Raw genomic sequence first — 126926 nt, forward strand, 5'->3', positions numbered from 1 at the left:
CAGTATTTATTTTCCCTATTGTGGCCAACAGAATTTATTCCCACTCTCACTATGAGAGATCTGTGCAGCATGAAGTGTGCATCAGCTGACTTTCTCTTTTGCTTCACATCAGTTTCAAATTCTAAATGACCTCTGAACCCTTCTTTTCAGTCGGGCTGTTCCACAGTTTCAGCAGCATGTTTTTGCTGTCAGAGATACAAATTTGAACCTCTGTTAATGAAATGATGCTCCATAAGCATCTTGGCATAGTTCATCATTATAGGCAGTTTGACTACAAAACTTGAAGATAGAAGGTCGGATTTTAGGCATTCAAGTCTCTTTATTACACAAGAAAAATGGAGGTTATATGTAGAAGATAGTGGATCCCATAAGGAATGGTGTGCTGCTCACTCACACTAACAACCAGGGAAGTCTTGCTGGAGACGTGAAGGTTGGGGGCAGCCTTGGCTGCAGTGACCATGAGATTGTGGAGTTCAGTTCCAGGTGAAGAAAAAGCAGGGCAGCAAATAAGATTGTAAGCATGGGCTTCAGGAGAGCTAACCTGCTGCTCAGGGTGGGCTCCTTCAGGCAGTGGATCATGAGTGAGGCTAAAGACCTCATAGCAAACCAAAAAAGCGGCTAGAACTCAATTAATTCCTTAAGGAACCTATCCTGAATAGCCATCTCAGATCCATTTGGACATGAACCTCCCAGTGACTGACCCAATGCTTCTCACAGCTGTGATGGCCTAGATATGGGACAAATATGAAAATGTAAAAACTGGAAAACTGTGAGAAGATGTTTTAGGATACAAAAGTGTTTGTGATGCCCAATGGGATGCTGAAGAGCAACCACCAGCTGGTACACATCACTGAGAAAGTGGAAGCAGGAATAAGTCCAGAGGGAATTGGATGATGTGGTTGCTAAGTCACTCTTCATGATATTTGAAAATTCATGGCAGTCAGGTGAAGTCCTGGGTTACTGGAGGAAGGGAAACATTGTCTCCATCGTTAAAAATACAAAGGAGGTCCCTGGCAACTACTGACCTGTGAGCCTCACCTCTCTGCCTGAACAGATCCTCATGGAAGCCATGCTAATGTATATGGAAAACAAGGAGGTGGTTTGGGACAGCCAGCACATTGTCACCAAGGCTAAGTCCTGCCTGACCAACCCAGTAGCCTTCTACGATGGAGTGGCTACATCAGTGGACATGGGAAGACAGATGTCATTTATCTGGATTTCTGTAAAGGCTTTGACACAACAGACCCCCATAACATCCCTCTCTCTAAATTGGAGAGAGATACATTTGATGAGTGGACAGATTGAGCAGCCCTGCCAAGAAGGACTTGGGGGTGCTGGTGGATGAGAGACTGGACATGACCCAGACATGCACGTGGGAGCTCATCAATCCAAATGTGTCCTGGGCTGCATCCAGAGCACCATGGGCAGCAGGTGAGGGACGGGGTTCAGCCCTTCTGCTCTGCTGTGCTCTGGTGAGACCCCACCTGCAAGCCAGCACAGGGAGGATGTCAGCCTGTTGGAGTGAGTCCAGAGATCATCAGAGGGCTGGAGCATCTCTCCTATGAGGAAAGGCTGAGAGAATTGGGATTTTTCAGTCTGGAAAAGAGAAGGCCTAGGGGTGATCTAATTGTGGCCTTCCAGTACACAAAGGGAGCCTACAAGAAAGATGTAGAGAGACTGTCTACAAGAGCGTGTAGAGAAAGGACAAGGGAGAATGGGTTCAAACTGAAAGGAAGTAGGTTTAGATTGGATATTAGGAAGAAATTCTTTACTGTAAGGATGGTGAGACAGCAGAACAGGTTGCCCAGAGAAGTTGTGGCTGTTTCATCCCTGGAAGAATTCATGACCAGGCTGGACAGTGGATTGAACAACCTTGTCTAGTGCAAGGTGTCCCTTGCCCACAGCAGTGGAGCTGGAAGCAGACAATCTTCAAGGTTCCCTTCCAACCCAATCCATTCTGTGATTCTATAATTTTAATGATGTGGCAAAGCCCTGACTACAGGATTTTAGAAATAAAGATCCACTTAAGAAGCTGTTTCCAATTGCCGTGAATAAAAGCTTGAAATAAGACATAGTTGTAAAAATAAGTCTCAGATATCTGAGGGAAATAAGAAGAATCTAATTCTTGCTATTAGTGCTTAAATCTGATGATAGTTAAGCCAGCCTCATGGTTTAGCAGAAGCAGGAAAATTAGCACAGAAGATGAACACATTTTCAGTGCTTGTATCACTGACACTATGTGTACCATAACAGCCAAGATAGCAGGTAGGAGGATGGCCAGTTTGCAATATTATCAGAATATCTTGCTGTGGTACAAGTTCTTTGTATAGTGGAAGAGAATATTCCTTATGCATGATGTTTCAATTACTGGTCCTGCCCCAAATATAGGGAACCCAAGAACTGATGCCCCTAAGAACACAGAAAGGAAGGGGCAGAGTCCTGAGTCCCTGCTCATGGAGAACATGTTTATTTATAACACGAGTACTTTATATAAACTATATTTTTCAGGCAGCCAACAAGTTTAAGAGAAGGGTAAATTTAGAGGAAAATGTTCTGATATAAAGTTTATTTCCTGCAAATACACTTATTAATCTAAACTACAGAATGTATAAAAATGTTTCTGCAATCTGAGTGTGTAAAATACATCATAGAGTAATGCAGGAACTAGGCATCAGTGTCTCAGCATGTCCCTAGAGATCCTGAAATTAATAGCTATATTTATAACTAAATTATATTCTGAATCCGAGCAATGGCAAGGGACGTTGTGTACGAACTGAGGCATGTTGCTATTCTAGAGAGATACTGACTCACTAAAGGAGGAACAGAACTGGGTCAGCCCTAGCAAAGGCTGAATCTATGCCTGGAAGAGGGGTACTATTATCCCTGAAATATTTCTGAAATTTCAGTTCTTCCTTGTGGGCAAAACACTGGGAATTTATTCTGTAAAATGCAAATATTCAAAACCTGGCGACTCTTTCCTGCTTTTGATCTGCCAGTTCTGAATGTACCTCACAGCTGGTGGGCACAGTGTCCTGTTGCCTGGCTGTCCCCTGCCCTTACTCCCATCAAACAGCAGTCCCTGAAGGGTGCCAGAAGTACTGTGGAGAATGGTCTTAAGCCTCCCTGGTGCCTGAGACCTGCTGATGGGGCCAAAACCAGGCTTTTGCAGGATCCGTAGAAGTGGGTGATTAAAGAATGGCACTGACGTTTCCTTCATCCTTTAGGTTTCTCTCACCCCAGCTTCATCTTTCTTGGATTCTCTCCAGAGACAGAAGTTATCAGAATAATCTCCAATTCTCTAACACTCAGAGTAACACTGAAGGGTGAGTCAGTGTTTTACAAATCAGGAATTGTCTACCTTTTATCATCTATATGCTCCATTCACTTCTGCAGGTGTAACAATGCATCCATAGCTATTTATTTTATAAACACAGAAGTCTGTAATACAGGATTTGTTAGTACATCCCATAGTATGCTGAATTAGCCTGAAATTTAAGAAGACTTCACACAGCCTGGAAAAGCTGTAATGGGTGGCCTTTTTGAGCTCCTTTCATTTTGAATTCAAAGTCACAGTAGAGCAGCCTGGTGACATCAGTTACTGTCCTCAATTATTTTCCTCACCATACTCATCACCACAGGAAATCTACCACCCCCTCACCTAAACAGCATGAGTGCTCAGCTAAGATTTTCCTTTCTTGTAGCAGTTTCCTGATCTGTTGGGTGTTATTCCTCAGCAAGGCATGGGATGGGAATGCAAGTAGGTCACCTTTCCAGACAGCCATCACAGCTGGAGACAGCTGGGAGGAAATACTGGGCCTGAGATAACATTCAGGGAGCAGCACAGAGAAATTATTCCTATTCCTTAAGTTCTCCAACCAAACTTTAGCTCACCTTCTGTCGCCTACCTTATCCCTGCCATAGCTTCACCCAGATACAGTTTAGTTAATGATATCATGGTAATCTATCCTCAGAATTAAAGAAAGGACCTGCTGATCAAGCTCTGCTGATCAGAATTGTTATCTGTCAAGAATTTCAAATACATAGAGACTTGTGGGAAAATACATTTCAGGTTGGACAGGTAATCACATAAATATGTTTTTAATGAATGCTGTGAAAACCAGTTTAAGATTGCAAAATAAAGTTTTAATTCCTCAGAAACAACAACATAAAAGCAACCTCAAATGACAACCACAACCATTCCCATCTGCTTTGAACAGCCATTACAGACCTCCCTAACACAAGCCTAAGAGACTGAAGGTGAAAGGTTGCTGGAGTCCTTCTTGGTCTTTTTTGAGAAGAAAAGGGATGGATGACATCAAGGATAAATGCCAAACCACTTTTGGGTTTTTTTCAATTTCAGTTGGCTTCAAATTCAGGATACTGCCTCAAATGGCAGGGTCTAAGAACAAGATGATCTTTAAGGTCCAATCCAACCCCAACCATTCTGTGGTTCTATGATTCTTTTGACTTGTAAGTAAAGTTGCTTCTTGTCACTACAGAGTTACTGAAAAAAAAATAAAACAACTGTTCCTTCATTTATTTTTATTCCTCCTTTCACTTTATGAAGTTTTGCTCCATGAGAGAGAGCAAAGTGATAGTGTGCTGTCACTGTGGAAAGGTGTAATTTTATGGACCACTTCTCTGGGGAATGGGACTGATGAGGTAGGAAATACTAAGTGTCTCACAGCACATAGCTTCTATAGCTGGGAGGGAAGAGGGGTTTATGCAAAACTGTTCCTTTAAAAATGTCAAATAGGGAGATGAAGCCTTCCCATGAAAAAGGCTTTGATTATGTGACAGCAATGCTTTCCATCTATGCTTTGAAAGAGAACAAGAGTACAGGGAATACTGAAGCACCTTCTGAGCCAATAATAAGTAGAGGCAAGATTAAAGTGACTGAGTAATTGCATCAGAAGTTTGCAATTAATATCTGTCTAAAAATAGTAGGATAAGATGTTAATCTTTTGCATTTTATACAATACCGGGGGAAAAAAGTACAGTTCTCTTTTAATATTGACATTAAAAATTTTAATGTTAATACAAAAAAATGTTTTACTCAGCTTTCACTTAAGAATCAAGTGCACAAGCACTAGTTGTAAACTAAGGCCTGTTCTCTGTAGCTTTTTAAAATACAAAGAGAGTGACACTGCAGCTGTAGGATGATGCCTGAGAGCACAGCCCATTTGTGTGGGACCAGAACATGTTTAGAATCCCTGACAGAAGTCAGATCAAACATTCAAATGAATTCTTTGGACACCCTCCAAAATGAGCTCCTGCATTTGGAGATAATAGAATTGCCAGTATAAATCATACTGAAGATGCATTTGACTGCAAATGCTGTTAATGCATCTGATGGGTGACACACATCAGCTATGAGCAGTGACAAGCAAACACTTTATCCTATGCCTGTAGAGGCTAAACCTGGTTAGATTTATTTGCAAGTGTATTTGTAGTTGCAAGACATTTGAAGGTGGTCAGGAAATGACTGCAGTGGCTCAGAATCACACCAGGGCACAGTATTTTTTGGTTGTATCTGTGGGTTACTCTTCAATATACATGTTGATAGTTGTGGTTTATTTCAAATAACTGACTTCTAATAATTATTTCCATGTTACAAGCAAAGCAGATTTTAAGTTAGCTCTAAGTGAGAAACACTTCCTATAAACAATGTTCTTTTACACTGGAATATAGATAGCAAGATCCATTTAACATAACATGAAAGACCAGATAAGCATAAGACAGAACTTCCATTTTGTCAAGCTTTACTCCTTGTGACATCAGCTTTTCTGTTTTCAAAAACCATAAGGATATAGTACTGTCACCTAAGATTAGTCATACTACTGCAACACATGATGGAATTACTTTCCATTCACTGCAGAGTGAATGGCATCACAGAAAAGGGGAGGAGGAAAGAAATGACGAAGGGGAAGAGGCAAATCTGACAGATCTATTCAGAAATTCAGAACTATTTTTAGTCCTGAAGATTTGATTAATGTCAGTAAAAGGCTAACAAGTGAAAATCAGATGCATCTCACTTGTAGTATATTGTGCACAATCACCAAGCAAGTGGTTGTGTGGTAAATTAGAATCCCATTCCTGTGTCTTGGACACAGAAGCATTTTAAACAGGTCTTTCTGTAACATTACAAAAAATTTTAACAAGGTCCTGAAAAGGAACATTTTAGCTTCAGATGACCTACACTTGTCTTCATAAATGTTTGCCACATAATAGTCCTGGTGTTAAAGCATATTTTGCCTTTGAACCACATATTTTAGTGATGCATACAAACCACTGCATGCCAGAGTAAAAATACAACACACAGTAAAAGTTACACACCATTTTTGTCAGCTGATTCCATGCACTCATCTGAACAACAAAACATGTTAGTGGGAGGAAAGAGATGACTGCTATTAGAGTAACCAGTTATACTTCCATAAATTGAAAGCAAGTCTACAGGATATTGCTATAGTTACAACAGGATATGCTGCTTCTAGGAGTCCTTCAAGATAAAAGTAGATATTTAATTTACTTAATTTTGTTCTTCTGAAGATTCAAAACATTACATAGGGATTAAAGTCTATACTTTAAAAAAAAATAAATTCATGCGACCAACAAGGAATGGTGCTTCCAATGGTCACACCTATTTTCTTTCCTCTTCATATATCAACAGGTTGTGAACAATACCCTGTAAAGGAAGCAAAGAGCTATTCACCTTTTTCTGGTGTCCATACAGAAACACAAGTAGAACTCCTAAACAAAAAATTCAGATACTTAAAGAGCATGATGCAACAGCCTTTTAGTCCCTGACCCATTTACAGTTTAAATGATTATTATCATGTGCAAGGAACTTGACAAATATTTAGAATACAAAGTAGTAGGAAAGAGATTCTTGCAGAGTCTATATTCATAAAATCTGTCCAGCTTCTTTGGATAAAAGGCATTATCATAGAATTATAGAATGGCTTGGGTTGGAAGGGACCTTGAAGATCATCCTGTTCCAACCCTTGCCATGGGCAGGGACACCTTCCACCAGACCAGGTTGCTTGAAGCACTCTCCATCCTGGCCTTGGACACTTCCAGGGATGGGCCATTTCCCTGGACTACCTGTTTCAGTGCCTCATCACCCTGACAGTGAAGACCTTTTTCCTCATATCTAGTCTAAACCTATTCTCTTTCAATTTGAACCCATTTCCCCTTATCCTGTCACTACATGCTCTTGTAAATAGTCTTCCTTCATCCTTTGTTTAAGTTCCATCCAGGCACAGGTGTATTAAATTGATACATTCAGGTATATTAAATATTCTACTCAAAATTTAGGCACAAGTACTACAAATACTGTGCAGCATTTTTCATGGTTTTTTGTGGTTCATGAATGAAACAAAGAAAGAAAATTTTCACAAAGCTCAGGAAAAAAATGAACAGTTTCTTCTTGGCAAATTCAGCAATTGGAATTCAGTAAAATTCAGAAACAGAAATAAGAAGACCTAAGGTTTGTGCTTAGTCCTGTTCACATCTGGGCTGCAGACTTGTGAATGTAATCACTGTTCTGCTAAAGTCAGAGGAATATCTGCCAGCAGGATCATGGTTTATCCATATTTACAGTCTTAGGGTAAGGACAGAACATCTCCAACAGTACAATCTAAAGGACTAAAAAAATTAACTGCTATTGTTGCTTCAAGTGTTGAGAACAAGGATTGAGGATCAGGCACAGCAATTTCTTTCATTAATGACACTTTTGTTGGAGAAAGGAGTCACATTATTATTTTAACTGGACTAGAATTTTTTTTTGCTGCTTTTATTTTCTTCAGTACTATGAGGTATTCAACTTAGAAGGTTAAAAATACATACAAGCTCTCTTGCTTCAGAAACTTATAAGTGAAAACCAGTTTAAGATTGCAAAATAAAGTTTTTATTCCTCAGAAACAACAAATTGTTGCTATTCCTGAAATGAAAGTCATATCTCTGCAAGCTATTTCAAAAGCAAAAGAAGTATCTTTTTCATGCTTTCTTTAGAAGGCAAATCATAAAGCCAGCAGAAAATAGAAGCAATTGGAATAGATAAGCAATTTAGAGACACTTGTTTAATCTCGGTAATTACCTATTCACAGAGGCAGAATTGGTTAGAAAGGGCTATAGATATTTTTCTATTTAAAACTTTACAGAATTTCCTGAGACATGTTAAATACAGAATAAATGTCATCTCTCTTCTGTCAAAATCATCCCAAGATAAAGAACAGAATATGTTCAGATAATATTTTCTACTGCAGTCACAGCAGATGAACAACTCAGAGCTAAATTTTGTCTGTTCACATGTACACAAATCTTGCTTATTTCACTGAATTTCCTTCTGTCAGGCAAAGCAATGTCAGAAAGCAACTCTGCCAGTGATTTTGTGAACAGCATTTCTTGAAATGGTTTTAGAGTTCAGGAACATCAAGAAACTGCATTTTAAAACTATGTCCTCTTTATACTTTTTGTGTGGTTTGGGTTTTTCAATCAGATTGAATAGTATTTAAATACAGACTCAGTCCTTCATTCTTCCATTGGGCATCTCAGCTTGGGAAAATCAAATTACTTTGTTCCCAGAGAGCAGGAATAAGCTCAGAGGATTAAGATATGGCACTTGGCTGGGCAAGTTCTAGATCACTCTGGGCAAAATTAATAAATTTCAGTGCTTAAAGAAAAAGAATGTGAATGATAGCATCAGGTCACTTCACAGACAGCAGTAACCCAGCTGTGGCAATGCTGCCTTCCTGGCTGCCAACTTTTTGATCAGTTTTGGCCCTAATGAATTTTGTCTTTAGGGTGGCCCCTAATGTGAACCCTTAATGAAGGACATATGGCTCACAGAATCAGTTTTGAGCATGCAGGACCAGCTGGCACACCTGAGAGCAAAGCTGAAACCAGTCCCACATTTGGCAGGCACAGATGTCACATCAGGGCATGACCTCCTCCCAGGCTGATGCATTCAACAAAAACTAGATTTAAAAAAAAACACCTTTACCACAGCTTTCTATTTCTGAACTTGGCATATTCATGTAACTAAATACATGAAAAAGGGGAGAGGAGAGGAGAGGAGAGGAGAGGAGAGGAGAGGAGAGGAGAGGAGAGGAGAGGAGAGGAGAGGAGAGGAGAGGAGAGGAGAGGAGAGGAGAGGAGAGGAGAGGAGAGGAGAGGAGAGGAGAGGAGAGGAGAGGAGAGGAGAGGAGAGGAGAGGAGAGGAGAGGAGAGGAGAGGAGAGGAGAGGAGAGGAGAGGAGAGGAGAGGATTGGGAAATACTTTATGTCTTTGGTGGGAGCAGCTTTTAGTCAGTATTTCAGTTCTGTAGGCAAAATTCAGCTTGATGACAGTGGCAATGTGGGCAGGAAGGGGGGAAAAGGAAAGGAGGAGATGCCTGAAGAAAACCATGAGAAATTAATGAAGGGGCTGAGAAGACCAAGGGGCTGTGAGGCATGAAGGGGAATTCCCATGCTTTTCGGGGCTTTTTTTTTTTTTTTTTTTTTTTTTTTTTTGTAGGCTTTGGTGAGGAATGCTGAGATGCCAGTAGGACTCTGGAAGCCTTTGAGATACAGCAAGCTACAGGGGCTCTGCCTCCACCCAGTCTCCTCTTCCTTAGTCCCCCTGAACTATAGGGTCTGCCCACCTCTCCCATAACACAAAAACCCTATCTTGTCCTTGGCAAGCAGTTACAGTTTTGCAAATTTTTCAAGGAAAGAAGCAACAACACCTACTCCTCTCCACTCATGGGGGTGCAGAGGGATTAAGAAACAAGATGAACCTTAGATCTAGGAGACAAGACTAGAGGGGAAGCTTCTGGAGGCATGGGAAATCAGTAGATAGGTATTGAAAATGATTGCTTTTCTACAAGGCGCCATTTGGTAGAGCAGCCACAACAGCCCTCCTCAACAAAATGCCAGAAAGAAAAACCTAAGTTTTCTGCATTGCAAACTCTAGGTCCCAAAATTTAATCTGCCTGTGCCTCAATTCAAATGAAGTAAAAGTGTCTTGTCCACTCATCTCAAAATGGGGCTATAAAAAGCAAATTAGAATGTACATTTAGTGAGGAAATAAATATTGATGAGCACTAAGGCAAAAGTCCACCAGGAAATTAAGTTACAAAAGGAAAATCTGAAGAGGTAACAAATACTCCACTGGGGCAGCAATGCAGTGAACAGCAATGAGCAAACAAATTAGAGAACAGTTTCTCATTTGGTAAACACTAATTGCTGTGTACCTAGAATGTGGCAGAAGTCCAAGTGGAAGCAAATGTATATATATATATATATATATATATGATCAGGTACGTGCAGTGCAAAACTCCGTGCTTGAGTCTGAGGAAGGAAATTAGGTAGGCACACGCCACCTCCTGGCATTTCTTAAACAGAGCTTGTGACTTATTTATCTACTGCCCACATTGTAACTTTGCAGGAAAATGCAAATCTGACCTATGAGCCAAATAATAATGGCCGCAAAAAAAAAATTACATCTACTCTGTTATTTTCAAAATAAAATCTCCTGCACATTTTGCTCCATGTAGCATTATTTCAAAATTTATCTAAAAAGACTGAGTGGGTTAAACATTATAACACAGCTGAAAAATCTTTTGGACTTATCAGCAATTGGAACAGGGAGGAGTTTATTTTTTAAAACAAATTATGTGAGTTGACCCAGGACATTCATTACCTACTCTTAACCCTGGTATTTCAAGTCAGGCAGCATTTCCTATGAAGATGAGGTATCAGCAGAGAGGCAGTGGGATTCCTGTGCCTTGGTGTCTGCTGCAAGCGCAGGAGGGAGAATGCTGTAGTGAGCACAGACTGTGCATTTCAGCCTGTGCATTTAAACCAAGAGGGGTTCCAGGTCCTGCTGTCCCAGTGCCACTCTGTGTGTCTTGGTATCACCGACCCCCCTGCACAGTCCCAGTCTCCTCCTTGTGTCCACACTTCTGGCATTTGCCCCAGCCCAGGTCTCCTCTCCAAACAGACCCTGTTTCCTGACACAGGGTAAAGAAACCTGAGAAATGTTTTGGGATAGAAAGGGTTGAATATCCTACTTAATCTTGATACTCTTAAAATAGTCGATATTTTACTTCCCTAGCATAATTTTATATCCATTTTCCCAAGACTTATTCCTGCCCTTCTTTTTTTTTTTTTTTTTATATATATTTCCTAGGAAGTATTTTTAACATCCTAAACCAAAGGGCAAATTGGCATTAGGTCAGCACAATTCAATTAATTTCATTTTAATCCTGCCAGTTCACACAGGCTGAAAATCTGGCCCACTGTGATAGGAAATTAGGTCTATTTTTAGTCAGTGGAGGCTGTCACCCACAGGTCGTTTAGAAATGTATTTGGTTATTTTTATGGATGTGACATGTCTTTATCCAAAAAGTATCAACAGGAAAAACAGTTTTTTTCTGTGACCAATGGAACCAATAAATCTTGATTTTGCATGGGTTTGCATACCTGTACCTGTACCTGCACCTGCACTGTGATAATTCAAATTCTTCTCTTATGTTCATAATGATCTCATTCCATGACATTTTAGTAGCCCCCACATTCCCTCACTGCCATCTGGGAAGAAAGAAGCACAGTCAGGTCTGGCTTGGTGTTGTATCTGTTCTGTCTGCTGTTGGTTATGTCTGTAGCTCTCAGGCACAGCACGGCCAAGCCAAGAACCACAAAAAAAATACTGAGTTCATGTGAGGCTTTTCTTTTTTTTCAGTGAGGTCATTAATTCAGTTCACTTTTCCCACATTTTAGAGATTTTCACAAAACCTCCAGAACCATTTTACCTGTGAGACTTCTGTCATTGTCCAGTGTGGCTAAAATTGACCTGTTGGTTCCCAACTTATTAGAGACTGGTCAGTGTGATTGCAAAAGCCTGAGAAACCAAGGGAAAAAAAAGTTATAGGACATAATGTGCATTATTTGTTGCCAGTACTTTAAATGACACAGAATAAACAGTTTTTGCAGCAAAAGCAAAGATTCTTGGAGCACATTCATTCTTTTCTAGTAGGTTTTAATTGGTTACCAAAAAAAAAATATAATCTAGCCAACACTGAAAATGAAAGAGAAAAATTAGATTCTATTTTTGAATTGTATGGTAATCAAAAATTTTGACACTATTTTCCTTTTTTACAGCAAAGGGAAGAGAATACTTCAAGTGAAGATCCACAGAATATGCCAAGGTACATCAGCAGCTCAGTAGAATGGAGTGGGAACTTGACTAAAACATAAAGTCACTGATTTTGGACCATAAAATACTTTAGTGTGACCACCTGTCCATGTGCCTAGCTCTCCTTACAGATAGCATTTCAGGAAATCAGAGTTTCACATGGAATGTTTGAGGCATGACATTGTCATCCACTCCTTTGGTGAAAGCTCTGTACTTCCTCCTCCTTCTGCCCTCAGTTGGACAAGTTAAATTTTAATCACACAGACCTCACTTGGATATGGTACTGAAACCCCATTAAATTTATAGAAACACTGCCTATGCTAAAAATAAAATCTATCAAGATTCTGCCAGAAAAAAATCATAATTATGAACATTCCTGATGTCAGAAAGGATGGAAAATATGTAATCCAATGAAATAAGAATGTTTCCTCTGAATAATTTTGTTGTAAAGCATTTTTAAGGCAATTAATGACTTAATCATTCAGAGGATTTATTCTTATTTGTTACCAAATACATATCTGTGTAGATATATGTCATATGAGAACCCTTCTTACTCCCTTGAGTATTCTGTAATACTGACATGATGTGGAATTAACTCTCCAAGTATATATGGCCATGGTTTTGAAAGGTATGTGGGGATTTGGGCTGCAAGTTTAAGATTTTTGCTCTAAGACATCTGTGAGACTTTTCTGTCAGTGGCTGCTCACCTCTTCCTGGGAATTTATAAAAAAAATGTAGTCATTCCAATCTATTTTTGCTGTCCCTCTGACAGATGTCATCCCAGTGAGCAGAGCTGTCACTGAGAACTCTCACTTGAGATGAAACTGGGTAAAAAACCTGATATCAAACAAGAACTGTTGGATGGTCTGGAATTGGCAGGAACTCTCTGCTTTGCTTTTCACGGCTGGTTAATATCGTCACTTTGCATCCACCATGGCTCCTGACAAAATTAACAATGGCAGAGTGAAAGTGCTAACACGCCCTGGGGATTTTATCTCTGCACTTTAACAATGCTGTAATGGGTTGACCTTGGCTGGATGCCAGGTGCTCACCCAGCTGCTCTATCACTCCCCAGTAGGGCAGGGGAGAGAAAAATAAGGAAAACAACTACTAGGTTGAGATAAGGCAGTTGAGGGTCTGTGAGTGCATAAGCAAAGGAAAACAAAAATTGATCTCTACTTCCCGTTGGTGATCAATGTTCAGCCACTTCCCAGAATCAGGGCTTCAACAAATGGGGCAGCTACTCTGGAAGGCAGACATTGTTAAATAACAAATGCCACCCATTCCTCCTCCCTGCCTTAGCTTTTATATCTGAGGTGATGCCATAGAATATCCATTTGGATAATTTGGGTCAGCTGGCCTGCTTGTGCCCCCTCCCAGGATCTTGCCCACTCCCAGGCCCTTGACAGGGGAGCATGAAGAATGTTACAGAGACAGCACAGCTGCTGTGCCAGCAGTGCTCGGCAGCTGTGACCGTGGTCACAAAGGGTTTTCAGGATGAGAGAGAGATGAGAATGTTGATTCCATGATCAGAAGGCTTGATTTATTATTTTATTATATATATATAAAACATTATGACTATATTAAAATGAATAGAAAGAAAGGTTCTCAGAAGCTAAGAACAGAATAGAAAATAACTATAACAAAGAAAGGTTCTCAGAAGCTAAGAATAGAATAGAAAATAATTATAACAAAGGAGCTCTCTCCAACTCTGTCCCAGAGAGAGCTTGGTCCTTGATTGGCCATTAATTGTACACATCCAACATGGGCCAATGACAAGTTCGCCTGTTGCATTCCACAGCAGCAGATAACCATTGTTTACATGCTTTTTCTGGGGCCTCAGCTTCCCAGAAGGGAAAATCCTAAAGAAAGGATTGTTATGAAAAAATGTCTGCGACAAGCAGTAGCAAAACACTCGTGTGTTATCAACACCCCTCCAGCTACCAATGCAGAGCATAGCATTGAGAGGGCTGCTAAGGAAAAGTGACCTTTGCCTCAGTCAGGCCCAATGCAGTCTCCATCCCTTATTCCGTACTATTTGAGTCATACTCAAATCCCACATAATTTATATATCTTCCAAGTGTTCCATTCTATTTATTTGTCATTACTGGGATCCATTCTTACCCACACACATAACTTAAAGTATGTCCCTAAACCATCTCCATACCTGACCCACATTTTCATTAACCTTTGTCCCTCATCCTTTCACAGATAAATATTATTTTGCCATTTCATGAGCTTCCTTCACCCCTCCGGATCCATGACTTGGAGTACAGTAGGCTTCTGATCCTTGATCACTCTGGCTTCTTGGAGTGACTTTGGGTTTCCCCTGAGGTCCTCTGTGCATTAGGTTACAATGTAAGATCTAAGCAAGTATATATTCTATCTGTTAAAACCAGGTGGGCCAGTGTTCTTTATCTCTTCCATGACCCATCCCTCACAACTCTCTCTGGGGGGGATATCTTCTGTTAATGGGCCATCAAGTCTCTGTATGACTGATAAAATTATATCCTCCCATTGTGAGATGCTCTGCCCAGAGGGAGGAGCCAAGCATTCCTACCTGGATATAACCTGGGGTTTGGAGCACCACAAGCAGCCTTATCCACTGGATTCCCAGAGGAAGACTCCGCCCGTCTACATCAGCACTGAACCATCAGAGGAAGACCACATCCTTCTACAGGATCACTGCTGCAACAGAACCATATCTATTACTCCAAGAGGAATACAGCCACCATTAGATTGGTCTGCTACCAACACCCTTAACAACAGGGTTATCAGGTTGTATTCTGACTCTGTCAGTGTTTTGTACAATTGCATTTATTTTAATTTTCCTATCAAATTGTAGTTCTGACGGGCTCTCCCACTGGTTTGCTTTCAAACCAGTACACTTTACCAGAGGCTCCAGGTGACACCCTGCTCCCCTGCTGCAGTGTAGAGCGTGTTCTGCATGGCTGGTCCTGTCAATACAGGACCAAGAGCTGTTTCACAGAATCACAGAATCACAGAAATTCAAGGCTGGAAGAGACCTATAAGATCATCAAGTCCAACCCATGTTCTAACTATTCAACTAGATCATGGCAGCAAGTGCCACATCCAGTCTTTTTTTGAACTCTTCAAGGGATGATGACTCCACCACCTCACTGGGTAGATGATTCCAGTACCTGACCACTCTTTCTGTAAAATACTTCCTTCTTAATTCTAACTTGCATCTCCCTTGACACAGCTTGAGACTGTGTCCTCTTGTTCTATCTGTTGTCGCCCGGAGAAAGAGACCGACCCCCAGCTCACCACAGCCACCCTTCAGGAAGTTGTAGAGAGTGATGAGGTCGCCCCTTAGTCTCCTTTTCTCCAGGCTAAACAACCCCAGCTTCCTCAGTCGTTCTTCATATGGCTTGTGCTCCAAGCCCCTTACTAGCCTCGTTGCCCTCCTCTGGACACGCTCAAGCAACTCAACGTCCCTCCTAAAGAGAGGGGCCCAGAACTGGATACAATACTCCAAGTGAGGCCTCACCAGTGCCGAGTACAGGGGAAGAATGACCTCCCTGCTCCTGCTGGCCACACCATTCCTGATACTGGCCAGGATGCCATTGGCCCTCTTGGCCACCTGGGCACACTGCCAAAGGCCTCCTGTTGTTCAAGGCCACAATCAAAATATTTCTTCTTCTGGATCACTTGCTAAAGGGGCCAACAAGCTGACTATAACCTGGAACGTGCATCCCAAAAAACTCAATTCCTCTCAAAGCACCACACTCCCGAACCCCACTAGGCCTAGGAAAGCTTGTGTTTCCTTCCTGTTAGCCACTGAGGACAGCTATTTTGTTAACCACTTCCATGGATTGCATCTATCCTACCATTTTATTTCCCAAGAACTTGATCTCTTGTTGTTATGGAGGGAGGGAGGGAAAGGTTAGACAAGTCCTGCCTTTGACTCAGATTTCTGGCAATAGCTCTGTTCGATGCAGCCTGCACACCAAATTGCTCTCGCTTGCAAGTTCTTAAGAATGGCTGATTAAGTCTATTATAAAATGGATTATTTATTGAATAGATACAAGATTAACAGATACAAGATTTTAAACAGAATACTTACTAAGCAGGACAAAACAAAAAGAATTATGAGTAGATAAAAAATACAGTGCACGATAAAAATGCTACCACTAAATTGATGATGGAGTACATATAGAATCCTTTCACTCAATTTCCAGAAAAATAACCACAAAGTTTGCATCCAAACTTTGGGGGAAAGCCCTACATGTTTTCAGGGTGTGTGTAGGAGATTTCTGATTTGGTGAAAGTTTTGTGGAGCTTTTATAGTTTGTAAAGTGAAGTGTCTGTCAGTCAGAAGTTCCAGCTTATCTCCCTACATCTTGTTCTCAAGGCCAAATGTTTATTGTCAGCTGGGAATTCCACCTCTGGCACCAGAGATAACTCCCTACCAGACAAATGTCCAGCCTGGGTGATCTCACCAATTCATGTGAGGGGGAGAATGCCCAGAATCACACCAGCTGACAGAACAGATAAGCTCTTCTGTGGTAGGGGGAGAGTCCTGCCACACCTGTGCAGGTTTGTTTAGCTTACTTTGTTTTATGGCAAGAGCAGCTTTCAGAAGAATTCGGATTTTTTTTTTTCTTTCTCAAAAACTTCTTCTGCTGTATTGCCCACACAAGGACATCATTGATATGTTGCAGGTGTTCTGAGGCTCCACCTTTTCCTGTGCAGTCTGGGTCAGTCCATGGCAGATGGTTGGGCTGTGTTTCCACCCATGGGGCAGTCAATTCCAGTTATACTGGACACTCCTACAAGCAAAAGCAAACTTTGGTCTGCACTCTGCTGCCAGAGGGACTGAGAAAAATGCATCAGTGATATCAATTTGGCTGCCTTTGACTCCTGCTAATATTGGAATTTCAAGTCATCCAGCACAGTGGCACTTGGAGGCAGTGTGACTACATTCAGGCCACGACAATCCACCATCAGCCTCTACTCCCCATTAGACTTTCCCACTGGCTACATGGGGCTGGTGGAAACATATCACCAACCATATTCGGATGGTAATAAAATGCTGTAGTTGCCACCCATTTATAGAATCAACCATAAAAATGCAAGGTTGGAAAAATACAACAAAAAACATATAAACAAAATTATTATTTGGTGTCTCATTATACAATTACAACATTTCATTTTCATTTCATTAAATGCCTTTGAGTGGCTTTCTTTAATGGTGGCTGAGCAAGCAATGGAGTCATTGCTATGAAAACTCCTGTTTTTCATTACTGAAAGCTGAAATTAATGTTATAATGGATTATAACTGCTCAGCAACTGGATTATTAATGTTCACTAATGCACCCATTACTCATTTCTGTGAATGAGTAATGAATATTCCCTTATCTCTTTTTCTTTATCTGCAACATTTTACAATTAACATTATCCTTCTTACACAGGTATAAAACCATTATCAGGTTTCTATTATTCCTGCATTATATTGTTATTGGGATACGTTAATTTTTTGAGATTTTTTTACTTTATTTTTTTTCTTTAAAAGTTCTTGAAGAGCTCATTCTCTTAGACCATTTAAGGCTAACTAATTCTTGATACCTTTTGAACCTCCATGAGCACTTCAAACTGAAGTACTTATTGCTGCTTGCTGTAAATACTGAACATATCATTGCAGTCTTAGGTGACTTGCTAATCCAATCAGAAAATGAAGAACCTTTTGCTACCAAATTACTCATGCAATTCACATTTTATTATTGGCTGCTGAACAAGATGTTTCAGTCTCACATTTTCGATACTACTCAAGTGAAAGCTCTAAAAGTTCTGCTAATATAATAATCACGGAATCACAGACTGGGTAAGGCTGGAAGGGACCACAGTGGGTCATCTGCTCCAACTTCTCTGCTCAGGCAGGGTCATCCCATAGCACATGGCACAGGACTGTATTCAGACAGTTCTTGAATATCACCAGTAAGGGAGACTCCAGCAACTCTCTGGACATTCTGTGCCAGTGCTCCGTCACCCACACAGTAAAGAAATTCTTCCTCATATTCAGGTAGAACTTTCTGGGCATCAGTTTCTGCCCATTGCATCTTGTGCTATTGCTGGGCATCACTGAGCAGAGCCTGGTTCATCCTCTTACACCTCCCTACAGACAGACAGACATTGATGAGGTCCCCTCTCTGTTGTCTCTTCCCTCAGGCCCAGCTCCCTCCAATTACCTCTCTTGCTATCCACGGGACCTGCTCCAAAATGATGAGCATCATTTTTTAAAGAAGGTAACTTGGGCCATGGAGTTTTGTGCATATGTGGACCAGCATGTGTACAAACTGTTGCTCCAGAAGATTTAGGAGATATTCAAGCAAAACTGGCCAGTCCACTTTGATGGGCTTGGGATGAGGGGGTGTAAAACCAGATAGTTTGGCTGCAAATTACCCATGCAGCAATGTTTTATATATTCAATTCAACTTTTTCTTAATCTTACTGGGTAGGTTGATTGTCAGCCAAATGTGGTCAAAGTATCAGGTCCATCTTTCATTGACAGTAAATGAAAAATTGGCATTGGACAAAAAGGTGTTCAGATACTCTTCTGATGTCCTCATTAAAATGAAAAATTCTTGTAATTCACAACTAAATTTGCTACCCATTACATAACACATAAGGAAGCTCAAAGAGATCAACACGTATATTCATAGACTACAGCTGTTTCCTCTGTTTTGAAACTGAATTAGAAAAACAGTTGTTTTAAACAACAGCACTACAATAATGCTAAGGGCTTTATTGACTTTTATTAAGTATTACATACCACATGGTTTATGTAATAATGTAATAAGAGAAGCCTGCTTTGAAACATATCAGCTGTCTTCAAACAAACCTCAACCCCAACACTGTATTTATTCTGCTATCTGAACTCTGTAAGGCTACTCCACATACACAGATGTGTTTAAAACAATAAAAATGGGGCAAAACATTTTGAAAACCCTCAGAGAATAAAGGTTCTTCATCACAGAAACAGGAACTATAATGTCAGGCAACTTAAATTGGTTTTAAACTGTTTTAGAGAAATCAGGATGCTACTCACAGTGTTACATTTAATATCTGTGAGCAGTGGCTCCAACCTGGCTTGCTGCTTGTTTTGTTTAGAGAACTAGTAAGATCTAGCAATTGCACTGGTTGCCAGCATTCTGCTGAAACCATATGGCATGACGAGAATGTCCTGCATGCCCTTATGCACAGAGAAAAGAAAAATGAGACAAATAGCTGGAATGAAACACTTCAGTTAAGAGAGCAGACTGTAGCTGATGGTTAGAAAGATGATCTTTGAACTAAAGCTGCATCTGAAATGAGTTAAAACCATGATAATGCGTTTGAATTTTTGGCTGATTAAAAAAAAAATAAAACTTTCCTCTAGGTTTCAGAAAATGAGGAGGATTATTATCACCAGCTGTACTTAAAGGACAAAGGGCAAATGTAGATCTATGTAGTTCTGACTATTGTTGGCAGAAACCTTAAGAAATTGGCTGCTAATGCCAACATGTTCTGCTTTGCAGGCAGTAACTCAATACACATATTTATGGAAGGCTGAATGTTCACTGTGTCTTACCACTTTCATTATGTTTGGCCCCAAGAGTTCAAAGCCATAAGCTGCATTTCAGAAATGATATAAATGAATAAGAAAGACTACAGTTTATTCTTTTAACTTGCTCAGTTGCACCCACATGTGAGAGCCTGTCCAATTTTCCCAAATTAACATGTTTTGGATACTGCTGAAAACTGTGAGACGCGTAGACATCTCAGTTCCTCAGTTTCACAGTTTTAGGGATTGTTTTCAAGGAACACAAGTGAAACACTGATACTGTTTCTACTATTGGTGAAAGGAAAGTTTCAAGCAGTTTCAAAAGCGTAAGAAAATGAAAGGCTAGTTTTTAACAGATGAAACAATAGCAGAACTGAATAAACTGAAAGATATAAACTCAAATGGATTAACATGTTCTCCTTTAGAAGGAACTACAACAGGAAATGGGTTTTTAGGGCTATAGGCTGGATCAATGGACCAAGACCAATGCATGAGGTTCAACAAGGCAAAGTGCCAGGTGCTGCACTTGGGTCACAACAGCTGCAGGCAGCACTGCAGGCTCAGGGAAGAGTGGCTGCAAAGATGCTGGTGGGAAAGGCCCTGGAGGTGCTGGTCAACAGTGGCTGAACAGGAGCCAGTGTTGCTCAGGTGGCCAAGAAGGTCAACGGCACCTGACCTGTATCAGCAACAGTGTGAGAGCATTGAGTCTCACTCTGTACTCAGCACTGGTGAGGCCACACCTCAACTTCTGTGTTCAGTTTTCAGGTCCTCATGATAAAAATGACATTGAGGGGCTGCAGCATGTCCAGAAAAGGACAACAGTGCTGGAGAAGGGGCTGGAGCACAAGTCTGATAAGGAGCAGTTGAGGGAGCTCAGAGTTTTTAGCCTGGGGAAAGGAAGGTTCAGGGGGACCTTCTGGTTCCCAACAGCTGCCTGGAAGTAGGTTGGGTCCAGGTGGGGGTCAGTCACTTTTTCCAGGCAAAAAGCAACAGGACAAGAGGAAACGGTCTCAAGCTGCAGCAGGGGAGGTTCAAGCTGGACATCAGGAGAATGTTCTACACTGAAAGGGTGGTTCAGCATTGGAAAAGGGTGCCCAGGGAGGTGCTGGTGTTCAGCCACTGGACTTGGCACTCGGTGCCCTGGTCTGCTTGACAAGGTTATAGGTGGGGTTCAATGATCTTGGAGGTCTTTTCCAACTTCAACGATTCTGTGAAAGACCCGTTTTCCCTTTGCTTGTCTGGAAAATCTAGCATCAAAGGCATCAGATCTGGAAGCTGGCAGTATTATTTCAAGGAAAACAGACTAAGAGATTGTGCTGCCTTGGGCTTCAATGGGGTTTGGTATCACGGTCTGTGTAGGTGAGTTTTCACACCTGTGAGGTGTGAGGTCTGTGTAGGCCGGACCCACCGGACTCGGCACCAACTGCCGCCCGAGGCACCGAGCCGCCCTCACGGCGCGGGGCCGAGCACGGGACACGGGCAGCGCCGCCCCCAGCAGCTGGCGAGCCCACGCCGCAAGTCTTCTGGGAGTTGTAGTCCGCTTCGGCGGCCTCCGCCCTCCCGGTCCGCGCCTGGCGGGGCTCAGCCAGCCCCATAACCCGGGGCTGTCCCTCCTTGCCATGATGGGAAGCTTTTTCGTCCGCCAAGACCCCTCGGTGTCCTCGCTGTGTGGGAGGGATGGACGGGAAAGGAGACGGAACTACTCCGGATGGAACTACAACTCCCGGCGTGCACTGCGCTACAGAGCACTTAACCGGGCGGGGGGAGCCGGTGAAGATGGCGGCTGCTAAACGGAGCCGGATGGGAGGCTGAGGTGAGTTTGGGGCAGCTGGGCAGTGCTCCACTCGTATTCACCCTCGCGGTCTCCTCCTCGTTGCGATCTCTCTTTTCTTTCCCCTTCTCCACGCTTGGGAACGAGGAGGACGCGCCGGAGGGGTGGGCGCTGAGGGAGTGGCGGGAGGCTCGGGCCGCCGGGTTGGCGGTGAGGAGAAGCCTCTGGGCATGGCCTCAGCCTGGACCCGCCGCGGTGGCGGCTCGGGCGGTCCCTGTGGGCGCTGCTCCCGGCGGAAGGGCTGGCAGGGTGGCAGGGTGGCTCCCGGCGGAAGGGCTGGCAGGGTGGCAGGGTGGCAGGCTGGCTCTCCGCCTCGGACGGGTCTGCTCGCCACGGGAGCTCCGGGGACAGCGAGCGCATCCCCGGGCGGGGCTGTGGCTTTGGGAGTTCCCTCAGCAGGTTTTTCTCAAACGGACCTTTAGACAGCGAGATAATAACTGAACACAGTGCAAATTGACAGGAGGGCGACACTGTGAGCTTTCTTGGCTTCTTTAAAGTTAATGGTGCATCACGGAGCCATGCTTTAGGTAATTGAGGTGTGGGTTCACAAATCCTGTTGCTGAAGACCATAGTACGACGTTTATTTTTGGATACATCCAGAAAGTTATCTCGTGGTCCTTTGAGCTGAGATACAAATATTGTGGTTTAGATTGTGTCTATGCTGCTGTAGCACTTGTGGGAAAGCCTATAACTAACTTTAAACCAGAGTTTGAGTTGCTGTATCAAAACCCAGTTTGGCAGCCCAGGTGTTTCACTTTGCAAAGCTACGTGAATGTTTGCTGTGCAAACTGGGTAGGTAAACTAAACCCAGAGTTAACAAATTTTGGGATTTTATAGGTAGTTACTTCCTAAAGCACTTGTAATTAATTCTAAATAATATGAAATATTTTTCTAGTAAGTTTGGGACATCTTGGTGTTAATGCTCTTAAACGTATGATACAATTTCTTTGAGAAATTGGTGGTTTGGAGTTGAGATCTTGATTGTAGTGCCCTGATAGGCCTAAAGGCTTATCCATAGGTTTTATTTAAGCCTTTTGACAACAATTTTAATATTTGGCTAAAAAAGGCCGCTAGAAGGAGATTCACTTCTGATTGAGGGAAAAACCTTACAAAAATGTAATAAAAATACAGTTTGTGTTTCAGCATCTGTTTTAGATGTTACCAATGTTTGCCGTTTGTGATCGACGGTAACTTCTCTCTACTTTTGGTCCAAACTCGTGCAGTAGAAAAGAATGAACAAATTTTATGTTGCATGAAAGTTGAAGGGGATGTGAAATTACTCACCAGAGTTGGCAATTCAAGTATCATGATAAAATCTAAATTATAAAAAGTACAGGTTAGAAACAGCTTTGGTTGGTGTCAATGACTTTTAACTGCCAAGCCTAGCTCCATAAGGGATCAATCCTTGACAAGTTACCACACAATTTTTAAACAATTTGAAGATAAGTAATTTTTTGAAATTAAAGCAAATCATGTTTTCTGTAGTTGCATTCTGTCTTGGATAAGAGAGCAGGGTTGAGCCAGCTTCATACATGGCATTTCCTCTCCAGATGAGAATCAGATAATTCAGATTAAAGTCAGGTATTTCCCAGAATTACTGTGGTATGTAAATCCATTTTATATTACATTTTTTGGGTTCTGGGAATCACAGTTGGAGCTTAACAGTCTATACTTAGGAATGAACATGTGATTTATTAATCTTGCATTGCACTGGCCATTTGCCTACTTTCAAAGCTAAAGGCATTGATTAATTTTTCAAAGAGGAAATATGAGTGGGGAGCTAAGTGATTTATAAAGTAAATATGCAGTGGATTTTAATTTTTCAGTTCATGCCTGTGTGGCTGTGAGAGGTGCTTAAGCCTCTGCCTTTATTTGGCTTAAGTTGGAGCAAGGGAAAGGAGCCCAGATGGCAATTTCATTTTGGAGACTCAAAATAAATCAAGTTAAATATTTATGGTGTTACATAATAACATAACAGAGGGCTTATTGGAAGAAAATAGAAAATCTCAAGTGTGCTGACTTCTCTTTCTTTACCTGTAGCACAAGGTTATATAAATTTTTCCACTTTAGGTCTCTTGAAGAGGTCCATTGTATTAGGGCATACAGGAAAACAATCTCTGCTTTTCTGGTTGGCTTTCAATGCCATTTCTGGAATCTTGTGATAATAAGAAATATTTGTGCTTATAAACTATCCTTTAATTTCAGATCCTGGGTTAGTTACTGAAAAAAAAAATGGAACAAACTGTATTTTTATACTTGTTGTGATGAACAATAAATTGGCCTTGGGTTTCCTTGCCAAATGGTGTAAAATCATCTCAAAGGAAAACTGAAAGTTTTTCTGTAGAAAACAATTTTATGTGTCATGAAAGTGTTCCTCTATCTTTTAAGGCACATTCACTAGCTTTGCACTTTGATTATAATTACATTTAGAACTATTGTTATATCCTTAGAAAAAACACAATGACTCTTAGTCCTCCACAGAAAAGCAGGTGTGATTTTGTTTACCCTCTTCATATGCAGGAGTCCAGTGCTTTGGTGAAGAAAGCAGTGTGTAGTAGTTGATATCCATAAATTGCATCTGGTGATCTGTCACAGGTCACAAATTGACATGGAATGTGTTAAACAGCAAGTGTTAGGCCAGAAAACTAAATGGCATCACGTGATTTTCCATAGTTCTCTTTTAGAGAATTAGCTAAGTTCTGCTTCATCAAATTCTGTGAGGGGGTTTTCCCTCTTTTGTTAGGTAAAATTGTAGCTCAGTGACAAATAGCTGAGCAAACTCAGAGTGGGGAGTTTCTTGGTTTGGTTATTTCTGTTCTGCTGTAACAGGTGACAGCAGCTGTGGATGAAACTTTGTCCTAGACCAAGTGAGACAGAGATTGAAGACTTTATGGAGAGGAAATTGTGTGCTCTGTTCTGCATGTAGAGGCCAGGCCACCTCCATGTGGAATTTTTGGTCCTGTTACAGATCATAAAATGACTAAAACCCCAGTGAATTATTTTAAAACAGATATTTGCTATATGTCTTAGTTGATACAACTTTTCTAGTAATTTCTGCAGAAAACTCTTCTTAAAATCTTGTACAAGTGAGTTGACTTTGCTGGCAGCAGTGGCTGTGTTTAAGGAAAATGTATTGAATTCCTGATTGCTGGAGATGGTCAGTAAAACACTTCTGAGTCTCTGGCACTTGACTCCCTGAAACTCTCACCAGGTTCTTTTCTTCTTTATTTTCTTTTATATCAGTAAATCTGATTTCTGTAATGTTTCAGCTAGGTCCATAACTGCATTCTGAACCAGAGATTTTGTTTCTCCATGTGTCTGTTGGACATGACAATCTGCAGCATCTTTCCTTTAATAAAATTACACTGTTTCTCATGCTGCCCTTGGAGAGGGACATACAGCTTTCTAATGGATGGCATATTTTAAATAACTTACTTTGAAGTACTATTTTTAATCCCAGTTGCTGTCAGCAAATTGTAACCCTTGATTGAAATGCATATATGAGAATAAAGTTTATTTTTAGCAACTATGAACATTGCTTTAATATGTGGTCATTAAAACATATGTTGACCAAATGAAATGCTTATTCTCACATTATCCATCTGTGGAATTACAATTTTTCGGTGTATGTATACATACAATTATTAGCTGAGTATCTTTTATTTAAAATTTATTGTATTTTTGAAGAAAGCAACACTCAGTATCATTAACTGACATTTTGTTCTTATTTGTGGAAAAGTACATTTGTGTTGAGTTTCCATTTTACAATTAGTAAATACAGAAAAATCTTCAAATAATTTGCATTTTAGTGCTAATTGGAGGGACAGTATATTTGGCTACTTTTATATCCAAAATAGATTGTTGTAACTTCAGATGAGTTCATTTTATGAATATGTTTAATTGCATCAAAAATCCTTTGAGCTGCTATTGTGTACAGGAGATTGCACTCTGATCTGAAATCTGCCTTTTTTGATACTGGGAGAAAAATGCCCTAGAAAGGGCCACACAGGTTTTTCAGTTGTTTTTTGCAGTGTTGAGCAGAAGCCTCTCTCAGGCATTTGAGCAGGGCAGAGCTGTGGTTCAGAGCTGAAGTGGAAATATCCTGTGAGATGAGCAGGATTTATCATCCTGAACAGTGGCACCTGGGAAGGTCACAGTACACAGCAGGAAAATGTTTACTCCAGCATCAAAGGCAAGAGCAGAATGACTGCATTTCAGGAACAGGCAAAATTACATCTAGTCTGGTCAGCTAAGAGGATGTCTGCATTTCTGTGGTAACAGCACCTCTGGTACTGGATATGAAGAATGCTGATTCTGCATGGGTTACTGAGCATATTTGGATGTAAATTGTCTGAAGCTATGGTCCTGACTTTGTTTTTTTGTTTGTTCTCTTCATAGCTTCTTATGTTTTTACAAAATTGAAGACAGATCCCCGATTAACAATGCCTGGCAGTAAGTACTCTTATCTTAAGTACATTAATACAATATATAGGAGTGTTTGCTGTTATTTTCTTTGGGGTTTAAAAATTAAAAAAAAAAAGGAGAAAGAATTCTTATAAATGACAGCAAGTATAATGTTTCTAAGATGTTAATATTATCTAGTCTCTGCCTTTGTAAATCTCCATATATTTTACAAATAATAATAAGAGCTTTGCATTTGCCTTCTTGATTGCAGCTTCACAGTATAACATTGAATTTTATGATTTAGACTGTGTTCTGAAATAGTTGGATTCAAATCTAAAAAAGATTTTTGATATTAAAAATCTATATTTTGATATAGCTATAATGCTATCTTTGGAAAATGACAACTAGTGTTTATAGAAGATAGAATTGCTATTTAGGATAAAAAGTGATAAGACTTAAAATTTTGACATTCAAAGTTAAGTGAGATTTTTGAGGCAAATGTTTCTATGAATCAAATTATTTACCTTCAAGAGTAGCAAATTTCTCTAACTCAAAGGATCAAATTATAAAATGTGTTAGAAAAATATAAAATTAACTATTAATAATTTTTTCTGTTTAGAAAAAGTTCTATGTGATCTGTAGTAAGATTGCTAACACCAGTCTTTGGATAAAGCAATCTGCTTTATCAAAAAAGTTACAGTACCAGTCACACTGAGTGCATTCTGATACAGGTTTGTAGTGAATTTCATGGATGCTTAATTTCATGAGGAAGTCTTTGAGCATTTGTTCATTGCTGTGATTTGTAATAAGCTGTGACTCTGGGGCACTAGAAATGCCTTGCAGTTGTTCTGTGTTGTGTCATTTGAAATACCTTATTTCATGTCAAATACCTTAGTGTAAGTAAGATGTGTCACACCTGTCATGTGAACGAGTGAGTGGAATTTTTTTAACCAATTAAACTGAAAAAGTAAGGCACTTTTTTTTATTTGCTTGGGATTTTTTTGTTTGGTTGGGGTATTTTGTTTGGGGCTTTTTTGTTGTTCTTGTTTTTGTTTGTTTTGTTTTGTTTTGTTTTTGTTTAAACCAGAAGTGCTTATGTTTAGGGTCATTGATATCAATGCAAGTAGAGTTTGCATCACTGCAGTCAGATGGGAGCTAAAGGAGACCCAAATAACTGATTGCAATGTTTATCTGTGCAGGACATCAGAACTACAGAGCCATTTATTTATCTTTGCCTGTGTTAATGAGTGTAACTGCATGGGTGAAGAAAAGGAAAGCTAACAGATGTGTGCATTGCAATTCTTGTGAAACAACAAGTATTTTCATAATATTTTACTTCCAAAAGTTATGGCAGTGAAGAAGTACAATGGGATTTTAAGGCAAGCAAGCATCCTTTTGTGGCTGGTTGTCCTTCTAATCAATAGAGGTAGAGCCTTCAGGAATTCAACTCTGTTGCATGTGGAAAGGAAATCTGCCTGCTAATTCAGGCTTCCCCAAAGGTTCCATAGGATTCTTTTCAGAACATATTGATGAAACAAGCTGCTGCTGCAGTGTTACTTTGAAATTTTAAAGTATTTGTCCTTGAAATCTGAAATACTCAGTTGTTTCTGAAGGCTGGGGGGTTTTGTGTGTTGTTTTTATTTTATTTTATTTTCACAATAAGTTCTCTCATCCCACACATAGGAAGTGCATATAAAACTTATTCCTAAACAAAAGGTTGTTATGGTGAGATATTTTCCAAAAATATCTCTGTTTTCTGTCATGTTACAATGAGTTCTTTACAAATGAAGTAGAAAAACAGTATCTAGTTACCAGGAAATTTTGATAGACTTCTTGGGTCATACTGACCAACTCCCATATCCACTACTGTCCTGCTTTGTTTCCTGGGTCTGTGTAGCAGTTCCTGGTGGTCATTTTATCCCTCCCTCCCTTCTTACAGTAGTTGAATGAATGTATAGGTCTGAAGGCAGTGTTCTGGAATACCATGAGAGATCCAGATGACTGGAATTACATAGAGACTGAGTAAAAGCTTCATTAGTCTTTCTGGGGAATTCATCTGTACCTGGTGATACTTCAGAGGTCAGTATTGAAGTTACTGTGTGTGAAGCACTGGCAGGACAATGTGCTTTTTAACTCCTTCAATATTAGCTGTGGAAAAACAGGCATGAGTCAGGACTGGGCTGTGCTACTGAGGGGGGAGATGAGCAAAGGTCATTTAGCCACAGCTGATGGATGATGGATGCTCTTCTCCTTCAGCCTCAGCTCAGCCATGGCTGCTGGGCTCTGCATGAGTTGTTCATTGCATATTTGGATTATCACATTTTCTATTGATGTTTCTGCTTAGCAGTCCCACTTAGGAATGTGGGGATTTAGTGCTGCATTAAGTCCTAAAAAATGTTAAGATTTTAGTCTCAATGCAGTTGTAATAGCCCAAATAGAAAATGTTCAGTCTGCTCTCCTTACCTTGAGAAGTGAAAGTGCTTGGCTTTGCCCAGCCATGACATGGCATTTGTGTTGACATCTGCAGTGGAGGTGAGGTGCTCTGGCATTGCTGCAGCACTTGGATCAACCTTGCCAAGGTGTAGCTTTTCCCTGCACTTTTTATGTTTAACTTTATTACAAGTTTTTCTTGTGCAAGTAGAATGGATATTGATACAAATGGTTTCAGATATGGATGGTGTCTTCAGCTGAAGCTGAAATGCAAATTCTGAAATGTTGAGGAAGCAAATGTGTTTTCTCATTTCTGATTGAGTACAGTAGGAGTAGGTTTGAACCACAGGTGTTTTAGTAACCGTTTAAGGTGTGCTTTATCACAAAAAAACTGTGGAGTAAAAGGTTAAATAGTGCTTTTATTTAAAAGTGAAACCAAAAAATATGTAACTAGATAGCCTCTGCAAGAGGCAGTATGTGTTTCTCACTTGCTTCTTGTGCTCTTGAGTTTCCCTGTTGAGTAATTTGTGCAGATAATTTAATTTAACATACTTCTGTTATGGAACATGGGTGGTTTTGGTAGGTTTTTTTTATTGGCTGCATTTGGACTGAAAATGCTTCTGCTAAGGAGAGAAAGCATTAGCTAAGTCATACCAAAATATTTGTTGAAGACTCTCTTTTTGAACATTATGTTCTAGATATTCACACTTAATCAGATGTTTGAAACACAGCTTGTTAGAGAGTGAGGTTTTTCTTTTCTAGAAACAGCTGACCTACTTACTGCATGTATTCCCTGACTTCAGTGAAATGTTTAACTGAAAAGGCAGCTTTTATACTAAAATGAAATCTCTTGAACTGGAAGAATTATATGTGACACAGGTGAGAGTACCTGTTGACTATGAAAATATATTTTACTGTGGTAGCTCTGTGTTTGAATTTTTTAAACTTTTTCTTAGCTTGTTCTTTTCTCCTTTGGCTTATGCCATTAGCATAACTATATCTTTGGTTTTCAAGGTTTTGTTAATAATAATTGTAAGTTAAATTGTTTTTTACTGATTGGCAGGTCCTTACGATTGACTCTAACATATAAATTAAGAGAAGAAATAAATAAAAATGAGGATTTTGCCAAATGTAATGTTCCCACATTCTTCCTTTGATTTATGGCTGTGAAATGTAGTAATATATACACCTCCCACGCTCTTCTGTCAGATATTTGTCAGTTGGAAAGGGACCATTCTGATTTAAGAGGTACATATATTAGTTATGTAGAAAATATTCCATGATTTGGCCTGTTCTTGGTTGCAGTGAAGAGGCAGTTTTGGTGACTTCACAATGGCTCCAAGCATGCTCAATAAAGTACATAATATTTTATTTCCTTGGCCTCCCAAACACCGTGTGGCTTTTTGCCCCTTGTCTGTGCAGAGGCAGCTCCTCTGACAGAGGTGGAGGGTGCTGGGGGCTTCCCTGCTTTGTGCAAGGTGAAAACAAACACAAATGGAACAACTGAGTAGTGCCTGTCAGTTTCTGTGTTCATGCATGCTACTTCTTTCCTTGTGTTACTTCATGGTCTTTAAACAAATAAATGACCCACTCCTCCCTCAAACCCAAAAATACCCATCAGACTTTAAAAATTATAATTTTCTATGTGCATAGAGTTTCCTTGCCAAGTGTAGGAGGGAAAACAGCACTTGAAATGGAATTTGAAATGAGTGAATTCTTAACTGGCATTTAACATTTTTAATACATTTTAAGAGGCAGATAACTTCCTCATTTTGGTTTCTCCTCTCCCAGCAATTTTGGGAATGTAATTTATTTGTGTTTTATGATTCTAGTTTTTGTGTATATATAATAAGTAGATATTAACAAGATTGGTAATGGGAAGGGAAGATTTATCACCCTGTGAAATAAAACTCTGGAATACAGTAACTGGAGATGTGTTCCTAAATGTGTCAGTAAAAATATTTCAAGGACTAAGCTTTCTAATGTTTTTAGTGAAAATCAAGCCAAAGTTCCCATTAATTACTGTCTCCACTCTTTCCATCATTTTACTTTTTTCCTCATCTGGAATATGTTTCTTGTGTAGCCTTCAGACTTTACAGTGGGACCTGCTACTTAATAAAACACTTTTTGCCATTTCTTAGTTTATTTTTTAGGCAGGAGAAACCCTCTTAATTTTATGACAGCATTATTGACTACTTAAAACAGTGTTACATAGGTTATCATTCTGTAACATTTTCATATTTCAGCTATTACAGAAGAGTTATATCAGGGGGTATCTGACATTTTTGTTTGCTGCTTGAATCTGGTATTTTTAGGATGTGACACATCGGTGGCCCTGTATCATGTCCTTTTCAACTACTAACCTAAGGGAGCACAGGAACTTGGAAAACAGCAGCCAGGGGAAGGCCATGGGCTTGGGCTTCCTTTGGCAGTCTGCCACTTGCTAGGACTAGGCCAGAAAAGGGAAATAACTGTTTCAGGATGTCTGTAACTATTATAATGCTATGGTTGCAGAATATATAATAGATTCTTTGCATGCTAATATGCAAGAATTGCTTTCAATACGAAAACAGCTACAGGGCTTTTTTCAGCTGATTTTTAGGTGACTGCATTGAAAAGAAAAAGTAGTAACTTCTCCAAATGTATGCTTGATTTAGCTAAGATAAACAAAACGGGAACTTGCAGCTGGAAGACTGTAGCTCTTTGTGCATCTGTTTATTTAACTCATGGTACCCTAAACAACTTTGTGTGCCACCGAATTGGTGCTTCCTTATTTAATGAATACTCATGGATTTCTTTAAGACTTGTTGATTTGGAGCAAGTGTTCCTTTTGTTGTTTTCTGTTAGCTGTCATTTCTATGTACACATCATTCTAGCCCCATTGTGGAAAGTTAATGTTGAGGAGCAGTTCCATAGAGAGTCAAAACCACTCATATTAAGACAAGACATGATGAGTGATATCATTATCATCATTCATCCTTCCATTTCTTCCATTTGGAACACACTTTATTGTAGCCAAGAAATGAACAATGGTGTTGCATCCATTCCTTGTTAAAACATGAAGAAATAATTTTTTCAGTTGTTGTTACTTCTGTATGCACAATCTGGGCATCTAAAATAAAAAATGAAATTCTTTAGAGATGAGCTTCATTCAGTGCTCATCACAGCCTTTGTGTGCTTTCAAACTGTATGTGGACATTTCCCCAAATATTAAAATGTAGCTTAGTAACTTTCTGGGGCTTTATTAAAATACGGCTGTCGTTGTTATTTACAGAAATGGCTTTGCAGCTAGCAGTCGATTAATCTTCATGTGCAGCCTTGTTTGCTATTGATTTCTGAATCATGGGAAGAAAGGGTAAGAAGGCTCATGCCGATTGTGCATGCAAGTGTCCTATTTTACTTTTTGTGCATGGCAACAAAGCAGAATTGATTTTTGGGGAGTGGGGTAAGATTTCCATTATGTGATTAAATGCATGTCTCTGGAAATGCCAGGGTGAGCTCCTTTTGAAAGTCTTTTGGCTTTCCCTTTCCTTGATTAATGGACTTCCTTTCCCACTGTTGGCCTTTATGAACCTCAGTAGCTCTCTAGGGAATCATGTTCCTTGCGGATTGCTGAAGATTAAAAATCAGCTGTGTATACCACTTTTGGCTTTCAAAGAATGCTATTTCATTTCTAGGAAGCTACATTATTCAAGATTAACTCATGCAAGAATTAGATATAAATTAATAAGAGGGTGGGGTAGGTAGATGAGTGAAACTCTTCCAGGTCTTCTGAGAGTTCAGGAAGCATTTGGACAATGCTCTGAGGCACACAGTGTGATTCCTGGGGCTGTCCTGTGCAGGGCCAGGAGTTGGATTTGATCTTTGTTGCAAACCTTTGGAGTCAGAATATTCTACAATTCTATGATTCCTAGTGTAACAACTTGTAGATCCCAAAACTTCAAAAATGATTGGTGCTTGTGTAACTTGTGTCCTGCTCGAGGTCTGTTGAAGGTCTCAGTCCTTTCAGTTTTCAAGAGCACAGTTGTGATTCTAAATTGTACTTGGACCTGTTATGGTATTTGTTGATAACAGTCTGTACTTTGGCTGGAAATGGGCATCCTGAGTCTTTAATTGTGCTTTGAGAATGCTTAGTCATTCCTTAGCAAGAGAATGAGAAAGGAATTCCAATCTAACACTAAGCTGTATGATTATGCTAAATCAGTGCTCCTTCCTGATTCTTTTGTAAAGCTGCTAATGCATAAGGAAATCGGTGAAGATAAAGCTTCATGGATATTTTGTTACAAGTGCACTAACAAATACCCGATAATTCATGTATTAAAAAAAATCCCTGTGTTTGTTAAACTAGGATGTAACTGTGTAATGATTGGGAAAGGACTTTAGGATGATGATACCCTATTTGTGAACTTCATATGTAATAAAATATGAATAGTTATAATTGATCTGTGTCTGACATGATTGAGCTGGCAGAGTTCTCTTGTCTCATAATAAATGGAGTGCAGGCTGTTTTCAAGAGTTTCTAGGTGCTTGTGGTTTTTCTATTAAATGAGTTTGTGATCTATTACTGACATTGGTTTAGACATGAGCTTGAAGTTCCTCAGAACTGACAAAACATAATTTGTGCAAATTGAGTCTGATGTTGGAACTGCAGTGTGGTTAGAAGTGCTGGTTGTGGGCAAGAACTGCTGGATTGCTACAGAAACCAGTGAAAACCTGTCTGCCCACAGATGTCCTGTCTGATTTCTACAGAAAGCTGAGGCACTCAAGATTTACTGCTTAACAAGATGTATTTATTAGACATAAGATGTATTATTAAAATGACTTCTTTGTGTCTAGATGCAAAGCTGTCTCCTCCACTGACCATCTTCTAGACTGGCCAGGTCAGTCTGGTGGGAAACAGAAGTTGTGGTGGAAAAGGGACTTGCAGTCTTTAGGTACTGAAGGTGCCCAGAAGAGCAAATCACTGTGTCTGTTCCTCTCTAACTGATTAGACATCAGGAAGGGAGAAATTGCTTTTTCACCAGCTGGGGTATGTGGTTCTAGATGGGGATATGTTCCACCCTTCTATCGCACTGCCTGGGAGAAGAGCTGCATTTCAGTTCTTGGGGAAACCTGGACTCAAGATGAAGTACTCTTTAGAGCTAATGGGAAAGATAACGACCATGAGAATATTTTATAATTCATATTGATCTAGAAGGGTTTTTTCAGTGAAACTGAATGTCTTTCATGTCTATGTTTAAAACTGGGTTGCATATACTTCTGTTTGCTGGAATGTTCAAAAGCTGCTCTTCTTGAGGGCAGGATGAACAAGGTAAAACTGTTTGCAGAGAAGGGAAGACATGAAAACTGGAGTGTATTGGCAGCTCCAAGGACCTGTTCTTGATAATATGTAAAGAGATCTTTTTTCAAATTTTTGATTCCATATTCTTTTAATGTTCTTTTTCTTTTAATGGAAACACTTATGTTTCCAAGTCCAAGTTGCAATATCTCATTTTGTAAATGCTTTCTGGGAAAGTTAACCAGTTAGAAATAGACACAAGCAGAGCACTTAATTGAAGATTGGTGATATTTAAACAAGATTTTTAATTCTGAAGCCAAAGTATCCTCTGTGACTGTTTTCAAAGTAACATTACAACATTTTTGTTTAGCATTTTATTTTTCATTAATGTCAATACAATTTAAAGACTTTTGTTACTGAACAGGAACAGATGCTTTGTTGTGTTTTGAGCTCTGTGTATGTGCCTCAGTGGAATTGCTTCACTGTTTTCTCAGCTGAATATCACAGTAGGGTTCTAGATTCACAGAAATACTTTCATCCACTCTTATGTTACTTTCTGTGTACATTGTATGTGCGTGCAGGAAATAAAACGTGTAATGTGGTCTTGAACTACTTGTGAACAGAGCATTTTTCTTTTAATTAGGAAATGTTTTTCAAAATCTGTGCAAATTTATTGAAGCCTGTAGCTGGCTTTGCTCAAATGAAGGTAAAACTTGTTTTTGAAGCTCTGGTCATGCTTATATTGGTATTTGGGATGTTTTAATAGAAGAAAGCATCTATAGAACAACACTCTTATGTGTCCTATAAACAGGTCAGTGCTTGATGTTGAACTAGTTAAAATCTAGTTTCCTGAGCTAAGCTTATCTTCTCTATTAGCTTTGAGGGTTCCAGAGAGAAGGCCTGTAAACTTTTGCTTCCTCATCATCAGGACTTTTAATCATGACATTCATCCATGTTTCACTCCAAAAGCCCTCTCGTGCCTTGCTTTTCAAGTGGCAGTGTGGTACCTGCTCCCCTGGTCTGTCTCAGCCCTGGGGTTTGGGCAGGTGAGCTGCCAGGCACCACTGGGCAGGAGTGGAGAATTAAATCCTCCCAGCCCACCTGCTGCAGTGAGGAGGTGACACAATGGTTCTGAGCATCCATTTTTCTAAGGAAAAAGATGGGCAGCAGCATAAGGTTCTGGGAGTTCTTACCACTACAGCTGTATTCCTTCCCTGTGGATTGGATTAAGAAAGCAAACTGCATCCTTTTAAGAAAATGGAAAAATTTTTCATGTGGCTTTACGTTCAGGTTTTTCAATGCCAAAGCTTCAGGTGCTTTCCTTCTAAGAAGACTTGAAACCCTGGTGGGCACTTGCTGACCAGTTGCTCATTGGTTTGAAGTGGCTTGTTCATCTGCCCTGTCATCTGTAGGGCAGGTGGTAGTTTATCGGTGCCATCCTTACAGCTCTCTTTAAATAATAAAGACGTGTAGTATTGACAAAATCTTCATAAAATTCTCAAAGTAGAGAGTGTTTGACACTTTTCCATCAGTTTCTTGGTGTAGGGAAACAACAGCTTTCAAAGCAGAAGACGCTACTCTGTAATGCAGATTTCAGTTGACCAAGAAGATAAAACTTTAGACATCTTGGCAATTTTCCTATGTGTCAGGAGCTATTCTAGTTACTCTTGGGATGCTGACCTTGGAATGAAAACAGCTTCTGAAAAACAGAACTGTTCATGGTGTTTCAGTGACTGTGTTCTGAGATGCCAAGTAATCCCTATGTGCTGCTGCCCTAAGCTTGAGAACTTAAAGGTTCAGTTAATTGTAACTCCTAGCTCTGTGCTCTTGTCTAGCTTCCCATTGATTCCCCTCTCATCCTCAGGTATACAAAGGGGTGTTCATTTAAAGGCAGTATCTTAATCTACATGAGTTCCTGTAGCAAAACAGAAGTCAGCAGCAAGTGTTAAAATAACTCTTTTCCTTGCTGGAAAAGACAACTCTTTTCCTTGCTGTGTCCAGTAGTATGAGGAGATGCAATGGAAGGGGAATTGTGGAACATCTAGACCAGAAATTTTAAGACTAACTGGGCATGGGCAGGAAGGCACAAAGAAAGTCCCTGTCTGCTGTGCTGCCTGGGGTTGGAGCTGAGAAGATAAGGTCTGACCAGCTCAAGCATCTGGAGGCTTTCTGTAGCCTGGACTTAGTCCAAAGTACTGAGCCTTTTAAACAAGTTTATATATTCTTACCAGTAGTTGGCCAACCTGCTGATCAGAACTATGGTTTGAAGGCTCCTGAGGCAGACAGTGACCCTTTTGGAATAGGTGTACCCCTGGCAACCCTCTAGAGCTGCTTCTTACTCACCTCTGGCCACCCGGGAGATAAGCTGAGTGTTGCTGCTTGGCCTGTTACCTTTCAACCATGCCTTGTGCAGAGTCTTTCCTCTCCTTCAGTGTCTGTCTCAATCCAGAGGTGCACCAGCCTCTTCTGGCCTTGTGTTTCTCCCCAACCTGCCACAAAAAGGGAACAAAGTGGTAGGAGAGGTGCAGGTGTGGCAGCCCCTCTTCTCAGTGGAGTGTTTAGTGAATTAGGTGGCTTGGCCTTTGAGCACACATGACATTTACAGTGCTCTTCTCTGTCACCTGCAACTCTCTTCTGCGCCTGGCAAGTGTTCAAGGATGCAGCATTCTGAAAATGACTCATCTGGGTAAGAGAATAGCTTGGGGCCACAGTAAAAGCGGGCTTTGAGCAGAATTGTCTGCAGCTCAGAGGCTGCTTTATGCCAGAATCGTCACTGTGCTGGGGATTTTCCATTCCCTGGTACCCATGGATGCTGGGAGGAGCCAGGCATTTGGACAAGCAGATAGGTGGGTTAAGTAGCAGGAGTAGAACAAGGGCACTGTGATAATGCCTCTCCTTCTTTACTTCTTTTATTCAGAATTTAATAGCAGGTAAAGAATGTCCTCCTGGCTCAGGGTGTTACTGGATGTGCTCAGTGGGTGTTTTGGCAGTGTCAGGAGTCTGCTCCATGCTCTGCTCTTTGCCTGGATGGAGGAACAAAAGCAGTTCATGTTCTTCAGAGAGCACACACAGCACTGTGAGCCTCTCTTCCACTCTCTGTTTCCTTTAGTCCATTCATTTATTTACTTCCCATTTTTCACTGATTTATGAAACACTTTGTTATGAAATCAGTATTTGTTTAGAAATAAAGGTACGATGAAACAAAAACTCTGTGTTTTATTCTGTTCACTGGATTTATCACCTAGAACTCATTTCCCAACTGCAAACTAAATCCTGAAGGCAGGAATGAAAGCTGGACTTTGCCTGTTCATTTTTTCCCCTGAACAGATTATCAGTGCCAGCTGTGAGGAAGAGGGGTCAGGGAGATTTATGTAAATGTGTCTTTCTTGTCTCCTGAAGTCTCTTTTTTGTATTGCTGCAGTGATAGAAGTCAGAGAAATAAATGACATTGGCCAGCTTAGTAGGAATATAAGGACAGGAATTAAGAAGCAAAACTCGTATCATAGAGCTTCTTCCACTGGAACCAGATTAGTTTTAGGTAATTTTAGTGCTGCATTAAAAATAGAGAGTGACAGTACTATCTCAAAGCAGGAAAGGAAGAGGTTGTCTTGAGGAGAGCAGAAATGAGCAAATAAAGCAAAGTTACTGTGTGAAACCAGCAAAAGTGGGGGAAAGGAGAGGTACTATGGAAACACTGGCAGTGGTAGAACTTAAGGAATGCAACTGGAGAACCTGATGTAATGGAAAACTTTCTTTTAATGCATTAGAGGTCTGCAAAATACACTATCCCAAAAAGAATATCTTCCTGGGGACTTGTTCTAATTGCTACTGGCTCTGGAAAGAATACTTCATTGAAGAAGCTTGGTGGTGAGCATTATTTGACTAGCTTGGGGTTTTTTCTACTTCTTTTTAGTAACTTCATGTGCATTATCATTTCTTGCTTCATAAAAAGTTTACATTCAAATTATTTTTACATGCTTTTTACCATAGCTAAATGTGCATCTCTCCATGCTAATTGCAGCACACAGTGCTATGGGTTTGGAGAAGAGTGGCTGGAAAGCTGTCAGAAAAGGACTGGGGGTGTTGGTCAGTAGTGGCTGAACATGGGCCAGGGTGAGCCCAGGTGCCCAGGAAGGTCAGTGGCAGCTGGCCTCTCTCAGCCACAGTGTCCCCAGAAGGACCAGGGCAGGGACTCTCCCTCTGTACTCAGCACTGCTGAGGCCACACCTCAAATCCCGTGCTCAGTTCTGGGCCCCTCACTGCAGGAAACACATCGAGGAGCTGGAGAGGGTCCAGAGAACAGCAGAGCTGGGGAAGGGACTGGAGCACGAGTGTGAGGAGCAGCTGAGGGAGCTGGGGGTGCTCAGCCTGGAGAAAAGGAGGCTCAGAGAGAACCTTATCCCTCTCTACAGCTGCCTGGAAGGAGGCTGTGCTCCGGTGGGGCTTGGTCTCTTCTCCCAGGAAGCAAGAGACAGGACAAGAGGAAATGGCCTCAAGTTGTGCCAGGGGAGGTTTAGATTGGATATTAAGAAAGGAATCTTCACAGAAAAGGTGGTCAGGCACTGGGATGGGCTGCCCAGGGGAGTGGTGGAGTCACCATCCCTGGAGGTGTTCAAAGAACATGTGGATATAGGACATGGTTTAATGGTGAACATGGTGTTGGTTCATTGATGGTTGAATTCCATAATCTTAGAAGTCTTTTTCCAACCTTAATGATTATATGATTCCAGTTTAGAAGAACTCTTGAAGTCATATTACACCAGAATTAACTTGAACTTTTTAGCTTACTATGATAAATTTTAAGGAGAAAGCTGGTTTTTTTTGGGTGTAGTTTTCATTTGTTTCAAATAAACTGAGCACCAAAATATTTTAAAAAATAAATGTAAAATAGTCAAACCCAGGTATGGGTGGAATCTTCCTCATTAGGTGTTACTGCTGGTTTGCTGTCATGGAGACCAAAAGTTCACATCACAAGAGGAATATCCTGTTCTCAAGACAAAAATTTCATCTGCATTTTGGACATTTTCTTGGGTGCATTCTGGTGGAGAGAGTCTGGGAACCAGGCCCTGAGGAGTCAGCTGGCTTTGGGTGAGGGGACGAGAGGCTCCTCTGGGGAATGAGGCTTCATCCTCTTCTTCCTCTCTGAGTGATGAGCCCCCTGTGCCCTCTGGGAGTGCATTCCAGGGACATTGCAGTGGCTGAGCCCTGTGTCCTTACAGCAGCTGCTCTTTTTATAGCAGGTTGAAGAATATTTTTAATTAACTCCCTTATATGGCTGGAATAATTTCCTTGTTATAAAATGTCTGATCTCTTTTTTATAGTGGAATGAGAGTACCCTTGAAAGTCATTTTAGTTCTGAATTAAATGCATCAACTGGTATTAACAGTTCAGAAATAACCCAGTATCGTAAGTGGTTATGGTTAAAGTGTTATTTTATGCACTTTCATCAGGATATTTGAAAGAAATTTATTTTATTTATATTTCTCATCTCAGATACAGAAAAAATAGTAAAATGAAAGTTAAATGTATTACAGTCAAATTTTTACATAGTTATATTTAAGTACATTGAACAACCAAATATAATTCTAATACTGCTGTGTTGCTTGATATTAGCAAAACATGCATTTCTCTGTAGAGTGAAACTTCTATGTTAATTGCACCATTTTTGATAAAATATGATTTTTTAAAAAAAACTTGGACAATTGCAAGTTAGGAATGACCACATCCAAGCTTGGGAGATAATAAAAATATTCAGGGAGAGAACATGAAATCTTGTTTCAGGTTATTAATGCTCTGTAAACAGTTGACAACAATATTCGACAACATGGCAAACTATGGAAGAAATTCCAGCATTAGATAAAACAGATTATTTCTTTTCCTAGGTTTTGATAGAAGCAAATGTGGCAGTTTTAAACTCAGCTGGCAGAACTTAGTCTTTTATCTTTTATGAAACTTTTGTTTTCCTGTAATTTTGTATGACTAAGATACAGCACAAATATTCAGGCAGACTATTTTGAAATACAGCTTTATTGTAATGTGATTTTTCTAATTTACAACATAGGATTTCCTGTAGTAAACTGTGTGGAGACACTTTCTGTGCAGCTCAGTGTTTTCTCTGAGTTTATTAGCAGTCATCTTTTAAACATTGAAAGGGTATGGAATTTTTATGTAGTGGAAATTATTAGCTGTGTTTTTATTAAAAGCAGTACTTATAATTTCCAGGGTTTATAAAAATGTCCTTATGCAAATCCTTTATTTGTGTATCCCAAGTGGATGTAATGTAGGAAGTGAAACAATAAAATGCTGAGAATGAATGGGAAGCTGGAAAGTAACTTTAGAATTGCTTAACTGAAAATTGATTTTCTACCTGCTGGATCATAATCATGTTAATGATTTAAATTCTGTAATCCTTGCTTGGAAGTGTTAGTAGAGATAATGTTAATTTCATTATTTTTAGATTGTTTCTTTAATCTTAGATGTAAACCTTTCTGTTTAAGAAAGTCTTTTTGGTCAGTAGTCTGCCTTAAATACATTACTCTGTATCTGTTCTCTAGGAAGACCAAGTGAGTAGGTTTTGCTAAAATATTTATCACTCTACAGTGATATGTGACAGCTGTCTGAGGATAGTTTTACCTGAAACTACATGGATTTTTTACTTCTAGTCAGAGAAATAATGAGCTGTGTGTTCCAGGCGAGTTGAAGTAATGAAACTGTCTGTGCAGTTTCATTGGAGCAATGTGTGTGAATCGCACATTGACAATATATCTTTTATTCTTTGCTCTTTTCCTGTGCCTGGCCTTGTTACCAGAATTTGATCCTGAGGTTTTTCACGTGTTAGCAGCCTTTATGCAGATGTCACTGAGCTGATCAGATAAGCTTACAGTGTTGCAGAGCCCTGGTGGGAAGGAACTGCAGCTGTGTGAGTGTGAGAGGGAACATTTCTGGGAAAGGAGACAATTCCCCCAGAGTGAATCCATAGCCAGGATGAGGCAGTATGTGCAAGTTCCAACTGTTGAGCAAGAAAAAGCCTATGATTATAATTCTGCTTTTCAGCCGAGGCCATGTATGTGTTTGGGTAGGTGAAATTACCATTTTCTGATGGTGGGGCTGTGTCTTACTGCTCTTGTGTAGAATAAATGTGTGTAAAAGAAGTACCTGTGCAGCTGGTAAATGTGTACAGTTCTAACATGAAAAATGCAGATTATCAGACTTCTTTAGCAGAAGAGAATGTGCATGTTTGAACTTGATAAAAATCTCACTATTGGAGAAGCAAACAATATTTTTTAAACTTTATACATTAACTTTCACATTACAGTGCAAAATTCTCGGTAGATATTGCTTTAACCTCTATATTTGCTTGCATAAAATGATGTAAAGATGTGTGCAAGGGGGAGGCCATTAAAATGTAAATTTTGTCTGACATTAAAAAGAAATTGCCATAAGATTTTTCCTCAATAAACCTGCATAAAATCGAACAGCTTTTTCTTTTATTTGTGTTCTATAGACCTACAAAACAGTCTGTTTATGTGAAATGAATGTGTTTATCCAAATAAATTTTTATCTGTGTTAAATTGCTATCCGAGAAGCAGAGAATCCATTTTCAGTTGCTCAGCTTCTATCCATCTTTGACAAGATTCATCTTTTTGGTCTATGTAGTAAAATGTTCCTAAGTTTTACGGGTTACTTTTAATGTAGTTTGTTGACTTGATCTTGTGGTGCTTTTGTTCTGTTGTCTTTTTTTTGGTTGTTGTTGTTTTTTAAATATTCATACATTCTTTAAACCTATTCCTACGATTTTTTTGAACCTTTCATGCTTATATGAAAATGATATAACTGAGCAATGATTAGTAGTTTTCCCACAAAATCTGTGTCGTGACTGTTAACTATTCTGGTTTTTGATTTAGGTTGTCATTCATTTCTGTGTTGTTTGGAGTGCTTGTCAGTTTTATTTCTGACAGTACTCTGCTTGGAGGCTGAAAACTTTGACAGATTAAATCTCATTTTCTGATACTTGAATGTTCTGTTTAATGTAGGAAGTTCTTTTGATGGTATTAACATCATAGTTTTTTAAGTTTATACTTCGATGATACAGAATTTTTGACAAGTTTATGGGGGGTTTTTTCCATGTAAACAGTTCTATAATTAAATACATAGCAATGTAAAGATGCTACCAAAATCCAAGATGAGGAAGAAATTTCAAGTCTTCTGCATACTTACTGTTAGGCCTTTTTTTGGTTTCAAAATTCAATATGTTCTATAAATTCGGAGAGCAGTATTTCAGAAGAGCAATATTATGTTTCCATTAAGTGAAACCATGTGGTAAGGCCGTCAGAATGAATTGGTACTGTTACCTGATCTTTTTTATCCATCTCAAAGAAGGAACTGGATCCAGATTTTGTGTTAAATTTATGTAATTAACACAGGTTTGAAACACCAATTTAAGATTTAAATTGCAGTTCTTTGCAAAGATTTTCTTCTTCTGTCACTTAAAGAGACAGAAAATAATTCTAAAAAATATTTTGATTGCCTGTCTTGCAATATTTTAGATTGTTTTCCTTCTCTTATGTTTTAGGTAGTTGCATGCTACAGTTATTGTTAGAATATTTTGTTATATTTCGTACTGGTCAAACATACTGTTTACCATGGACCAAAGTTAATGGTCAACCATGAGGTAGAAAACCAAGTACAAAGAGTACTGAGCCACAGAGTGCTGCAGAGTTGCATACCTATCTGAAAAAATATTTAGCAATAATATGTGGGGTTTGGTGGATTTTGAAGGTCTTACTTGAATTTCCCAATATGGAGTGGTATACAAGACACTGATACAGTACTGCTTTCTTACTATGATTTTCCTTACTTCTAAAATGTTGCATAGCATTGCTCTCAAGAGAATATTTTTGTAGAACTGTCTAGATTATTCCTATTTTAAGTAGGATTTTAACCTATTTTCATACCTGCATTTTCCAGCATATTGAAGAACTTTGATTTTATCTACTTCATTCCTGCAGCTTTTATGTAAATGTTGATTTTTACATTTGTTAGAGCTCCATGAGTAAGACATCAGGCCGGAGTGATATGAAGAACTTGACAGTATTGCAAAGTACCATTAAAAAAAAAAATTCTCAATATTTCAGTTGTTTATTCCTTGAGTGCTTTTTATTTTCATAATTGTGTATTGAAGTAATGAGTCAGTGTTGATGTTACTGGTGGTACAGGACGCTTAATTCATAAGCTGGGCGCAATTCAAGTCCATTGGGAAGAACTTTGAGTTAAGGCACAGTTTTAAAATCATAGATCTATATTTAATAATTGTCTGTGATAAAATAAGTGGCAAGAATTGCCAAAGTATGAGCAGAATACATTTTTTATTCAAGAGACAATAGTATCAGAAAGCAGATGTAATTGAGGGAAAATGTCTGCTCCTGTAGAGTCCTGTAATTAAAACTGAGCACAGTAGGTGAAATCTTTGTTATGAACCTCCCATATGTTCTGATAAGGGTGGTTAAAAACTACTGAGATTACTTAAATATCTTAAGTAAAGAAATACAAGTCTTGATGCTTTTGCAGAGGAATTGTAATCATCAAAAGTTTCTGCCAAGATACCCTTTATTGTTTGCATTCTTTACTGTTTTTAGCAGTGTTGAAAGATTTTTTGAGTATGTAAATGGAAATCTTTACTAAGACATTTGTAAGGTATTATCTGCTCTGAATCTTTCAGGTGTTGCAGTTTGAAAGACAGAATCTGCATTAAAAACAAGGAATTCTACCCTGATAAATAGTAGAATAGATATCTAGAAACTCTTTTTTTTTTTCTTTTGTGCTGAGTTTTAACCTAACTCCAAAGTTCTAGTAGTTCTTAGTGCTAGAAAAAGGACCAAATAATGCTTTGCAGGTTTGTTACCTTTTTAAAGCAGGCACTATGACTTTTAAAATTAATAACATTGAAGTTACATGCATTGTTCTGATTATATGGATTAGTAGTAGAGTAGAAATGAGATCAAAAAATCTAATTTCTCTGCTTCAAGTGACTGTCATTTCACTGATGCCTGGTAGAAGGAAGGATAAGTGACAAGAAAGGCAGAGCATGTTTTGTATATTATGGTTTATATTGGTTTATATGGGTGCCTTTAAAACAAATTTCATTTTTATTTTCTATTTTTTTTTAGAATAATGCACATAATGCACATTTGGGTGTTTTGAAACAGTCATTCATAGTGAAGATAAACCTGCAAATGAAGCAGCTTTGGTTTTAATATGACTCAATTTTAAAATGCCTTGACTTTTCTGCATGTTTTGAAGTGTGGATGGCAGCTGCATTTCTGGTACCCGAGATCCTTGCACATTTTCTCGTGTATTCCAGTGTGCCAGTCATTTCCCTTATTGACTTACTTGTACTTACTTTCAATTCCCTTGGTTTTTGCTTTCTTGCTGATAGCAAGCTGAATTCAGTGTTATCTTCTTCCTCCATGCTTGTCAGCTTGTCCCTTCAATGAGTCCCTAGAAGTGCATCCTAAATCCCCTTGGGTAAATCTCTCCGCAGGAGTTTGCTGCTGCTGTGCTGCGCTGCGACCTCGCTACAAGCGCCTGGTAGACAACATCTTTCCTGAAGATCCAAAAGTGAGTCATGCCTTTAAAATTTTAAGGGATTGATGCTTGAAAATCTGTGATAATACCTTGTGATTTAGCAGGTTTTTTTTTTTTAATTTTCCTTTTTCTTTTTTAACATTTTATCATAAATTCTTCTTTAGCGCTTAATAGCTTTAAGATAGGTTAGTAGAATAATTTATCTGGAGAGGGATCCATGGAGATCATCTGGTCTAATTCCATTTCCAAAGCAGGGATGCACACTGAAGAATAAAATTAGTTTGTTTTGCTCAGAGAAAAAGAGATTTCATTAAACAAGGTATTCTGCTGCAGAGGTAGCACTTAACTTCATCACTTTTTAGAACCCCAGACAATTGCTTTCTTGTGCTGGCAGGTGTGAACATTTTCTGGTTTTTTACAGGGTTTTAATTGTTTAACTCTTGACTTACTGACTGTGAACATTTTTATAGCCCTGGTAGGCTGTTGTGACCCAAAAAGGTTTTTCTGGTGTGTGTGTGTGTTTTTTTTTTAATTTTCCAGATACTCATCTACAATTTTATTTTTTCATTTCACTGTAACAGTCTTGGAGCTATATTAAAGCCTAACTCTTACTCTCTGTGAAAATAAATAACTTCTGTTTACCATGGAGGAATGCATTTGTCTATACATAATCATTTGACAGTTCAGACTGATCAAGAGCTTATGTTTCTGCTGCTCTGTTTTTTTAAGTGTATTACCAAATTTTTATATCTTTTGTTATAGTAGAAGTAAGCAGCACAATCAGTATTTGTGTAATATTTGGTTTATGTTTACAAAGTATGTTGGCTTTTTTTTAAATGATGATGTTACTCAGTGCCAGGTATTATGTAAGTGCATAATAGTGGCTTTTAAGGAAATTTTTTCTGTGTATACAATATATTGAATGCATGGAACAGTATGGGTTTATAGGTTTATTTGTTCTAATCTAGTTTTTGATACAGATGTAGAAACACCTGGAAATGCTACAGCTGTAGTGTTTTAATTTAATAAATTGACTCAATGGCTCTGAGTTGGCACTTCTTAGCCTCTGCTTTGGTTAGTATTCATTGGGTCAATGGAGGACACAGGCCAGTTCATGATGTTTCCCTTCAGTTGCACACTTTCTGTATAGTATCAGAAGATTTGCTTGATAAAATTCATTAATCAATAATTAATGTCTTAAAAGATTTAAGTAATTTATTTGAAAAAGAAATGTTTATGAACTTCCAGGGGGAAAAAAAAGACAAAAAGTCTTATCCTGTTTACCTGATAATTATGATCATAACCTCATCTGAGCAGATCTGTGTTATAGTTCATGTTGGAACTAATATCTGAATCTTTGATCTTGCTCTGACAATTAGCTCTCAGATGCCTGGGCGCCAGCCTTGTTCAAGATATGACACAGAAAAAATAAAACATTCAAACTACAATATTAAATATTTAAACTACAATCTTGCTTGTGTATTTTATCAAAATTATGCATTGAATATACTTGGTGGGGGGATGGGAAGGGAAAAAATTACATTGTGCTATTAGGAAAGAAGTGTGTCTTAGAACTGGTCACATATCTTACTACAGACCTTCTCTTAGAATACTCATTCCCTCACAAAAAAAGGGTGGAGCAAGCTAGTTGCTTCATTTCCTTTAAAAATATTTTAGTTGTTTCATGTTGCTGGTTTTTAAGGTTATGGCAGTTTTGCTCAATAGTTTTGGAGTTTTTTCAGTAGCTTATTTCCATCTGTAAGGCTCTGATTGCTCTGATCTTTAAATATTAACTAGAAAAAAAGGAAGAACACTTGGAAAGCTTTATATTTCCTATGAATTGTTTAATTTTCTATTTTGTATTTCTGTTTCTAGGATGGTCTTGTTAAAGCTGACATGGAGAAACTGACTTTCTATGCAGTTTCTGCACCAGAAAAGCTGGATCGAATTGGGGCTTACCTGGCAGAGAGACTGACCAGGGATGTGGCCAGACATCGCTATGGGTAAGGAGAGAAGTCATTAAAAATAGATGCCAGCAAGTCATGGAATTTCATCATGTTTGTTCTGATCAAGTCTGGAAAGCAAGGCAGACCCAGTCTCTTTGTGGTCAGTTACCCTTGTCTGACTGCCAGGCTCCCATCCAGCTGCTCTCAGTCCTCCTGCTCAGCCAGATGGAGAAGAAAATAAAATGGAAAGCTCATGGGTTGAGATAAGGACAGGGAGATCTCTTTTTCCCCGTGATGGAACTGAGTGACTTAACTTGGGGAGGATTGATTTAATTATTGCCAATTAATGACAGAGTAGGATAATGAGAAATTAAAACAGAGCTTAAAACCCTCTTTCCTCCAGCTGTCTTTCTTCCCAAGCTCAACTTCACTCCCAAGTCCATTTCCTCCACCCCACCAAGCAGTGCAGATTCGGGCTGGGGACTGTGGTCAGCTTATACCATCTTGTGTCTCCTGCTACCCTGCTCTGGTCTTGGCTCTGTCCTTGTAGGCAGTGCTTTAGGAACTGCTCTGGCATGGCTTCTTTGCTCAGGGTGCAGTCCTTCAGGAACAGGCTGCTCCAGCATAGGATCACAGATACTGCCAGAAAAGCTCCTGCAGGGGCTGCTCTCCATGGGGCCTGTGCCTGTTCCAGCTGGGCCTTTCTGTGGGCAGCAGATTCCTTCAAGGCACAGCTGCTCCAGCTGGGGGTCCTCCATGCTCTGCACTGTGGATATCTGATTACCTGTGGGCACTTCCAGTGTCCTTGAGGAGCTCAGGTTTGGGAAATTGGGGGTAAGTCTTGGAGCTGGCTGTGTGTGTCATGGGGACAACTCCTGGTTTCTGACAGAAACCACTCCTGCAGCCCCTTGCTGACAAAACCTGGCTATGTAAGCCCAAAACACCTTTGAATGTCAGTCAGGATATAGGAAAACAGCATTATCTTTCTTTTCAGCCCTTTTGGCTAAATCAAATATTTAAGTGAGTAATATTTTAAGTCTAAGAAGTGGCAGGAATTGTTAAAGAAAATCAGCATCCATTACAGACCACCATTTTTTGGCCTTCGTGACATCCAAAGCTGTTATTTAACTTTATAGAAAGGAGAAATGGCCAGCACTCAATTCTATACTTCCCTCCCTCCTACACAACCCCATCTCCTCCCAAAACAAGAAAAAAAGAGAGAGAATATGGATGTAGAAAACAGCTCCAAGTGTCATTTTTGTGCAATGGGAAATACACATCTTCCATTCTTTCTTTTCTATTTTTTTGTGGTAAGATCCTAAGTTGAACTAATTGAGTTAATGATAAATGCAATACATCTTTATGTGTTTCTCTAATTAATTTTCAGTTATGTTTTAATTGCCATGGAGGCACTGGACCAACTTCTAATGGCTTGCCATTCTCAAAGCATAAAACCATTTGTGGAAAGTTTCCTTCATATGGTGGCCAAGCTTCTGGAATCAGGCGAACCAAAGCTGCAAGTCCTTGGGACCAATTCTGTGAGTAAGCTCAGATGCTAAATCAAATCAGAGTAAATCTTTGCTTTGAAAAGTAGTTTGAGAAGTCTTAAGGGGTCTGCCAGTTGACATCAGTTGGAAGATGCTGTCTGTAGCAGGGTGTATCCTTTGGGCCTAAACCCAGAGCAGATACCAGCTGGAGGCAGATAAACTGTTTCCCTGCAGCATCCCAAATTCTTTTGATGTGTGGGCTCATTCCCTCTAAAAATAACTTTGGAAGGAACAGGAAAGCTGTGCTGTGAGTTCATGTTTTGGGTCTTTAAGCAGCCCTCCTGGAGCCAGTATATAGGTAAGACAGAATTTTGTTTTCTGGCAGCTTAAGCTACACAGAAAGATTCTTCTTAGCTGAAAAGTAGCTTTGAGTATTGCAGTGTCACCCTCTTATCAGCTTAAATATTTCAGGATTCAGATCTAGGCTTGAAGGGCATAACTAAAAATGTCAAAATGAAGATTTAGAGATCCAGTTTTCCAATTAGAGTGATGGGTGCAATCAAGGGTATAGCTCTGTAATACTTGCCTTCTAACTGCTGTATTTTCCAGCTGGTAAAATTAGAATCTCATAAATTCCAGGATTGTGATGTGGACTGTTTTCACTTAGAGTTATTGCTTTTACATGAGTACAGAGTACTTGCTTTTCATGTAAATGATTGCCATTGCTACCAGTGGGGATTTCTTTGTGGAATCAGTAAAGATGTTGGGCTTTTGGGTTTGGTTCCCAGCTGATGAAATTAAATGGAGTTGCAGCTCAGGAAGACAGGAGGGCACAGTAACCTGATGTTACCCCAGAGTAGGATTTCTTGTTATGGTGAAATAAAGAGAGTTTTGCTGTAATGTAGGGTAGAAGTGTCCTTTTTTCCCCCACTAGCAGGGCAGCTGTACTGAGGATAACAATATCTGTATCTCATTATACATATAAAATTTTGCTTATTCATTTAAATATCATTGAGCCAGGCTACCCTGCTTCTTTTGATTTGTTTGTATAATAATGCCTGGGCAAGTCCTTTTAGGGAAATGACTTTGGAACTTGTTTCCTAGGCTGCTAAAGACAAGGTGTGCATCACTTTCCAGTTAAAAATCATTGGTTAGTGCCAACCTCCACTCTGATGTACAAGGCATGTGTCACTTCAAAATGCATGTTACTGAGCAGGACTTCACTTAGGGTAATCTGTTTGATATTCCTGTTGGTTCCTAAGTCTTTTATGAGTAGAGGAGATTAGAGACTTCCTGAATTAGGAGATAATTTGTGTTTGTCTTCTATAAAACTCACAAAAAAAAGGTTTCCCTAAATGAGAGGAGAAACTATGTGAGGAGAGAGATTTTTTATGGCTCTTCAACAGCATTTCAAAACCTTATTTTAGCCAAACTCTGTTCATTTCCCTAGGTACCTTCTAGAGTTAATGAAGACAAAGGATGCAAGTCTATTTGTATTGACTTAGAAGGAACAAGGGTAACAGCTTGTCTGTTACCAAGGGCACTGCCTTACTGTGTTCTTAAATAGATTTTGTTACATTAACAAAGAAAGTTTACCGCAATATTCAGCCTTTTTTCTCTCCTTCAGAAGGAAATAAGCAAGCAAACAAAAACCAAAAGGCAAGGGAGATGGTCTGGTGACAGAATAATGCTTCATGTGCTTAAGCTGATGAACCACTTTGGAGTGTGAACTGGGATTGTCTACAAGAGAGGAATGGGTTGTTTATGAAGTAAATGTTTTTAACTGGTGAGAAGTCAGGCAACCTTTGGAAAATTTTACATAGTATTTTTAGGAAACTCACTTTAAGGCCCCTACAAATTTATAGTCTGCTTACATTTAAAATATATGGAGTATGATTGTGGCTCTAAGTAGATTTTGATTATTTTCTACCCAAAACTTCATTGATATAGAAAAGCAGTGATGTCTTTGAAGTAAAATTCAAACCTCTTTAGTTGAGCTATAGGGTTTTTTCAGCCTTACAGATTTTGTTTTAGCTGTGATTGGTTAAAAGGTTAAAATCTCTGTACAGAACATCTTTGGGTGGTTTAAAAGCTTGGAAAGATTTGGAAACTCCCACTGCCTTCCACTGTGGTTTGCTGACTTCCAGGTATTTGGTTTTGGGTGCAGAACTTACTCTACTTTGTGCCCTGTATTTCAGGAAAAAAACCCAAAACTTATACTTAGATGTTTGTCAACTTAAATTATTTCTGGAATTTAAATTTCTTTTAATTTATAATAAAAAGTCAATTTGTTTTTGAAAAGCAAACCTGAAGATGGCTATTTTAGATAAATAATTGTTTGGGTTTTATTTATGCATTTTTAAGCCTGATCTTCAGGTTACGTATAATTAATTTGTTGCATTTATATGTTGCATTTATAAATTATGTTAATTTATTTCCTACAGCAGTTGTTTGTTTGGTTTTTTTTTAATAGCATAATTGTTAATCTATTTATATAAGGCAGATACTTAAAAACAGTAAAATTCAATAGTGGATATAATGAATAGGTGTTGAGATTTTTTTTATATAGACCAAATTTCAAATTGCTAATGCCTGTGAGGTTCAAAATAGCTTTTTCTAGCATGGAAGATGTTTTTATAAACCATGTGCTAGGATAGCATATGCTGGTCAGGAAACTGAAAACACGTGGTGGGAAAAAGTGGTATCTCCTTGGCTTATGTGTTAAGGATCTGAAGGCTGATTGCAATAAGCTTTTCCTTAGAAATTTATGACAATACTGTATTTCTCTCTCTAATTTTCTTGCAGAATTTCAGTAACTGAGTGTCATGTAAAGCATCTCCATTGCTCAAGTGCAAAGGATTAAACGTATTGCTTTGGTCTGTTGTGTTTTTTACTAGGATAGAAGTGACAAGCTTTAAAATCTTTCACCTTGTGGTCAAAATTTTTTGGAATAAGAGATCCAATTTATATCTATTAGTCTATATCCAGCTTATGTCTATTTCTGAAGTTTTTAAAGAAGGTTCAGAAAATTTCTTTAGTGAGCAGCTGGTCAAGAACAATTGGATACATGATAAACTTTCATCTTAAGGTATATTTACAAGACTCAGTTAAATAAAAAAATATTTTAAGCTAATTTGGAATGCTGATGAGGTGAAGTCTTTGTATTTTGTCAGTAACATATTGAGGTTTCATGCACAAAATACAGATAATATGTGGAACCCATTATTACCACATTTTAATTATGTACCACAAATGCTTCTTTAGTTGATAAGGTGTTTCCTTTTATAAAAGCAGTTTCTTTGCAGAGCAGTGAAGTAATGATCCCATCAGTGACAGTGCTGAGCTTCCTGTGCATGAGAAGGTGGCTGTTATTGCTGGGTATCATCATTTGTATTTTAAAGGAAGACAGACAGATTCCCAAGTGGAAAAGTGATCAACCAGTGGCTGAGACAAGACTTTCATATTTTTAGTGTTGGCTTTTAAAAGCAGTTGGTTTGGGCAGAACTAAGTGCATATGTATGTAAAAATAGTATCAAATGTCAACACTTGAAATTAAGCTATGTCAGAATTCATATTCCCAGCAGGGTATTTACTTGTTTGCCTTGTCTCAGCTTGCTAATCTGGAAGAAGCAATGAAAATTTACCCTTATTGCAAGATGCTTCTTTCATTCCATGTACCAGTACAGAATTTTATGCTGGTAGTGATTTAATACACAATGGAACAATTCCTTTTCTAGCATGCCTCCTCTGTCTTTTTAATAGGATTTAAATCTCAGGGAGACAGATTAACACACAGCACTCTTTCTCATTTTGTGAGTTATTAAATTATCTTAGAAATTGTGTGCCTGCATCTGCTAGAATTTAAGTGCTTTAGGGTCACTCAAAGTTAAGTATTGCTCCCCCCACTCATACTTGTGCTCTCTGGTTTTGCAGTTCCACACTGCTGTGACCCTGTAAGCCAACATTCCATTGCTGATTTTGTTACACAACTGTACATGTGGTGGTCAGGAGAATTTTTATCCAAGGGACACAAACTAAAATAGAATGTGAAATTTTCCATCCTATTCTGATAAAATTGAAAGTGTCAGGTGACCCCAGGTATTAATAAATAAACTAAATCACCAGTTTTCATTGCTGAGAACCTTGTGATCATTTTCATGCTGCCTTTGTAAAGTTAATGTATCCAGTGTGAAGTCAATGTATCCAGTGTTTGAAGCTTTTCTCTTCAGGAAAATTGAAGTGCTTGTTCTTCTGGCATTTATTTGTTGTAGTGCACACATAACATTCACACTTCTCATTAAGGCTGTGCTGTGTGGTTTGGAAGAGTATTACATTTATAGGAGATCATGACTTCCCGTGTGACAGTTTCATAATAATGAAATACAGTACCTTGGCCTGTGAAAGGTGATAACTGCCAGTATCAGCACTGTGTTTGAAACAAGAGAAGACAGACTGGGGAGCTCAGATATGAAAAAAATAATTCTCAGGGCGAGCTTAGCATTCTTACAGGGAGATACTTTAAGTAACATGACTCAAACTCAAATATGATGCATGGTGATTATTCTTGAATAAAACTGACCTTCTTTAAAGACATCCAGGGCCCATTAAAAGTTATGATTTTTCTCCTCATGTATTTGCTACATAACAGTGATAAAACAGCATAAATGCATAGAAGAAATTTTGTCCTTGAGAAATTATAGGATTTACTCATAGGGCTTGCACAGTCTCTCTCTCTCTCCCTGGTAATATAATCCAAATTTCTCTACTCAGTCTGGAACAAGTATCTTCTGAATAAATAATATGTTTCTTCTTGACTTTGTGGTAGATTTATATGTTTTTATACTGATTGAATTTTTTTGGTTTCAAAATAAATGGAAATAACATACTGCCAATGTAAGTTCCTTTCTGTACCTTCTGTATTATAAAATATAAAAGATGCTTGTACTGGTAAAACTTCCATAAGTTACCATAGGATGCTTGAAAGCATTTACTGTGAATGACATGTTTATATCTATAAAAGCTTTGTAAATAATCCCTAGGCAAGTGCTTGGACTTTCAGAAGAGTTTTATCCTTTTTTAGGTTGAATAAGTGCTGTATTTGAAGTTTGTTTGAAAACATATGCTTAGGAGTAAAATATTCTGTAACAACAATAACAACGCCACCACTGCAAAGTACAGAGTGATGTCTACTGGAAAAACTTAACATTTCTATGATGGAATGGAATTTTACACTTTACTGAATGACAGTGCACAACTCTAAACTGTTACCACAGAGAACTTTCCTGTGGCCTCAATGCCCAGTCATCTGAATGCTAATCCTGGATTGTGCTTCAGAAATGCTGTAGGTTCAGTTGGGGAAATTGTTTTGTTATAGACATGAGGGCATAAAAAACCTTTGCCCTTTCTGTATCTCTTACTGTGCATGCCATTTTGAAAGGTGTAGCTTCCACATGTTTGTGTCCCTGCTGCAAAGCTGCCCCTGATCCAGAGAGGTACTCAGGATGAGGGAGTCCCTGACACTTGCTTGGCCTAAAGTCATCATTTCTTCTTACAAAGCAGTTTCCTGCTACAATAAATCTTTCTGCTAGCAAAACAGTTATTAGAATGTATTAAACTTTCCTGTTGGGAGATCCTGTCAATCAAATAATTAGTACTTCAGATAATAATATTAAAGGCTGATACTAAATTAGCAGCATGAATTAATATTCTCACAAGCACTCAGTGCTTTGTCTTCTTCATACTTTGTTTCCATTCTTTTCCATGCTTTTATGGAGGTTTCTGGGTGAATCATTTGTCGATTTGAGCACTTGAACATCTGGAAAATATTAAGATAATATTGTGTGGGGTTTACTAAATCCTTGGTCTTGGTGCCTTATTGAGATGTAAGGACTAATGAAATTCTTGACCGAAAAAATAATCTATTTCTGTTTTGCTAGTAACAATTTCATGAAACAAGTTAGCAAGCCACAGTACATATGAAGCATTTGCCAGGGTATCTTAGGAAGGAAATTATCATTTTTATAACTCACTCTATTGGAGAAAAATATGAGTGCTGTTTGTAGATCATCTTTCAGTCTATGGCAGTGGATCATACAGAATTAGATTTTGACTTCTGTCACTTTTTTACCACCTGAAATACAGGATATTCCTAACTGAAGGACTTGTAAAATGGACTCATACTGTACAATTTTGCTCCGTTTTCAGTAACAGCTGAGAATGTAGTTTTATGAACTACATAATTTTCAGTTGTTCCTGTGGCTTTTAGAGGGTGAACTGGTAGTGCAGCTGAAAGGGATAACTGTTCTAGATAAAACAGAAAAAAAAGACTAAACAAAAGACTAGAAAAAATGGTAGGGTTCTTTTTTCTGAAATACACAGCTTTGAAAACCTCAAACCCTCCACAAATCAGTGTGCTGTAGATTATGCTAAAGGGCTTTGGGCCTCTCTGGGTGTCTATGGGTAATGTGCTGATGAAAGCAGGTTTTACATCATGAAAAATGCAAAGGAAATGCCTCAGCCTGTGCTTAGGAATTGATAAAAATGGTGTGAGTAAAAGCAGAAGGATCTTAATGGAACATCACTCTGCTTCAGAGCAGAGCTGGCATGGTGTTTGACCTTTCCTGATAGTGTTTTGTTTTGCTTTTTATTTCCCTGTGTAGTCTGTTCTTAGAACTGTCTGTGATGGAGAATCCAAAAGGTCTTTAGGCAGTCTGCTCACTTTAGGAAGGGAGGGGTTTTAATGGCTTACCTAGGCTTTCCTTCAATATAAGCCTATTATTGATTTTCTTATTACCATTGGACAAAGAAAACTATTTCTTCTGTTTTTATAGCTGTCTTCTGTACCTTTTAAGACTGATACATTTTAGGCAGCTGTAGTTAGGGTAATTTGGTGTATTTCATTCATCCTTTACAGATGTTTATGTAAAGCTTTGTCTATTTCTTGAATTATTTGAGAACTGTATCAGTTAGTCACCATTTTAGGCTGTGATGTTTCAGCTCCACTTCATTTAAGGGCTTATTTGGCCCAGTTAGACAGCAAAAATTTCTTCATAAGTGCCATGAGTAATGCAGATGTATCTTAATATATTGTTCTGTTTTCCATGCCATCTTATTGGCATTGGCTAAGTTCCTTTTCTTCATTCAGCTGTTTCTGGCTAAAATGCTGTTTTGCAATAACCATTCTCAAATTGCTTCCTTGGTTTTTCAGGTCCTGTTTTCAATTGTTCAAAAACCAGGCAGCAAGTGTGCCTGCAGCTCTGGCCAGCTTAGTGTTCTTTGCAAATTTGATGAGCCCAGTCTGCTCATCTGAGTCTCTAGTGAAGCTCAAATCATATTTTTGTACTGTGATGATTTACAAGTGTTTCCTTATTTTTTTCCAAACTCTTGTACATCTCTCTTATGGGGAGTGTTCTTTTGACAGTGCTTTTCTAGCTTTCCTTTGAGAATTTTGTGTATTTTTTTGTCAACAGCATCACTGAAATTTTGACAGATGCTGCTTCATCTGGATTCACAAAAGTTATTTACTTGTCATAGGAATAGGATGGATTGATGTGATTTGTTCTTGACAAATCCATCTTGACTGTTACTTACCCTTTTGAGACTTTGTAGATGTTGGCAAATTGGCTTTTTTTTCCAGCGTTTTTCTGCGAATGGACTGGAGTTGACTGGGTTATAATTCCCTGACTCTTCCTTTTTCCCTTTTCTCTGGACAGAATTGACAGAATGCCTCCAAGTTTATTTCCCTTGAATTTTGGTACATCAGAATGTTGCTAGGTAACCTGGTAGTGACAGGGTTGTGTTTGATTGCTTGGGCTGCTCTGTACAGCTGCCTGAGAGAGGCTGGAGCAGGGCGGTGTCAGGCTCTGCTCCCAGGCTGACAGAGCTAGGACAAGAGGAAATGGCCTCAAGTTGTGTCAAGGGAGGATTAAACTGGATATTAGGGAAAATTTCTTCTCTGAGGGAGTTACCACCATTGGAACAGGGTGCCTGGGGAAGTGGCTGAATCACCATCCCTGGAGTTACATAAAGTGAGGTTTAGTGGTGGACTTGACAGTGTTAGGGAAATGGTTGGACCTGATGATCCTGAGGGTCTTTCCCAGCCTAAATGATTCTGCCAGTTGATGACTCCCTGTTCAAGTGTTAGATGTTTCCGTAGTGCATAGCATGTTGCATTTCATACAGTTTCATGCTTCCATGGCTATCTAAATGAAGTTCTTCTGGGAAGACATTTAAAAGAAAACCCTCCTATTAAGATTTTTCTTCTCTGAAGTTCTAAAGTGTTGTCAAAATTGGGTTCTTAATGCAGTTACTTCATGTTACTTGTTAAATTAAGCTTAGATTAAGCTTATTACTCATTATTCTATTTTAGGAAATTGGTATTAAAAACTTTTTTTAATGTATTTCATTTTCTAGTTTGTCAAATTTGCCAACATTGAAGAAGACACACCTTCATATCACAGGCGCTACGACTTCTTCGTGTCCCGGTTCAGTGCCATGTGTCATTCCCGTGACCCTGATCCAGAAATACAAAATGAGTAAGTGTCATTCTGCAGGAATTACTGAAAACTGGTCACACATTAATGCTGTCTGTAATACAGCTCTTATTAAGGTGTTTATTGGACTAGTTCATTCCAAATGAAAAAAGTGACAGTTTGACTTTTTGAGTAGCACTGAGTATTGCAAATCTTAGGTAGCTGGAACTCCTAGGATATTTAGGGGTAATTTTACCTTAATAATGCATGTTGGATTGTGTGGATTTTCTCCAGAAAGGCACCACTAATTACTGTAAATGCACAAGTTCATAACTTACTTGAGATATTAATGAGGCTACTTATATGAAAAGCAAAAGCATATATTTAGTCTGTTCTTTGAGAATTACTCATTAAAACTGTGATTTCTTAAATGTCTGAACTATGCTCATTTGTGTCCAACTCAAGAGCCTCCATGAGTGGGAATTCTATTTTCCCCATTCTTACATAAGTGCCACAGTTTGTTTTGCTGCAGCTCCCTCCTGAAGGATGTGTCCTTCCCTGCAGCAGTTTTTCTCCTTGTTTGTACATCCCTCTTGTCTCCTGCTTTGTGTGTAATCCTATTGAAACTATCTCAAAAGATCTAGAATGAAATTGGGTTCATCTTGAATGCACAAAACTTTGTTCAGAAATAGCTAAGATACAAGCAGCTGCAGATTTAGATATTTACGAATTGAAATGGAAACAAAAATAATTACAGAACTTGGTTACCTCTGTAGTTCATCTTAGAAATTTTTAAATTCAGGAAATTTAACTGAGCAAGGGCTTGTTAAGTGTTGTCCATACCTGAATCAAGATTTAAAAAATGAGGGGTGGATTTTAAGAGAAATAATTCAAAATTTTAGTGAGGCTTGTACTTATTTCATTTGATAGCTGTACTAGCTTCTACTTGTGTTCAGGAAGTAAATTCTCTTCCTACCATTTATTACAATGAATAATTTGCTATTATCATTTCAAAAAATAACATTTTGCTATTCATGTCATTGCACAAATTCTCCTGCAAGCTATTTTTGTTTAATAAAATGATGACAACAGCTAGCAGCTAGACCAAGTCTTTTTTTGAACTTATGTTATTTTTTTCTTTTTTTATATTTCATTGTTGTTGATTACTTCTCAGTTGATTTCATTCAAATGGTTTTAGAATTAAAGTGGTTGTTCCTTTTGTCCATTAGGCTTAAGTAGACAGAAGTATCCTTTGCTTTCCATCTTGTGACTCTTTCAGAAATCTTTGAAGATCTTTTCTGACTAATCCATGGCCTTAATTACAACTTCTAATGGCACAATCACATGGCTATGCTAGATATTACTTCAGCTGTTTTGTGGTAGCTTCCCATTTTTCTTCAGCTCTGGAATAGGCTGAGATTGTGTGAAGTTTCAGCTGATGGGAGGTAGATTGGTGGGTTTTATCCAGGGGACTCTTGTCAGAGGCGGTGCACAAAGTTTGAGACTTCATTGAGTGGTGTCAGCTTTATCCTTACAGGCCATCTTCTGTTCAGTTGTTTGTTTTTTTATCTCCTTACTGACTTCAGAGGTGTTCAAAGAAAGCATGGGCAATCTTAATGGTTGGCCAGTTTTCCCAGTTGCTGCTTGTGAGAACCTACTGGAGTTCCACAGTACTTCATGCCCTGCTGGGTGGTGCTGTGTTGCTCAGCTTCAGTAATTCCTCTTTTCCTTGCTCAGGATCCGAATTGCTGGAATCAGGGGCATCCAGGGAGTGGTTAGAAAAGCAGTTAATGATGAGCTTCGAGCAACCATATGGGAACCCCAGCACATGGACAAGATAGTGCCATCACTGCTGTTCAACATGCAGAAAATAGAAGATATTGACAGGTAAGTGTATTCGTGTTACTGGTGTGGTTTTTTAAAACAGTCTCTAGGCTGAGTTTTTATGGTGGATATCCCTTTTCTTTTCAGTGGAAGCAGCAACTCACCTTTGCTAGCTGAGGCTCATTGAAATTGATAGTGTAGGTTTGCATAATGGTTCTTAATGTTTCTTGTCTTAAAATCTTTTCAACCATGTTTATTCACTTGTTCAAGATTCTGTTGGCCTAAAAGTTATTCTAGAAATTATATATCCATATTTTGACTTGATAACAATCATAAGCTCTTTGTTTTAGTGGATCCGGTGCAGAGATGAGTAAGCAAAGACTTTCAGGTGACTCAAATGATTTTGCTACTTAGATTTGTTAGAAATTGAGATTTTAATTCCTTTAGCCATTACTAAGAACTGCTTGTCCTGGCTGAAACAGTACTTTGAGTAAGGAATTAAAGTTTTATTTATATGTAAATCACCTTCTCTTTGTTGCTTTCAGTGAGTCCTAGGCATATTACTTGCCACATTTGCAAAAAGATATTTAAAAAGATCTCTGTGACATTTAAGGTTGAGGAGATGCCAGTCACCTTACAATTGAAAAGTCTCTTTTTTTTGGTCCCTGTTTAAAGACTACGTAGGTGTAAAAACTGTTTATTGGTAGCACTGGGAAATTTCCATAAAATGAACTTCAGCAGTGTAACCAAATGAAATATTAATTCCATGTCCAATTCTGGCTGCTTCAAAACTTGCCTGCTAAGAGGCTCAGCAGCCTTCCTATAACAACAAGCTTGTCTTGCTTTCACTCAGCTTTCTAGATCTGTCAGTTTCTCTTTATTTAGTTTGAGTTTTGGCATTTATTTTTCAATTCCTCAGCTTTATTTTTGTTGTGTTATTTCTTACTGCCAGTGCCTGTCTCATCTCTAAAACAAATTTTCAGACCAAATAGCTAAAATCAATAGTTGCCTGTCTGTCCATGCCTTATCTATTTACTGTATCTAACTGAGGGCCCACACAATATTTATAGAAATATCCACGTGAATGTTACATCTGAAGAGTGAACTGAATAAGAGAGAAAGGTTTCTGAAGCTGCTGTTTGAGCAAGGAGAGCCTGGTTTGCCTTTGCTTATTCTTGCAGAGCTTCTAACTGCAGGTGGGCCCTTTCCTTTGGTCCTCTTTGCAGTGCCCTCAGGCATTCACTTTCCTTTTTATAGCAGAAGTAAATTAACTACTGCTAGAAAAACTGACTGAAGTAGGATTTGGATTAACCACTTAAAGTGGATCAGTTTCTATGTACTGCAGGAAATGACATTTCTCATCTGTGGAACAAGGCAATAGTAGTGGTAGAAAAACAAACCTGTCAAAAAGCAACTTAAATTTCTGAACTCTTGTGCTTGAAACTTGTCCTATTGAACATGAAAAAAAGACTAATGATTTTCCTAGTGGTAAGTAGGGGCCTTTTATGATGTGCATATGACAGAAAAGCTGAAACAGTGTTTGTAAATTGTTACCTGCTGGTCTTAAATTATGTTGCAGACAATTTCTCATTTTATTTTATGTGTGACTTCATATTTGTGGAGCACAGAGACATCTTGGAGAGTAGGAGTAAGAAGCATATTGTTGTGGCAGATGGAGTCAAAGCATTATTTGAGAAAGAGCAGAAATTCCAGAAAATACCCACAGCTTAAATCCATAGAAGAAAAATAATTTCTGATTATAGCTAAAGTATATACAGGTACTTACCTTGGAAGTCACTGGAATTTTAGCTTGTGGAACTTCACAGCTTAATTCAAGATTCTTTTGAGTACATACAAGATGAGACATTTCTTGGAGTTAAGAATTTACTATTTAAATGACATTATAAAAATATAGTTGTATTTGTGGATGTCATTATTTGTTCATATACCTGAGTGCACATTTTAGTTACATGCCTATCAGATATTATGTTATGTGTGAATCTATTTATGTGCATCTCCACGATAGGGAGGGGATGTATGAAAATAGTAATTCCCTTATTTTATGACATATTCTTCATAACTGTGGAACTAAACCTTCCAGCCTTATTTCAGGCAGAGGGACACTACCACTTAATGTAAACTTGACTTCAAATCCTTCTGATACATCTAATGTTCATACAAATTTTGCTTTAGAGGAAAGTTAGAATTTATTTCTTTCTCAGGGTGTGTGAATCATAGTCAAACAGAGTACCTCCTCTGCTCAGAAGTGGTTGTTCAGTCTTATGACATGTCCTGTCATATCTTTGGCCAGCCCTGGTTTTTGGCATTTAAGAAGTCTCATGCTTAAGTTGCTGAGTTGCTGTGAGCTGAGTCTGTGAGTTTAAGTCTGTGATTAGATGTTTGCTATGCAAACTGCTGTACTTCAACACATCCTCCTTCCAGTTCCTTGTTGCCACTGCTGATAGAGATTACCCTCACAAAGGCCAGTAGAGCAGCTACAGGGAGTTGTCCTTGCCCACTTCATAGTAAAACACATTTTCAGCCCTCTTGTGGTAGTACAAAAGCTTTAGGTGCAGAGGAATACTACTGTTTTTTTTTCTTAACTGTTGCAGTTGGATTTTTCAGATGTTTTCTCATATTTCTGTAAAAATAAAGTCAGTGAAATAAAATGAGCATGAGATACTCATTTGAATCTAGAAACTTAAGAGACTGTGCAAAGCTTTTCTATAAAACTGACAAGAATATTCAATATTCATTGTATATTTGCAATTCCAAGGAATTCTTACTGAGAAATACCTTGAGGTAGGTGTTGTTAAAGTTCAAATAAAATGTTACTCCCACAGATGACACAGGATAATTTTAAACATTTTGATGCAGTCAAAGAGTAACATTTTATACTAGGAAGATTCATCTAAAAAAAGACTTCCAAGCAGTGCTGAAAAGTCACCTTCTGTAGGTTTGCATATATAAGCACTCAAAACATAACTTATTTTACTTCATTTTAACTGGAATTCTTTCAGACAGGCTAAGCTCTGGGTGCTATTCTTTCTGCTTTCGTCTTTCCTCCCCACACACCCACCTTTGCAGTGCTGTTGTATTTTAGGGAATCTGTGTCAAAACAGCAATGGAAATGACAGTCCTACACTGTCTCTTGTACCTTCTCTCCCATCTCCCTAGATCAGAGTCTAGGCAGTACAGGGGAAGGAAAAAAGGGGAGGATGGGTGGCACAGCAGTTGATAGAGCTGGAGTTTTGTGGTACTCATGGTGGATTATGTACAAATTCTCATACCTTTTAAAATTCTAATCATGCTGCTCTTGTAAAGCTATTTCTCCTTATCTAACAGAGTTCCTGAGGCTCTTCTGTTATTAAAATCTGACAAGCTGTTGTGGTAACTCCTGAAACACTGATGTTTCCAGAGGCAACAGGATTTTCATATGGCCAATTTTAGATTTCAGTAGTATTGAAACACTATTGAAACACAGAAAATCATTTGCCATCAACAGCTATATTACAACTATGATGTTAACATGTCCATTTGACTACTGATATTTCAATGTGCAATTTTCTATAATGCTCTAAAGCATTTGTGATGCTTAAGTAAACTGAATGCTCTTGGTTGACACTTTCAAATGTATTTAACACACAAGCTTGCACTGCAGAACTGAAATTATGTTTAAGGGTTTAATGTACTGGTTTCTGCAGTCTAAAATTAAAAATGCATAATGTTAATGTAAATGAATGAGTCCTCACTTAAGTTCCTATAATGTTTTGTGAGAGGAAAAAAAAGGTTGCCACTTGTAGGTCCAGTGACTCTTGGTAAGTAATGGAGGTACCTCAGGGGGAGCTGTTTGCTTCCTTTCTGAAAGCTGTGTTCACCCTGTGACCTGTCCAGAGTAATGATGGAAGACACTGAGGTAGAGTGTGACCAACTTCTACACTGTCTATTTAGAGGTAACTGTGTGGATGATAATGTTCTAATCAGTTCACTCATTTTTTTTCAACTCACAAGCCATCTGTTTGTGCAAAAGTATTGGAGTTTCATTTAATTCTCACCCACACAGTATGGACTCAGTAGTGGGCAGGTGAATGAGATCATTAATCTGAGCAATATTACTAAGATTCTGTCTAAATTTTTTTGGTGGTTTCACAGCCTTTGTTATTGTTAGCAATACATAGTGTTTTGTCAAAATGTGATATGTAAAAGTTAACTGTGTATTTGCAGCTTTTGTGTTTGCCATATAAATATTTACTAATACAGTGGTGAGTACTGAGTGAACAAATGATGATCTATGGTCCTGCTATAAAAGAATAAAATATGTTATTCAGAATTCTGGTTTGATGCATATTTGAAATGCACTTCTTGCCTAGTTGAAGATCGTGACTCATGAATGTTTTAATACCAAGGGTGGATGCAGTAAAGAAAAGGTTACCTGAATATTAGTCAGTAATATAATCAAAGCACTTTGTCTTATTTCAGCAGAATAGGCCCCCCATCCTCTCCTACAGTAGGAGTGAAAGAAGAAAATCCTTCTGTGCTGGCTGAGAATTGTTTCAGGGAACTACTGGGACGAGCAACCTATGGAAATATGAACAATGCTGTCAGACCAGTTTTTGCGTAAGTTGAAAATTTGTGGAAGATCTGAAGAGGTTTGCTTTATTTCATCCTCAATTCTCTTGCATTAAATTTTTTCCTACTTTTCAGTTCAAAGGTTTCCATTCACATTTCTTAAAAAATTGCCCCTCTTTTAACCTCTTCTCTCTCCTCCATCTATAAACTTGAAGGAAGTTATGGAGGAATACATGTTCTGCTTTATTGATTTTTACATGCAAAATACAATAATTGACATGAGTTGTTGCTTCAGCTGTTTTTTTTTTTTTAAATGTGAAACTATCCAGGCTATTCATGTCCTATAGATGAGGGTCACAATCAGTGGAGAGACAAACCAAGTAAAGTACAAGTAGCACAAAGGAGTACTGTGCCCCATAAAGTCACAATTTATGTTTTCCTATTACAGCGTCCTGAATGGGTCGTTGCTGGTGAGAGAGAGACGAGAATCTTGTTTCTAGATCAGAAGGCTGGATTTATTGATATATCATATATAATACATTATTACTATACTAAAAAGAATAAAGAGAGAGAAGTTTGCAGAGCTGCTCAAGCTAGGCTAAGAATAGATAGAAAGAATCTATAACATAGTTGTGTCCAAGGTCTCTGTCCCTAGCTTGCACTTTGTGATTGGCCCTTAATTATAAACATAGGAACATGAGCCAATCAAGATGCCCCTGTTGCATTCCACAGCAGCTGATAATAATTATTTACCTTCTCTTCTGAGGCCTCTGCCTTTCAGAAGACACAGAAATCCTGAAAGAAAGGATTTCTGTGAAAAAATGTCTGCGACATATTCCTGCCATTTTCTTCCAGGACCTGTTTCGATATTCTTTGATGAATATCTTTAACAACTCATTTAGGGGTGAGTGGCAGATATGCACACAGTATGCACATTATGCACAAAAACACACAGTACAAATTATACCTCTTGTATTAACACTCAATGATACCACTTTCAAACTCTGGCTTTTCCTGGTGATGAGGACACCTGCTTGCTTCTTCTTGTAGATCTTTCAAGGTACATGTCAGGTACAGGAATACATTCTCTTAGATGGCCTAGTTCTTCACACAGGAATTAAGTACTTTATTTATACACTGAAAGACCTTCAAGCTATCAAAAGCCATTTTCAAATTACTAGTGTTAACAAAAGAAAGATAAGGTTGGTGTTGAAGGCAGTAAACTTTGTAACCCCTTGTTTATCCTGAAAAACATTGACTACAAAGAACTTACCACTCTCTTACTTTCTGTATATATCTGTTATACCAACCTGAGAGGAGTTTCTGTTGCAAAGTTGAGTGTTTTATTAAAAAAACACTCTTTCTTTCCTAGATTTAAAATTTGCATTCCTCCAAAATACCTGTGATCACAGGGAACACCTCGTTACTACACAGTCTGGATGGATTACTTGGTACTATACTGCAGCTGCTTTCTGACCACTTCTCAATTCTTTTAGTGGGTTTATCTCAAAACTTTATCATCATTTGCAGTGGATTGCGTATTTTGAATCATTTTAGTAGCAGGGAAGTTTTCTACGAATAATTCCTGATTCCACAGAGAGAGGTAGTGCTTGGTTTGGGATTTGAGAAGGTGTCATAGCTGCTTTTTCTGTGGCTGATCTAAAGCCTAAAAGCCTTTAAAGTTTATTTCCAGCCTATTTTCAGTTCTCACATGCTATGACTGTAAGGGACCAGTTGGTTCTGTGTGCACAGCATGTTCCACATACTGCATTTATGCACTGAATGAGTGGATAATGACCAGTTACTCAGAATGTTATCTCCTCTATGAATAGAGAGTTTTGTAATCATCACTTCTGTGTTCCACTTTGAGGACAAATTGCCAAATGTGTCTTTTTACCAATAACTGCTGTAAAAGGTTTAGTATTTTTGAAGAACAAGAGATGCAGAAAATGCAATTTCAAGCTGTTTGTCCTAAGCAAAAAGGGTGTGCTATATCTAATGAGCTTCACTTTGTGAATGACAGAGCAGTTAGAGTGAAAGTTTGAGATAGAGAGTCTACTGCACTTTATTGGATTGAAAAACCTGACTTAGCTTCTGATTAGAAAACAGTTTCTTCTAACAATGTTCAGCTCTTTCACAGGTTTTAAAGAAACTCTGGCAATATACATAGGGCCTCATTACAGTGCTAACATGAAGGTGCAGGTTCAGTTCCCCACCTGAAGGCTTGCTTCATGTGAGATCAGGCAACATGCTGCCACTTCTTGGCAAAACTGAGAGAGCAGTGCTGCTTGCATCATGAGGCAGGGCTTATTTAGTGATTGAGGGGTTTAACTATGATGAAGATAGTAGAAATCTGAAGTCAGTCTCCTGGTATTGGTTTGGATTGACATTAATTCTCCTTGCCTTAGGCAGAAAATCTCCATGGTTATGTCTGCATGCAGTAGCTAGAAACTCTCATATAATAATTTGCAATAAAATCTTACAGATCAATCTCACTAATTGCTTAATGAAAGTAAAAAAATGTTACATTAATATTATTTGAAAAAAAGTTCTGTTGTGTCAATAGTCAGAAGCTGTTGAGACATAACTGGCATGGATTTGCAATGGTGAATAGATTAGACAGATTCAGAGAGATACAGAAATCTGGTGAAACTTTCCAAGTGCAACAACTGCATTTCCATTCTTGTCAGTTATCGCATCAGGTGTGCAGGGGTTTGGAAAATTAACAGACTGGTGTTCAATATTCTTTCAACAAACATGATGCATGAGCAGAGTATTTTATATATTCCCATACATGCATGACTCAGTTATGCTTTCTGATCCTCGGTACCAATTTATCATTATTACTTTAAGGATTACTTGCATGTGCGGCACTGAGAAAGAATTCAGGCATCATTAGTGGCTCTCTCCCCAGAAACTTGCATTATTGGTTCTGCTCTTCCTTTGAAATTGAGAGACCTAATTGTGCATTTTTGCTACATATGTGCAGCAGATCTCAATGGAAGGCAGTTTGGGATTTGTTAATCCAGCAAGAGAATCTTTTGCAATCTTCAGTAGATATTCTTTATTGAAAGAAGTGTAATTTGAAAAAAAGAATGAGTTAAGGTGTGACTTGATTTTAACTAAAGTAAATGTAGCATACTAAAAATACCCTTTACTGTCTCTTGCAAGAACAAAACTACATTGAATGCACTTATTATGGTCAGTAAAATACATCACCTACAGGAATCTAATCCTGCTGTCCTTAGGAGGAAAATTTCAGTATACAAAGGATGCTGCCCACTGAGCTGTTGCACAAAGCTTCAGCCAAGTCTGTCATCTTCTCCCTGCTGTCTTCCCAGCAGTTCATCTACCTGAAGTAGCTGATACTTGGCCTTTCTGGCAATATAAAACTGTATGTCTTGTTTAAAGAGGAATTTTTGTTTGTTTGTTTATTTGTGTGATATGGGATGCAGTTGACCATAATCTGCCTGAATGGATTTTTGGGGCAGATGAATAGGAACTGTCAAGGATAACAGAGAACACAATGCCCTGAAAGATTAAAGGATCAGTTCCAGTCAGGAGAAGATAGTGGAGAGTAGGATTTTCCATTCAATGACACCTGTGCACAAGAAAAGCAGCTACTCCCAATAGGTACTCAAGTTGGATATTTAGTAATGTAAATCTGCTCTTATTTTGGCAGGCAAATACTTTTAAAATTCCTGACATTCTTTCTTGTAGGGATTTCTGTTAAAGGTATGTGATGTGTCAAGATGGCAGAACTTTTTTTTAATTTCTGCAATAGAGTGCAAGATAATTTAGGGCATAGGAGATGCTTTGTGTCACCTGGTTTAATCAGCCTTGAAGGAGAGCTGTGTACAGGTGACTGGGCTGGGAGCAGCTGCCCAGTGAGGGAATTGAGATCTCCAGGTTGTAGGCAGAGTAAGTTACAGCATCCAGCCAGTCCTCCTGTGTTCACAGAGCTGGCTTCTTTCACCTCCAGAGCTTCTCAGTTTGTTGCTTCAAACAACTTTATGTTTCCTAAGTTCTTTGAGAAAAGGGAGAGCAGTGATGATTCTGTAGCTGAGATACCTGTTTAGGAACAGAAATTCATCTTCTTTTACAAAGTTTTTTTGTTGATTTGGCTGGCATATTTTGTGTTCACTGGCAAATTTGTTTCTGGGTTTGTTTTGATTTTTTTAAAACCTAAATCATACCTATTAAAATGCATGCAAAGTTACCTTTTCTTCAATCTTCTAGAATGAAAAAACACATTTATTTTTTAATGCTTTTTTAGGGACACAGATTGCTTTTTTGCAAAAATCTGTGTGCCCTATTCGTAGCTTTCAACACTTCTGCTTAAGCAGAATTTTTTGTATTTGCTTGAAACACTGATAAATTTTTTTTCATTTGTGGTTCCTCTTCCACTTATAGAGAATCTGATGCATTTTTGTTGGGATTTTGTTTTGATCCTTCTTGCAGTAAGTGTTGAAATGCTTCAGAGCGTAAAGGCATATACACACAAAGAGCAACTCTTTTTTTGTTTTCCATATATTTTATTTATGAAACCACCATGAAAACAAAAATATTTCTCAGAGTTTCTATTCTGGATGGAGCATTCAGCCCTAATTATTTTGCAGCTTGTAATTCAAAACAACTTCCTTATCGTCTGTGAAGTATAAATTTTCAAGGTGTTACAACCTTCAGCAAATTCCTTTAATGTAAAAAAGCATCTAATGTCCCAGCACTCTGTGGAAAGAGTGTATTCTTAACTGTATATGTTTGATGTATCTAGGTTCCTTAAATTTCCAGAACAGGAATCTCTTTTCAACCAAATGTTTTGTGATCATATCCTAAACCTACAAAACCAGTACTTTTCTGAAGTTCTAAATTTCTCATAAGTTATTGTATAGAAATTTTATGTTAGTAAATAATCCCTTTGAGGTGAATTTTGAGAAAATTCATAGGATACCATTTGTTATATCTGTACAGTATAATTTCTTCATTATGTCTTAATTTTTGCTTGCAGACATTTAGACCATCATAAACTGTGGGATCCTAATGAATTTGCTGTTTCCTGCTTTAAAATCATCATGTATTCTATACAGGTAGGATTTTATCTTGTTTTTTTTTTCCTTGTTTCAAGCACTGGAGAGAGGTTTCAATGCTCATCTCACTATGCTAATGGTAGACAGTAGATGAAGTCAAAGAATCCAAAAGATTCAAGGGAAGGTAGTGGGGTGGTCCTTCTCCAGAACAAGGAGCAGGGTGCTGGTGTGACATGGTGCTTGACAAAGAAATCTCTCAGGTTGGTTATTTTTCTATGCCAATACAGCTGTGCTGATTTTCCAGCCCAAAAGACCAAGTTCACATGCAACTGTTATTCTGAGGCTTTTTAATAGTGGACAGCCTGTATTGTGGCCTTAAGCTGAAGGAGGGAAGGTAGAGATTTTAATATTAGGAAGAAATTCTTTACCAGAAGAGTAGTGAGGTACTGCAACAGCTTGTACAGGGAAGCTGTGGCTGCCCCATCCCTGGAGGTGTTCAGGGCCAGGTTGGATGGGGCTTTGAGCAGCCCAGTCTAGTGGAAGCTGTCCCTGCCCATGGCAGGGGACTTGGAACAAGATGGTCTTGAAGATCTCTCACAACTCAAGCCATTCTATGGCTGTCATTGTCTGCTGTAAACCTCAAGGTATTATTCTTTAATTGCATCAAACAGAGATGCCCAGAAGATAAAAGTGTAAAATTCCAGGTTTGTGGGAGAAAGCTGAGTTTTCTCACCATTTACATCAATAGTGCTGAATTCTTTGAACTGCAGTTAGCTGAGTGAGGGACAATTTCATGCTTCCTCTGTGCTTGCAGATGTTCCTGGATATTTTAAAGAACTCTTTTGTACACTGGGCTGGCTGAATGAACCCGTATTTCTTCATCTGACATGGCATATTTTTGAATCCATATTTAGTCATTAATTGATTGTACTTCTGATAAGTTTCTGAATGAAAATGTTGCAGAATGGGAACATGGTCATGACCATAGCTGAGTGATGTATGAGCTTATTCTTGTTAAAGTCACAGATGAAGATTTTCTGTCTGTTTTCTTAATAGGCACAATATTCCCATCATGTAATACAAGAAATCCTTGGACACCTTGATGTCCGCAAAAGGGATTCAGCACGAGTTCGTGCTGGCATTATTCAGGTTCTTCTGGAAGCAGTTGCAATAGCAGCTAAAGGATCAATAGGTAAGTTGTATTAAATTAAAGGCATCAAGTCAAAGGATAAATTTGTAGGATAGTGCTCATTTTCACTTTGATTTCAGAGTGATTGGAAACATTTTGAAAAGGTTTTGTGTATAATGTTTTTTTTCCTTTTTGCTGATAAATGCTTGAAATCTTACTTAAGTTTGCAATTACTCCAAGCATATACACTTGGTTATTTGACTCTTATATAATCCTTTGCATCGAAAAAATGATTGAAAAAATTGTGAAAGGCAGATATTCCTGTGTGGAAAGAAATCATAAAGTCTGAGAGAACCATGTGTCACTACAAAATGTCAAGAGCACTGTTGCTTTGTGATACAGCTGTGACCTGAATATTGCAGAAGTAGAATGATCTTTGAGAAATGTTTCCTTATTGAGTGTGAAGAAGCTGAAATAAGGTGAAATAATGTAATTTAAAATTAAGATAGTTCCTTGAAATAAGAGTAGTTATCAAGAGGTGCATGCTCTAGTGCTCTTTTCATGAAGTTCTTTGGTGTCCAGCTGAAATATTGTTTTGCTTCATTAGCTTGAGCCTGAATGTGTCCTTCCTCTTGCGTTCACAGACTTGTGAAATCTTTTACCATATGATGAAAAGAGCTCATTATTTGCTCCAATGTATAGAACTGGATTTTAGTAGCAGGTTTTGAAATAACTGAAGTTCAGGGGCAAGTACCTGCAGTTAAATCCATTCCTGGTGCTTAATTCCAGCAACCACTTCTGTTTTGTATCTGAAACTTGCATGGTGAGTTGTCTCTGGGCTGTTTGCACTCCCCTTTCCCACAGGACAGGGACAATGTAGAAAGAAAGTGAGAAGTTTCATGGAGCAAGATCAGGACAGTTAGATGGGTGGAGCAAAAGCTGCATGCACAAGGAAAATCAGGTTACCTCCATCCTGACCAGACCAGTAGTGAATCATAATGGATTATACTACATACCTAACTGTATTTCCTGATTCCAGGTTAATTTCTAAAGTATCAAAGTGTAGGCACACCTCAAAAGTTTTTCTCTAGTCGTGATGCCTCAAACACTATAATTCACTTTGTTCTCTTCATTATCCTACTCTCATTACTTGTGAAAATGGATTGAAAAGCCCAGTTTTAATTTTTTTCAGACATCTCCCCCTTGACAAGTGCAATCAGTGTTATTTGTTGTTTCCAGGCCCAACTGTTCTGGAGGTTTTCAATACCTTGTTGAAGCACCTGCGCATCAGCGTTGACTTTGAGCTGAGTGACCGGCGCAATTCCTGTGAAAGCTCCACTTTGAGCATCAGCTCCAAGGAGAGTGATGAGAGGATTGTCCAGAATGCAATTATTCAAACAATTGGTGAGTTATACAATTGGCACAGGCTCACTTAAAATTTCTCCCCTTTTCCTCTTCCCCAATGAGATGATATTGGACCAACTTGAATCATGAAGCAATACTACTACACTATTACCAAATGTGGTTTCTCTGATTGTATTTGCCTCTCATTCTCAGGCTTGCTTTATGTGTTTGATTTCTGAAAGGTTTTTCTTTTAAATGCTAACTGAACACGTAGCCAAGAAGGTTATGAAAATTAAAAATGCTGGTGGACTTAAAATTAATTTTAATTATATTATTATGTGGCCCTTGAAATGTAGAAATCTCTACGTTTGGTGCAGAACTACTATTAGTCCTTCTATGAAAATCACTGCAAAAAGTTGTATACAGTAATAATACATTTTTTCATAGGTAGTGCTTTGAAATTGATAGAAATGAATGTTAAACATAGTAGCAACAATGACACCTAATGGCCAGTTGTGCTACCACGACTTAACTGAAGTACTTTAATGCACAGCAGTTGAAATTATTTTCTCAGCAATGTCTCCCTGTTTCTCAGATTTTCCCTTGTGACAGTGATGTTGTATATTGGGGTGCTTTTTTGATATGCAATCCTATTCTTAAAGAACACGGGAGATTAGCTTAAATGTTTGTACCTTTGCTTGCCTTGAAGAGCACTAACAAGTATATAGTAGATTATTTCTCACCATTTCAGTAACGTTCCCAAGTTAAAATGTTCAACTCCCATCAAAAAAAAATCCCACAAACCAACCTTTTGTGAAGCTTCTTTCTACTGAAATTAATGGTATACTATTTCATAGTAATAAAATAGACTATCTGGAGTTGGAAGGATCATTGAGTCCAACTCTCTGCTCCTCCCAGGACTGCTTCAGCTAAACCATGTGCCTGGGAGCATTGTCCAGGTACTGCTTGACCTCTGTCAGGCTTGGTGCTGTGACCACTTCTCTGGGAAGCCTGATCTAGTGGCCAACCTTCCTTTTAGTGAAGAACCTTTTCCTAATGTCCCATCTGAACTTCCCCTGATGCAATTCCATCCCATTTCCTCATGTCCTGTCACAGGTCACCAGAGAGAAATCAGCATCTCCTGTTGATTTAGTCCTAAAATACTTGTAGGTCTCTGGGACTTCTGTCCCCTCACTTGTAATATTTATTCTCCAATAAACAGACAATACTATGTGCCATGAGAAACACAATTCTTCACTAGGTACAAGTTAATAGACTCCAGATATTTAATTTTTAAATTGTATATTTAGAGGAGGATAAAATTAGGTTTTAGTATTCAAAGATGAAAGTATCATGAAAAAGACTCACTAAAATCATTCAGTAAAAATAAATATTAGATTATGCCTTAAAACAAGTCATATGTTTATTCTTCATCTATTTTGACCTGTTAATATATTCCTTGTATTTTAAAGGCTTTTCTTATAAAGAGAAGAGCCCTATATCTCTTTTTCTTCTGCAATTTCTTTCTGTTTTTATTTAGGATTTTTTGGAAGCAATCTTCCAGATTACCAGAGATCAGAGATTATGATGTTCATTATGAGCAAAGTACCAGTATTGGGAGCAACTTCACAATCACTGGATCCCAGTAACCTTGGGTTTGTATATCCTGTATTTTTCAATTTCAAATTAAAAATCTAGATTTTAGAATCCTGATGAATTAAGAAGTGAAAAACATTAAGAAAAGCGAAATGCAAATTCTCACTCCTTAGGGGCTGTACGAAATACTATGCAGAACCAAGACAAGCTCAGTGTCAACAATATTAAATCAACCTACAGACATTTTACTGATAAAAATTACCTGATTGGAAGGTCATTTATTTTTCACTAAAATACTCTTTATCTCTGCATTAGTACAATTTTTTCTGAAATTATGAACTTTATGGTTGTTAATGCTGTAATTTTTATATGTGGGTTTTGAACATGAGAGGAATTCAGTTATAAATTGCATAATTTACAAACTGTTTTTAATGTTTGTTCTTTTATTTAAATTCTGTACAAGCTGACTTCAGATTAAGAAATAACTGCAGAAACTCCAGTGAGTTTTGGATTTTTCCTGTGTATTCAGAAATAGGAAAAAGCTGTAAGTGGACAGACTTAATAAACCCACAATTTACAAGTCACCCTATACTGGATACTCTTCCTTGTAACAGGAATAATTTTGTTTAAAAGACTTCATTTCCTCAGTGTGGGGAAGTCACTGAAAAGGCTGCAGCTGTTCTTTCCAGATGTGCACAGACACTTTGCACCCCATAAGTGATCCCCTCATAGATTAAGTAGGAAGTCATTGTCATTCTCCAGCTTCTTAGAGCTTTTCATAAAATATCCCTGCAGCATGGGATGCTATTCCATGGAAGATGTAAGTCTGTGCCAAGCAGTTGTCACTCATTGTGGAAGTATTTGAAGCACCAATCCATATGAAATTCTCTACTTGGATTAACAATTGAGGGTAGTGGTTGTTTTTTTTATAACTATATAATTTTCCATTTATGAGATTCTGTGTAAACATGTGTATGAGCAGTGTGTTACTATGATGTGCATATGTCACTCTGAGATTGCTGATAAAGTCTGGCATTACTTAGAATTTTGATTTCTGCTGCCCAAGACATTTGATTGATACAGACAGCCAGGATTGTACCCGTTAAGGTAGAAGCTTCCACTGTTATGTAATGACCAACTTTTGTGAAGAGGGTTGGTCTTCTTTTACACTATTTAATGGGGAAAATGGCTTGAACTTTTTTTACTTTCCTGAAAGAATCTCTGTGAATGGAACAATTTATTCCAAGCGCACTTCGATCTCCTAAGACCTTGCAAGAATAGTGACTATGTACCTTCAGCTATTTGGCTACTTTTAGTACCTGCAGGAGGGAAATGAAAACAGATGAAGAACAGGTCAAGTAGTGTTTCATGCACCTTCCTGTGATATGAAAGCTGAGGAATCTTTCAGTTTTTCTTACTGATTTTGCCAATAACTTTTTTTCCAGTCTCAAAGTTTTGGGGTCTGGCCTAAAGAAGAAATGTCCACATTTCTTAAGACTCCAGAAGAAATTTTCAGTGCTGATGCTTGTGAAAGTAACAAACTATCAAGCTTGTAGTGGTCAAACATTTTAGAGATTTCTGAGTAAAACAAAAAGATTTATACCTCCTTCACAAATACAATTTCATTTTTTCTTCAACTGAATGTGCTCCTTTTTTTCAGCCTTCCTATAAATGTGTCTTTCAAAAACATTTAATTATTGCAGCTCAGTTGGAGATACTTTCCTTTATCTATGATCATTCAGCATCCCTTCCAAGACTGCTGTATTCACTTGTCAAAAATGGGAATAATGTCTAGAGTAGAATAATATTTCAAAGATATGCAAGAAAACCTAATTTGCAAATTTTTTTTTCCAATTGCAGAGATTTGGGAACCAGGAGGATTCAAATCATGTTATTGAGATCTTTACTTATGGTAAGCCTTTTGTGATCAGTATACTATGTTATAAACACACAGTGTTTCACTTTATGTATATACTTACATATAAAAGTACAGTATAACAACACTGGACTATGAAAATAAACATACATTCATATTGCACAGACCTGTAATTCTATTGTGTAATATTGTGAAAGCATTTTTCCAACTTACATTCCAAACAGCACAAGAAATACACCTCCATCTCTTAGAGCACTTCAGTGAATGTCAGTTGTAATTGGATCTGCAGATCCAAAAGAACATCCTAGAGTAGGTTGAGTTCTGCCAGCAGTACTGGCAACATCAAAGTGAAATCACTTTCATCTCTGAGTCTGGAAAAGTGGTAATTAGTAATATGGCCAATGTTTTTAAAACCATAGGAATGGATACCTCAGACACAGTTGTTCTTTCCTTCCTAATGTTTCCGAAATTTCTTGTAAGGTTTGATTGAATTTTTTATCACAAATACATTTTTCAGCTGTAAATCTTCAAAGAGTATTTCTGGAAATAGACCCAGATGGTAAAAATCAAAAAGAGGCTAGTAAAGGAGGCTCCTGCCAGTAGAATCCTGGCCTGTTTTGTTGCGGAAGCTCAAAACTGTTTAGTGACTCAAATAGGGCAATGATTTCACAAACTAAAGCAGAAGAATGTCCTCTTGGAAAATGAGTTTCTATCCCTGCTTTGGCATGAAACTCGTGTATGGTGTTAGACAAAATCTGAAATCTTAGACTCTGGTTTGCAAAAGAGCTGGGCATTCGGAGTTGCAATTTAAGGATAGAAAACTTCTTAGCAAGGACCTCAGGTGGTCGTTTTGCACATTGTCTTCATTAAACATAGGCTCGGGTATGTCTAAACTGTTCCTGACAATATTCATCTCACCAGTATTAAAATTGCATTAAAACAGGTAAGAATCATGATTTTGGATGCTACAAAGCCTGTAAGTGTGCCTTAAGGGAGTCAGAGTGTACATGTGGAAGGGATTTAACATTTTGGACCCTGAATTTTGGTTTGCATCTCTTTTAGAATATGAAAGTAAAATCCCATCATGGCACAGAGGTGTGAAAGTCACTGTTCTGATGCTTAGTAAATTAATAATTGATAAATATTTTGGAAAAAACCCAGTATTATACGTCATGTATTCTATACAAAAGAAAGTATTTCATAACATAATTAGCCTGTTGTCAGGTATACACAGGCAGACAAGTTAATGCTATATAGGCAGTTGAAATCTGGCACTTCATTAAAAGTGTGCACTTAGTTTTGCAGCCTTGCTGCTTGTGATATCAGTCATTTTCCATGTTCAGAATGATTGATCAGATACCTTCTTGTCCCCTGGTGCTCCTGTCAGCCACATCCCCTGGGAAGCCTCAGCTAAGCTGGGGCACTGTGCTCACTCAGGTTTAACCCAGAGCACCAGGGAGCACCCAGGCACTCACTCACCCAGCCCCAGAGGCCTGGGGAGAGAACCAGAACAGCACCAGTGAGAGAAGTGGGTTGAGATGAAGACAGTTTAGTAAGTAAAAAAAGGAAACCAAGAAAAACAAAACTAAGAAACAAGAAAAAGAAGTAATGATAAAATAAAACAAAATCCCAACTGCTCACCACAAACCAACTGATAGCCAGCCAGTCCCTGAGCAGTGGCAGCCCTCACAAATTGCCTCCTGTTCTGCTGCTGAACATGACACATTTTAATATGGAATATTCCTCTGGAGGTGTGTGAGCCCTGCTCAGCAGTAGCCAAATCATCTGTGTTACCAGCACTGCTTTGGTCACAAATCCAGAACACAGTATCCCATGTGCTGCTGTCAAGAAAATGACGTCTCGCCCCCAAAACCAGTAAAACACAGCTCTCATATAAGAACTTTAAGGGTATGGAATGCATATAAATTATTATGTAAGCCTTGGATGAAAATTGCTTATTGTAATTAAATTTGGAATAATTTTGCTCCCCTCATCCTCAACAGGTTATATGTACTTTGTAAAATATTTTGAGATTGTAATATTCTGGTAACCTCCATTTTAAGGAATGGTAAATTTTAAATACCTCTGGCTACTGTAGATGTTCAGCTAATTAAAATTTGAATTAGTAGTTAGTTAGAAGTTTATTTTTCTTTATGTACCTGCAGAATTTGCTTTAGTTAAAAGTAACTGAATGAGACATGTGTAGGATAGTAGTAATTTTCAAAATAGCACTATGGCACCAGTTTTCTAAGAAAGTGATATTTGTTTACTTCATGTTTTTCAATAAAATAGTATCCATAAATTACTGAGGTGTACATATAGGCCCTGGTTTCTCATTTTTTATTTCACCTGAGCTTACTCTACCATATGCGAACAGCTCATAACCTGAAATGGAAAAATCTCTATTGTCATTATTGACTGGAATTCCTATCATCTTCAATTTATGCCCTGCAGCTTTTCATAGGCCATATAAAAAAACCAAATCATAAATCATACCTTTATTTTTTGATTCAGAGTGTGTTTTTAAAGAAAGGATACTGAAAAATCCTTTTAGCCTGAGTGACTTAATTTGAAAATGTATGCTGACATCCTTCCAAATTCATACTGAGGTCAGGAATTTTCAAAATTAATACAATACTTCAATTTGAATCTACCTTGTGGATGCCAAAGCAATCCCACTAAGAAGTGACAGCTGTGATTAATTCTTACAATGCAGTAATGCCACATGAATTTTATTTCAAACAATGCACAGGTGACTTCAGGATACAAAGCCACAACAATCAGTAATGCCCTTCCTGCCCCCTTTCTGGACCCATTGCTGTCTCCGTCACTCATGGAGGACTCGGAGCTGAGGCAGCTGGTGCTGGAAATCCTGCACAACCTCATCGACCGGCACGACAACAGAGCCAAGCTCAGAGGGATCAGGTACTGCTCTTCATTTATGGCCTGCTGAAATTCCAGTGCTTCACTTGAATGACAACTGCTGTTGATTTTTAAATGTTTTTGCTAAAATGAATTATTAATGTACTGTTTTGGTAAATGCACGGTGCTCAGTGTCATTTATTCATGGCAAGAGTTTTACAGGTAAGCCTCAGAGCACAGTAACTTAAAGAACCATTACAAATATCATAGTTCTATCACAAATTCTATCATGTAGAAGACAGAATTTAATATTTATTTTTATTTTATGTAGATAAAAAAATACATGATTATCATGATTATTCTCTTTATATATATGATTATTCTCTTTCTGGTTCTCCATCTTCAACTGAAATTTGAATATTCTTGTTAAGCATGGATATAATTAAAATGGGAATTGGGTCAAGATCTGTTTGAATAGTTCCTGTATTCCACATTCTCCTAATTTCCAACTTTATTTTTTTGTTCTGAAACAACACATCTCTTTCATTTGTAGAATAATACCAGATGTTTCTGATCTAAAGATAAAACGAGACAAGATTTCAAGGCAAGATGTGAGCTTCATGAAAAAGGTAATAGAATGAAACATCACTTTTCTATCTAGAAATAAGTAAGTGAACCAGTGCTTTTGCTTTTCTTCTACAGCTGTGGTTTTGCAACAAGGCACAAAGATCAGTTTCAAATTATTCTAATCAAGTTACAGTGATTTCAGTGTTGAGGTTCTCTAGATACTTGAAAGATGATTCCATGCAATAAAATTTTAATTTATGTCTTCAGTTAAAATCTTTATATGCATGAAATTAGAACAGCATATGTCAAAACCATGATTCTGAAAAGATCTCCCCAGTGTTAGATCCCTGCACAGCATTTAATTTTTGCTCTGTAGCATTTTTTCACTAGTTTGGCTTTTATTTTGCTGTATTTTTAGACAATTTTGTATTTAGAAATCTTTTTATAGCTGTGGTACAGAGACTTGTGTCTTATGTTTTAGGTAAAGATGTCAAAGAAAGTTAACTGTGCACAAAACAGTGATCTTCTTAAAAGATTATTTTCACAAGACTTTGTACCAGGTGACTTCTCAGTATATTTGTCTCTAAATAAAACCAGGGTTATTTTAGATGATACTAAGTGGAGTGAAATGGCTTACAATAGATACCTTGGGTATTATGTGGGAAAGATGCATAAAGTTGTTACTGTGCTCTGTCATTCCTGACTGGTTTATCTGTGTAGGTGTGTAAACAAACAAAAAAATAATACTGAAGTAGGCCAAAATACTGCGTGTAATAGTATGCAAACTAGAGTTGTACAGCATCTAAGTAACTTTGCAAGATAAATGTTCTTGCTATAAGTTAGTCCAGTTAATATTCTTCCAGTGTGTGTTCAACTGGAATAATACAAATATAAAAAATACTCCAACATTGGCAATTATTAGTAATGTGTCTTTTAAAAAGTGAATTAAATTTTAATTCATTAATTTATTATCTATGATTTAAAGCAATTTGGATTAGATGTATTTTGCTAGATGAAAGTTGTAGCTGTCAAACTAAATATTTGAGTTGTTAATATTGATCTGAACAAAAGGGCAGAAGAGGAAAAGAGATTCTTCACAGGTCAAGAAAAGAGCATACAACCTTCTAAAAAATATGTTAACCCTGAGCAATGAAGTCAGTCAATGATTATCTGTGTGATACTGTTACTCACCTGGTGTAGGTGTGCATGTTAGCAGCCTGCTCCACCCAGATGCTCTGCATAATCAAAGGACAGGGATGAGGCATTTCCAGAAGTTCATAAATATCTGGACGGCCATTTGGGCTTGTTTGATGCTGCATGGGGATCCTGAGGCAATTTGGTGTCACATCCAGGTGGAATGGAACCAAACACAGGCACATAACTCTTGGTCTCAGACCAGTTGCTCAGTTTATATTTATCCTTTCTTTGAAGGGAAATACTTAACTTCTTGCATTTTCCAGTCATCTAGAAAGATACATATTGATAAAATTCACATAATCATTTATTTTCCTATTAGAATGCAATTCTTTATCAGTGGGATAAAAAAATTAATTACTTTTATTTTCCAAATATACTGGGTCTTTAAACAGCTAACCTTTATTTTGTAGTAGCTTCTGTGCTTTGCTGATAGCTGTGTTCCCCTCTTTTCTAAATCCAATGTGGATTTGAGCAACTCTGATTTTAGAGATAATGAAAAGACCAACAATTCCATCATTATTTCTCAAGTAAATATGTCCTGTTTGAAAAAGAGAGGTTGAAAATAATTTTTCTTCCTCCTTCTAGAGCTGAATTAATACATCTAGAGTTAGTATTTAGGTCTTGAAAATTATTTGTGTCAGCAGATACAGACTTGTGTCCCCCTCCAGTTTAAGAATTCTGGGGTGGTACTGAGCTCTCTGTTCCATACAGCACCTGCTGCTTATCCTGTGTTTCTTGTGTTTGCATTTTTCTTTTGTGTTAAGGTAATAGTTTATTTACTGAAATTTGGTTAGGCACAGTATCATGAGAAGAAAATCACTTTTGAAGTGGAGAGTCTTTCATTAAATGACCTGTATTCTTCACTAGAGCTGCAGCTTCCCTACACATGGCAGTAGATGAGCCCTGCTCACCTTCTGAAACAACTTCTAGCAGAATTTTTTCTTGGTTTGCTGTTTGAGGGGAGCTGCTTAATGAACAAATTTGATGTCTTCACAAGGATAGCACTTGGAGCTCATCAGTTCTTGAAAATGAGTTCTTGAAATGTCCCAAATGTTCTTGAAGAATATTTCAAGATTGCTTTTTGGTTTCTCCTTTTCATAAATGGGCATTTTTTTTCCTAATATTTCAACAGGAAATTAATTCTAACAGCTGATACTGTGCAGTAGTCATGCAATTCTCTGTATCATCTTCTCTATCTGTACATTTGTGCATAAAATAGAACAGTGTTTATAAAGAAGCTGTTATTAGAAACTTGAAGTCTACTTGATTAAGTAGACTTGTGCTTGCTTATCTATGTGTACATCATGTATTTTATCCTTTTTTTTTGTTTTTTTAATTCTCAGTTGATCTAACATCAAAGTTGGCCCTGTTTGGAGTACATAGATGGACCCGAAGACCTTCAAATACCCTTTCTAACCTAAATTACTGTATTATTTAATACTCATTTTCCCTTTTTTGTCTTTCATAGCATGGTCAGCAGTTGTACAGACACATCTACCTAGGCTGCAAAGAAGAAGACAATGTCCAGAAGAACTTTGAACTCCTGTTTACATCTCTAGCTCTTACCACAATAGAACTGGCCAATGAAGAAGTGGTGATTGACCTCATTAGAGTAGCAATTGCCTTGCAGGTATGGGTCTGTGTTGGGTTCATTGACTGACAATTCAGTGTGTAATTGGAGATGTGAAGAACTGGGGGGTTTTGTGTATTGATCTTCAAATTTGAAATCCCATAATTTGGTCTGGACTTGATTGGTCACTAAGGAAGTGCACTTTGTATGTACCACTTACTGATGGGGAAACTTCATCTAATCAGTTTTGTAACAAACTTCCACAGCATGTGCTGTTCAGGAAAAACAGCAGATGTGACATTTTTTTGAAACATTTAATAGAATCACTGATACTCATTAGCAGATTGACAAGGTGTTCTCTCAACCTATGATCTTGTGTTCTGTATAAAATGTATGGACTGTCTGCGCTTCTGTATAATTAATTGATTGGTTGGGAATAGTTACTAAACCACGCTATGAAATCTTACCTTAGAGTAATATTCTGTTAGTGTTTTAGGCTTTATTCCTTAACATTTCCTTAATAGGTTCAAATATTAACCCATGCTTGCATACAGTCCTCAGGAAAACTGGGTAACATATTATCTGTGTTGAAATCAAAAATAAAGTACTGCTAACATGTGCCCTGGGAATTTGATGAAATCAAGCCCTGTATGTGCAGTATATTCTGTCATTAACCTTATTCCTAAATGTACAGCTGTATTATAAAATATCTGAAATGTAGTTTGCATCCTTAATTTTAAAATATGTAATTGAACCAAATCCTTACTTGGTGGAAATGACATTAGGAGTTTTACTAGAGCAAAAATAATGCAATCTGAATAAACACAGAAGTGCCAATATGCATTAATTAATTCCTTCTATTGTGCTGTATCTGTGATTCACACTGGTGATCTTTATTATCAAACTGCTGTTTGTAATTTTCCTGAGAAAATATTATGATCAACAGGTGGTAAGGACAAGAGACTACCAGTCACTAACCTGTACTTCCTGTCTGAGAAACAGAATTTTGAGTTGAGTAAATTTATTTTTCTTCATAATGGTTGAATCTTTTAAGCTCTCTAACTTCAGATCAATATATTCCTATTTCACAAGTGAGCTGAAAGACTAGAATTTTAAGATGAGAGATACCAAATGTTAAGTAATATCAGATAAACATCATATGTCAGATAGTGTTACCAATGATAATTTGACTTCCATGTATTCAGGACAGCCTGCTAACTTTGTAAACATGATGCTACCCCTTCTATTTCAGGACATTGCCATCATCAATGAGGATAATCTGCCAATGTTTAATCGTTGTGGTGTCATGGCATTGGTTGCAGCATATCTAAACTTCCTGAGTCAGATGATTGCAGTGCCTGCCTTCTGTCAGCATGTCAGCAAGGTAAGACATGGTTAAATACTGCAGGTAATTTAGAACAATATACAGTCTGCTGTAAAATCAGTAAATAACTTGTGTCAGGTGCTGGCTTGTTGTGTTGATCTCTCCTGTTTGTGTCCACTGACATTGTTCTTGATCTTCAGTCTCTCGTGGCATTTCTTGCTGACTCTTAAGATAATAAATAAAATAATCTTATCTCAAAATACAGCATTTTATTTTGCTTATGGTGCCATATATAAAGGGCCAAATCTCTATCTGGTATAATGCTTGATGGCCCCACTGTCATTGCTAAAATAGTATTGACATGCATAAGACCATGAGAATCAGATTTTTAGTCTAAAAGGTGAGAGCCACAGTCTCTTTCCCTGGTTAAAAGAAATCCCAGATGTCTCATTTGTGTTGTGGTTGATATTAGTGAAGGTTAGGTGTTGAAGAAAACAGCTATGGAAACTATTCCATTTGTACTATTTGACATGGGGGGTTTTTTTCAGGTCATTGAAACCAGAAGTGTGGAAGCAGCTTATTTTCTACCAGAAACAATTTTCAAAGACAAATCCAAGTAAGTAGACACAAAATGGGAATTAGTGGACAGTGAAGCCCCTATTTTGCTATTAAAAATCATACATCATTGAGAAATATTCCATATGTGAAAACAATCAGAGGTTTTATAGTGTTCTGGACAGCCAGAAGAATCCCAACATTAAAAGCATGTACACTTAGAGGGGAAAAAAAGGGGCTTCAGACTTTTTTATAGTAGTCAGAGGCATTTATACACAATAGGATCCTCAGTGTGCTAACACAGCAAAATAAATTTTCACTGAATCACAGAATGGGTGAAGCTGAAAGGGATCTCAAGGTCATCTGTTCCAAGCCCCATGCTTAACAGGGTCACCTGGAGCAGACTGTGCAGGATCACACCCAGATGCTTTGGAATATCTCCAGGGATGGAGACTCCACAGCCTCTCTGGGTAACCTGTGCCAGTGCTTGGTCACCCTCACCTTCACACAAAAAAGTGTTTCCTGATGTTCAGACAGAACCTCCTGTGTCAGTTTGTGCCCATTGCCTCTGGTTCTGTCACAGAGCAGCACTGAGAGGTGCCTAGTTCTGAGGCCTTTCCACCCTCCCTCCCTTAAGGGAGCTGTTACACACTGATGAGATCCACCTTATTCTCTCCATGCTGAACTGGCCCAGCTCTCTCTCTCTTCACTGGAGTGATGCTCCAGCCCCATAATCCACCTTAGTGACCCTGTGGAGCCCTGTGATGGGCTCCCTACGTGTCCTGGCTAGCCCAGCTCCTGACTCAGCACTCCAGGTGTGGCCTTACCACAGCTCAACAAAGGGCAAAGATCTCCTCCCTCCACCTCCTGATGCAGCCCAGGATACCCTCAATCTTTTTTGCCACAAGGGCACACTGCTGGCAAATGACAAATATTAGAGTTAATTAATTACTATTAATATTAGTGTTGCTGTGCAGGTTTGGCATTTTTTAAAATTTAACAGAGATCATATTCTCTCAAGATGTAGCAGAATAGGTGAAGAACATATTTCAGATAAACAAGAAGTGTTAAAGTAATCTAAAATACTGCAGAGGTTTTCAACGGACTAATTTTAGGTGTGTATTCATTCCTAAAAAACTGACCAAGCTTTATTTCCATCAAATCATTATCATTGACCCTTCTTGGTTGCTTACAGACATTAGAAAAATATTTTACTTAACCAACAAATATCTATTGGTAGACAATAACTTCAAATATATGTTTTGACAGTCTTCCAAAATCCTTAGAGAAGGATGAAACAGATCTCTTTTTCCTGACCAACAAGATTGCAGAATCATTAGGAGGCAGTGGATACAATGTGGAAAGACTGTCAGTTCCATATGTGCCCCAGGTAACAGGTAAGTGGTGATTTGTAGCAGCACCACTTAGTACCAGTTTTTAAGAATGTTTTCCTAATGTGTTGTGTGCCAATGAAATGTAATGTGACTGGTAGGCAACAAAACCTAATCAGATCATTTTGTCTTCTCAAGGTGTTTTTTTTTCTCATGAGCTACTGTATTATTGCTAAGAAATTTCGAAGATTTTTTTTCGTTAAGGAATGGAAGTGAGGCAGAAGGTCCTAGAACACATTTTGACTCTTTTTAATGAAGTCTCTGCTTCAAAAGAATACCTGTACTGACTTATCTAGAAAATGAGAAAGAATATACAAGTCAGCTTGCTTTATCCTTTTCATGTAAACATTGGATGAAAGATACTCCATCCTTTTGCCACACTGTTTTGTGCTGATTTATTTGCCTTAGTTAAACTGTCAATGAGCAGATATTAATTTAAGCAAGAATGAGATATTTTCCTCCATCAGATACTTATACAAGTTTAATGTCAGGTAGCAGTGGAAATGAGGTGTTGCCTGAGGAAGGTTTGTGGGAGTTGGTGTGGCACAGGCTGAGTGAATAATGTGAGAAGGACTAGCTAGTATGTGATATTTGTGTGGTTTTCACTTTTAATATATTTTCAACAGCCAATTGAGCAAATTACTTAAAAAAAAAATTGATTGAAAAATTTGTTCTTAACCATGACTAGGGGATACCCCAGCCCAAAGCATGGTCTTTTTAAAGTACCTAGCAGTAAAATGTGATTTCTGTATTCTCTAGCTCACACATAGAAAGAACCAAAGTACATACAGATAGTGCCAGACGTGTTCTCTTGCAGTCTGATTCAGAGACATTGCTGCCTGCTCTTGAATCTCTCTTTTGGATAGTTACTGTGGGAGGAATTGGGCTCTCCAGACAGCAGATGTGGTTTTGTCCCAAAAATGCAAGCAGGCACATTAGTGATATGTTCCAGCACAGCCACAGTGTCTGTTTTCTGTTGCTGGCTGTCTACTGAGAAAGAAAATGTTCCTATGCTTATTTCTTCTGGCACCTAAAACCAGTTAACATTATATTTTAGTATTGGCAGAAGAGGTGGGCAGCAAGTGAGGAAATGTTACAGGCTTTGAGTGAATGAGAATGGAGTGAGGAAGATAGCCTGGTTTGAAATTTATGTTAAGCCTCTTCTAGAAGCTCAGATATATTTGTACCCAAATGACCTCAGTAAGATTTTCTTGTACACTTTGCTAAAAATGCGTTCCCACACAGGAAGAGACGCAAGTTCTGACATCAACATTAATTGAGTTTAGCTGCAAGTGTGATTAGCTGCCTCTGCAGGTGATGAGAAATTGCCATATTTAATCCTTAGTAAATGTGAATAAGATGGGTTCAGGGATTTTGTCATTTTTTATAAAGAGCAGCAACCAAAACTTTTTTCTTGACTGTTGCCATAGACAGTTAAGTTCATCAATCTGTGATCCTGTGGAATATTGAGCTTCCCAAGCTTTTCATTTAACTGAATCAGGACCAAGCGAATATTTTGTAATTCCTAAGCTTTTCTTTTTTTACAGCAATGAAATGTTACATTTCTGCTATTAAAATTAGCTAGAATGTAGTATTTCAAAAGAGATCATTAATCTTAATAAAGAAACAATCCCTTTTTTTGTATATTCCTGTGAAACCTAGGGTTGAACCAAAATGCCAGTAAATATTTCATCCTAATTATTTCTATTTCCAAATATCAGTGTTACGATGCCTAACAATGCCTTATAGAACATAATTTTCTCATCTTGTCTTTGTTTCATGTCTTGATACTTCTTAACAACTAGAAACACATTCGTATTTGCAAATTTTTATACCTGTTTCTCTTTCTTACTTGAGGGAGAAAACTAATTTAAAAGTCTTCAGTCATTTTTTGTCTACATATACTTACATATATATATATATATATATATTTAATTTGACTCTATTTCCATCAGGCAAAAAACCTCATAAATGCAAACACAAGTCAAAAGGTAAAAATGAGCTGTAGGTCAGCCTGCTCTCCTGCCCTGTGGTGTGTCCCTATAGGATGTGCAGTCAAAAATGCTTTAGAAGGCCTAAAGAGCTTTAGGCCAGAAATTGTGTTGTACTTGGTGGATTTAGTGTTTCCTTATGTCTTTTTTGTTTCTCCCCTTGACATGCCTGTAGCAATGTTAGCTGCTGTGGGGTTTGCTGTTGTGTTTGCTCATGATTTTGTACTCTACCAAAAAGTAGTTTCCTGTTTTGTTTTCCTGAGCAGGTACTAGAATCATAGGTATCATTTTTGTGATGGTACTAATTAGCTCTTTGAGTGACATTACAAAAACCTGTAGAAAGTTGGAAGAAGCTCTCAATTGTTCAAAGAATGATGATTCATCTTAATCACTGGCCATTCAAGATAATGACTGCACAAAGAACAGAGTCCCTCACCCAGGAAAAGAGGCACCTTAAAGATCATCTTGTTCCAAGCCCCTGCCATGGGCAGGGGACACCTTCACTATCCCAGATTGTTCAAAGCTTCATCAAACCTGGCCTTGGACACTGCCAGGGATGGGGCAGCCACAGCTTCTCTGGGCAGCCTGTGCCAGTGCCTCAGCACCCTCATGGGAAAGAATTTCTTCCTAATATCTAATCTAAATCTACCCTCTTTCAGTTTAAAGCCATTGTCCCTTATCAAAAGTGGTGGAGCCCACCTTGGTCAGTGAGGTGACACACAGAGCTGCTCCCATTGCCCAGGCAATGGAGCCAGGGCTTCTGGGACAGCCTTGGCAGGGGCTGGGCCAGTGGGTGTTGGGGCTCCATCACTGTCCTTGAGCCCCTGGGCTCCTTCATGTGTGTGGATGAACACTGTATTTTATAAGAGAAAAAAAAATGGTAATTGTCACAATTTTTTACCCACTTAATATGTTGAAATTAGAGATAAATGGGCATATTTGATATGCAAGTTTAGTGAGACATCCATTACAAAAATGAATTCTGTCCAAAGTAGTCCCTAAAATGTATCTCCTGGTGTTTGTGTGTCAGTTCTAGAGAGAGCAGCAAGATGGCAGCAGAGATGTGGTTTTGTTGGGTGTTTTCTCTTGCAGGCTGAGGTGCTTTCCTTAGATTTGGAGTGTATTGGGTCATGTACCAGTGAGCCATCAGGGATTAAAAATTCAGTAAATCCTTCAGAATGCCATTTCAAATGCTCAGGGTGTCTGAGAACCTGGCAAATATTAGTAGAATTTAGGTGTTTTTCACTAATCTTGTTCTTTCACTGCCTCTTGATCTTAAAATGACATTTCATTTATGTGACTTCTGAAAGTTGTTTCTTGGTTTTTAAAAGCTGAGCATGTTCAGCTCTGCTGGAATGAATTCTGTTTGTTCATGCTCAATATTTGCACTGCAAAAGCACTTTGCTTGGCTAGAAGTGGTTTAAACAAAGGTTGCAGAAGAACCAGCATAAATTGCCTTGTCATGGGGGTGTTTTGCAGTTCTTCTCTTTTTTTAGTATGAAGTGCCTGTAGCTGCTTCTAACTGTGCAGTGCAAGTCATCAGATAATGATAGCAAGGTCCAAACGGCTTGATCCTTGCTAAAATCTAAAATGTGACATTGCAATTCATGATTTTGTAAATGACACACACAGAAGTCAGGCCACTCAAGTGTCTGTTTGTCAGAGGATCTTTGTGACAAGTCTTAAAATGTATTTTTACTGTTCATGAGAATCTTTTGTTAATATATTAAATGTCAAAAATGAGAAAACACTAGTGGTGCAATGTCCTAGGACTGCAGTCACAGAAGGAGATTCCATCATGATGGATCATTTGATCATAATCTCCTTATGCATTAATTAAATTGTTTTGCTTCTTTTAGTATCAGCACAGTTGGTCTTACTCTGACAACTTTTTAGACCAGCTGGACCTGCTAAAATATTTGTAGGAAGTGAGAAATGGAGAGAATTTTTTTCACCCAGTAGATTTTTAGACTTGCTGAATATGGTACTTGTAGCAACAAGAATAAGGAAGGATTGTTGTTCATTTCCATTCATAAATCTTTGTTTCTTCTGTCAATGAATCATATTCCATAAGCCCTTTTCTGTTTCAGAATACCTTAAAATTAAGACATTAATATTTCAATTTCACAATAAAAAAAAAAAGGTCAGGCTTTTGTAAAGGATTTTACAGCTGTGTATCATCATGTGCTCTGTTATTATTATGCATTTGAATAAGACATCAGTTTTTTAAATTCTGGACTTTCAAGGGAAAGTTGAAAAGACCTATAATGAGAGGAGGGAGGGACTATGAAAAGGTTAATTTTCTTCATATTTAGTAATTTAGAGCAGTAACTCTAAATGTATCATTTTTCACAGTTCAAATGATAAAATAGATGATCTTGGGTTAAACAGGCATATGGAAATAAATCTGCATCTGATGGGTAGAAATTTGACTGAACATGTTTTAAGAGTGTTATGCAAAAAGTGAGATAATTTCTTCTTATGCTAGATGAGGACAGACTCTCCAGGAGGAAGAGTATTGTGGACACAGTGTCTCTTCAGGTGGATATTCTGTCTGGCTGTGGCATAGAGGATAAGGTATGAAAATCACAGATTATTTCAAAGCAGCATCCTCAGTGCAGGGAAGGGGAATGTAATTGAAGTATTCCCAAGAAGTCAAATATCTGATTATTCTAGCAATGTTAAGTATTTTGGGGGATTTGTTTTTTTAAGTTGTGAATTTGCAGAAATGTGTTGTCAAAGACACTCTCATTGTATAAATAAATAAAAATTAAACATGAAAATAAAAATCTTATTGTTTAAAAAGTTCAAGTATTTGTCACTACAGTTTTTACAGATTATGGCGTAGCAATACGTTTATTTACATGCTGAACAACTGGCATTTTATGAGTAGATATTCTAAAATATTTTCTTTGCCTTTTGTTGGATACAATAAATTTCAGCATCTGTACCCCTGTATCATTTGAAGTATTTGAGAGACTTGTTCAGCAGCCTGGGGCTGTGAGATACAAGCCTAGAGAAACAGAAGCCTGGTGGAGACCTGCAGTCTCTGAGTGGGACAGGTGAGGACTGGGCAGGCTGTGTGCACCAGTGTCACTGTTCCTCTCCAGAGGAGTTTGACATGCAGCACAGGAAGGATAAAGTAGCAACAAAAACTTCATATGTAGGTTACAGGAGCTGATATTAATTATCCCTTAGGAAGACCATATTATAATTAAAATTGTCCCACATCGTTTGACACTTCATTTGAAATATTTCTTAAAATAAATTTCTACTTCTACTGGATATTTTTCAAGGTTCTGCTGATTTTTATTAAGTAGATATCTACTGCAATGGAGATGAGCTGTTGAAATGGAGGTGTTTGTACCTCAGATGAGGTACAGATGGTTCCTACTTTAGACATCTTCAAGCACAACCTGCCTGGAGACACAAAGCAAAATGTGTGGACTGAATCAACCTGAGTGTTAGTTAAAAATTCAGTATTAAGCTATAGCAAAGGAGCAAGCTTTACTTTAGACAGAAGTGATATGTTTTGCATTATTATTGTTATTATTACTGTTATTACTATTATTATTCCTTTCTGCTTTGTGCTCAGTATACCTCAGATGATCTTTTGTGTTCACTTCTTGCTTTTGTGCTTTAGCAAGGATACAGATAAAAGTAGAAAGAATAAAAAGGTGTTTGAAAAATGAGACAATCAGATCTTAACTTTTTGAAGCTAGTAAATGCTCCTCACAGGACTGAGGCTATTTGACATAAGTATTCTTTTTTAAAATCACTCATTAAATGTGTTTATGTGCGATTGAACAACTCCCTTGTAAGTAGAATTAAATGAAAGAAGTTTCCATTTCAGATTTCAAGTTATGCTGATGTTATGTCAAGCACTGATACATAGACAATTTTGAAGTGGATGTAGTGGTTGTAGATAAAATCTTTTTATGGATTCTCAGCTTAATGTGATCTTAATGTAGTCCAGTGTCTTAGATAGTGAATTCCTTTTTATCTCTTAAAAATGTGAATTTTATTAATCAGGAACACAGGAAGCAAAGTATTCCTCCTTTACTTGCTTTATGAGCTTTGTTTACAAGGCAGTGGATAAAACAGACTTTTCCAGTTAGCTGACTGCACCTTCATATCTGTATATGAAATCTGGTTTTCTTGCTGTGTAGATTAGTCAGTATAGCAATCCATAACCATTAGCAGAACTCAATTGAAAAAAAAAAAAACCAAGTATAAATCTTTATGATTGAGAGGATTACCTACTTCATTAATGGAAGTTTTAGGACATAATGATGTATGATATCATTTCTGCACTGAGATAGAAGACTTTTTATCCATAAAGTAGCTGTTACTGTATACAATGCAAATGCAGTTCTTCTGTCAGGAGACTCAAAGTTTTTTTGTGGTGCCCAGTTTGTTAGTGAATCTTGTTCAGGAAGGTGAGTTATTCCATAGTTATCTCTATTCATAAGGTGAAAGCACTTGTAAATGCAGGTTGTGCTTCTGCAGTATTAATTAACCAAGTATAATTCTGGGTAATATCAGCAACTAATGTGGAGGTTAACTACCACTATGAAAGGCAGCCATAAACAGCTAACATTTACCAAATGTGAGTTGTATAAAAGATGATTTCAGAACCTGAATACTCTGGATCTATAGCCATATCCACAAATATTTGACAAAAAATTATTTATTAATTTTTATTTATTTAGTGGTAGAGAATACATGCTTATTAATTAAAACCTGTTAGAAAAATATAATTTACAGCTGCAGCTCATGAAATAACTCATGTAAAAAGGAAACAGCTACTTCGTTTTCCCTTAACAGCAGTTCAAGCCAATAAATTAAAAAATTGAAAGAACTATAATCTTCCTAATGGAATAAATGAACTTTTTGCTGCCTTACCCCTTATCTTAAATCATAATTGACCATTCTAAAGAGTTAGTGTTTATCAGGAAGAATAAAATTGCTGCCTGTTCTCATGTTGGAAGGATTGAAGTGGGGAAATTCAAGCCAAGAAACCATGTTATGTTCAGGTGAAGACTCTTCTGCCATCTAAACATTCTCCCCTAATGCCAAGAGGGTGGCTTCACTATAAATATATTTACTGGTATAGAAACTAGGTCTATAACAAATTGAAACACTTCAGTAGTTTTGCATCCTCAAGCAATTCCTGGTGAAGTGCATCTGCAGCAGCAAATGGATGTTCCTGTCTGTAGATGAACAGATTCTCAGTGCATCAGACATAGCTCATTATGAAGAGCCCTTTAACTCCAGTGTTTATGGTGTAAGCACCAAATGATTTGCATCCATCGTGGTACCAAGTTGGCCTAAAGCAGGAACCATTCTCCACTCTGCACTCCACTGTCAGCTCCCATTTTACATGACATTCTGGTAGCTGAGTTGGGCCAATTGAATCTGCTTTCCTAGAGGAACCCCTTTGGGGGTTCTCTCCCAAATTTGCCCTGAGCCAAGACAACACTCAGCGAGCCTCAGGAAGCAGTTGATGTTATTGGGAACAGCTGCCTAAGAACCAGTACTGAGATTTTACAGTATAGAAACACTACAGTTTATTCCTGACCTAAAGGACTCCTCTGCCTAAATCCAAATCCGTTTATAAAGGATGTTGCCATAGAGCATCTTGAGTACAATTTGGAAAGTTTTCCATGATCTCAATTGATAAAAATCTCCTCACTAACTGCAGGGGCCTAAAAATGTGAATTAGTGATCTGTTGCCTGTCACAGAAAGTCCAAATGAAGTTATTGGAGACTTGTAAGGCAGTAAAGTTCTGGCTGTTTTTGCCTTCTGTGTTTCATTATATTCCTCATTTTTTAGAAGCTTATATGTTATATGTGATGATTAAGGAGTTTTGTTTCTATGTGTTTAGGTTGATAATACTGAAGAAATCACCTTTGAAGCTTTGAAGAAAGCCATTGGTAAGATTTGTTACATTTGTGTTTGTGCAGCATAGTTCACATTTACTATGGAATTGCTGAAGAAAAGGGAGAGGCTAGAATAACATAAAATATTACTTTTTTTTTCTTTTCAGCTAATAAATTTATTAAGAACCCCAGTTACTTATTTCTGAATCTCTGAAATGATACCTTGATAATGTTAGTGAATTCATTTTCTGAAGTTAATGGGGCTGAATGAAAAGCATCTGGAAATGTCTGTCATCTATTACATTTGCAGTACAAAGCTATAAATGTGAGATATTCAAGTTACATTGAGTGATTACTTATGAGGTAACTTGAGTATTTTTTTTGTATTAATATTTTTGGGTCTTCAATGCATTCAAAAACTAGGTTGTAAATAACACATTGTGGATTTTAAAGTACTAAGATTTTTTAAAAGAATATTTTTCTGACAAGTGACATGGCTGTGTGAACACAGAATTATCCAAATTCCTTATTTCATGTTACTATAAGTAATTGCTAATTAATGCTTTTCAGTCTACCAAAATCCTGTTTAAAATCTGGATTAAACATTGATGTTAAGAACAGTAAACACATTCTGAACAGTAAGAAAAGTCTGGCCACCTGTCAGCATGATACTGGGAGATTCTTGTTTCCTCTTGAATCTGAACCTGTGTGCAGTGAGTGAGAAGTGCAGGCAATAAAGCAAAAGAGAGCCTGGATGTTACTTTTAATTAAAGACTTAGTAAGAAAGGGGAAAAATTTTGGTCCTCAAACCATCTTCCTGAAACTTTATCTGTGTTTTGCTTTAGGAGCAATGCCAAATGACTGATCACTTGAGAATGGTTGCACTTCATGCACAATCCTTATTCACTTCTGCAGTGCACATTTGATATTTCTTGTACTTCATAGGCAAAGATTGCATTTGTCTTTAATTTTTTTTCATTATTCTTTTAAGATAACAATGGACTTGAAGAACAGGAAAAGGAAAAAAGGCGTCTCGTGATTGAGAAGTTCCAAAAAGCACCGTTTGAAGAAATTGCAGCTCAATGTGAAACCAAAGTGAGTTTCTACAAAATGTTAGCACTGAGGATATCAGTGTAGGCATTAGTGGGCATGTGCTGACTGAAGGTGATTTGAGTTGTTGTGTCACTGCTGCTGTTACTTGTTTAGAAGTTCAGTTCTTTGTTTTCTCTCCAGTGCTATCTGGTGGAAGATTCCAGTAATTTGTAGTGTGTTTGTGTTTGTTCCTAGACCGTTTGGAAGATAATGGGTAATTTGTTCATTCTGCACCTTAATTCTTCTTCCTTGCTCTCTTTGGAATCCAGGTTCACAGTCCATTCCTGTTTCATTCTGGGATAACTGGAGCAGGATTTAACCCACTATGTATTTTAAATAACTAAATGTATTTCAGGTTTGTTAAACCCCTGTCTGCCACAGCAGAATTTGCTCTAGAATTCTTGGCACTCCAGGACAGGCTCACCCAATCTCAAATACATCTTTAAGGCTCAGAATCCTTGCAGCAATGAGAAAGGAAATTAAGAAATGTGGCCTAGATTTACATGTGGCAGTGTGGAACACACTCACCTGAGTGTGGCGTGGCACACCCATTGTAGCTCAGTTCATTATCTAGGAGTTAATAATCCAATTTTGACTTTTTTTTTCCCTAGGCAAACTTGCTTCATGATAGACTGGCACAGATACTGGAACTCACCATCCGGTAAGGCTTTATGCAAGAAGAATATCATACCTGAAAAACTATAATTTTTAAAGAATTGTGGCTGTTTTCAGATGGTTATGTCATAGTGTTCTCAAACACATATATTGGGGAGAAAATAATTGCTGTAAGTGAATGCTGTGGTTTAGCCCTGATAGGTCCATGTAGCCCTGTGTAGCCACTGGCTTAACCCTCCTCAGCAGGATGAGGAAGAGAATTGGAAGGGTAAAAGAAGAAAAACGATGGGTTGAGATAAGAACAATTTAATAGGTAAAGCAAAAGTCACACATGCTAGCAAAGCAAAATAAGAAATTCATTCACTTCCCATGGGCAGGCAGGTGTTCAGCCATTTCCAGCTAAGCAGGACTCTTTGGGAAGGCAAATGCCATCACTCTGAATGTCCCTTTTTTCCTACTTCTTTCCTTGAAGCTGTTACTGCTGAGCATGGCACCATATGACATGGGGTATCCCATGGGTCAGTTGGGGTCAGCTGTCCCATTTGTGTCCCCCCCCCAACTTCCTGCCCACCTGCAGCCCACACCCTGGCCCAGCAGTGTGAGGAGCAGAAAAGACCTTGACTCTGTAAGCTCTGCTCAGCAGTAACGCAAACATCTCTGTGTTATCAACACTGTTGCCAGCACAAATCCAAAACACAGCCCTATACCAACTACTGTAAAAAACAAATCATCCAAGCCAAAACCAGCACGCTGAAAAAGAGTACTTTTTGATTTTCTTACTTCTTTGAATCTTCTTGATAGTGGATAATGTCCAGAAACCATGTCACTATGTCTTACAGTATCTCTGTGTCCATCAGTAGTATTGCAGGATGCTGTTGTTTTCCCAATGCTGCATCTGGTTGAGAAAATAATTAGATATTGACCATCCCGAGCAGTACATGGTGTTATTATAGAGAGTTGTGCACATCATTATTCAGAATAAATAGTATTTATTAGCAGTAAGATGCATTTTGATAGTTCTGTAACATCAGTGAAATTGATGATGCAGACAAGAATATAAAAATCCTCAGGGCATGATAATTTAATTAGAATTTCAGGATGAGGATAAAATGCTGTTGGTATTTTATTATTTTATTATATACTGTTGGTATATATATGGAGGTTAGTTTAATCTTGTTTCTCTCCTGTAAGTATGTAAATTTATATAAAAGCAATCCATGTAAGTGTAAATTGTGTATATTGGTTGTGCTTCTCACACAGTCCTCCGCCCAGCCCCTCAGGAACGATGACCATGACTGCTGGACATCCTCATTACCATTCTGTTCCAGTCTATGAGATGAAGTTTCCAGATCTTTGTGTGTATTAAGTGTCTTCTGAAGTCTGCTGGACATTATTTAGAGTAGAGTACAATAGAAAGAACAAGATGAGTTTTCAAATTTTATTGTTTATTGTATCTAACTTTAATATAATGATGGACATGAGCCAAATACAGATTATTTTAGCCAAATTCATGAAACTGTCTTGAATTGTTTTATTCTGTAATATATTTTGAGTTAGGTTTTTCACAGACCATGTTTCTTCATTTTCATATTTGAGTACATGTAAAAGATTTAAAACTTGTCTTGCCATATAGGTAAATATTTCAGTTACTCTAGGAATTTGTATTGCTTCAAATTCCTTTAATTTGAGATATTGTAACTGAAAAACCTATTAAAGCCTTTGTTTGGTTTGGTTTTTGGTTTTTTTTGGTTGGTTTTTTTTGGTTGGTTGTTTTGTTGTTTGTTTGTTTGGTTTTTTTACTCCTCTCCTCCTCAGTTCTCTGTCAAACTAGAATGCTTTTGGCTTGCTTCATCTCATTCAATGTAACCAGGGGAGCCCTACCTGAGCTCCCTTTTTTCCTGCTGTCACAGCTGCTCAACTTGTTTGGTTTGGAATAGATGGAAAAACCAATACCTTACCTGTGTTCAAATACAGTGAATGAATTAATGAGCACTTATTAAGTATATTTTGATGCATCACATAACATGCTTTTTAGATAGCTTCATCCAGTATATGTACTGTGTTTCTTGCTAAAAGTTAAATCTTAAGCTTTGCATAAGAGAGGAGAAATCCCCTCTTGAAGCACGGAATTGTGCAATATATTTCATGTCTTAAGATGTATGGTTTACAGACTGTACTTTTGAAAACACTGTAGTATTTTACTGTCTGCTTTAGTATAAATACAGGAGAGATATATTTAGTATAGCAGAAAATAAACTGAGGGCATTTTAAATCATAAATACTAAAACTATATTCTGTGAGACATTTCTCTGTAGTTTATAACAGCTTTTTAGTGATATTTTAGAAATTGAAAGTAAACTCAATGAAACCATTTAAAGATCAAGAATTTATTACATATATTTTCAAGCAAAAGCATTTTTAGAGACGCATATCTGTGTTTGTTTTTGTTTCATTTCTCAAACCTTTAAGGTAAATTTCATAGGTTTATGTATCTGAGCATATACTATTCAAATGTAAATAAAGTAAAACTGATAAAGTAAATCATGGACATTTGATGATAATTATCAAGGCTATCTTTATGACTCACTAAATCCTGCCAGCAAAAAAAGATAAACAGCATTCATTGATGCCATGAACAGTAAATCTGAAGTCCCTTAATTTATCTGAATCTGACTGGGGCAGTGTAAACATGAATGAATGCTCTCAAATATCTATAATAAATGTAGACATTTAATTGAGTGTTTTGGATGAACAGTGAACATGAAGAAAGTAACCTAACTTCAGTTAGGCCTGCTTTGAGTAGGGACTTGGTTTAGATGACTTTCAGAAGTCCCAACCTAAATTAATCTTTGATTGCATAACTCATGATCTGAAGGATTATTAGCCCTGCTAATTTGCTGACTGGAGCATTTGCAAACCCATTGTAAAAAAGATTTTAATTTTTTTTAACAGTACTTCAGTATTGTACTGGACTACATTTAAAGGCCTGATGTGGCATGACATAGGGAAATATCAGCTACTTAAACCTATGAGATGACATGCTGAGTTTCAGAAAGCATTCACAAAGCTCAAAAGGTAATTGAGACCTTCTTTTCAGTTTAACAGTGCAATCACAGCTGTTAGTGGATGACGAAACAACCCCTTATCTACAGCATTCCGTTGTGATTTTTACTGCTGCAGCGTGTCAGCCTGATCAGACCACAGTCTACACATAAATAGGACTCTAGCTTTTAGTTTTCACTTTTTTTTTCCTTTTTTTTTTTTTAAGGTAAGACTAAGAGTTTTTGGCCTGTATAAAGACTGTAATTTCTTAAAAAGTAAATCCAACATAGGGATACAATGTAAAAAACCTACCCAGTCTGTCATTTTTTTAAGAATAACACTTGGCACTTTTGTACAAAAAGAAGGAGTCTTAAGTATTACAGAATGTACTTCTGTTTGCACTTGTGCAGTATGGAGACTGTGCTGTAAATACAGGATTGTTTCTGTGATTGAATTCTGTTGCATGAATGCTGCATGTGAAAAAACTAGATTCAGCATTTCATTTTCTGTTCTGTTAATGAAGTATTTTTCCTTTATGGTAATGATAGGTTTCTGTGTTTCCAATGTTCAGTTTGGGAAATGCAGGTGTTGTGCAGGTGTAGTGCAGGGAGTGAAGAGTTTGTAACCCTCTGTGTGTTCACATGGTATTTCATTTCTTCCTATGGAAATTCAGGGAGTCTGTAAGTTGAGAATTGGTTCACTGAGTCTGTAAGTTGATAATTGGTTCACTCTGGCCTTTCTACACACATGGGAGATGGGAGTGACTGTAAAATGTATTGGTATGGTAGTTACTGTTATATGAGCCAATGAATGAAGCCAAAAGAATTAAGAATGCTGTTTGTTGTACAGTACAAAGCTGCTTTGTTTCACTTCTCTTTAAGTTCTTCAGACAAGCTGCAGAACTTAAAAGCTCCTTATGCAAACTGGCCCTGTGTTATCTGCAACACACTGAGCACTGTCTTAATGGTTATAATTGGTACCCAGTTTAAATGTATTCCAGCTGTTGCTTGGGGTTCTCTTTCCTATTATGTCATCTTGAAAAAAATATAGCTTTTGGTAGTGAGTCACTTTAAGATAAATTCATGGTCATACTAAAAGGTAGAAATAGCCTGTTGTCCAAAACCAGAGTAGGGCTAATTTGTCTGTTGTTCCAATGGTAATATATTCTGTACTGTATGTAATGAACCAGTTTCAATAAATGTAAGAACACACTGTGCAATCTATATTTAAGCAATAAAATAAACCAAAATTTAAAAAATAACCTTTTATAAGGTGTCAGTTAATTTTTATTGCTCACAATTTATATGTCAATTACTAATTTTTTAGCATTTAAAATAGCCCTCAGTTTGCACACCCATTTGTTTTTTACAGATTTTACAGCATTGCATCATTAAACTACTACATTTATTTACTATTAAACCTGCACAGGCTTGAGAGATGGGGCTGTAAGAATCTCATGGGGTTCAGCAAGGCCAAGTGCAGAGTCCTGCTCCTGGGGTCAGGGCAATCCCAAGCACAAACACAGACTGGGAGGAAAATGGAGTGAGAGCAGCCCTGGGGAGGACTTGGGGGTGTTGGTGGGTGAGAAGCTCAGCAAGTCCCAGCAATGTGCTCTGGATGCAGCCCAGAAACCAAACCTGTCCTGGGCTGCACCCAGTGCCCCATGGGCAGCAGGGCAGGATAGGGGATTGTCCCCTCTACTCTGCCCTTGGGACACCCCACCTGAGGTCCTGCATCCCACTCTGGAGCCCCCAAAACAAGAAAGATGTTCACTTCTCCAGAGGAGGCCACAAAGTTGGTCAAGGAGCTGGAGCATCTCTGCTGTGGGGACAGAGTTGGGGCTCTTAATCCTGGAGGAACATGACTTCCCCTGGCTCTGGGGAGACATGATAGCACTTTGTAGTTCCTAAAGGGGATTCAGGAGAGCTGAAGAGGACTTTGGGCAAGGGCATGCAGATAAGACAAGAAAGAATGGCTCCAGATTGAAAGAGTGTGTTTAGATCTAACTTTAGATGTCAGAAAGTTCTTTCCTGTGAGGGAGGTGAGGCACTGGAACAGGCTGCCCACAGGAGCTATGGCTGCCCCATCCCCTTAAGTGTTCATGGCCAGGTTAGAAGGGGTTTGAGCAACCTGGTCTAATGAAAGGAGTTGGTGCCCATGGGGCAGACAAAGAATTCAATGATTAAAAGTTAAAATATTGAAGTAGGAAATGTTTGTAGATTAGTTGTTAATAAATCTATTTTGGGAAACATGTAGGTTTTGGCCAAGCCTGTGAAAAATATGGTGTAAAGTGACTATGAGAATGAGAAAGAAAAAAGCTATACTAAATGTTTCTTTTTTATCTGCTTGTCATTTTAAAAATTATTTTAGCAATGATCTCTGATTCTGAATAAATGTAGCTAATCACGACTAGATTATTTAAGACTTCACTTTATCATCACAATTCATGTGGTAGTAATTAGGGCACAACTTGAGTGTTAAACTCTTCCTGAAATAGAGTTACTGGGGAAAAAAGCTCAAAGGAATTAATGACAAATTGCCTGAACAAAAGCATATTTATATTGTTATTTCTCTTTTACCTGATTGACTAAATGATCCATCCCTATCTCTGCAATCAGAAAATTCAGCATAGTTGAGTGAATGTTTGCATAACCATGAAGGTATTCATAATTAGCAGAAAGGAATGGGAGTTTATTTTAAGGTGAGGTGTTCAGAGCAGCAGCACCACTCTTGTCAAAGAGATGAACTGATGTTATTGCAGCTCTGCAGTGCAATTCATTCACCTGCTTACAGGCCGTTTTCCATATTTCAGCTTATTTGTCTCACTTTCTCATTGCAATATTTATTTATAAATTCTGTGAAATGTAAAATAATTTTTCATCCCTATAATAAAAGCTGATAAAAGTTGCAGTGTAATGCAGATCTCATCCTCAGCATAGGACAAAAATGGGCATTTTGCAGTTTTAGCAATTTGCTTCAGCTCTGAGGTGTCCTTTTTCTGTACAGCATAAAGGGGGAGTTAATTAAAATCTTGTCTGCAAATAGAATTTCTCACATCACTTATTTGACCTGTTAAAGGAAGATTTTTCACTAGGGCTGAAGGTGTAGCCACTGAGATCCAGTGGGATTCACGTGACTAAATACCTTTGGGGTTTATTTTGGGAGTTTGTGTGGTGGGATTTGTTTGTTTGTGCTTTGTTGGGGAGGGGGGGTGATAATGTTTGGTTTTTTGTTTGTTTGTTTAGGGTTTGTTTGTTTGGGGGGTTTTTAAATGTAGTAATCCTTTGCACTTTTAATGTAGGAAAAAGGGGGTGTATCACCAGCCAGAAGTTTATCCAATATAAACTGCTCATCCAAGAACATTCACAGGCATTTTCACCTGCTCTTCTCACACTGTTCAGTTCACACAGGATCACATGCTGGGGTTCAGTGAACTGCTGCAGGATCTGGAAGAACACAGGCAGCATCTCTGTACCCAGCATGAGGGTACATGGAGAATGTCATTGGATATTAGGGATACATGCTACAGTCATTGGTCTGTAGGAATACTTTGGTGACACAGTTCAGTCCTGTAGAACAAGATAGAGAAGAAATCCAGACCTTTCAGAGCAGCTGAATGAGTCACTGGGAAGTTTGCAACATTTTTTGTCCTAGGAAGTGTTGGTGAGTCATGGAATCATAGAATGGGTTGGGTTGGAAGGGATCTTTAGAGGTTTGCCATGGCCTGATATTATACCTCTCTCCCTTCAAGTCTGTTTTAAAGCCTGTCAGTCAGTCCTGATAGCTCATGAGCAAAGACCCTCTTGCCCATGTGAGAAATGTGAATCCCATCTGACACAAACAGGTCTGGTGTTGTGCTGATGATCCTATTACCACAAAACCCCAAATTCTGGCTGTGACCCCAGCCATGGGGCCAGGTACTGATAGACAGAGCCTGTCTGTTCCTGCATGACCTATGCTCCACATTTCCTATCAGTCATTCCAAGGTGGTGAAGTCTCTTTTGATCATCCTTGGACTGTACATTGTGACTTCATCACCCCAACATGGAAGAGTAACAGTCCAAGGGCTGTACCAGGCTGGAAAGTTTCCTGCTCATGTCCTTAACTTGGGCCCCAGAGAAGAAAGAGGCTTCCCTAAGAGGAAGGTCAGTCCAGCATTTTGGACCTGTTGCCCTCAGAAAGGAGTCACACACAGCTATAGACAGGAATGAACAAAAGAACTTTCATGCAATTACTTTAGCTTTGCTTCTGGGTGTTTCCTGCTAAGCTCAGTAAAGGAAAAATGTCCACAGAGGGAGTAGTTGCAGGTTGGTTTAATTAAAAACCTGGAAAACTTGGACACTATCAGCAAGATCCAGTCTGAACCAAGTGCACAGTTAACAAAAGTCAGTCTGATCATAACAGTTTTTACATTAAAAAATCAAGTGAAGTTATATAGAACACTGTCCAATAATTATTTAAGGTAATATCTGACCTAGACAGATGCTCCATAGTGCTGACCTCCCCACAGTAAGGAGTTGATACAGCCTAACACCTAATCCTAGTCTATGATTATGTCATTTGTGTGCTGGAGAGTGTGAGGCAGCGTGCAGAGGATGAGGAGGGCAGGTGTTCAGTGCCTGGCTGCTGTCCTGGCCCTTGCCAAGCCCCTGGAGGTGGATGGTGTTCTGCCCTCAGGGTTATCTGCCCTCGTGCCCCCCAGTTCTGGCATTCCTCAAGTGACGCCGCGTCCCTCTCCTGGCTCTCCGCAATCCTCCCCGCCGGGCTCCTTCCTCCTCACTGCTCTCCTCGGAGCTGGAAGCCCCTGTGCCTGTTTGGGAGCCTGTTTGGGTGCCTGCTGGAGCCCTTTCAGCAGAGTCCCCTGGGCAGGAGAGCTTCTCCTCCCGGCAGCCCTGCCCGTGGGGCAGCTTCAGGCTGGCATTGAAGGCAGCAGAGGCCATGCACTCGGCCGCAGCCATGTCACAGGCACAGAGGAGCTTCTCACACGTGCTCTGCCCAATGCCTGAAAGAGAAATTTCACAATTCACCTTTGAAAGCTGTTGAACTTACTTCTTGTATAATTTGCCACAGGTAGATGAGGTTTTGAAAATAAAATTTTCAAATCTGCCATGAATTTTAGTCTCCAAAGTCACCATTAATTTCCTAAACAAAAGCCTGGCACCAAGGTGCTGGGCAGTGGAAGGTTCTGCTGGCTTTAGTTGAATTTGTGAATGTAAAGACACAAGTAGCTGACTTCCTACCATAACTATAAAATGTCTGAATGTAAGTTTCTCAGCCTGACCTGGTCTGTAGCAGGCTTAGATCCTGCAATGCCCCCATGGCGTTCAGCAGTCTAAGATACAAAATGCCTAGTCATGATGACTGGACCTTAGAAGCCCCTTTTTCCCCCTCAGACCCTTGCTTATCTCTCTGTAAAACTACAGGTCACTTTCCTTTTGACTCCTGCTATTGGACACTTTCTAAAACCCCTATATCCTATAAAACCCTTACTTTTGCCCAGCTCAGCAGAAGAGCTGTCCCTGAGAACATTCACAGAATATTCAATAAAAACTCCTGTGGAACCTCACACAGCCTTCTCCTCTCTCTGCATCTGCCTAGGCACCTAGCAAGAATCAGAGAGCTGAAATCACAAATGACCTGATAATCACTAGAGCTGATATCACTTAAGCTGGCTAAGGCAGCCAGTGGCTGGGGACCGCTTGGGAACTGGGACAGTCTGTTCCAAACAGGACTGCGCTATCCGGATCCACTGCAGCCTGCTGGGGACACCCCGAAACCCGGCAGAGGCCACATTACTGCTCACATACACAGCAGTGTAATAACCTTTGTCTCAACTAGGAAAAAAGTTTAAATTTATAGTAAACATTGCTAATTTTTTGTAAGCTAAATATTTCTGTCTCCATACTGAGCTCTAGCAGCTCAGTCATAGTGTCATCAGTCTATCATGTTGATATCGTCATCAGGACATGAGAGTTTCCTCTCACACAAGCTTACATTTTGGTGAGTGATCAAAACATACAACTTCAGATCTCAAATTTATTTCTGCATGACATCCAAGTTTCTTAACTTGCTCCATACAGCAGTGATGAGAGAAGCAGCATCTAAATAAAGAGTAGAAATAAATGGAAAATACTTACTCTTCCTGAATCCCAGAACTCTCACAATTCTTTGTGTTTATTTTCAATGCCCATTAAAACAAAAAAAAAATAGTTTTCATACCCTGGAATGTTTTTTCCTATGAAGAACAAAAAACAACCCAAGCTGTTCCTACCTTCTTCCTGTATTTCTTCCTATTTTCACCTTCCTCTTCCTAAGTCTTTTCATGTCATGTGTTTAAAGAGGGGTGTATTTTAAATTCAAGACACATAATTACAATTGTAATTGACCTATCTGCCCTGAAAAGTGTCTTCAGTGTTCAAATCTTGGCTAGAAATCTGAAAATTGCATCATGATACCCAGATCATGCCATCATTTAATCAAATTTTTCATTCCTGGGCTGTCTTGTTTGTGTATGAGTGCAGGAAAAAGGAGTGTGCTCTGCTTGGACCTGATGTGCCCCAACTGTTATTAACTTCCTCAGAGGAGGAGGTTTTTAGCTGTAAATGCAGCACTCCCAGAGATACTTTTATTTGTGCAATTGTCTGCATTGCCCCTCATCATCAGCCCTGCTGGCTCTTGGCTGCAGCTCTGACAGAACTTTGCTCCAGCTTTGACACAACTCTGCTTCAGCTCTGTTCCTTTCTGGAGGACAATGTGCCCTGGGTGGATGTTAATTCTTCTCTTCAGAAGTCACTTTTCAAGCCACCTCTGAGCCAAGTGACCCTTATCCTCATCCCTTTGATATTCTCCTCCTTCTGCTCTGCTCACCTCCCATCATTCTCCTTTCTTATGTGGAGTTAGTAAGTCCTCTCCAAAACATTGCCACAACAATAGAATGTGGTTTAGTCACATGAGAGTATTTTGTGTTTTATGTACTTAAGTGGATTTTTTTCCCCCAGAATGTGCCCTGACTACTGCTCCATAGCTGTACAATGCCCAGAAAATGTTGTACTGATCTTCCTTGGTCCATGGGCGCCACAGTACCACCCACAGGTAATGGCACACACAGAGGAGCCCTCACCTGTCCAGTGCATCCGCGGGATCTCCTCTTCCCTCTTGGCCACAGTAGCAGCCATAGGACTCAAATTCCTCTGGGCATCTCCCAGTTAGGCAGAACAGCATTTCTCCAAGCTGGGGCAGCTCCCTCTCCACTCTTCCACGTCCTCTCTCTTGCAGAAAGGTCAATCGCTCGCACACTGCAAAGCAAAGTTGTTATTTGACATTGTGTTCTCACTGCTTGAGGGCTCTCTTGTGAAGGTAGAAGTGTTTCCAGAGCTATCAGAAACTTTGAAGGACAACACTTCACCACCTCTAAATTACTGCTTCAGTCCATGAATTATGGCTCTTAGAGTACTGCTGACTGAGCAAGACAGCAAAAGGGCAAGGCAGTTTAAAGGGGAGAGAGATTTCTAGGAAGATAGAACATACAAGTCAAATTGGACTGCAATGAGAATACTTAGCAGTCCTTTGTAATCTTTCAAAGGTAAATTTTTCTTTTGGAATATTCAAACTCAGCTGAGTATTCAATGGTTTATGTCTTGCTGATTTGGAAAATGCAGTCCTAACCTCTTGTGCTTCCACAGTAATAGCTGGGCAATGACCATGTTTGGCTGAAGGAAACAATATTTTATTAAAATATCATTTGAAATATAATCCAATTTGAGCTGCAGTGCCCCTGGGCCAAATGCAGGAGTCATCTGTTGTAATGACTATTGCTCTGCTGAGGGTTTGGCATCACCAAATCCCAATCCTAATGTGTCTGTGGCTCCCTCTGCTCAGGAAGAACTGATATTATGGGAATTATTAATAAGATTTGAAAAAACACAATGTTCCATATCAGGAAGAAGACATCAAAGGGACCTGTTCTGGGACTTTGCAGGGGAAAGGATGTAAGAGGCTGATGCAGGAGAAGGAGGGAGGGAGAGTTTCTGTTCCCTCTGCATCCTCCCTTCTCCCACAAGTAATCCCATCTCCCCCCCTGCAGCTCTAGTCTGATTCCCTGCTCCTGTCAGGGTCAATCCTGGATTACTGTTTCCAACAGGAAATTCTGCCCATGTGCCTTCCTGGGTCTTGATTCATTCATGTTAAATCCCAGAATAAACCACAGGCTCAGGGAATTGATCTGTGCTCTCTAAAAGCTGGTATTTTAAAATTGTATTTTCCATTTTAGTGAAAGGTGGGGTTGATTCTTCTGCTCTTTTCCAGTTCCAGGGCCGCTTCTCTCCATTGGGAAGCCTAAAAAGATGGATGAGACAGTCCTTGAGTGTGAATTTATAGCCAGGACAGGTCTAAAATGTCTTAGGATCTCTGGGATCCCCGAGCAGGAATTGGAACAGAATCAGAAATGATGAGAAAAAGTCTGACTGGCAATGGCAAAACTGTGGCAAAAGGTCAGAATGAAGAGCAGGAAAATTCCTATTGCTGCTGCTGCTTATAAAACAAAGCAACTTAGAGATGTGATTAAATTACTTCCAGCAAACAAAAGCAGGGAGAAACATTCCCTGAGCTCATTTTAGATACTGCACTATATGAGAAAAATTTCCTTACAAGCTAATAATTAGTAGTTTTTATAAGTGTTGCTGACAGCATACTGGCAGAAGAGATTAAAGTGATGGAAGCTTTTGCAGATGTCTCCACCTCCTCTTCTTCTAAGTACCAATACATATGTGCTTAACTGGTTTAAAATAACTATAATATTTATATATAATACATACCTGTTTTTAATACAGAGGCTGCTGAATATTTCATCAGATGTAATGGGGAAAAAGCCCTTTATTTACCTTTTCCTGCAGGTCCCCTCTCAGGCAGTCCCAGGTCCAGAGCTCTGCCAGAGGAAGCTGTGCTCAGGCCACCCTTTGCAGGGCTTGTCTCTGGAGAAGGCAAATGCACTGATTACACTTGTGAAGGGAGAATGACTCTTCTTTCAGGAGTGTGTCCAAAAGTCCATATTCCAAACTATTATCAGCTGCAGTCTCCTAAAATGTGTTAATTTTTAGTGGGAGATTGTTTATTAGTGTTTAGTTAAGCTTTCCTGGTCAGGTGGCAGAGGGCTTCTCTTTCCAGGGCAGTCAGTGCTATTCTTCCTGTGTTGTACACAACCTCCAGATTTAAATAACAAAATAGTTTCATCCTACATATCCATGAAAAATGCTGGCTCCTCACATAGCTGTAAACAGGAATAGGGGAGTGCTCTAAATTAGAAAAAGTGTAATTAATTTTTCACTTGCCTTTTGCTTTTGTCCTTGCAGGTGTGCCTGCAGGACTCCTGTTGGTGGAGACAATTTTGACTTGCATTGAGTTACTGTCTCCTGGGAATGAGGCTGGGGAGGTGGTTATCTCTTCCGCTGGGACCAAAGCTTCCATGAATCCATCTTCTTCTGAATAAGCAGAAAAAAGAAAGCAGAAGAAGAAATAGAAAATAAACAGCAAGATTTTAGTTTTAGATAGCTGGTGAGAGTAATATCCTCAGGCAGAACCAGTGAGAATTGATGGTCACAGAGAAGGAGTGTCTGAGAGGAAAACTGGAAAAGCAGAGTATCCACACTGGTCATTTATGCACATCCCTTGCCTTTCAGAAGAAAGGACTGTGGTTAACCATATCCAATTTAACTCCTGATTGTTTTGTTTTTTTTTTTTGTTTTTTTTTTTTTTTAATTCTCTATGTACTGAGACAAAGAGCTTTGCCAGGTGCTGAAAATCATATTTGCTGTTTAGTCAGCTGTACTGACAGATAAAGTAGAAGCAAGATGTCATTTGCTGAGTAAATTGCTTTAAAAGTGTCTGTCTACCTGAAGTTTCTACAACTGAGAGTAACATCAGTGAAAGAAGAAATTATTTGATTGATGCAGAGCTGGGTGACTGAAGGGTTTACTGAGTTGTAACCACAAGGAAATATTGAGGGCAAAAATAAGTTGAAAAATAATTATTTTTGGGAGATTCTTTATCCTAAAAAATATTTTGGTTTTTTTTTTAGATTATCTTATTTGTTTTTAGATTATCTGACACTTTATTGTTGATCAGGAATGTTTTGTTGAATTTGGAGGTACTTAAAATCTTTTTATACCTTTTTTATATAATCTAATTTTTAATGAAAACACTTATCAAATGGTTTCACTTCCTTTTCTAAATGTCAATGTGAACCATGTGGCATTTCACAAAAGAAATACTTTTAAAATACTAATGGGCATGTATTTTCATATTTTTAAAGCTTTCTTTTTGAATTCTTTGGCTGAATTTATTGATTGGACTAAAGTCAAACTCATTAAGCTTGTCCCTCTGATGTTCTGGTTTTAGTATGTGTTGAAAATAACCTGTCACAGGATAAGAGAACAGATTAAAAGAAATTAAAGCACTGCTAAGAACACAGCAAAGCCCATGAAAGGTGGCAGAAAGGGATCAATAATCACACACTGGTTTTGATAGCCCAGCATGGTGCACATTTTATGCCACTTTGTTTGGCAGTGAAATGTTGAAATGAAAGTGATTCCTGCTGGATGTAAAAAATAAAACCAGAGTTTGGGAAATTCTACACTTAGCTAAGAATAGATATCACAAATAATCTCGTGGGAGCTGTGCAGACCTAAAACACAATACACAGATTTTCTGGTGCATTCAGTTAATGTTGGAGAATATTTGGGGATTTTGACCAGTGCTTAGTACAGCAGTGCTGAATCCATTGGGGTGGGAGACAGGGACATTGTTCAGACAGTGTAATCAGAGTTAAAAATGACTGCTCTCTACTCTTCATATGCAGTTTTCTCTGACGTTTTTCTGGTGGATTTCAGCCTGTCTGGATAATCCTTTCTACCTAAAAGGGGCCAGAGGAAACTTCCAGATCTACCAAGGTGCTCCATTTTCAGCTGTGCCTACTGGTGAGGCTGTGCTCAAAGCACAGACACCTGCAAAAGCTGGAACAGGTTTTACACTGGGAGAGAGTTCCATGAAATTATCTGCAATAAAGGAGGAGGCAAAATCAAAATAAACCCTCCTGGCAGCAGATGCTGCGAATGTAATTTACAGAAACAACCATTATATTATTAAACCTTATGTGAAGAGGCTTTCAGAAACACTTGGATGAGGAGTGCAAATGAGTGGCTGGAGGCAAGGAACAGCTAATGCTTCTCAGGTTTTATTGCCTGTGTATCTTCTATCTGACCCTGATCTAAATTTGATTCTCTGACAGCCCTGTTGCCACCATGTACAGAGTTTTAACTGTGATGCTTTTAGATGAAGAATTGCTGTGTCAGCCAAAGAAAAACTGAGGGTCACTGACCTTTAATTGAGAGGATGGGGGGAGCAGGAGCTGTGCCTCTGTGGTCCCTTGAGGTAACTGTACAAAAAACAGAGGCATCATGGTACTGGCCTGCCAGCTGAATTTCTGCCATGCATTTCTGAAATTACTTTGACTTAAAGCATTATAAAGCTTAACCAAACAGCCTGGAATTATAAAGATGGTAATTAGGAGAAGCAAAGTGTTTTGCTGAAGGATGTGCAAGTCAGCAGAAGAAATATTATCCAAAAATCCTGTGCTGAAGATTTTTGACTGTGACACCACAGAGCTTCACAAATGAAAATCCATATTCACCTGTAGTCAAGAGTGCCAAATTTGTCAACAAAATTTAATGACTCTTACCTCTGGCTTTGGAAGTTGCCAAGACTCTGTCACGGGGCTCAAAAGAAGCCACTGTTGAAAATAGAAAATATAAACTCAGGAAACACTTTGCCAGCACAGTTATGGACAGTCAGGCTGCTGAGAAGAGCTTTTTCTGAAAACAGGAAGATACAGGCATAGCATGGAGAGACATTTGCCTGTTTTTCTCAGTGGTGTATTGATGGTTGTAGACAAACTGATACTCATAAATTAATCTCATTGCATGCAAATAATGTACATAGCACTAACACAGGATTCTATGAAAGAAGTGCAAATATGGCTGAATTGGGAAATTCAATATAAGGTCCATTTGACAAAGAGACTAAACAGGGTTAGGTCTGCCATCCCAGTGTTGTGCACAGAAAGGTGCTGGGCTCCTTGTGAACACCTTGTGTTTGCCTGCACTGAGAGTCAGGTATGGATAGGCAGCCATAAGTCCAAGTAATTCCCTGACCTCTAACTTGTTTTCTTGCCCTGACAAAATGATTTTTTTTTGTCAGCTGCATTTTGGTAAATTATAAAAATAGCTATCAAATGATCTAAAAAATCATCTCCACATTTTTTTTTCTGTGTTGTTAGGATGTCATGATGTGAAGACTAACTTGTTAAATCCTTTGAATGAGTTTCTCAATGATACTTAGCTTTGGTTTAATGAAGCTTCCACAGTTGTCAATGTTGAAGATTCTTTGGGCTTAAAGAGGAAGACAACTGGTTAAATAGTAAATGGTTCTCCAAATGTTTCCTTCAAAGACTGATTAGCAACATTATCTATATTGTTTTCAGCTTTCTAAAATTCCTAATACAGGTTTTTGTTCTTGGAACCTTATGATGGACTGTGCCTCATTAGGGAGCAGGAGTAGTTATTTTCAGGAAGTAAAACATTGCTTCAGAAGTGCAAATACAGATGCTCTCATTCCTTCAGGAGTTCTGTTTTCTATTACAAAGTGTCCCAGAAGCAGACAGAAAAACATGAACCAACCCTGGAGCTGCTGCTAGGTGAGAATGAAAAATATTGTAAAAAACTACTTTGATCATCCAGGAGAGCTATGAAGGAACAGCCAGCCCTTACATTCAGCATAAAGCCTTTTCAGGTACCTACACTTGTGCATGTGCTGCTATTTAAAAATATAAAAACCAAATAAACCTACAAACCTTTAAATGTCAGAAACATTTTTTTTCATAAAAAGAAAAAAAAATCCATGTGGTTTTCATTATTCCAGATTCACACTTAGGGCAATGGCACACACAGAGGAGCACACTAAAGCTTTAAATCAGATTCTCAAAAAAATCCAGCTTTCCACCTCTCCCTGTGCAAGCTGGTTTGGTGGAAAGATCCCTGCCCACAGCAGGAGATTTGGAATGAGATGATCTTTAAGGGCCCTTCCAACACAAACCCCTCTGTGATTTTCTGGGTTAAGCAGTGGCCTGGTTGCACGTCAGTGCATGTTGCTTCTGTGCTTGGCAGATTTGGGGTCTATGAACAGAGAAACATGGAATCACCAAGGTAGGAAGAGACCTTCAGATCACCCAAGCCAGCTGTCAGCCCTGCCCTGCCTCTATAATCCCTAAACCACCAAACCACATTGCACAGTGCCAGATCCAAACTCCTCCAAACACCTCCAGGGGTGGTAACTCCAGCACCTTCCTGGGCAGTCCAATGTCTGAGTGCCTGAACAGAGAAAAACTTCTTGTGAATATCTCATCCGAATCCTCCTGTCTCATCTTAAGAACATTTCCTCTGATTGTTTTCCTGCAGGCACAGCAGAGGAGACCAACCCCTACCTCACCACACCCTCCTGTCAGGTGGTTTTGGAGAGCCACGAGGTTCCACTGAGCCTGCTCTTCTCAAGACCAAACAAACCCATCTGCCTCTGCCACTCCTCATAAGAAATGTTCTCTTGTCCTCTCATGAGCCTTGTTGCCTTTCTCTGGACACACCCCAGCCCCTCAATGTCCTTTTTAAAGTGAGGGAGCCAGAGCTGAGCACAGCACTCAGGGTGCAGCCTCCTGGTGCTGAGGGGTGATCACTGCCCTGGTCCTGCTGCTCACTCTGCTGCTGGCACAGGCCAAGGTGCCATTGACCTTCTGGGCCACCTGGGCACTCACTGGCTCCTACTGAGGCAGCTGTGCACCCACCAGCACCCCCAGGCCATTTTCCAAACCGCTCTGGTGCCATTTCAACCTTAACAGCAGTGTGGCTTTGCTTGTGATGGAGCCACAAAACAAAAGTACTAAACTGGGTAAGAGTCCAAGACTGGTCTCCCTCTCAACTTCATATCTTGGCCTTCCCAGAGCTACCAAAGGCTTTGGGTGCTTCTGTCCCTGGCCTGTCACGTGGTGGTGCTCACCATGCAGGCAAGAGAACAGATTCTCACTGCAGCAGTGAGGTTTTGCAATTACCCACTCCTCATAAAACAATCATTGATCGTAGCAGAAAAAAAAAAGACTTCCATGACAACCACTCAGCGTTGCTGTTTAGGGACTCACCAAGGAGGCTCCAGAGTGAGGAGGTTTCAGCCTGGATCTCTTTGTTACAAGTAAATAAAATAAAAACTGGTGGCTCATTGGCACAAATCATGCTCAGAATTTCCTCGTGCTACTGCTTGATCTTAATTAATTCAATATCTTTTAAACATAAGAATATGTAATTGGCTGTGGGTCCAGTGGTTGGCACCCACAGAGGGCATCTCTGCCAAACAGCTCACCTGCTCCAGCCTGTGTTCCCAGGGAAAAAAAGCTGTTTTGATGAAAACAGGTTTTGTTGTAGAGCATTCATTCTCAGCCCTTGGGAAACTCACTGTAAACACTGGTTAAACACATTACATGCGCAAATTGAAAAATTGCACCTTCTCATTCAATCTTGAACTCCATCACCAAAACATTACATCTAGTTTTACAGCAGTCCTTTTGGATGGGCAGAAAGAAAGCAAATATATTGTATTCTCTCAGCTGTTGGGAGCTGCAAGCAGGGCTTTGTTCACTCTAAGTTGCAAACCTTCTTCCACAGATGCAGTCACAGCCAGTGTTTCATCATTCCCTTGATGAACCAATGCTGCAAAAAGAAAAAATGTTTTACTCCAGAAGCTCGTGGCTTAGGATGCTCCTTAGACTGTGTCCTGGAATAACATGATCAGAGTCATCAAAAAGGAACTTATTTCTAAATATTATTCTGACTACAGCAGCAGTATTAAAATATTGCTTTAGTATTTATACCCTGCTGATACTAAATTCTATTGAGCTACATGCAGTATAATAATAAAAAAAAAAAAAAATCCCAAAGAGTTTCAACCTCAACAAGAGGAATTGGCTGGCAGTCAGCATTCTTTAAATTCCCATTTCTTCAGCTTATTTTTCTGAGTATAAGCTGGTCTCAATTTAATACATTCCAGACAAGAATTACAGAGGTGACCTACCCTCCATGTGTCGTGTTGTCAGCTCTCTCTTGCTGGTTGTTTCTGAAAGAGAAAAGTCTCTCATAAAGTGTGAGAAGGGGATTTTTTCACTGTTTGATCTGAACTGCACAAATCAGGAGCCCATTGAATGTATTCCTATTAAATATTTAGTCAAATACATGCCCATTTCACTCAATTTTTTCTCTGTAATAAAGAACCTACCAAAATCCTTTGCCTATGGATTCATCAGATAGGGAATTTTTTTTTTCCAAAGTTAGAACTGGACAAAACAGCTGCACAGAAGGATTATAATATGTGTGAACATTAAGTGAAAATGTTTCACGCACCTAATATTAGCAGAGGCATCCAGTGAACTCAAATGGAATCTGTCTTTGTCAGCAGTGATAAAATCAGCATGATTTTCCTGTTCGCAAAGAACAATTTCCCCTTTACCTTTGGTGTGTTGGATCTACCATACTGTATATCAGGGACATCTGATCCCAGTAGAAGATTACTGTCTTAAAAAAAGACACAAGCTGGCTTTGATGCAAACCTTCCTGGGGCATTTTCTTCTCCCTTGATGCACTCATGAGGGTGTGCACACATCCAGGCTGTGACTCAGGTGTGCGTCTGTCTGTCCTTAGCACTGGAGGCAGTGACTGTGACCCAAAGTATTAGAAAAGCTAATGCTGATTTTCACATCTCCCTCAGTTTGGGAACCCAGAGCTCCTGCCCCTGCCATGCTCTGGTTGCAATCCATATGAATGAAGTTTTTAATCCAGGCCTGCTCCCATGGGGAAGGCATTTGATCTTGCAGGGCTGTGATTTCAGCTGCAGAGCAGAGATCAGTGTGTGACCATGGGGATAAACCTCCCCTTCATCCTTAGTAGGGTTTATTTCCCTCCAGAATAGAAACCAAGTAACTGAACAGAGGAAGCCTGTTTTTGCTTTTCCAGTCAGTTTTTGAATGGTTTAAGGGAAGATTTGGCTTAGCAATATTTTTAGTATTTTCTGCTAGTGACATCACCACAAGTATCCCTCATTTATTTCAGGTGGCAGAAGCTTCGTGAAGAAAAAGATTTCTTCACATCTAACTTGAATTTCCCTGTTGCAGTTGTGTTCCTTGCACCCTGTGCACCTCCAGGAAGGTCTGGCTGCATCTTCTCTGCACACCCCACTCGGTACTGAGTGTTAGGAGTATAACAGCTGCCCATTTTTTAAAAGGTCGCAGAGTTCACAGGTTGGGCCAGTTGCTGCCAGGGTGGAGTTCTAACTGTTTGTTATTGTAATCACCTGTCATTTTCATTAAATACCTGTCCTGATGGTATTCCCCCTTTTGTGGAGTGACACCATGCTGCTTCCTGGAGGATGGCACAGGGGGTGAAGAGGAGGAGACCTCGGAGTTAGCATACAAATAACATTGGTCCAGCATGCAACGGGAGAAGCCTCTCACCAAACCTAGCCCAAAACCCCTAAAAACAACGAGCCAACATGAAATGGAAAAATCAAAGTGATGACCAGACGTGAGGAACAGAATCTAGTGTCTGCTAAGACCCTTTAAAGATGTTGGCTACATGAGGACATCAAATATTAAACCAGAAATTTAGGGTATCTCCTGATGCTCTCCTGAGGATGAAACCCCCAGCTCTGCCCACAGACCAGTGGACAAAATTGCACTTGCAGATCCATCGCTTCTCCCCACCCGAACTGATCACTTTTAATAAAGGCATTAAAAATGAGAAATGTCTCCTGCCTTCATTTATTTTACTGAGAACTGCAAAAAGATCCCCCCCAAGTCTTCTCCTCTTTCCTCATGGACTCCAGCCCTTTCCCCAGCCCAGAGGCCTCTCCTGGCCCTGCTCCAGGACAGCAATCAGTCTGCCACCACCTTCTGTCCTGGTACTCACCCAAGTAGCAGTAAATGGACAGGACACATGAAACTGAGACCAGGTTTATGGCAGGAAAGCACCCAGCTCCTGCTTCATTCTCGTTGGGTCACATTGGGTGCCAGCAGAAAATCTGGCAGGAGGGGGCACTGGGTCAGATCCCAGTAAATGGTTATTACCTGTAACTGGAGATGGGCAGAAGGAGACATCCAGCCCATTCAGGGAGGAGTTGATCTGGGCATTCACAAAGCATTCAATGGCATCTTTGTCACAGGTGCAGAGGAACTGTTCACAGGGATCCACAGACTCTGGAGATAAAACAAAAATCCAAACAAGGCACCATTGAAAAATCCTCTCCACTTTCTGCTTTTTCCTCCTGTAAGGTTTGTGCCTGTATTTTGTTAGTCCAAACCTATTTATACTGTGCTTCTCCATGCAAAACATGGACAAGCTTCATAGTCCAACTCTTGCTTTAAACACCAGTTGATCTAGCCTGGCATGACTGTCAATAAATTATTGCCTCTTTGGTTGTTTCTGCAGAGTATTGAGGACTACAGAGCAAGGCTCTATTCTTCCATGGAAAACTTAATCCAGCTGATGCTGCATTTAACATTTCACAGACTGAATCAAAATATTCTTCCTAACTCCAAGAGATCACAGTCCACAATCCAAGCCTTTCATGGATAGGTGATTTGCTCCTTATAAAGAATCAGAGAACCTTAGAACAGCTTGGACTGGAAGGTGTGTTAAACCTCACGTCATTCCACCCCCTGCCATGGCAGGGACATCTTCCACTAGCATAGGGTGCTCAAAGCCCCATCCAGCCTGCCCTTGAACACTTCCAGGGATGAGGCATCCACAGGTTCTCTGGGCAACTTGTGTCAGTGCCTTACTGCCCTCAAAGTTAAAAATTTCTTCCTAACACAAAGGATATGAAACATTTTCCCAAGAAATACTGTTTTCCCTCTTCAAAATTTCCTACCTTTCAGAATTTAAGAAAACATTGACTTTTCATAGCTGTCACACTTCTATTTTGTATTTGTGATGGGGACTATACAGAAAGAGCTTAAAAAGCATTATTAATGCTTAAATGCACTTGGGCAATTAGAGATTGGCCTAAATAAAAAAAATGGTTTTAATTTGAAACAAGAAATGGAAATTGGATCAGATTGTTGCTTAAATAGGATGTAAGGGTATTCGTTTGGGGATTCTGCTCCTCTTTGTTGGTATCCTCAAACCATGTTCTAGCATTTAGTCTTTTCTGAGAGCCAAAACTAGATGAAAAATTATTTTACATGTTATTAGGCATTAAAGAACCCCACTCTTGTCAGGCTTGTACCAGCATTGCATGGAATAGCTCCTGTTATAACACACAATCTCTGCCCTCACTGGTGACAGAGCTGTAGCTGAGGAGTGTGTGTGACCCTCTGAACAAAGAATTTGATCCCTCAAAGTGCAGAAAAATCAGGCCTTGATGCCTCAGAAGAAGATAGTTTTTCAGGTCTCTCCTCAGCATCTGCTGCATTTCTGATGTGTGCAGACATCTCCAGCAATGCTTAGTGGCCTTGCAAAGTAAGGGAAAGCCCAGGAAGAGGCTGCCTCTTGGAGGAGCTCTGGGAAGTGAAGTGATTAATTTGTCTATGACTCCTGGTAGGTAGACCAGAATGAACTTCTGGTGAGGCTCCAGTGTTAAGCTCTTTTGACAGGTCAATCTCACCACAGGTCAGGTTTTTAGTAGAGCAGCTGGCATCTGCAGAGATCTTTGATGGGTCCCACGTGCACTCCATCTCCAGCGCTTCCTCGTAGCATCTGCGGTGCTGAAAGCAGCATCTTAAAGAGGAAATAACAGAGAGGTCAAACCGTTCAGTTTGATCCCCAGACAAAAGAAAGGCTGAGTGCTGCCTTTCCCTGAGTCAGAGTGGCAGGATAACCATGGCTGCATGCAAAACTGAATGGTGGGAGCAGGTCTGCCTGCTGTGGGTGACCAAACATTTCTGTCTTGCTGTGATTCCCAGGTGCTTGCAAGGACTTTGCAGGCACTTCATATAAGAAATCCACTGCCAGTGCACAAATACTTCCCCTCAGCACTGTCAGCTCACTGACAAGCAAAGCCCCACAAGTCAGCCCTAGAGATCTTGGATCCAGTCCTGTCCCAACCTTCCTCACTGCAGATTTGGAGAACTAAACTGAACCTGGCACTCAGGGAGGGTTAAGGGCTCTGCAATGTGAATTCCTGTATCCCATTGGGACTATATAAATACACACAGTTTTATCCTCCATTTCTTGTACTTCTATGCAACATCACAATTGAAATGCACCATTTAGCCATTGGAAAGGGTCACAAAATATTTTTCTCACACTGGAGTAAAGCAGTTTTCTCCTGCCACTATACATCACAAGCAGTCAGAAACCTTGGGTTTTCCTGCATCCCTGTTGTTCTGCCAAACTCAAATTGCCTACAGGACCACTTCAGCTTTGAGTAGCAATAAAAAGTCAAATAAACCAACAAGCTCTTCTTCAGTCCTCTCCTCTCTTCAGCTCTTTGCATCTCCACAACATCTCTGTGCACTGACATCAGCTGTAAATGAAACTCCAAGTAAAAGAGTCATCATTTACCCCAGGTAAAATTGTTTAAACAGTCTTGCTGTTAGATTCAGATTGAAATACCCTTATTTCAGAGAAATGGACTCAAAACACAGCTCTGTTATTGAGTTGTGTTTGTCCTGGAAAATGCTGAAGACAAGGACAACACAAACATCTGAACCCAGCATCTGCTGCCAGGAAGGCTCACACCTGCTCCTTGCCAGGCTCCCTTCTAGGGAGCCCTTCTGCACATGCTACACATGCACTTTCACTTTTTCACCTCCTCTATTTAGAAAGAATTTAATATTAAATAACTCTCTGTATTAATAAATAATTATCACAATATTTTATTTGTCTTCACAACCAGGGGAGCCCAAGGAATGTATCTAAAAAAAGTGAGGGCAAATATCATTCAGCAGAAATGCCTGATGGCTCCTCTGCACCATAAATTCTACTGTGCCTTGTTCTAGAGATGAGGCTGAAATCTGTGTGAGCTCCACCAGGAACAGGGTTTTGAACACCTGCCTGGTGATGTCCCAACAGTCGTCTGACTCTACATGAGGTGTAGTGTGGTGTTAGCTTCTAAAAGCTCTTCTAACTGCATAAGAAGTCTAACACAAACTCTGCACTTCTTGTTTGTTTAGAGATTCATGATAACATCAACATTTACAGCAACAGTTAATCTAAAAATTCAGTTAGATTCCCTTTGCAAGCAGGGAAGGGATTGTTTCCCTGTCATTGCAAGACATGATTGTCTTCTGGGCCTGCTTCTCTTTGACAAGGTCTGTGGAGGCTCCTAATTTAGATATGCCCATGAGCTACTCTGGAAATGGGAAAAGGTTGCTCTCACAGGCACTAGTACTTCCCCAAGTACTTCCCCATGCCTTAAAAACCTGCTGTGAGGCATTGAGTCCTTTTCTATGGAACAGAAATGGCGCAGGCAAGCCCCAAGATTTGCAAAACTATTTTCTAAGAAATAAAATCAGTGAAAAAAAAAATGCAACACTGTGGGAACTGTCTGTGGGAGAAACAGGCAAGCCACTGGTTTGGAGGCCCCCTTGAAGCAAGAGCACATCTCTGTCAGTGGCAAAGCAATAATCAGTCTCTGTTTGCTGCACATGGCAGTAGGAATCCTGTGCTGATAGGGAACGCTCACCCCAGGGCTGCACAACAATTTGTAAACACAAACTGGCTGTGTGGGTGATTCTCAGGACAAACCTGCTGATGGATGTTTCTGCAGTCTCTGGGTTTGTGCTGCTCTGCACTAAAATGGAGCTGAGTGAAGCAAGAGCCCAGGTGCTCAGCTCTGGGGTATCAATCCATGGAACTGACTCAGGCTCCCATTTCAGGATGTCATCACAATTGTTCAGAAAACCTTTCACAGAGAAGTTCCATGGCTTATTTCCAGTAGCAGGGTTAGATCTCCATTTTCCCAGCCATCCCGTGCTGCAGAGTGGATGGATTAATTTCCACCTATGTATAGGCTTAGCCCTTTCTGAGCCATTGCTGTCTTCACTCAGGGAATTAATACATTACACTGTTGGAAAACCCATTTTCTTCACAGACATGGATGTATCTTGATTCTCTTTGAAATTCCTTTCCCATCTCCTGCTGATATAATTAAACAACTATTTGATTGTCCTGGCCTGAGATTACATTTTCTCTCACTAGAGCCAGATGGTGTGGGTCTTACTTACCCCCAAATAAATCTATCTTTTTTTTACTGTTTCTAAATAATTTACACAGGTGTTATGCTTTGGGTAATCAGAGCAGGAGGGCATTTCTTGCCAGTCAGGGCAGAAAAGGACCTCTCATGGGTGTGACTTACTCATCAGCTTCATCCACGGGGAGCCCTTCCATCTCAAACCGGCAAGAGCAGCCGTAGTCCTCGAAATCCCTGGGGCAAAACCCAGTGACACACTTCATTCTGTTCACAAAGTTGAGAAGGGCAGGGAAGTTGGTGAAGATGGACTGTAACCAGGTGAAGTGAGAGCCCAGGCAGTCTGGAAGGAGAAGAGCCATAAAGCACCTGGTCAGCGGAGGTGAGGCAGGTGTGGGTGATACTTGCATGAGCACAGAGCCCAGACCAGGCAGGGACATTGGGCAGTGCTTGGCACTCAGCAGTGCTTGGTGTTACAGTGGCCTTTGGGGAGATCTGCATCCACAAAAATCACTGTTTCATCTTAATAAATATATAAAAACAAACCCCACAGGATTTCTATTCGTAGCTAAAGTACAATTGGAACAGGTACGTACCAAAAAATAATGCAACGCTTTCCACATTTTGAAAGACTCCATTGAAAAGTGTGGCATTGTCTAAATGAAAACAAACAAACAAACAAACAATGCTTACTTTAAAAAAAAACCATTTCTCCCCCTACCAGCCTTCCCCTAGTCTCACTTCAGTTGTTAAACCATTTTGAGATGAGTCCCTGGCTATTTGCTCTCACTTCCCTGTGATGCTTCTGGAGTACAAGGATTCCCACTGCCATGCAATATTGCAGAAAGTAAAGCTTAAACCTTTCTTACTCAAGATTCTTTCAGGTGTGTTAAGCAGCTCTGGCAGGAATGGTGGTGGCTCCAGTTCTTGGCCACCTACCTCAGCAAATAAATTTGAGAAGAAAAAGGTTTAAATGTAAAAAAAACAAAAAACAAACAACAACAACAAAACAAAAAACCAAACCAAAACAAAAAAAAAACCCAAAAGATCACAATTAACCAGCAACATATATTTCATTATGACACACTGCATGCATTTTGAATATCTTCATACACTGGTAAACTGATTTATCAAAGACATGAAGTACTTGCTCAGCTCCACCCCCACCCTGGAAAGCCCAGAATTGCACTGGTGTGGACTGGTGTGTACTGGTGTGTACTTCAATTCAAAACCCAGTCCCCGTTGAGCAGGTATTGCTGCTGGGGATGAGCTAACCCTTGTCTTCCTGTTCTCCTCTGAATAGTTGCCCTTTCAGGGACAAATTAGTAGAATTATATAAAATTGGTTTAGTGCCCACCTATGTCCCAAGCACTCTGTAACCCTGTGCTATAATGTGAAGCAGGGTTATTTAAAGTGATCTGGTTTTTCTAAGTCAATCTTGGCCTCTTGCCTTAATGCCTCATTGTCTCTCTTCCTATAACTTCATATTTCAACTTAATTATCTTTTCTTCCTTTTGAAGATGACATGGTATATTTGGTGTATTTCAACACTTCCATTCTTTCTGTTGGCCAAATTCTGATTTAGAGTAAAATCTAACATTTGTTCTCTCCCTTCCCATTTTTAACCTGGTTTTTTTTCCTCTGCATGATTTCAGAAGACAGTGTATTACTTTGGATTTATTTAACCTTGGCTTTAAAAAAAATGTAGTAAGTAAAGTGTATTTGCTGTCTCAAGATTCTATATATTTAAAACTGAAAAAGCCCATGGTGTTAAATTCATGGCATAACTTATGTCTCAGAATAACTGGCATTAGGAAAGCTGTCCTTTTTGTCTGAAAAAATTCTGGGAAAGAGCTGACAGTTGTCTTGCTCATCTGTTACATTTTCCTGCAATAAATATAGAAGTAAAAGAGTAAAGCAGAGTAATGGTGTTTTTAGACAGGAGGCTTAACTCTATGCTTAGTAAAGCATTAAGAAAAATAGGATTTTTCTTTTTTTTTAAAGATCATATATAAGTGCTTTCTCAGGATGACCACAACTTTGTGATGTGAACAAGATTTTCATGGTAATAGTCATATCCTCCCAGCAATTAATTTCTCAAGTTCAGTTGCAGAATATGGGTATAGGATTGAGTGAGTCAGGAGGAGGTTCTTCCTCTCTTGTGTTATTCTTTTCCCTGAAACTCTTGGTCACAATGAGAAGCTTTTAGATAAAGAGTAATCCATCAAAAGTGTCCTTCTCTGCAGCAGGACTAAGGGGAGAAAATTGCTTTCCACAAACCAGAAAAAGTCTCCTAAATAAAGGCTGATCTTTTCACAGAACTGTAACAAGTCTGTTGAAAGCCTCATTGCCATGAGGAATTCAGCTTCAGGCAAAATAATGGCATGCCTTGCAGAAAACCAGCATTGAATGCTATATTTGTACACATGCTTGCTAGAGAAAAACTAACCCTTATTTTCTGGCCTAAAGCCTGTATTTCCTCTGCAATGACAAACATCACCTGGGCCAGGTTCTGTCACGTGCAGCTGGAGCCAGGTCTGACACACTGCACAACACCACAGCTCAAACCAAGTGTTGAAGAAGAGCCATTAATCATTTGGTTCTTTCAGCAAAATGTTTGGAAAACAGGAAAATTCCATAGAGTTGAAATGTGTCAGAGGAGAAAATTGACAAAACCATATTCCAGGGGTACTGGAACTGTGATTGCTCCACTATCCTTCACTTGCTGTTAGTTCTTCTGGGCAAGCTGAACTGTGTACTCCCAATTAACACATAAATGTTTGAAGTTCCCCTGGAGAGGAATGTCTGCTCAGCACTTTGGTAAATCATTGGCTCTTCTAATCCTATAATTACAGAGAAAAACTTTTTTATTTGTCACCAAGTCAAGATCAATGAACCAATGTTTGCTAACAGGATTGCTTACTTTTGTTTAAATTGGTGGTGGGAGGAACAAGGAGAAAATACTTTCTGGAGTAATTATTCTCTTTTCCTCTTTTGGTATCATGTATTTGGAAATACTGTCCTGTATAATTCCCTGTAGAGGCAGTCTAAGATTTCACTACAAAAATCAATCCTCCAAATCTCAGAAGACCCTGGGGATGACAACTTGTCTCACCTCTCTCCAAAACCTGTTAAAAAATTCAGTACATTTTGAAGAGACTCCTGTATGATACATCAGCTCTTGGGCTTTCCCATTGTACACCTTATCCATGGAATTTCTTTTAATGTTCAGTTACATATAAAATTGTTTCTGGACTGCATCTGTGATTTTCCTACCTGACAACAGTTTTCTGAAATGTTGTACAAAAAATCCCATCAAAAAATCCTCACTGCACCTCCAGTTGTCTTTTTCAGCCATGGCTCACTGAAATGTCCTAAATCAGGGCATGGATGCATTAAAATCCTTGGGAAGCAAAAACCTTGACTATGCCAGAAAAAATCAGGGTGCAGCAAACCCAAACAATTTGATTTATTCAAGGTAAATCACATTAATTCCTCTCAAAGATGCTCTTTCATGCACAGATATTTGCTTCAGTCTCAAAGCAGAGATCAGCAGAATAAATCCCACAGAAATATAAATCAATAATCCTCCCCAAACCTAAACATGGTAACACTTTAAATATTCATGTTCTCATTGTATTTAGCTAAAGGGAAAGAATCTAAACACTGCTGCACAGCCTTTTAAGGTTTGGGGGACTTTTTTCAAATGTTTTGTCAGAAAAATGTATGACTCTCCAGATATTTTTGAGTGCAGTATCAATATAAAAATATATATTTTTAAATAAATAAATAGTTCAGATATTTGGGCATTTGCTATCACTGCAGTGGGAAATGTGAATATTCTCTCTGATTTCTCTCTATATAGTAGGAGTCTTAAGGTTCAGCTCCATAATTTTAGCCTGTATGTTTTGTGTTAAACCTGTTTAATTTCTGAACTGCAATGCAAGCAACCCCTCAAAGGAGAAGCTGCTGGTGAAGCTGATGAAGGTCAGTGCAGAATTCTTCTGTGCTGGGTCCTGAGTTTTCTCTTCCCTAGAAATATCCCCATGAATTGACCAGAAATGGTGATAGACCTTGTAAGAGTCCTTTTCTTCACTTGCACATCATAACTCTCTCTGACACTTCTACACAGTGCAGAGACTGCAGAAATTTGAGATGTTTGTCCATCCCTGACTCAGGGAAGTTCATTCACTCATGACAATAAAATCCAAAGAGTTATATGAAGAAAAAGGTATTCATACTAAAATTTAAAAGAGGAGCTTTAGGTGGACATGGGTTCTATTTCAGGATCTACTGAACAGTTTGGAGAATTAAGATAATTCAAATATATTTAATGAGTAGAATCTCTTTATATGGAACTTATAAATTTGGAGTCTTAATGGCTTAAATAATGACAAAGTGCTAGCAAAAAGAAATTGCAAATTTTTGGTTGTATTTTCAACCCCACTACTTATTTCTTTGCTTCACTACAAGTTGTGAGAAAAATATTTTATAAGCACTTCATAAAGAAATGTCTTCAAGTGCACTTGGGTGTTGAACACCAAAATTTGAGCAGAGAGCAGGTGTGTTTCTAAGGGACTGTTTCCAAATGCTCATACTTAAAATAGTATTTTGACATAATGTCAACTAATCATAAAAATACATTGCCACTTACCACTGTACACCACCATGGACATAGACACCAGCAGAATTACAATCATTTTTTGTTTAATCCAAAGACAAGAAAAAAGTCACACAGCAGACTGGTGTGCCTGGTGAGTCAAGTAAAATGTTAGACAGAATGTTATCTCTTCAATCTGGGATTAGGAAGACACCATCTTGGGAAATCATTCTTTTGTAGCCTGGATATATTTCTGCTTGATAAAATTCAGTTTTTACCCTTCTCATAGTAAATGCACATATTAAAGGAAAGATGAACCTTATATATCCTTATTTTACCAATGTTGTCTAAAAGTCTGACTAACAATATTAATTTTGGTATTGCTTTGAGTCAAGAGACTATGAAGTTGCCATGTAGCAATAAAATGGTGTGCTTGCAGTTTCTTTTGTTTTGCAAACAGTTTTCACATCTTCCTTCATCTCATACAATGTGCAAACAATTCTTATGTTTAAATGAAGATACTGTGAAACGCTGTGTAAATGAAGTTATTCTGATATTATATCTATTGGAATTCAGTTTATCCACAATCCATTATATTTACTTCATATCACAAAAAATTGTAGTCAAACATTTATTCTAATCTATGTTGAGACTCATCTAATATATCATAATTTTTCCTAATGAGGAATAAATAATGATGTTATTTGGAGATCTTCAAGATATGTGTGTAAGAAATTCTTCTCAATGTGTTGCACTAGTATTCATGAAATGGAAGATGACAGATTGGTTTTTAACTACAGTCACAAATTACTTTAAATTTCAAACAAGTAAGTCAAGCATAGGACATTTTACAGCCAAAAAAATGAACACACACACATATATGTACCTGCTTATTATTATCTGCTTTTCTTAACTCAAATATGGAATGAATTTCTAATAGAAAATCTTGTAATATTTTATCAGGAAGTGAAATTATAAATCTAACAGCTCTAAACATTTATAGTCTATTTTCCCAAATCTCTTCCCTATGTTTTTTGTCTATTACTGCAAAGTTACAAATAGCTTATTCTACTTTGTTTTCTTCTTGCTTCCCTTATTATGGAGAACATCTAGAAAAACTTACCTTGAGGGATATTATCCCAAAGCAGCTGGATGGAAAACAAATGAGTATCAGAAAAGCCAGTACTAACTTATTTATACCCACTTGGATGTAGACCTCACCCATGTGATTCCTTCCTTTATCAAACCCACTTCAACATTTATTAATTAATTCTGCCATGAGATTCCTTGGAGTCTTTATGCCCAGTGTATCTGTAATATGGCTCCAGCCATGTAAAGGATCTATACTGGGAAGTCTGTACTGCAGGTGCCTTCACCATATAATAACTTTCCCTAATGCTCTTGGCTGTAATTAAATAACAGACATGCCATTGTTATTAATCACTCCCAAAATCTCTTGGGCATGTGAATGTGGCTTTAATGGCTTAGCAAGAGAGTGTTTGGTGATGAAAGATGAGTGAGAGTTTACACAGCTTTAAACACTGGCATTCCTCAGGGTTGGGAAGTCCTCTTTAATCTATCCCCAGTGGCTCTGGTCCAAGGCTGAGTGAAATGCAGGAGAAGGTTGGTTCAGTGAGCTTGGGGCAGGCTGCTTTCCATCAGGAAGGTGTGCTTTCTGCCAGGGCCAGACACAGCTACCCTTCAAAGAGTCCTTCAACAGAGACAAACTGCCCACTGAACTGCAGCATGGAGAAGTGAGAAGTCTGACAGTTGGGAATTGTAAAAATACTTACATGAGCAAAAGGCCCTTTGACTCTGTGACCTACAAAGTTTTCAGGAAAAAAGGTTTTCACGGTCACCTGTAAGATCTTCATGGAGAAGCTGTTGATGTCTGAGCTGGATGTGCCTGGGGAGGTGGTTGAAAATGGACTGGTGAGGCCACAAGGGTGGTGGCCAGTGGCACAGGGTCTATTGGGAAGCCAGTGCCTGGTGGTGCATTCCAGCAGCCAGTGCTGGATCCAGCCCTGCCTAGCATCTCCATGAATGGGCTGGATGATGGGGCAGAATGGACCCTCAGAGAGCTGGCAGGTGACACTGAATGGGATGAGTGACTGGAATTTCCAAGGGTCATGCAGCCATCCAGGACCTCAACAGGAACTCCATGAAGTTCAACAAGAAGAGCCAAGTCTTGCATCTGGAGAGGTGCAGCCTCACACACCAAGATGTGCTGGTGGCCACCTATCTGGGAAGCAGCTTGCTAGAAAAGGACCTGGGCTCCTGCTGGACACAGGGTTGAACAGGAGTGAGAGGGGTGCCCCTGCAGCAGAGAGGGCTCAGCATGTGCTGCATTGGGCAAAGTGCTGCCTGCAGGTTGAAGGAGGGGTTCTGCCCCTCTGCTCTGCACTGGTGAGGCCACATCTGCAGGGCTGTGTCCAATTCTGGGCTTCCCAGTGTAGGACAGACATGGAAAAACTTGGGACAGGTCAGAGAAGGGGCACAGAGATGATGAAGGGACCAGAACATCTCTCATGAGGAGGGGGCTGTAGGAATGTGCTTCTTGTTGATGGAGACAAAACTATCCTTTGTCCCTTTAAAAAGGAAATAAGGCCAGAAGTTTTTCTCTTTGATTAGGTGAAAAAGGCATCTCATAGGACCCAGGGGACTTCACCTCAAACTTAAGGATAGCTAACTGGACAGGAGCCAAAAATTCTTGCCTAGGCCATTTACTAAAAAAAGAAGAGAACAAAGAAACTAATTGCTTTTGTGAGGTGTTTCACCAAGGGCAGGAGGGCCTCTTGCCCCTAAATTGGTTTTTCTCTGTAAAGAGTTTGTTATTTTGTCTTTTATTAAAACCTTTTTGTTTCCAACACTGCAATAGAAGCCATCCTGCTGATTTTATGCCTTCTAAGGTAGCTAAGCTTATTTGGGTGTGCAATAGACCTCCAAGAGCTTATGAGATGTAGCTGGAGGAGGCTCCTATTTCAGGGGACAAGAGAGCTGGGACTCTTCCCTTGAGGAGCCTTGGGGGGATCTCATCAGTCCGTAAACACCTGAGGGCAGGGTGCAATGGGACAGAGCCAGTCTCTGTGCAGCAGTGCCCAGTGACACAGCAAGAGACAATGGGCACAGACTGAGGCTGCTGCAACAGGGTGAGACCTCCCACAGCATGGCAGTGCCACAGCCATGTTATGGCACTTCTTGAACTTTGTGAAGTTCTTGTTGGCTCATTTCTTCAGCCTGTTGAGGTCCTTCTGGATAGCAGCGTGTCTTATTCCCAGCACATGCTCACTGTATTGACATTCCTATTTATTCCATTGGCCTAACTTTCAATATCTGCTGAAATTGGTACCACTCCAATCTATCCTGCTCTTTGACATGACAGAAGTTCTTCTCTCACACTATTAAGCACAACAGCAAAATGTATTTTAGAAGAGAACTACTGCATCCCACCTCTCCCGGGGGTCAGCATTGCTCATATTGTTATTTTCCTCCTTGGCTTTGCCTTTGAACATCTCTCTTCAGTGAAACATCAATGTGCAGCAGCTATAGTGCAAATAAACTTCTTATTTAAAAACAGTATTAATGGCTTGATGACATACTCTGGTAGCATAATGTTGCTGCAGCGTAGAAAACTATGGGATAATGTAATTGATTTGGTTATTCTTTCATTTTTTTCTAGAACTGCTTTTTAGTTCACCAGACTTGCATATGAAGGAAATGAAAGCTGGGTTGGAAGGGGCCCTGAGCAACCTGATCTGGTGAGACTGGAAGTAGAAAATCTTTAAGGTCCCTTCCAACCCAACCATTCTATAATTCCATGTTTCTGTGAATCCTGGCGAGCTCACACAAATACATCTCGAGTACAAAAGATTCTGTCACTTCCTGGGTTGGCACAACAGGAATTGCTAAAGTAATGAAAGTTTTTGATTTAGAAGGTAATCTGCATGTGTTTAACACCAGAGAGTTCTGCTTGTCTTCAATGTTTCAGGTTGCTTTTAAATTATTTTGCATTCGTTAATTTTGATTACTGTGTCTCATATATCAATAAAATAAATAGAAACTGTTTGCATTCATTAGCCAGCCATGTAAATATCTTTTATAAATAAGATTTTAAAAAGACTTGTAATGTTTTTATTGCAGTTACATCACTTGTATAAAAATCTCTGGTTTTTAGACATTATTTTTACAATGACTTGGTGGAGGAGACATTTCTAGGTTAACATCTGGTTAATAGCTTGTCTGATTTCAAATATTTACAAATAACAGGTTTCTTTCTGAGAAATCAAAAAGAAAACTAAAACTGCCACCAGTCTTCCAACTTGCAGTAAAATTTCTCAGTGCTCTAAACTGATGTACAGATGTTTTTAAGGCATTTTTGCTTCAATGCTGGAAGAACACAAGAAAATATTAGTTAGAAGAGGTTTTACAAGAAAATGTTAAAACATGCATGAAGGTAAAATAATTTTTTTAATCCTTTAAAAATCATTATCAGATAAAATAGCTATCTGATGACAGCAAATATTTTGTGGATATGCAAAAATCTTTGTTATATCTTCATAACAAGGTGTGGAGAGATATAGAGATATAAAGTGAAAATGTACTTACTGTGGGAGTAAGCAACCCTTTTGACTCTTTCGCAGACATAACTTGCATTTTTCACAAACCAGGAATAGTATTCAACACAGTATCTGAAGATGGAGTTACAGATAGGAGATGCAGTTAAAGATAAGAGGCTTGTTATGTTTCATAAGGTGAGGGACGTTGGACAAGGGCATGGAGTGATAAGGTAAGGAGGAATGGCTTCAGACTGAAAGAGGGCAGGTTCAGATTAAATAGTAGGCAGAAATTCTTTACTGAGAGGGTGGTGAGACAGTGGCACAGGTTGCCCAGACAAGATGTGGATGCCCCATCCCTGGAAGTGTTCAAGGTCAGGTTGGATTAGGGTTGGAGCAGCTTGGTCCAGTGGAATGTGTCCCTGCCCATGGCAGCAGAGTTGGAATAAATGGTCTTTAGTTCCCTTTCAACTCAAAGCAATCTATGATTCCATGATAAGCACAGTACATCATGCTGCTACTACTAAATATGGAAGTAAAAAGCTAGATTCCAACCTCAGTGATGCCATTGGATGTTTGGAAAGATGCAACTGGGCTTTTTTCCCTTAGCTGGAATACTGAAGCCAGATCAGGTACGGATCAGTGCCCTGGGACACATTTGGGTCTCAGCCAGTGGCCACAGACCCTCCATAATAATCATTGGTGATTGAAAATTGTCATTTGGGAACAAAAAGCCCAAAGGAGTATTTTAAGCAGACCAAGAAAGAAAAAATAGTGCCAGGTTTTACCTCATGGCTTCCTTTCTGGAATATCTTCTCTGACCAACACAGAGGCACAGCTGAAAGAACCTGCAGAGCTCCATCACACAGGGGTTGAT

At 38.8% G+C, this 126926-nt stretch overlaps 3 protein-coding genes across 9 annotated transcripts in view; 1 reads left to right on the forward strand and 2 right to left on the reverse strand.

The window, feature by feature from the left end:
• Positions 1–21483: 21483 nt before the first annotated feature.
• EFR3A (EFR3 homolog A) lies at positions 21484–96887 on the forward strand. 7 transcript variants are annotated; one of them, XM_059493955.1, is made up of 25 exons: positions 21493–21554; positions 25971–26024; positions 31681–31761; positions 44225–44301; positions 46144–46271; positions 47602–47752; positions 56114–56235; positions 57910–58059; positions 62476–62613; positions 67574–67652; positions 68649–68784; positions 69961–70125; positions 71606–71720; positions 73522–73573; positions 76290–76462; positions 76953–77028; positions 79632–79793; positions 80986–81117; positions 81606–81673; positions 82882–83009; positions 87483–87571; positions 90883–90931; positions 91869–91972; positions 92581–92630; positions 93845–96887. In XM_059493955.1, exons 3-25 carry the CDS (start codon positions 31749–31751, stop codon positions 93948–93950), a joined length of 2463 nt encoding a protein of 820 aa, XP_059349938.1. In that variant the 5' UTR covers positions 21493–21554; positions 25971–26024; positions 31681–31748; the 3' UTR covers positions 93951–96887. The 7 variants fall into 7 exon arrangements, with proteins under 7 accessions (XP_059349951.1, XP_059349938.1, XP_059349973.1 ...); XM_059493990.1 differs by having other exon boundaries at positions 62479–62613; XM_059493963.1 differs by lacking the exon at positions 21493–21554 and adding an exon at positions 25741–25861.
• A 3418-nt stretch (positions 96888–100305) lies between these two features.
• Positions 100306–121596, reverse strand: OC90 (otoconin 90). Its single transcript, XM_059487610.1, has 15 exons — positions 121551–121596; positions 117766–117831; positions 117493–117552; positions 117065–117239; positions 114371–114483; positions 112833–112961; positions 110789–110830; positions 110371–110427; positions 107358–107408; positions 106998–107054; positions 104953–105102; positions 104506–104595; positions 102747–102921; positions 101621–101727; positions 100306–100628 (listed from the first exon to the last, which is right to left on the reverse strand). The coding sequence occupies exons 1-15, from the start codon at positions 121594–121596 to the stop codon at positions 100306–100308; spliced, it is 1641 nt and encodes a 546-aa protein (XP_059343593.1).
• Positions 121597–125694: 4098 nt separating this feature from the next.
• HHLA1 (HHLA1 neighbor of OC90) overlaps positions 125695–126926 on the reverse strand; it is a 15133-nt gene continuing 13901 nt past the window's right edge. The window contains exons 13-15 of the mRNA XM_059479365.1: positions 126838–126925; positions 126102–126184; positions 125695–125882 (exon numbers count right to left, since the gene is read on the reverse strand). Of these exons, the coding sequence (XP_059335348.1) occupies positions 125839–125882; positions 126102–126184; positions 126838–126925 (215 nt within the window). The 3' untranslated portion in view covers positions 125695–125838. The remainder of the gene's footprint in view (positions 125883–126101; positions 126185–126837; position 126926) is intronic.

Source organism: Ammospiza nelsoni, chromosome 1 (assembly GCF_027579445.1).
Source record: "Ammospiza nelsoni isolate bAmmNel1 chromosome 1, bAmmNel1.pri, whole genome shotgun sequence".
NCBI classification, from domain to species: Eukaryota; Metazoa; Chordata; class Aves; order Passeriformes; family Passerellidae; genus Ammospiza; species Ammospiza nelsoni.

What these genes read in the sequence shown, in the direction of transcription:
- EFR3A (XM_059493955.1), top strand. An exon ending in AAGTCCTTGGGACCAATTCT is followed by an intron (nt 47,753 to 56,113) that starts GTGAGTAAGCTC and finishes TTCATTTTCTAG; the next exon opens with TTTGTCAAATTTGCCAACAT. An exon ending in CTGGATCCCAGTAACCTTGG is followed by an intron (nt 71,721 to 73,521) that starts GTTTGTATATCC and finishes TTCCAATTGCAG; the next exon opens with AGATTTGGGAACCAGGAGGA.
- OC90 (XM_059487610.1), bottom strand. Translation starts at nt 121,596, where the DNA reads ATGATTGTAATTCTGCTGGTGTCTATGTCCATGGTGGTGTACAGTG. An exon ending in CACACCTGAAAGAATCTTGA is followed by an intron (nt 117,553 to 117,765) that starts GTAAGAAAGGTT and finishes GTTTTCATTTAG; the next exon opens with ACAATGCCACACTTTTCAAT. An exon ending in TGCAAGGACAAAAGCAAAAG is followed by an intron (nt 104,596 to 104,952) that starts GCAAGTGAAAAA and finishes TGCCTTCTCCAG; the next exon opens with AGACAAGCCCTGCAAAGGGT.